Raw genomic sequence first — 132,175 nt, 5'->3', positions numbered from 1 at the left:
AGCAGGAAGGAAACATATATTAGGCAACAGGTGAAGGGCGTCGACACCCATAGCTGCAGAGTGCACAGAGCTGAACACCAGACAGTGGACAACAGATGCCAGCCGACCCACTGCAGTAAAGGTGAGACACAGTTCAGCTCTGCAGCTGATCTGTGACAGTACCCCCCTCTTACGAGGCCTCCCTACACGTCTGGGGGCTGGCTTGGAGGGAAATTTCTGATGGAATCTGGTCACCAGACGTGGGGCAGAGACATCAGTGGCAGGGACCCAAGACCTCTCCTCCGGACCATAGCCCTTCCAATCAATGAGATAGAATAACTTCCCCCGGGAGTACTTGGAGTCCAATATTACTTTAATCTCATACTGATCCGAGGTATCAGCCACAGGAGCGGGGTGAGAAGAAGGGGGAGAGAAGCGATTGAGGACCAGTGGCCTGAGCAGGGAGACATGGAAGGTGTTGGGTATCCTGAGATGAGAGGGTAGACGGAGCTTGAAAGCCACTGGATTGATCTGGCGGAGAATAGGAAATGGACCAATGAAGCAAGGGGCAAATTTCATTGAGGGTACCCGGAGTCGGATGTGCTTGGTAGAGAGCCAAACTCTATCGCCAGGCAGGAACTTAGGAGCCGGACGGCGATGCCGATCTGCTGCCATTTTATGCCTGGAAGCAGCTAGATGAAGATTCCCAGAGACTTCTTTCTAGATTGAGTTGAAAGACCCCTTTGGGTCTCAGCTTAATAATCATTCATATGATTCCAGCACAAAAAAACAATAGAAATATATAAATAAATAAAAAATCTGAATATTTACAAATATTGAAAAAAGTATAAAAAAAAAAAAAAAAAAAATATATATATATATATATATATATATAAACACATACCAACCCTAAACTAAAAAAATAAATATAAATGTGCACAAGCGCCTACCACTGAAAGGGGCGCGTGCATGCCTCATAGAGACAAAAAAAAACCTGGAAAATGACATCCGAGTATAATCAAAAAAAAAATTTGATTAGAACAACTCAAAAAAAATAGATACAGAACTAAAAATAAAATATCATGGGAAATGGAAAGAGGAAGGAGGACTAAAAATTGAAAAGGGTGGGCCTTACTTGATGTACCTCCATAGGCAGGGGGACAGGACAAAAAAATTTCCAAACTGTTTCCAAACTATTAATCGTTAGAATCCTTTGAATTTGCTGCCATGCTAACGCTTGCATGTCGCTGGCGGCACACACTCGCACACACCCGCCGCGAGGTCCGTGAGTAGGATTACGGGTCCTGTGGACTCTATGTCCATGGGGATACCCGTGATTGAAAACTTTTCTAAACGATTTGAAAACAAATAAACAAAACAAATCCCAAAAACAAATGAAACAAATTTAACTGAAAAAAAATGTAAATAACGAATCAAAACAAAACAAAACAATTGTTTTTCATTCTGCACATGTCTACAACTGTAGACATTACATCATTTTTTTTTTATTTGCAATTTTTTTTTCCCCATATAAATAGAATTACCCTTTAAAGGAGTTTTGTATTTTTACAGTTTCACTTTAAGAATTATTAAAACCATTGCTCCCCATTTTTTTTTTATATTTATTTTTTCTTTGATACCTTTGAAGTCCTTCAGGATAGTGCCCAGACCCCATGCTATTTGTTTGGCACTCCCTCGCCTATTAGCTTAGAAATGGCCATTACTGATTTCTAAGGTTCAGCTTCCCCAAACCTACTTTGAACCTGACCCAGGTGTGTTCAGTTCATCTCTAATCCATAACAGCTATGAGTAGTGATGGACTTCCGACGGGACGTTTTGCGAACGCGGACTGCGAACGTGGCCGATAGTTCGCGAACCGTAACGTTCGCGACGGGCCCCATTGACTTCAATGAGAGGCGAACTTTGCAAACCTACAGGTCAAATTTGCAGCCACAAAATAATTACTAGCTGTGCAAACATAGTCCCACCACATGGCCAATGATATAACACATGCATGAGGTGAATCTGGGATCGACAACTACAAGCATTCTTTTTTTATATGTGAAATTCTGACAATTCAGGACTGTGGAGTGCATGAAGGCAATGGAGGAGAGGGAAGGTCAGGGTAGGCAAAGAAGAGGGTGCAGAAGATGATCACCAGCAGCGTGACATACAGCAATGACACCTGCACCGTGATAGAGTGATCTGACACCAGCACCGTGATAGAGAGCACTGACATCAGCAGCGTGACATAAAGCACTGACACCAGCACCGTAATAGAGAGCACTGACATCAGCAGCTTGACATTAAGCACTCACACCAGCACCATGATATACAGCACTGACACCTGCACCGTAAGCAGCCCCAGGAGGAAGTCAGCATAGCACAGGGATGGTGGGAGCCCCTCATAATGAGCATAGCACAGGGATGGTGGGAGCCCCATATAATATGCACAGCAGAGGTACAGCCCCAGGAGGAAGTCAGCACAGCACAGGGATGGTGGGAGCCCCTCATAATAAGCAGCCCCAGGAGGATGTCAGCATAGCACAGGGATGGTGGGAGCCCCTCGTAATAATCAGCCCCAGGAGGAAGTCAGCACAGCACAGGAATGGTGGAAGCCCCTCATAATAAACAGCCCCAGGAGGATGTCAGCATAGCACAGGGATGGTGGGAGCCCCTCATAATAAGCAGCCCCAGGAGGATGTCAGCATAGCACAGGGATGGTGGGAGCCCCTCATAATAAGCAGCCCCAGGAGGAAGTCAGCACAGAACAGGGATGGTGGGAGCCCCTCATAATGAGTATAGCACAGGGATGGTGGGAGACCCTCATAATATGCACAGCAGAGGTACAGCCCCAGGAGGAAGTCAGCAAAGCACAGGGATGGTGGGAGCCCTTCATAATAAGCAGCCCCAGGAGGATGTCAGCATAGCACAGGGATGGTGGGAGCCCCTCATAATAAGCAGCCCCATTAGAAATATGACACCGCTCAACCTCTTCAAACAGGAGGGTACGGGCATATAGTACGGTGTGCTTTTTTTGGACAAGGAAGTGAGCCAAATGAAGAAAGAAGGTCTGTGTGCTCGATTAAAAAAATTGTTTCTAGACATATACATTGTCTACTGGTCACATGTGTTGAATTCCTCCGAGATCCATGCCTCATTCACTTTTAGAAATGTGAGGTAGTTAACACTGTCATGAGCTAGGCGAGTACGCTTATCGGTCATGATCCCCCCTGCTGCGCTGAACGTGGTTTCGGACAGGACACTGGACGAGGGACAAGCCAACAGTTCGATTGCAAATTGGGCAAGCTCTGGCCAGAGGTCAAGCCTGCCCACCCAGTAGTCCAGGGGTTCATCACTCCTCAGAGCGTCCACATCGGCCGTTAACCCGATGTAGTCGGACACCTGACGGTCTAGGCGTTCCCTGATGCTGGATCCGGATGACACCTGTCGATGGGTCGGCTGAAAGAGTGACCTCATATCCGAAGTCACCAACACATCTTCAAACCGGCCTCTTCTTGCAGGCGCTGTTGGATTGGTACCCGCAACTCCTTCTCTGGGAGTGGGAATTGCTCCTCTGCCAGCACACGCAAAAGCAGAATGCAGCATTTCTCGAAGCAAGGCCTGGAAGTGCTCCATTCTGACAGCCCTCTGTGACGGCGGTAACATTTCCGCCATTTTGTGTTTCTACCAGGGGTCTAAGTACGTTGCCACCTAGTACTGGTCCTTGACCCTTATGCTTTTTATACGGGGGTCCCTATTAAAACACTGGAGCATGAAGGCCCCAATTTGCACTAAACTGGAAGCGGTGTGGTGGCCTGGCTCCTGCTCATCATCCAGGATAATGTCGTCCTCTTCATTCTCCTCTCCCCATCCATGCACAACAACAGGGATCCCAGAAAGGTTTAAAGCATGCTCTTCTTGAGGATGCTTAAAGGATGCTCCTCCTCATCCGCCCTGGCACCATCCTCCTCTGACTCCTCTTCAGACTCCTGTTGTTGACTTGTCTCAGATAGAGTAGCCCCCCCGGGAATTCATCCAGCATTGCGACTTCCTCATCTTCCCACTCCTGCTCCTCCACAGCTTGATCAATGACACAACGCAATGCACGCTCCATAAAGAAGGCATAAGGTACCATGTCACTGATGGCGCCATGGCTGCGACTGACCAGTTTGGTGATCTCCTCAAATGGCCGCAGAAGTCTGCATGCGTCACGCATGAGCAGCCACTGGCGCGGTGAAAAAAACCCAGCTCCCCAGAACCTGTTCTGCCGCAGAGTTCATACAGGTAGACATTAACTGCACATTTCTGCTGGAGCAGCCTATCAAGCATATAGAAGGTTGAGTTCCATCGTGACGGGCAATCGCAAATAAGACGTCTGACCGGCAGATTGTGTCGCCGCTGAATGTCAGCAAGGCGAGCCATGGTCGTGTAAGATCTTCTGAAATGGGCCGAGATTTTCCTTGCCTGCCGCAAGATGTCCTGAACCCCAGGGTATTTGACAACGAATCACTGCACGACCAAGTTTAAGACGTGTGCCATGCATGGCACGTGCGTAATTTCGCCCTGTTTCAATGCGCTAAGCAGATTGGCACCGTTGTCACACACCACTTTACCAACTGTCAAATTGAGCGGTGTTAGCCAATAGCCACTGATCTGCCTGTGAACGTAAAGCTGAAAGGAGTGCTGGGCCAGTGTGGCTCTTGGCTTCCAGGCACACCAGACGCAGCACGGCATGGTAACGTCTCACCTGGCATGTCGAATAGGTTCTGGGGAGCTTGGGTGGCGCAGCGGAAGAGACGCTAGCAGCGGAAAAGGAGGAGTCAGCCGAGGAGGAGAGGGAGGAGGATGGAGTAGGAGGAGGAGGAGAAGAAGAGCCAGGTCTGCATGCAATCCGTGGCGGTAAAACCAAATCTACACGGGTGCCACGGGTTAAATGCTTGACGGCCATCAGAAGGTTCACCCAGTGGGCAGTAAAAGTGATATACCTTCCCTGCCCGTGTTTACTAGACCACGTGTCTGTGGTCAGATGTATCTTGGCACTGACACTGTGTGCCAGAGATACATTCACTTGCCGCTGAACATGGCCATATAGCTCTGGGATGCCCTTCTCTGAGAAATACTTCCTTCCTGGGACCTTCCATTGTGGTGTTCCAATGGCCACAAATTTTCGAAAGGCCTCCGAGTCCACCAGTTTATATGGCAGTAGTTGGCGGGCTATCAGTTCTGACAAGCCAGCCGTCAACCGTTGGGCAAGAGGGTTATCCGGCGTCATTTTTTTACGCTCGAACATTAGGCCCACGGAAGCCTGCCTTTTTGCAGAAAAATGTGAGCTTGGCGTGATGGAAGGCGGAGTGGAGGACAATTGTGAGGAGAGAGGAGAAGGAGAAGTAGAAGACGAGGCTGGACGGTGAGAGCCTGGAGTGTGGCTTTGTGTGTTCCGTTGCTCCCACTGGGCTCGGTGATGGCTGCTCATGTGCCTTCTTAAGGCGGTCGTCCCTAGGTGAGTGTTGGGCTTACCGCGACTAATGCGTTGACTGCAAAGATTGTAGATGGCAACACTATTGTCAGCAGTGTACACGTTAAAAAAAGCCCACACTGAGGAGCCATGTGCTGGCATCCTGGGAGCGCCAGATGTGACCGTACATGGTCGATGACTCGCTTCTGATACATTAGCAGTCTGCTTTGTCCCTCCTGTGCAATGTAAGTTATTCCTGTTTCTCCTCCCTATCTGCTGGTCCATATCTCCCTCTGAACTCCCCTCCTCTTCCTCTCTTGTGGGCACCCACGTGACATCACTAGACACGTCATCATCAACGTCACCTTCCCCACCGCTATAAGTAGAGATCTCGGAGTAGGCAGCAACACCGGGGACCAACCTCCTCCTTGGGCTGATCTGGGTACTGTCGTCAGACTGCTGAGTGGCGGTTGTTGCTACCTCCTCTTCCTGATCCAATGCCAAGAGTGGCTGTGCATCAGAAATGTCTTGATATGGATCGGAAAATAATTCCTGTGACTCAAGCGGAAGGTATGTGGTGGTGGTGTTGTTGGTGGTAGTGTCTTTGGGGGTGCACATAGCAGAGAGTGAAGAAGAGGGTGCAGATCGAGAGGATGAGGAGGGTGCAGAAGAGTAAGACTGAGTGAGCCACTCAACCAAGTCTGGTGCGTCCTTTAAAGTAATTGAACGCACCTTCTGCAACTTCCCACTTTGGCTCAAGCCTGTTGCTCCTGCCCTACCCCTACCACCCCTCCGGAAGGGCCTGCCTCTTCCTCTGCCTGTCATTTTTTAAATGACCCTGTGACAAAACTCTCAGTCCCTATACTGATAAAGGACTGCTGCAGAATAGGGCAGCAGTCAGCGGTAGTGCAACTCAACCCTATATATTGTGGACCTATACCAGTCCTTAAGGATTATCAGACTGTACCTCACTCAACCCTATGTACTGTAGTACACTATACCTTACAAGTCCTTATAAGGACCTTTGTGGAACTAGTAGGTTGTGAATGATTAGCAGACTGTACCTCAGTCCCTATACTGATAAAGGACTACTGCAGCAGAAGGGCAGCAGTCAGCAGTAGTGCACCTCAACCCTATATATTGTGGACCTATACCAGTCCTTGAGGAATAGCAGACTGTACCTCACTCAACCCTATGTACTGTAGTACCCTATACCTTACCAGTCCTTATAAGGACCTTTGTGGATCTAGTAGATTGTGAATGATTAGCAGACTGTACCTCAGTCCCTATACTGATAAAGGACTACTGAAGCAGAAGAGCAGCAGTCAAGTATAATATTCTTTCTATATTTGGAAGAAAGAATATTATACATGTACAAGCCTATTACCATACCAGTCCTGAAAAGAACCTTTGTGGACCTAATAGTAACAGCTACTGATTAAACTGACTGTCCCTCACTGCACACACAGCTTCCTGCCTGTCCCTATTTAAACTGACAAAACACAGGCTGCTGGAACAATAACTTGAATAGCACTCAAAGCTATATCCTGTACTACTTTACCATACCAGTCCTGAAAAGGACTTTTGTGGACCTAATAGTAACAGCTAATGATTAAACTGACTGTCCCTGCTGCACACAGCATCCTGTCCCTCTCTCTACACTGACAAAAGACAGGCTGCTGCAACAATCACTAGCATAGCAGTGCCTCAAACCTATATCCTGAACTACACCTAACACCTATACCATACCAGTCCTGAAAAGAACTTTTGTGGACCAAATAGCTAGCGATTTGGGTCACTGCAGTCTCTCCCTGCTCCACATAGCAACCTCTCCCTATAGTGACAGAAGAAAGAATGTAAAATGGCCGCTGGATTGGGTCTATTTATAAGTTAGGGAGAATGTCCAAGTGTCCATGTGCTGTAATGTCTCAATTGGCTGTCCTGTACCCCATGATGGATGTGTCATCATAGGTCAAAGTTCTTTTACACAGTAAACACGGAAGTCCGCCGGGCGAACGGCAGCAATAGTCCGCCGATTGGGCGGACCGCGAACAGCCAAAATTCGCCACGAAACGACCGCCGTGCGAACCATTCGGCCATCCCTAGCTATGAGGCTGTAGGCATGGGAGTACTGAGGCATCCTCAGAGCTGTCTTTAATATTGATTGGACCCTGGGTGAACATTTTCTTGCTCCCCCATTCAGTTTCATTCTCCACCTGCTATGAGACATATACAAAATAGCAGATTACTGAATCAGATCAGGCAGCGATTGTGATTGGTTGTCAGAGGTTACAGTGTATCATTACTGCTCACTGACTGGCTGCTAGAGGTTACAACACATGTCTTCTGCTTGTTGATTGGTTGCTAGAGATTACTGTACATCAATACTGTGCACTAATTTTTTTCTAGAGGTTACTGGACATCCTTACCCCTCACTACCTGGTTGCTAGAGTTTACTGCACATTATTACTGTTCATTGATTGATTGCTAGAGGTTACTACATATCCACACCACTCAATAATTGGTTGCAAGAGGTTAGTGCACATCATCTCCTCACTGCCTGCACACCATGGACGGGAAGTGAGACACATCAATAGACAGAAAACTCCTAGGGATCCTAGGACTCCTGGGATCAGTGGCAATGCTAGGGGAGGTGGATTGTGATCAGTGGCAATTCTGGGGGTCAATGGGATCAGTGGTAGTTGTGGGGGATGGGATTAATTAGGAGACAGTATGATGTGGGAAATTCTGAATCATGTAGAGCAAAGCTGTAAATCTTTGGCAAGTATATATTGGTGGATTCTACACTGACCACCAATGTAATGGGAAATTTACAACTGCCACCAATTTGAGGGGGGTTTACACTGACCACCAATGTAAAAGGTAATTTACAATGACCACCAGTGCTAGGGGGGATTTACACTGATCACCAATGTGAAGGGGGATTTACACTGACCACCATGTAACAGGGAATTTCACACCACCCACCAATATAAAAAGGGATTTCTACACTGACACTAATGCAATAGGAGCATTTACACCAACCACCAGTGTAACAGGGCATATACAATGACCTCCATGTAAGAGGTACTTTATACTGAGAACCATTGTTGAGAAGATTTGCACCAACCATCAATGTAAAGGGGGATTTACACTGGCTACCACTGTGAAGAGGGGTTTACACTGACCCCCAATGTAAGGTCAATTATGCACTTACTAAAAATGTTAAGGAAAATGTATACTGATCACCAATTTAATGAAGAATTTACACTGCCAACCAATGTAATGGGGGATTTTACATCAACAGCCAATAAAGGGGGATTTCTACACTGGACACCAATGTAAGGGGAGATTTATACACACCATCATATTAAAGGGGGCTTCTACATGGACCACCAATGTAAGGAAGGATTTAAAACTGGTCACAATTGCAAGTTTTTTTTTTTTTTTTTACCGATTACCAATATAAAGAAGAGTTTCTACACTGGTCACCAGTGTAATTAGGATTTACACTGGCCATTAATGTAATAGGCGTATTCACAGTAACCACCAATGTAAATAGGGATTTACACTAACCACCAAAGTAAGGGGGACCTTCACACTGGCCACTAGTGTGAATGAAAGGATTGTACACCAAGCTCCAATGTAATGAGAAGATTTAGACTGACCACCAATGTAACTGAAACATTTAGCCTGGGTTCACATTTGTGTGTATCAGGAAAAATCGCTTTCCTGACACCACAGAAACATGCTGCTCTTTATCAGATACACAGCAGTGCCATTATTTGTTAATGACACCCTCACGCATTTGCTGAGATGTGCTTTTTCGCATGCACCAAAATTCAGGGTGCTGTGGCACCATGTTATTTTGAAAAAAGGTTCCACCTCCAATTTTCTTACTTTTGCAGAACAGGCTGATGTTAGGCTTAACCACTTCCCAACCAGCGCACGCCAATGTGCGTTGGCAGAATGGAACGGACAGGCAAATGGGCGTACAGGTACGTCCCTTTAAATTTGCCGCACACGCCAGTCTGGGCCTGCGTGAGTCCGATCGTGGGTCCTGCAGACTTGATCGCCACGGGATACCCGCGATCATCTCACGGGGAGGAAGAACGAGGAGATGCTAAAGTAAACAAGCATTGCCCTGTTCTGCCTAGCAACAATGACACTGATCTCTGCTCCCTGTGATTGGAGCATATATCAGTGATATGTAAAACACAGCCACACTCCCCACAGTTAGCAACACGCCCCTAGGAGATACTTAACCCCTACACTGCCACCTAGTGGTTAACTCCCTCACTGCCAGTGCCATTTACACAGGAATCAGTGCATTTGTATAGCACTGATCACTGTATAAATGACAATGGTCCCAAAAATGTGTCAAAAATGTCTGATGTGTCTGCCATAATGTCACAGTCACAATAAAAATCACTGATCACCACCTTTACTAGTAAAAAAAAATATTAATAAAAATGCCATAAAACGATCCCATATTTTGTAAACGCTATAATTTTTGTGCAAACCAATCAATAATCGCTTATTGGGTTTCTTTACCAAAAATATGTAGAAGAATACATATTGGTGTAAACTGAGGATTTTTTTTTTTCATTTTTGTACATTTTTGGGGGATATTTATTATAGCAAAAAGTAAAAAATAATGTGTTTTTTCAAAATTGTCGCTCTGTTTTTGCTTATATCGCAAAAAATAAAAACTGCAGGGGTGATCAAATACCACCAAAAGAAAGCTCTATTTGTGGGGAAAAAAGGATGTCAATTTTGTTTGAGAGCCACGTCACATGACTGCGCAATTGTCAGTTAAAGTGATGCAGTGCTGAATCGCTAAAGGTGCTCTGGTCCTTGACCAACAAAATGGTCCGGGGCTTAAGTGGTTAATGACCACAGTTGCAGGCAGTACTTTCAAGCATGCCCCTTTACCTCCATATTAGGCAGCATTCAGTAGAAGTGATGGTGGATATGACCTCGGGGGGGCATCATATACTGTACATATGAATGTCTGCGGCTATTTACATAATAATGCTGCCACTATTTACATATCAATGCAGGTTAATTAATGTAAAGCACAGGGTCTGCGGGTGAGTTATCTGTACACAACAATAGGGCAGCATTAGACAGAACTTCACACTGAAATATTGGGATACAGTAACCACTACAGCACCGGAGGATTTGTCTGCCCAATGACCGGCCATTTTTTTGTGATTCGGCACTGCGTCAATTTAACTCACAATTGCGCGGTCGTGCAATGTTGCACCTAAACAAGATTGACGTCCTTTTTTTCCCACATAGAGAGCTTTCTTTTGGTGGTATTTGATCACCTCTACGTTTTTTTTTGCGCTATAAACAAAAAAGATCATATATTTTTTACTTTTTGCTATAATATATATCACCTAAAATATATAAAAAATATTTTTTTTCCTCAGTTTAGGCCGATATGTATTCTTCTACATATTTTTGGTAAAAAAAAAATCGAAATAAGCGTATATTGATTGGTTTGCGGAAAAGTTATAGTGTCTACAAAATAGGGGATCGTTTTATGGCATTTTTATTAATAATTTTGTTTTACTAGTAATGGTGGCGATCTGCGATTTTTATTGTGACTGTGAGATTATGGCGGACAAGTCGAACAATTTTGACACATTTTTGACACATTTTTGGGACCATTGGCATTAATACAGCAATCAGTGCAATTAAAAATGCAATAATTACTGTAAAAATGTCACTGGCAGTGAAGGGGTTAAAACTAGGGGGGCAATGAAGGGGTTAATGTGTGTCCTAGTTTGTGTTCTAACTGAAGGGAGATGGGGACTGTGCAGGGAAACTAACAGATCTATATTCATACTCTGTATAAACAGATGATCTGTCAGTTCTCCCCTCAGAGAACCGGAAACTGAGTGTTTATACAGTTGCGGGTTCTACGTGTGCCCCGAGCGATCGCGGGAGCCCAGTTGTGATCGAGACCGCCAGGCACTCGCATCGGCTCGGGGAGTGAGCAGGCCTAGTGGCTGTCTATGTTACCGACATAACATAACGGTGATTTGCGCAGCCAAGCCATGTTGCCGCAGTACAACTGGGGCCGATGGTTGGTAAGCGGTTAGTAAGATATTTTTTTTTATTTTTTTATTTTTTTTTTTTTTATAAATTTTTATTGAAATTCTTCAATAATACAAATAAGCATAAAGTACATGTAGCCAAATACAAGTCAAGAGTGGCTGAATATCAATTTACCAATGAATAAAGTACAACAACAATGTCAGATAATCGAGATAAAGGAGGAACAAAACAAAGATAGAGGCCAATGGCCTCCGTAGGCAAGTACAAATAGCGTAAATATACTCCCATCTCAATCACATGGAAAGAAATCAACTCTAATGCGCTATTTAGAAACAGAAAAACTAAAACATAGTGGTATTGCATTATATTGTAAAAACTGGACCTTACTGTCAAGCCACCGGACACCCCAAAAGGGATCTTGCTGTGAACGGTGATTGAATGAGGGAGGTAAACAGAAAAGTGTAGGGGTCCATTTATGGCAGAGTCTGCTAGTATGCTAGTTTATCAGACCGCATAATCGGGGTTTAAACTACCTACTAATATAAGTAAGGGGTACATAGGAAGAATCTAGTGAGGAAAAAGGGTGCAAATACATCCTGTACAATAATGAATCAAGCTTTTGGAAAGTGAAAGAACGAGACCTGTGGTGTCTCCAAATGTGGTTAAACAACACAAAAAAAAAAAAAAAGGGGCTTGAGAAATTGCAATTAGAGAGGAAAAGGAACGGATCTCGTGGTAACCACAACCTATGGTCGCTGAAAAGAGCACTGACGATACATTTATGGGTTGTTATTCTGATTTCCCAAATTGAAAGAATCTCTAAAATGTGTCCAACACGCCCAAATTTTACCATATTTAGTGGGTTCATCTCTCGCTTGGTGTATGAGATTTTCCATATCTGCTATCTTATCCACCCGTGTCACCCATTCGGCTAACGTAGGAGGCGATGAGGTCTTCCAATGAACCGGGATACACTGATTAGCCGCATTAATGAGATGCATTGAGAGGGATTTGGAATACGCTTTCTTGGGAGTGGAAGAGTAGTGCAGAAGCAATTGGGCAGGAGTAAAATCAGGGGTGTAAGTTGTTATATTGGTAATGTGCCTGTGGATTTCTTGCCAAAATGGTTGTATAAGTGGACATTCCCACCAAATATGGGTTAGCGTTCCCGTTGCGGTATTGCAGCGCCAACATGTAGAAGGGACACTAGGGAAGAATTTGTGAATTTTGTCAGGGGTTCTATACCATTTAGAGAAGATCTTATATCTGCTCTCTTGAGAAGAAACAACCTTTGTGAATGAGATGATAGATGTTCTTCCAATCCTCAGATGAAAGAGATAACTGTAGATCAGATTCCCATTGTTTAACTAAATTATCGCTCAGAATATCATAAGAGGAAAAGAGCAGTGCGTAAGTCATAGAGATAACATGTCTTTGTGGTTCACGGTTGTTACAGACAGATTCAAATGGTGTAAGGGTTCTAAACCAGTTGGAATAAGTTTTGGAAGTTTGAAAAAAGTGTCTAATTTGTAAGAACTTAAAAAAGGGGACATGAAATTCCGGGAATAAGGACACCATGTTTGGGTGGGATAGGAGAATGCCATTTTGAAAAAGTCAGATGCTCTTGGTAAGGACCCGCCTGGGGACCTCCTCGGCAATTTAGAGAAAAATCCTGGTGGAAAGTCTGGATTGTCAGTTAGGGGCATCATGGGGCCACAAGTAGGGTTCAAGTGTAGAAATTTGCAAGCCTCTCTAAATCTTTTCAAAGTAGAGTGTATGAATGGATTAGTACGTACGTTTTGCGGGATGTGTGACGTGCGCAGCCATGGTAGATGAGCTAACGGTAATTGTGTGAATGCTTGTTCTAGGTTAATCCAGTCCTTATAAGATTCATGAGAGTGCCAGTCTATTATTCTGGTCAGGTGGCACGCCATATGGTACTTCTGAAGGTCTGGCAGACCCATACCGCCTAGCTCTTTAGGAAGTGTCAAACGATCCCAACTTAATCTAGGTGTTTTAGCCAACCAGATAAAGTGTCTGCACATGCGTTTATAAGAGAGGAAGAAAGTAGGAGGTAATTCTATAGGAATCGCTTGCAACAAATACAGGATCCTGGGCAGCACATTCATTTTTAAAATAGCCAATCTGCCAAACCAAGAGAAGGGTCCTTTGAACCAATTGTGTAGGTCTGTTTGGATCACACGGAGGAGGGTCTGAAAATTGATAGAAAATAAATCTGTAAGGTTGGCGGGAATATGGATGCCTAAATATTTGATTGAATTGAGTTCCCAACAGAATGGGAAGTTATGTTTGCATTGTAAAACTAGTGGAGGTGGTAGCGATATGTTTAGAGCTTTAGATTTAGAAAAATGTATTTTCAAATTAGAAAGTAACTGAAATAGCGAAAAATCTTTGAGGAGATTGGGAATAGAGGTAATAGGGTCAGATAAAAAGAGCAGAACGTCATCAGCATAAGCTGCGACCTTATATGTTTTATTGGTGATAGTTATACCTTTAATGTCCGGATTCTCTCGAAGTCTACGAAGAAGGGGTTCCATAGTGAGTAGGAAGATTAGGGGGGAAAGAGGGCAACCCTGACGAGTGCCGTTGGAGATGGAGAAGGCGTTCGACAGGCATCCATTAACTCGGATTTTGGCCACAGGGGAGGAGTATAAAGCCATTATCATCTGTATTAGTTGAGGAGGGAAACCTACTGAATGTAGAACCGCCTCCATGTAGTCCCAAGCCACCCTGTCGAACGCCTTCTCCGCGTCAAGTGATAAGAAGAAACCAGGGGTAGAGTTAGTAGAGAGCCAATGGTGGATGTGAAGCGCTTTGATCGTGTTATCCCTAGCTTCCCTGCCAGGGACGAACCCCACTTGATCTAAATCAATTAAGCTCGGAAGGATGAGAAGTATACGGTTGGCTAGCGCTTTCGCATACAGTTTAATGTCCACATTTAAAAGTGATATTGGGCGATAATTGGTAACTAAGGTGGGATCTTTATCAGGCTTTGGAATAAGGGTTATGTGTGCTTCAAGCAGATCTTTATGGGCTGTGTTAGAGGGCGACATTGTAGTAAAGGCTTTAACCAAATGGGGGATTAGGATGTCAGGAAAGGATTTATAGTAGCTGACAGGAAGGCCGTCAGGGCCTGGGCTTTTGCCGGGTTTCATTTGTTTTAGGGCACTAAGTATTTCTTCCGATGATAATGGGGAATCTAAACCAGGGAATCTTTCCGTATCAATTGGCTCAGGTGAGTATTGTTGTAAAAAATTTTTAATGGCTGTTGAACGTTCAGTCGGATTGGACATCGTGGGTGGAGTGGGGAGGTTATATAAAGAGGAGAAATAGCGAACAAATTGATCAGAAATGTCCTCTGTCGAGGATAGTGTGGTACCTCGTTCATCTACAATCGAGTGTATCGTGTGTTTAGCCTTCTTTGCTTGAAGGGCTCTGGCCAGTAATTTGCCAGATTTGTTTCCAAATTCATAAAAAACTTTTTTAGATAACATAAAATTACGCTTTACTTTTTTATGTAGAACTTCTAAAAGTTCTTCTCTAGTTTGCGTAAGTTCAGTCATAACCTCCGCCGCTCGCGAAGCTTTGTGAGTTTTTTCGAGTATGTGTATGCGTTTTGTTAAAGCGTCTATGTACGTTTTCCTGAGTTTGTTACGTTTGGCTGCTAGAGATATAAATTCACCTCTTATTACACATTTGTGTGCTGCCCATATTGTGTCGGGAGTAGATTCCATGGCCGAGTTTTCAGCAAAATAGTGAGAAAGGCAGTTAGATATGTTCTGTACAATATCCGAATCAGTGAGTAGGGAATTGTCGAGGCGCCAAATGTGTGAACCATTTCGTTTATCCGGAAGGGAGAGAGTTAAGGAGACAGGTTTGTGGTCTGAGAGAACCATAGGTTCAATAGTGGAGTCGGTTAAGAAAGGTAATTCATTTTGGGAGATGAAAATGTAGTCAAGACGAGAGTATTTCTCGTGGGGTGGAGAAAAGAAAGTGAAATCTTTTTCGTTAGGGTGAAGGGTCCTCCAGGAATCGTGTAGGAGTAACTCTTGTAATTGAGATTTGATTGCACGGAGGGCCCTATATTTCAATACCGAAAATCCGTTTGATGTGTCTAAGGAGGGGTTCAGAGCAACATTAAAATCACCACCAACAATTAGAAAACCATTTTGAAATGTGGTCAGTTGTTGAAGGGTATTACGAAAAAATGTGACCTGCTGCGAGTTGGGTGCATAAATATTGGCGATGGTGATGTGTCTGTTATGTAGTGTGCCTTTTAAAAAAAGGAACCTACCTTGTATGTCTCTCTGAATGTCTGTAATTTGGATTGGGCAGTTTCTGGAAATAATTATGGAGACTCCTTTAGATTTGGCGTCAGCATTCGGTGCGTGGTAGACCGTTGGAAAATATTTGTCAGTTAACCTCGGAATCGTGTCAGTTCTGAAGTGAGTCTCTTGAATGAGAGCAATATGAGTTTTAGAGTGTCGTAAAGTAGAAAACAATTGCATTCTTTTTTCGGGCGTATTAAGGCCACGTATGTTGATGGAGCATATCTTAATTTTTTGGATGTCTTGGGTCGCAGTCTGTGAAGGTGTAGACATGTTCATTAGATCCGTTCAGGGGATGAGGGCACTTAAAAAAAAAAAAAAAAATATGGGAAATGAAATGTAAGGTGTGGAACACACCCGTTAACCGATGAGACAGAGAGAGAATTCGTCCCTCTATCTCTAGGATAGGAAAATCGGTGTAAGTACGGTGCGACGAAAGCAAGCTCACCCAATAATAGGTGAACTTACTCCTCGCCACAACCGTGTGGGGGTTGGCTGTGACCAGTCCAAAGAGGGATTTGGAAAGTATTAATGGAGAGCCGGCTCACGACCTTATAGGAAGTACATGTTGGAGGCATATAGCCGCAACTATTTATTTTATTTATTTTTTATATATATATTTATGTTGTATTATTGTCATTTTAGGGGGTAGGCATCAGTGGTATGAGGTATTCTGAAAGGTAAGATTTAGAAATGGATGGAGAGGCAAGAAGATGATTAAAAATTATACCTGTGTGGTCATATATGTTTGAGCAAGAAAGTATAGTAGGAGGACAAGTAAATAGAAATATAATACATTCCATGCATAACTAACACTATAAAGGGTGAAGGGGGGGAGGAGAGAGAGGAGGGAAGGGGGGGGGGAATGGGATATGGAGGGGAGGGGAGGGGAAGGAAGGAGGTGGGGCACAGGGGAAAGGGAAGGGAAGAGGGAAAGGTGGGGAAGGGAGATATCATAAGTACTTGGCATATCATTACATTTCAGTTGTCATATCTAAATATGCTATTCAAAGAGCCTGTGCACCATGTAATTTCCTCATATAAAGGGACTAGTCCTATATGGACAATAGTCAGAACCATACAGTGTTAGATTAGAAGAAATGCGGCAAGTGGTAATGTCTTATAATGTCCAAAGCTAATAGTAAGGGTACATCACTATTGGTAATAATGAGAACGATAGGAACTATGGGGAAGTTAAACGCATCTCTGCTTTACCAGATACAGAAAGCAAGATATAGGACCAGTAGCTAAGAGTTAGTAGAAAGGGAATGATTGGATACCTGCAAGTAAGGAGAGCTTGCAAAAAGAGCGTTTCTCCATAACAACCTGCAGCCGAAGGAAGTAGTGAGTCCGGAAATAATTGTATGGTCAAGGTGACGCAAATAGTACAGCCACATACATCGGGTGCCGGGAAGAAGAAAATGGCCGCAGGGAGTTATGGGAAATGTAGTACGTGTCTCCCAAATTAACACAATAAAAGAACTGTCATATGAGGGATATACAGACTTCCCTTATGCTAGGTATAAGGAGCCTGGAGCGAGGAAGAAAGGTCGCAAAAACATATAGAACAAAAATAACCAGGCCTGTCAACTGAAAAGGCAACTATGATCAGAATGAAAAATCTTCACTGTATGTCGCTACTTACTCATTAATTATAGTCACAAGTCCTGCATTCGGGAGAGAAAGAGAAAAAAAAGAAACCTCCCGTCAGTCCAGATTAATGTGACAAAAAAAAAATATATACTCCGGAGCTGTACGACTTCAGCGTTCTCTTCTGGCTCTCCTGGAGCTTTGCGTGTAGTAAGGACTGCGCGGGCGTCGGGTATCCCTCGGAGCGGTGTGTCCATCGTCTGGTGATGGAGATCTGCGCCGTCGAAGACTCTGTTCTTGTGCGTCCATCGGTTCTGCCGGAGGTAGATCCTTTCTCACAGCAGAGCGGCGAAAATCTGCGAACCAATTTGGCACCTCTACCAATGGAATATTGAGTGAGCGACAGAAATGTGGTAAGTCCTCGGGAACTTTCAGATGCGCTGTGCGGCCTTGAGTTGTTGCAGAGAGACAGAACGGAAATCTCCATTTATAGTTAATCCCGTTGGCGCGGAGGACATCTAGTAGTGGGCGCAAGTCCCTGCGGTGTTTCAGTGTTAGGCTAGAAAGATCCTGATAAATTTGGATGTTTGTTCCGTCATGTATGATTTGTGGTGAGTCCCGGGCTCTCTTAAGGATCTCTTCTTTAATTTTAAAGTCAGTAAGACAGCATATGATGTCGCGGGGGGGGGGGGGGGGTCCGACTCCCTACCCCTAGGCTTCAAAGCTCTGTCAATTCTGGCCATGTCTATATGAGTCATGGGTGACCTATTGAGCAAGTTGTTAAAAATGCTTGTCACGGACTGCAGAACCTGGTCCCCTTCAATGGTTTCCGGAAGGCCTCTGACCCTTAGGTTGTGGCGACGGCCTCTGTTGTCGAGGTCTTCCAGATGAATATGGACAGCCCGTAGTTGGAGAGTATGAGAGTCGACGTGATGAGTAGTTTTCTTGATCTGTGACTCCTGTTTCCTCATGCTATCCTCCATTTCGACCACTCTTTCAGTGAGAGAGCGAATGTCAAGGCGGAGCTCCGAAATGGCCGCCGAGAGTGTTCCTTTAATATCGTCAGCTATAGATCTGAGGTCTTGCATGCTGAGTTGTGGTTGTGGATGAGGTGCGGGATGATCCGAATGATCCGGAGCCTCGGGTAAGGCTATGGAAGGATCTCGTTGTGGTCCGCTCTGAGTCACATTTGGTTGTCTTCGATTAGGGGCAGCCGCCATTGTGCCTCTGTTTGCCCTGAATAAAGCAGGGATTGTGGTAGAAACACCTCCGGAATTCCCTCGAGGCGAGCGTGATCGGGACGCGGAGGAATTCCGCGAAGCAGTCCCCATATAGAAGTAGCTTTAGGCAGGCTAGAACCTCCGCAAATTAGATTATAGGTCGTGAGGCGACGGGAGCTCAAGGACTAGGCATCCATCTTCTAGGCTGGTCAGGCCACGCCCCCCAGATATGAGATATTTCTAACACATATCAAAGGCATAGAAATACACCCCAAAACACAGTCTGCTATTCCTCTTAATTTTGGTGATACCACACACATGAAACTTTTTTATAGCCTATTCCCACAGAGGAGCCCAAAATCTGAGGAGCACCTTCAGGCTCTCTAGGGGCATAAATTACACATCTAATTTCCAGACTACCTATACAATTTGTGGAGGCTCTGGAGCACTAGGACAGTGGAAATACACACAAATTGACCACATTTTGGTGAGTCAACACCCCAATGTGTTTTTTAAGAGACATGGTGAGTCTTTTGAAGTCAATTTATAAGATATTTCTAAAACACAGCATGGATGTAGAAAAGAATTACACCCCAAAATACATTCTGCTACTCCTCCTGAGTAGAGATGAGCCGAACACCCCCCGGTTCTGTTCGCACCAGAACCTGCGAACGGACCGAAAATTTTGGCGAACTTTAGAACCCCATTAAAGTCTATGGGACTCGAAATTTTGAAATCAAAAGTGCTCATTTTAAAGGCTAATATGCAAGTTATTTTCCTAAAAAGGGTTTGGGGGACCTGGATCCTGCCCCAGGGGACATGTATCAATGCAAAAAAAAAGTTTTAAAAACTGCAGTTTTTTCAGGAGCAGTGATTTTAATGACGCTTCAAGTGAAAAAAAAGTGAAATATTCCTTTAAATATCGTGCCTGGGGGGTGTCTATATTATGCCTAAGTGACACATCTTTCCCATGTTAAGAACAGTCCCTGCACAAAATGACATTTATAATGGAAAAAATAGTCATTTAAAACTGCTTGCGGTTTTAATGTAATGCCTGGTCCCGGCAATATGGATGAAAATCATTGAGAAAAATGGCATGGGTAGCCCCCCTGCCCATTACCAGCCCCTTTGGGTCTTGTATGGATATTAAGGGGAACCCCGTATCCATATTAAAAAAAGGAAAGGCGCGGGGCCCCCAGGCCCTATATACTCTGAACAGCAGTATACAGGCAGTGCAAACAAGACAGGGACTGTGTAGGTTTGTTGTGTTAAGTAGAATCTGTTTGTAATTTTGAACTGGTACATTTTTAAAGTGTAGCTCTAGTCAAAAAATCTATTTTTAAGCTTTTTGGAAAACAGGGAAGGGTTATCACCCCTGTAACATTTTTTTTGCTGTCTGTGCACCTCTTCAGAATATTTCACCGGACTTTCTGTCCCAATGACAAATGTTTTTTGAAAATTTGAGGGTTTTAGTAAAACAAGGATTGGGATAAAGCATCAGTGGAGAGGAGACACATTTTTCCCTTATCAATTCTTACAGAGAGAATTTCCCTTCCTAGGGGTAGATTTTTTTTTAATATATATTATACATGATTTATATAGCGCCAATAGTTTATGCAGCACTTTACAATGTATGGGAGGGCAACACAATTACAGTACAATACAAAAGGTACAGGAGGGCCTTGCTCATAGAGCTTACATTCTAAAGGGAGGGGTGGTGGTACTAAAGGTAATAGCTGCAGAGAATTATTTGATGGGAATGGCTCGGGGACAGTTGTTAGGTGGGTGTGGGATAGGCTTCCCAGAATAAATGAGTTTTCAGGGATCTCCTAAAGGTGGACAGGGTAGGGTCTGATCGGACAGACTGGGGCAGGGAGTTCCAGAGGATGGGAGAGGCTCTGGAGAAGTCTTGAGGGCGAGCATGAGAGGAGGTAGGAGACGTTTGGGTGCCCTATATGCTCCGCAGAAATTTGGGCCTAAGGTGTTGCCACAACACTGTAAGCCCTCAAATTGACTCTTGGTGGATGCTGGAATGCCCTGCTGTGAACTATTATATCAAGAATTGTAACTTACATGCCATTGTTGAACAGTAGTTGATAAATTGGGCCTTTGGTGGTGGTGGTGGTGCCACAACACTGTAAGTCCTCACAGTTACTATTGGTGGGCACTGGAACGGGCCCTGCTCTGAAATATTATATCAAGATTTGTAATTACATGAACCTGTTGAACAGGGGCAGAAAAATGTAGGCCTTTGGTGGTGGTAGTGGTGTTGCCACATAACTGTAAGCCCTCACAGTTACTCTTGGTAGGGGCAGGAATGGGCCCTGCTATGAAATATTAGATCAAAAATTGTAATTACATGCCATTGTTGAACAGTGGTAGAAAAATTGGGCCTTTGGTGGTGCTGGTGCCACAACACTGTTAGTCCTCAAAGTTACTCTTGGTGGGCGCAGGAAGGGGCCCTGCTGTGAAATATTATATCAAGAATTGTAATTACATGCACCTGTTGAACAGGGGGCAGAAAAAATTTGACCTTAGTACATTCTCCATGAGGATGCCCAGCGTTTTGAAGGCTCTGATGATGATACCCAGCTAGAGGAAGGCAGTAACATGAGCCCAGAGAGAGGGGGTGCCCAAGACGCACAGCAATCTGGCAGTCATGTTCCCCCAGCTGCAGCATACTGCCAGGTTTGCTCCAGTGATGAGGAGGAAGGGGATGATGAGGTCACTGACTCCACGTGGGTGCCTGATAGGAGAGAGGAGGAGAAGGAGGCACATCTCCAACGAGGAAGGATGCCCTCTAGGGGCCAGCTTAAGGGCAACACACCGACTGCATCACACCGCACAGCTGCACACATGCAGGGCACTGCCTCTGTGTGTTATTCCAAAAGTTCTTTGGTGTCTTTTTGAGACGAGTGCATCAGATCGCACTGCTGCTACGTGCAACATATGTCTCAAGCATATCTTGCATGGCCAAAACATCAGCCACTTAGGCACCACATGCTTGACCAGACATATGTCGACCTTCCATGCAGTTCATTGGCAAGCATACCTAAAAGACCCACACTAAAGAACAAAGTGGACCTCTCCTTGTTCCTTATTAGCTGGGATCTCCAACCCCACTATACCTTCTGTCCTCACTGAAACCTGCACTGAGAGGAATGAAGATGTAGAATTAGGTGTGTCACAGCCAAGTACTGTGCTATCGGTACACCAATGTCCGATTGTATCAGGCAAATTTCCCTGCCCCAGCTGCTGCACCGTTGAAAGAAGTTCACTCCCAGCCATCCACATGCCCGGTAGTTAAATGCTAGCTTGGCTAAATTGCTATCACTTCAACTGCTGTCTTTACAGTTGGTAGACTCTGCCACCTTCTTTGAGTTTGTGGAATGTGCGGTTCCTCAGTAGCAGGTTCCCAAACGCCACTTTTTCTCATGGAAGATGATTCCTGCTCTCTATCGGCATGTGGAAGGCAATGTTTTGGCCTCGCTGGACAGGGCGGTCAGAGGTAAGGTGCATATTACCACTGACTAATGGTCCAGCAGGCATGGACAGGGACGTTACCTATCTTTCACGGCGCATTGGGTGACTCTTCTGGCAGCTGGGAAGGATGCAGGACAAGGTGCAATAGTGTTGGAGGTTGTTCCGCCACCACGCCTCCAAAATGCTACTACTGGTGATTCTGACACACCTTTCTCCTCCACCCCCTCCTCTTCTTCTTCCTCCATGGCCTCTTCCTTTGTCCTCGGAACCTAGAGGCGATTCAGTTCGCATTGTGCGCTATACAAGTATTTCATTCATTCATTTATTCGGAACCAGCGGTGATCCGTAGGAGTTCAAGGGGCTACGGAAGGATGCAGGCAAAAAGATGGCATGCGGTGCTTGCGCTGGTGTGCTTGGGGGACAGGAGCCACACTGGGGCAGAGGTTCTATCAGCTCTGCTGGGGCAGGCTGAGAGGTGGTTTATGCCACACCAGCTTAAGCCAGGAATGGTGGTTTGCGACAATGGCACCAACCTCCTCTCTCCGACAAGGACAAGTGACCCATGTGCCCTGTGTGGCTCACTTCCTTAACTTGGTGGTGCAGCGGTTCTTGGGCAAGTACCCGGTCTTACAGGATGTCCTGAGGCAGGCCAGGAAAGTTTGTGTGCATTTCCGCCGGTCATATAATGCCAATGCTCAGCTGGTTTACCTCCAAAAGGAATTTAATCTGCCCAAGAACCGCCTAATCTGTGACAATCCCGGGTGGAACTCAACGTTGGCCATGCTGCAGTGGCTGCACATGCAGCAGAGGGCCATTCATGAGTACCTGTGCAACTATGGCACCAGGACAGGGTCAGGGGAGCTTGTTTTTTTCCCCACACCAGTGGGCCATGATCAGGGATGCATGCACTGTCCTGTCACCTTTTGAGGAGGCCACAAGGATGGTGAGCAGTGACAGTGCATGCATCAGTGACACTGTCCCTCTTGTCCACTCTGTGTGGAATAATGGACAGGGCACTTGAGGCAGAACAGAGGCAGGAGGAGGACTTCCTGGCCTCTCAATGCCCCCTTTATCCAGACAGTGTTCCTGCTGGCCTGCCGATCACACAGGAAAAGGAGGATTGTGTCAGCATGGAGGTGGAGCCTGGCACTCAGCATCAGCAGCAGTCTTTTAGGGATGATTTACAGTCCCAAGTAACCCGTGGACTTGTACGTGGCTGGGAGGAGGTGGCTGCGAATCATGTCGTCCTTAGTGACCTAGAAGACTCTGGACCTAATGCCTCAGCTAACCTACGCTGCATGGCCTCCCTGATCCTGCAAAGCCTGCGGAAGGATCCTTGTATTCTTCGGATCAAGGAGAGGGACCATTACTGGCTGGCCACTCTCCTTGATTCACGGTACAATGGTAAGGTTGCGGACCTTATCTTGCCATCGCAGAGGAAGCAGAGGATGAGACATCTCCGTTAGGCCTTGCAGAAAGGTCTGTGCAACGCGTTCCCAGAGACTGGGAAGTTACAAACTCCTGGTCCTGGACAACGTGTTTCTGAGGCTTCGGTCAGAAGGAGTGATGGAGAAGGTGGCCGTCTGACCCATGCGTTCAGACAATTTTTTAGGGGGATCTTTACTGGCTGGCAACCCTTCTAGATCCACGTTACAAGGGTAAGGTTGCGGACCTTATCTTGCCATCGCAGAGGATGAAACATCTTCATAAGGCCTTGCAGAAAGGTCTGTGTAATGCGTTCCCAGAGACTGGGAGGTTCCAAATTCCTGGTCTTGGACAACATGTTTCTGAGGCTTAGGTCGTTCACAGAAGGAGCGGTGGAGAAGGTGGCCGTCTGACTGATGCTTTCAGACAATTTTTTAGTCTGCAGCCTCAAAGTATGATCAGTTCCAGCAACCATCGCCAACGTTGGATTTACATGGTCCAGGAATACCTAGAGGCAAGGTCAGACTTGGACACCTTTCCCACCCAAAATCCTCTGGGTTACTGTGTCTTGAGGATGGATCACTGGCCAGAGCTTGCACAGTATGCAATTGAACTACTGACCTGTCCTGCATCCAGCTTTCTTTCAGAATGCACATTTAGCGCTGCTGGAGAATTTGTAACCGATCACAGGGTGCACCTGTCCACTAACTCGGTTGATCATCTGACCTTCATAAAAATGAATAGGCTTGTGCAATTCGTTTCGTAACGAATCGAAATTCGGCCGAATTTTGCATCTTTCGGACATTCGGATGCATCCGAATGTCCGAATAAAAAAATAACAAATTACAACGAATACGAAAGAAATATAACGAATAAATTCGAATGAATTCGACATGATTCGAAATTATTTCAACCGCATGCGAAATTATTTCAACATGATTCGACATTATTTAAACTGCATTCGAAATGATTTCAACATGATTCGACATTATTTCAACCGCATTCGAAAATATTTTGTGACCCGACTTTAGGGCCATGTATCTCGGGGTCACTTGGGGCTAGACACCTCAATGTTGTAGAGCTAGTATTATTGTGTTTGCATACCAAATTTGGGGTTTCTAGCTATAAGTGACCCCGAGATATGTGGCCCCAAAATCGGGTCGCAAAATGTCATTCTCTGCTCTATTAACTAATAACATTTTGCGACCCGATTTTGGGGCCACATATCTCGGGCTCACTTATAGCTAGAAACCCCAAATTTGGTATGAAAACACAATAGTACTAGCACTACAACATATCCAAATTTGGAGTTTCTAGCACCAAGTGAGCCCGAGATACATGGCCCTAAAGTCGGGTCACAAAATATTTTCGAATGTGGTTGAAATAATGTTGAATCATGTTGAAATCATTTCGAATCCGGTAGAAATATTTTCGAATTTCGTTGAAATATTTTCGAATGTGGCCGATTTTTCGAATTCGGTAGAAAACTAAACGAAATCCGAAAACGAATTTAAGGAAGTTAACGAATATAACTAAACGAAATTAATGAATTAACAAATTAAAACGAAACGAAACTAAACAAATTTTTTCCTTTTGCACATGTCTAAAAATGAATCAGTCTTGGATCACCACCAGCTACCAAGCACCTGATGCTGATGTAACCAAATATTTTTTTTTGAACTGTCAGATCCCTTCAAGACTGCCTATGCTGATGCTGAGTGACTATACTGTTGTGCTGAGTGACTATCCTCTTTCTCCTCAATGATCATGCTGATAGTTTGTAAGAACATTTTTGGTTCTGGGCGCCGCCACCAGAGGCTAAGGCCCAATTTTTCAGCCCCTGTTTAATAGGGGCGTGCAATTAAAATTTTTGATGCAATACTTTGCAGCAGGGCTCATTCCTTCGCTCCAACTAGAGTTTCTGTGAGGTGTTGCAGTGTTTGACTGTGCTCAAACAGTTCAGGGGAATCCTCAGGAGGACATGGTGGGGCTAGGGAAGAGGCCGCATTGAGCCTAGGGAAGAGGCCGCATTGGCAGCTGCTTTGCCAGTACCCTGAGCCTGGATGAGAGAGGATGAGGAAGATGAGGAGGGCTTGGTCATCCACTCTACCAAGTCTTCAACATGTTGCGCCTCAACACGTCCAGCTGATGAAAAAAAGGACGAGTGTGTCCCATGACGAGGATGTACTGTGTCCATGACCAGGACTTTTGCCTCTAAACACAGAGCCTGCTTGCTATATTTTATTGCCTCGTGACTGTCTCCTCTCCTTGTTGGCCTTCCAGAGATACTAATGGCCTGCAGGGAGATGTAGCTGCACAAATCTGGGACGTATATACTGATATACTGCAGCTAGCAGAATCAACTGCCTGCCTGTAGTATTATTATTATGAGAACACCAGCAATCGGGGTAGCTTTAGGTGTGAACACTGTGCAGATGGCACAATTCACCCACTGTAATTGCTACAGCTGCCTGCAGATAGGATCAGCAGCACACCAGCAATTGGGGTAGCTTTCGGCGTAAACTCTGCAGATGGCACAATTTGCCCACTGTAATTGCTACAGCTGCCTGCGGATAGGATGAGCAGAACAACAGAAATTGGGGTAGCTTCAGGTGTACTCTGTGCACATGGCACAATACACCCACTGTATTTGCAAAAGCTTCAAAATGAAATGAAAACACACTGTCTCTCTATGTATCTCTCTCCGCCGCCGCAACACACTACACAAGGCCGCCGTGCAGGCGTCCTTATATAGTGTGGGGCGTGTACTAAACCCATAACTGGCCAAAGCCACCCTGGCTTTGTCCAATTACGGCTCTCCGTTTTTTCCGGGCTGTGATTGGCCAAAGCATGCAGGTCATAGTGCATGCTTGGCCAATCATCAGCCAGTAATGCACTGCAATGCCGCAGTGAATTATGGGCCATAACGCGTCACTCAAATTTGGCGCAAACGGGCTATAATGTTCGAGATTCGCCAAACGGACAAACAGACAATGTTCAAGTCAAACCTACTCCTGAGTATGGTGATACTACATGTGTGAGACTTTTCCACAGCCTGGGCACAAGAAATGCCCAATTTGATAAGATATTTCTCACATACAGCATAGACATACTTACGTATGTATATCTAAGTATGATGATACCACATGTGTGAGACTTTTAATGTCTGGACTGGTTATATACTGTACCAGACATTTTATCTTCTGGATAACACAAATCAACCAACTGTGTCAAATCCAATCCTATAGCAGCCCCAGTTCCTATAAGCCAAGCATACCTAACCTATTGGTATGGAGACGATCCCCAACCATCTCCAGAGTCTATGAAACTGGAAGTAACAAGCATTTTGCCACTTCTGATTTTGGTTTGTTGTTTACAAATCATTAAAGGTTGTTAAAGCATCTAATCAAACCAATCTCAGTTTTATCAGATGCTTTTGAGGGAAGAGATAAGACCTGAGTCTAGTAGACCCCAGGTCTCTCCATAACCCCCCACCTCTATAAAGGGATTATGGGATGCCCAACTTGACAGTCACAAAAAGATCCAGGGAAAACTTCCTCCCTATTTACAGCTCCACTTGTTTCTCCTGCACAGCTAGACTTGATCCTCTGTTTCTTGTTAGCTCAGCAAAAGCCCCTTACAGGCTACGAACTCTCAGTCCCTTAGATACATAGCACACGTGGAGTGAAGTGCATGCTGAAACACCTTCATCTCTTATGTAGACCCTGGTCCCAGCTCTACTTCTTGCAGGAAATACTATCCCACCTGGCTGCCTCTTCACCAGCCCACCTAGCTGCTTCTTCTTCCCAGACTACCTAACTGACACTCTGCGCCAGTCCACCCGACTGACACTTGAGATCTCACAGGGCAAGGTTTGATTAAGACTTAGCACACCACCATCTTCAAGAGAGACTTGCTGCAACTAGCAGTCCTTCTCCTTGTCTGCACCATGCTGATCTACTCTGTTTGTCCTTCCTTGCTCGCAGGAAGCCTCCTCTAACTTATTCTGTGGTAGAATCCTTCCAGGGCAGACACCTGAGCCCCGGCCTGAGGTAGAGCCCCTGTACTGCAGAGGTCCATCCCTCAGCAATACATCTCCATCTTCCACCCAACTCCCTGTCAGCATGACTCCTCCAACATTTCAAGGCTCACTTAATCCCCTGCCAAGGCCCAACTCCTGGGGATCGGCTAAGGACCTCTAAATATGCCCCTCCTAGCCTCCGCCCACTAATTTACAGAACATTCTCTAATATTTCAGAACCAGGGGAGGCATCAGAGAGCTGCCTGGATTAGTCATCCAGCCCTGAACTTTAATGAACCCTGGCCCAGATTCTATGGCTGAACCAAACTATAAGTTACCTACACTGCCAATAGTAGCACACTAGAGGGTGCTATGCTACTGTACAGTATATTCACTTTCAGTACTGTGATGTAAAAAATGTAAATTTACCAGAAAAAGGATTTTTTTTAGGAAACTAACTACTGAAAGTGTACTGAATATGAAATAAAAGAATAATCCAACTTCATTAGATCAGCTACAAATGCCTGAAATTAATTTCATATTTTCAGAGTGAAGTTACTATTCTTCGTTTCTTTGTTCTGTAGTGTAAATCGGTGTCAGTCAATGTGTATAAAGCTCCGGTGGTTGTGTCTCCTCCTGAGCAGATCTGCCGGTGACTAAGAGGACCTGCTGTGTGCCATGAATTGTTCTCCTCTCCTCCGTGTCTGTTATCTGCTGATACTCGTCATCCCCATCACATACTATGGAGTCGCATGGACCCGGAGCTCAGCACCTCAGTGTAGACTTAATATACTAAAGCTAGCGTGGAAATATGAATATTACCAGGAGGGAGATGTCATTATCGGAGGATTAGTCTCTGCTCACATTAAGACCGTACGTCAGCGAGCTTTAGAAGCAAGAACTTTTGGATGGGCTGATAAACCTGTAAGCTTTGACTTTTGTGTGCAGTAAGTTTCTTTTTTATCATCTTTGCTCTCTCTATATAACTCAACAAAAAGACAATAGAATTTTCTTATTTTACTGTAATATTTTATGAAAATGTACAAATGTGTATTTTAATGATTTATATCTCCTCATTATTAGATTACAGTCTTTGTTTCATCAATATACATTTATTACATAGGGCTCCCGCCATGTTTTGTCTTCAGGCTGTCATGCTGGGATTTCCAATAAATAGCAATGTCTTGTCCTTATAGACAATATCTGCAGAATGAAAAATCTAGATGTTCAATATCTGCAGGGAAGAGGGAGGGAGGTGTGCTGCCACTCAATAGCTTCTTTCTATCATTTCTTACTATTCAGGTCTATTCACAATAAAGGCTTTGCACAGCATAGCATAAAGCAGTGAATCTTACATAACCTTTTTATTAACAATTTACTGCAGGTGATTCTCACAATTGCATGTTTTTTAACCACTTCAGCCCCAGAAGATTTTACCCCCTTCCTGACCAGAGCATTTTTACAATTTAGCACTGGTCGCTTAAACTGACAATTCCACGGTCATACGACGTTACCCAAACAACGTCCTTATTTCCCCACAAATAGAGCTTTCTTTTGGTGGTATTTGATCACCTCTGCGGTTTTTATTTTTTGCCCTTTTAAAAAAAAAACAGTGACAATTTTGAAAAAAAAAAAAAAACAATATTTTTTTTTACTTTTTGCTATAATAAATATCCCCATTTTTTATTTTATTTTTTTAAACAAATGTCTTCATCAGTTTAGGCCAATATATATTCTTCTACATATTTTTGTTAAAAAAAAATCGCAATAAGCTTATATTGATTGGTTTGCGCAAAAGTTATAGCGTCTACAAACTATGGGAAAGATTTGTGTAATTTTTATTATTATTCTCTTTTTTTACTAGTAATGGCGGTGATCTGTGATTTTTAGCAGTACTGTGACATTGCGACGGACAGATCGGACACTTTTGACACATTTTTGGGCCCATTGACATTCTTTAACCGTTTGCCAACCGCCGCACGACGATGTACACCGACAGAATGGCATGGCTGTGCAAATGGGCGTACCTGTACGTCCCTTTGAATTTGCCGCCGTGCCATCATGTGCGCCCGCCACAAGCTACGTAAGTAGGATCGTGGGTCCTGCGGACTCGATGTCCGCGGGGATACCCGTGATCGTCTCACAGAGAGGAAGAACAGGGAAATGCTGATGTAAACAAGCATTTCCCCATTCTGCCTAGTGACACTGTCACTGATCACAGCTCCCTGTAACCGGGAGCACTGATCAGTGCTGTGTCCCACGTAGCCCCCCCCATAGTTACAATTAATCCCTAGGACACACTTAACCCCTACAGCGCCACCTATATTTTTTGGGGATATTTATTATAGCAAATAGTAAAAAATAATGCGTTTTTTCAAAATTGTCGCTATTCTTTTATTTATAGTGCAAAAAATAAAAAAGCGCAGAGGTGATCAAATACCACCAAAAGAAAGCTCTATTTGTGGGAAAAAAAGGCATCAGTTTTGTTTGGGAGCCATGTCGTATGACCGCACAATTGTCAGTTAAAGTGACGCAGCGCCGAATCGCAAAAAGTCCTCTGGTCTTTGGCCAGCCAAATGATCCAGGTATGAAGTAGATAAATGTGCACTGATTACTGTGAAAATGTCACTGGTAGGGAAGGGGTTACCAATAGGGGGTGATCACGTGGGTTAAATGTGTGTTCCCTGTATGTGTTCTAACTGTTTGGGTATGGGACAGTCTGGGGGAGGAGACATATTGTTGTTCCTACTTAGTAGGAACAAATAATATCTCTTCACTCTCCTGATAGAACAGAGATTTGTGTGTTTACACACACAAATCCCCGTGCTGGCTATCGTGCATACGATCGCACGTGGCCGGCAGTGATTGCGCTCGCTGGCCAAGCACATCGGGTTCATTGCCATGTAGCCCTCTGGCGACTCTTAAAGGGGAAGACGCACCCATATGGAGTTTCCCACAGGAGAGCCATTCTTCAGCAGTATACAAATGTGAACCAGTTGGGAACCAGTTAAATGACAGTAATTGATTCACCACCAGTGAAAGTTTGGCAAAATTCACAACCACTGTTATTTCCTCACACGTATCATCTGCTTGCCACAGGTAAATGTTAAATGGTTATATGCAATTTCATTTCAAATCTTTTTAACCATTTGGCTACCAGTGACATAATGCATACAGCAGCACAGGGCTTATATCAGAGTGCTTCTCCTGATGCCAAAAGAATAAATGGATAGCTGTGATCAGCAGCTGACAAGCCTCTGATCAAAGCAATTCATCCACAAAGTCACCCACATGCAACCGCAGCTTCTTTAATAAAATACTTTAAAAACCTGTGTACTGCGTTTATTTTTGACACTTTTTTCCAGGTGAATGGGTAGGGGTACAATGTACCCCATACTCATTCACATAGAACGGGATGCCAGGATCTGGGTGGCTTCCAGATTCCAATAAGTCCCCTACTGCAGGCCCCGATAACAACCGGCAAGGGTTGTTGGGAAGAGACCCTTGTCCCCATCAACATGGGAACAAGGTGCTTTGGGGTGGGGGGGTGCAGGGCCCCCCCTGCCCCAAGGCACCAACCACCCCATGTTGAGGGCATGCAGCCTGGTATGGTTCGGGGGGGGGCACTCGCTTGTCTCCACCCCATTCCTGGCCTACAGGGCTTTGTGCTCTGATAAGGGTCTGGCATGAATTTTGGGGGAGACCCCACGCCATTTTTTTCCATACCAGGATGAAGGGTCTGGAATGCTCTTGGAGAGGGAACCCAACAAAGTTTTATTTTTTTAAATTTGGCATGGAGTTCCCCCCTAAAGATTCATACCAGATGCAGTGGCTGGTATTGTCGGGGATCAAAGTCGGATGGATGTCGGACTTCAAGTCGCAGGGCAAAGTCGGATCCGCAGTCGTACGACTGTCATGTTGTACCAGTGGGAACCCAGGCTTACACTCACATAGCTGTGTTTGGGAAGATCGGAGCCGATTCCTGGGTGCCGATGGCCAATCACTGGCAGCACCTGGTGATCAGCATGTACTGTGATAAATGACAGCACAGCTGAGCTGGCAGCATGCATGGCCCCTACCCCTATACGTCATTCTGTGCGGCCGGCAAGCACTGTAGAAGTAAAACTACAGTGCACGGTCGGCAAAGGGTTAACAATAGGTGTACAGCCTACTGCATTAGGGTGGGCACCCCAAAGCTCATACACACATGCCTTTCTCTGCAGCCTCAGCTACATGGGACAGTGGACGAATGGGAAGTGCTCAGTACTGAGTGGCTTCCTGTTCATTTACAGTTTACTATGCTTCAGTTACGAATGAACAGAGTGAGTGAGTGTGTTCACTGTGTTCATTTAGAAAATGAAGGCACTGGTAAATTACATATTTACTAGCCCATTGCCTCACTCTGCAACCTGAAGCATCCCCTGCAACAGGATGGGGGGGGCAACATGGTAGAAACCCGGGCAGTATGGGAAATTGGCACTGCACATAGTGATTAGGGTGTGTCCAGGCACACCTGGCTCCAGGGCTGGTGCAAGGACATCAATGTAGCCTCACCAGCGCCCATCAAATGCAGCCTCAACAGCGTCCATCAAATGCAGGCTCACCAGCGCACTTCAATGCAGCCTTACCAGCGCCCATCAAATACAGCCTCACCAGCGCCCATCAGATGCAGCCACACCAGCGCCCATCAAATTCAGCCTCACCAGTGCCCATCAAATTAAGCCTCACCAGTAAGGATGAGCCAAACACCCCCCTGTTCAGTTCGCACCAGAACCTGCGAACAGACCTAAACTTCATGTGAACTTTAGAACCCTATTAACCAGTTGCCGACCGCTGCACGCCGATGTATGTCGGCAGAATGGCACGGGCAGGCATATTGGCGTACAGGTACGTCCATGCCTTCCTGCGGGTGGAGGGCCTGATCGCCCCCCCGGTGGCAGCGGCGGTCGGATTCTGTGCAGGAGCGATCCGGGATGAGGGGGCGGCCATTCATTCATGGCCACCCCCTCGCGATCGCTCCTGACGAATGAAATGCTAGCACTACATCACTTCCTCTCCTGTATTGTAAACACTGGCAGGGGAAGTGATGTAATCTCTCCTTGTGTCAGTCTTTTTCATTCCGGCACCGAGGAGAGATGATCAGTGAGTTGCACCAACACACTACACTAACAGTAGAACACGCCAGGCACACTTTCACCCCCCGATCACCCCCGCCAATCACCCCCTGCACCCCCAGTGACAGTGACACCAATTGCACTTTTTTTTTTTATTATTGCATTGGTGTCATTTGTGACTGCAATAACTGTTAGGGCAGTTAGGGTTAGCCCCCTTTAGGTCTAGGGTACCCCCCTAACCCCCCCAATAAAGGTTTAACTCTGTGATCACCCCCCCGTCGTTAGTGTCACTAATAAGCGATCGTTTTTCTGATCGCTGTATTAGTGTCACATGTGACGCTAGTTAGGCAGGTAGGTATTTAGGTTCGCCGCAGCTTTTTATAGCGTCAGGGACCCCCATATACTACCGCATAAAGCCCCCTGATTGCCCCCTAGTTAACCCTTTCACCAGTGATCACCATATAACTGTTACAGGTAACGCTGGTTGGTTAGTTATTTTTTTATAGTTTCAGGGCACCCGCCATTGATTACCTAATAAAGGTTTAACCTCCTGATCACCCGGTGGGTGATATAAGTTTGAGGGTCAGATAGGGTCTGCGTCGCCCCAGGCAGCGTCAGGTTAGTGCTAGTACCGCTAACACCCACGCACAAAGCATACACCTCCCTTAGTAATATAGTATCTGAACAGATCAATATCTGATCTGATCAGATCTATATTAGCATCGCCAGCAGTTTAGGTTTCCCAAAAATGCATTGTTAGCGGGATCAGCCCAGATACCTGCTAACACCTGCGTTTAGCCCCTCCGCCAAGCCCAGCCCAGCCCACCCAAGTGCAGAATTGATCAATCACTGTCACTTACAAAACACAACACACATAACTGCAGCGTTCACAGAGTCAGGCCTGATCCCTGCGATCGATAGCAGTTTTTTTTGTAGCGGTTTGATACAGTCGCTGACAGCCTAGGTGCTTTTTTACCTATGAGTCTCACTAGTGTACCACAAAATTTAGAGCCCAAAATGGCAAAGCGAAGGTACACTAGTGAAGAGGCCTACATGTTTCTGAGCATGACAGATAGTGAAGAGGAAGTCACTCATCTGTCAGATTCAGGCTCAGAATACGATCCTGTAGAGGACAGCGGCTCCATGACAGATAGCTCTGACGACGGAGATGAGGTCCCTGTTAAGGGCAGGCGTACCCAATCCCGAACTTCTTCTGTTGTTAAGGTGCAAGAATCGCAGGTCCCTCGTATGGAGCAGAGACGTACTAGAGCCGCTCATCCTTCTGGTGAACTGGCAAGCACCAGTGGCCTAGTACACCTTGGACGTACATCCAGCGATGCAGTAGCACGTGGTGACGTGGCGAGTCCCATAAGTGCAGTTCAAGCTGGTGAGGTGGCAAGCACAAGTAGTGTCCCACTGCCACCAAGACGAAGACAAAGACAGGCCCGTCGTACCCATAGTGCCCTTCCTGCAGAATTCGCCAATCCTGATTGGATGCCCACCACTTCTGCAGAACCCGTACTCCCCCCCATTCACTGGCCAACCTGGCATTAACGTGGAAACAGTTAATTTTACGCCACTTGATTTTTACTCACTGTTTTTCACCGAAGATCTCTATAGATCTATTGTGGACCAAAGCAATTTGTACGCTGGTCAACACATCGCCATTATTCCCCGGTCCGCCCTTGGCAGACATTGGAAACCAATTACGGTTTCCGAATTTAAGATCTTTCTGGGTCTCTCCCTCAACATGGGCATAACCAAAAAGAGTGAGTTGCGGTCATATTGGTCCACTGACCCAATTCACCATATGCACGTGTTCTCTGCTTCCATGTCAGGGTCACCATACGAGCAGATTTTGTGGTTCATGCACTTCAGCGACAATGAACTCTGTCATTCTCGTGGAGACCCTGCATACGACCTTAGAAAGCCTGAAGGCGGTGCTTGGCTTTCAGGGCCCCGTACGCAGCTAGGTCTCCAAAAAATCCCACACATGTGGTATCCCCATACTCAGGAGAAACAGCAGAATTTATTTTGGGGTGTCATTTCTAGTGATGGACGAACTTCCGACGGGACGTTTTGCGAACGCGGACCGCGAACGCGGCCGATAGTTTGCAAACCGTAACGTTCACGGCGGGCCCCTTTGAATGGGAGGCGAACTTTGCAAACCTACAGGTCAAATTTGCAGCCACAAAATAATTACTAGCTGTGCACACATAGTTCCACCACATGGCCAATGACATAACACATGTATGAGGTGAATCTGGGATCGACAACTACAAGCATTCTTTTTTTATATGTGAAATTGTTGTGACAATTCAGGACTGTGGAGCGCATGAAGGCAATGGAGGAGAGGGAAGGTTAGGGTAGGCAAAGAAGAGGGTGCAGGAGATGATCACCAGCAGCGTGACATACAGCAATGACACCTGCACCGTGATAGAGTGATCTGACACCAGCACCATGATAGAGAGCACTGACATCAGCAGCGTGACATAAAGCACTGACACCAGCACCGTGATATACAGCACTGACACCAGCACCGTGATAGAGAGCACTGACATCAGCAGCGTGACATAAAGCACTGACACCAGCACCGTAATATACAGCACTGACAGCAGCACCATGATAGAGAGCACTGACATCAGCAGCGTGACATACAGCAATGAAACCTGCACCGTGATAGCGTGATCTGACACCAGCACCGTGATAGAGACCACTGACATCAGCAGCGTGACATAAAGCACTGACACCAACACCGTGATATACAGCAAAGACACCAGCACCGTGATAGAGAGCACTGACATCAGCAGCGTGACATATAGCAATGACACCTGCACCGTGATAGAGTGATCTGACACCAGCACCGTGATAGAGACCACTGACATCAGCAGCGTGACATAAAGCACTGACACCAACACCGTGATATACAGCAAAGACACCAGCACCGTGATAGAGAGCACTGACATCAGCAGCGTGACATATAGCAATGACACCTGCACTGTGATAGAGTGATCTGACACCAGCACCGTGATAGAGAGCACTGACATCAGCAGCGTGACATAAAGCACTCACACCAGCACGGTGATATACAGCACTGACACCAGCACCGGGATATACAGCACTGACACCTGCATCATAAGCAGCCCAAGGAGGAAGTCAGCATAGCACAGGGATGGTGGGAGTCCCTCATAATGAGCATAGCACAGGGATGGAGGGAGCCCCTCATAATATGCACAGCAGAGGTACAGCCCCAGGAGGAAGTCAGCACAGCACAGGGATGGTGGGAGCCGCTCATAATAAGCAGCCCCAGGAGGAAGTCAGCACAGCACAGGGATGGTGGGAGCCCCTCATAATGAGCATAGCACAGGGATGGTGGGAGCCCCTCATAATGAGCATAGTACAGGGATGGTGGGAGCCCATCATCCAGGGGTTCATCACTCCTCAGAGCGTCCACATCGGCCGTTAACCCGATGTAGTCGGACACCTGACGGTCTAGGCGTTCCCTGATGCTGGATCCGGATGACACCTGTCAATGGGTCGGCTGAAAGAATGACCTCATATCCAAAGTTACCAACACATCTTCAAACCGGCCTCTACTTGCAGGCGCTGTTGGATTGGTACCCGCAACTCCTTCTCTGGAAGTGGGAATTGCTCCTTTGCCAGCGCACGCAAAAGCAGAATGCAGCATTTCTCGAAGCAAGGACTGAAAGTGCTCCATTCTGACAGCCCTCTGTGACGGCGGTAACATTTCCGCCATTTTGTGTTTGTACCGGGGGTCTAAGTAAATTGCCACCCAGTACAGGTCCTTGACCCTTATGCTTTTTATACGGGGGTCCCTATTAAAACACTGGAGCATGAAGGCCCCCATTTGCATTAAACTGGAAGCGGTGTGGTGGCCTGGCTCCTGCTCATCATCTAGGATAATGTCGTCCTCTGCATTCTCCTCTCCCCATCCGCGCACAACAACAGGGATCCCAGAAAGGTTTAAAGCATGCTCTTACTTCTTCTCATCTGCCCGGCACCATCCTCCTCTGACTCCTCTTCAGACTTCTGTTGTTGACTTGTCTCAGATAGAGTAGCCCCCCTGGGAATTCATCCAGCATTGTGACTTCCTTATCTTCCCGCTCCTGCTCCTCCACAGCTTGATCAATGACACGACGCAATGCACGTTCCATAAAGAAGGCATAAGGTACCATGTCACTGATGGCGCCATGGCTGCGACTGACTAGTTTTGTGATCTCCTCAAATGGCTGCAGAAGTCTGCATGCGTCGTGCATGAGCAGCCACTGGCGCGGTGAAAAAAACCCCAGCTCCCCAGAACCTGTTCTGCCGCAGAGTTCATACAGGTAGACGTTAACTGCACGTTTCTGCTGGAGCAGCCTATCAAGCATATAGAAGGTTGAGTTCCATCACGTCAGGCAATCGCAAATAAGACGTCTGACCGGGAGATTGTGTCCCTGCTGAATGTCAGCAAGGCGAGCCATGGCCGTGTAAGATCTTCTGAAATGGGCCAAGATTTTCCTTGCCTGCCACAAGATGTTCTGGACCCCAGGGTATTTAACAACGAATCGCTGCACGACCAAGTTTAAGACGTGTGCCATGCATGGCACGTGCGTAATTTTGCCCTGTTTCAATGTGCTAAGCAGATTGGCACCGTTGTCACACTCCACTTTACCAACTGTCAAATTGAGCGGTGTTAGCCACTGATCTGCCTGTGAACGCAAAGCTGAAAGTAGTGCCGGGCCAGTGTGGCTCTTGGCTTCCAGGCACAACAGACGCAGCACGGCATGACAACCTCTCACCTGGCACGTCGAATAGGTTCTGGGGAGCTTGGGCGGCGCAGCGGAAGAGACGCTAGCAGCGGAAAAGGAGGAGTCAGCCGAGGAGGAGAGGGAGGAGGATGGAGTAGGAGGAGGAGGAGAAGAAGAGCCCGGCCTGCATGCAATCCGTGGCGGTAAAACCAAATCTAAATGGGTGCCACGGGTTACATGCTTGACGCCCGTCAGAAGGTTCACCCAGTAGGCAGTAAAAGTGATATACCTTCCCTGCCCATGTTTGCTAGACCACGTGTCTGTGGTCAGATGTATCTTGGCACCGACACTGTGTGCCAGAGATACATTCATTTGCCGCTGAACATGGCCATATAGCTCTGGGATGCCCTTCTCTGAGAAATACTTCCTTCCTGGGACCTTCCATTGTGGTGTTCCAATGGCCACAAATTTCCGAAAGGCCTCCGAGTCCACCAGTTTATATGGCAGTAGTTGGCGGGCTATGAGTTCTGACAAACCACCCGTCAACTGTTGGGCAAGAGGGTTATCCGGCATCATAATTTTTTTTTACGCTCGAACATTAGGCCCACGGAAGCCTGCCTTTTTGCAGAAAAACGTGAGCTTGGCGTGATGGAAGGTGGAGTGGAGGACAATTGTGAGGAGAGAGGAGAAGGAGAAGTAGAAGACGAGGTTGGACGGTGAGAGCCTGGAGTGTGGCTTTGTGTGTTCCGTTGCTCCCACTGGGCTCGGTGATGGCTGCTCATGTGCCTTCTTAAGGCGGTCGTCCCTAGGTGAGTGTTGGGCTTACCGCGACTAATACATTGACTGCAAAGTTTGCAGATGGCAACGCTATTGTCAGCAGCAGACACGTTAAAAAAAGCCCACACTGCGAAGCCATGTGCCGGCATCCTTGGAGCGCCAGATGTGACCGTACAAGGTCGATGACTTGCTCCTGATACATTTGCAGTCTGCTTTGTCCCTCCTGTGCAATGTAAGTTATTCTTGCTTCTCCTCCCTATCTGCTGGTCCATATCTCCCTCTGAACTCCCCTCCTCTTCCTCTCTTGTGGGCACCCACGTGACATCACTAGACACGTCATCATCAACGTCACCTTCCCCACCGCTATAAGTAGAGATCTCGGAGTAGGCAGCAACACCGGGGACCAACCTCCTCCTTGGGCTGATCTGGGTACTGTCGTCAGACTGCTGAGTGGCGGTTGTTGCTACCTCCTCTTCCTGATCCAATACCAAGAGTGGCTGCGCATCAGAAATGTCTTGATATGGATCGGAAAATAATTCCTGTGACTCAAGCGGAAGGTATGTGGTGGTGGTGGTGTTGTTGGTGGTAGTGTCTTTGGGGGTGCACAAGCAGAGAGTGAAGAAGAGGGTGCAGATCGAGAGGATGAGGAGGGTGCAGAAGAGTAAGGCTGAGTGAGCCACTCAACCAAGTCTGGTGCGTCCTTTAAATGAATTGAACGCACCTTCTGCAACTTCCCACTTTGGCTCAAGCCTGTTGCTCCTGCCCTACCCCTACCACCCCTGCGGAAGGGCCTGCCTCTTTCTCTGCCTGTCATTTTTTAAAAGACCCTGTGACAAAACTCTCAATCCCTATACTGATAAAGGACTACTGCAGCAGAAGGGCAGCAGTCAGCAGTAGTGCACCTCAACCCTATGTATTGTGGACCTATACCAGTCCTTACAGAATAGCAGACTGTACCTCACTCAACCCTATGTACTGTAGTACCCAATACCTTACCAGTCCTTATAAGGACCTTTGTGGAACAAGTAGGTTGTGAATGATTAGCAGACTGTACCTCAGTCCCTATACTGATAAAGGACTACTGCAGCAGAAGGGCAGCGGTCAGCAGTAGTGCACCTCAACCCTATGTATTGTGGACCTATACCAGTCCTTAAGGAATAGCAGACTGTACCTCACTCAACCCTATGTACTGTAGTACCCAATACCTTACCAGTCCTTATAAGGACCTTTGTGGAACAAGTAGGTTGTGAATGATTAGCAGACTGTACCTCAGTCCCTATACTGATAAAGGACTACTGCAGCAGAAGGGCAGCGGTCAGCAGTAGTGCACCTCAACCCTATGTATTGTGGACCTATACCAGTCCTTACAGAATAGCAGACTGTATCTCACTCAACCCTATGTACTGTAGTACCCTATACCTTACCAGTCCTTATAAGGACCTTTGTGGAACAAGTAGGTTGTGAATGATTAGCAGACTGTACCTCAGTCCCTATACTGATAAAGGACTATTGCAGCAGAAGGGCAGCAGTCAGCAGTAGTGCACCTCAACCCTATGTATTGTGGACCTATACCAGTCCTTAAGGAATAGCAGACTGTACCTCACTCAACCCTATGTACTGTAGAACCCTATACCTTACCAGTCCTTATAAGGACCGGTGTGGAACAAGTAGGTTGTGAATGATTAGCAGACTGTACCTCAGTCCCTATACTGATAAAGGACTACTGCAGCAGAAGGGCAGCAGTCAGCAGTAGTGCACCTCAACCCTATGTATTGTGGACCTATACCAGTCCTTACGGAATAGCAGACTGTACCTCACTCAACCCTATGTATTGTAGTATCCTATACCTTACCAGTCCTTATAAGGACCTTTGTGGAACAAGTAGGTTGTGAATGATTAGCAGACTGTACCTCAGTCCCTATACTGATAAAGGACTACTGCAGCAGAAGGGCAGCAGTCAAGTATAATATTCTTTCTATATTTGGAAGAAAGCCTATTATACGTGTACAAGCCTATTACCATACCAGTCCTGAAAAGAACCTTTGTGGACCTAATAGTAACAGCTAATGATTAAACTGACTGTCCCTCACTGCCTCACACACAGCTTCCTGCCTGTCCCTATTTAAACTGACAAAACAGAGGCTGCTGGAACAATAACTTGAATAGCACTTTTGTGGACCTAATAGTAACAGCTAATGGTTAAACTGACTGTCCCTGCAGCACACAGCATCCTGTCCCTTTCTCTACACTGACAAAAGACACTCAGGCTGCTGCAACAATCACTAGCACAGCACTGCCTCAAACCTATATCCTGAACTACACCTAACACCTATACCAGTCCTGAAAAGAACTTTTGTGGACCAAATAGCTAGCGATTTGGGTCACTGCAGTCTCTCCCTGCTCCACACAGCAACCTCTCCCTATAGTGACAGAAGAAAGAATGTAAAATGGCCACCGGATCGGGTCTATTTATAAGTTAGGGGGAATGTCCAAGTGTCCATGTGCTGTAATGTCTCAATTGGCTGTCCTGTACCCCATGATGGATGTGTCATCATAGGTCAAAGTTCTTTTGCACAGTAAACACGGAAGTCCGCCAGGCAAACGGCGGCAATAGTCCGCCGATTGGGCGGAGCGGCGAACAGCTGAAATTTGCCGGGAAACGACCGCCGGGTGAACTGTTTGGCCATCCCTATTGAGGAATATTGTTATTCACTACCAGATGGTAGCCAGATCATTAGTAATAGGCTCAGAGTCTCTCAAAGCAGACTATGAGCCTTTAAGTGATATCTGTGTAAATGTAGGACATTTTGTTTAGTATGTTTCGCCATATACCTGCACACTCAAAGCCCATATTGATTGTCAGGAGTATTGGCAGCAAACTATTAGATAACATCACAATCTATCAAGTTGAAAGTAATGAGTTACATCAGTGATGCAGATCTCTTCTCTGTTTTAATCTCAATCGGTAAACCAGATTATATGGTATAAGATCTCTTGCCCAAAGTTCAGTATCTGTGGAAAATCTTACCATGTAGCATAAGTGTTTGTATCATTCCAGAGAGAAAGGAGATTCGGATGGGTATCGCTTATCATTAAGGTAACAGATAACATCCCTAGGGGGATCAGAGTCTCTGCCGGGTGGTCTGAGTGCTCTGTGGATGTGCTCCATTTCAATGAGTTCTGAGCTGTTCTTTTCCAAGAGCTGCTTGAATAAGGCAGACACTGTTGTGGTTAGCTGTGTGTTATCCATGCTTTCAGGGAGTCCTCTCACCCACAAATTTTGTCTCCTTCCGCGTTTATCCAGATCTTCGACATGTCTCTGGATGTCCCTCAGTTGCATTGTGTAAGTCTCCATAGAGTTGTTGATCTTCTTGATCGCTGACTGTTGCTGGGCTGTCTTTTTTTTCACATCCTGTACTCTGCCCGCCATTGCCTGTAATTCATGGCGGAGGTCCGTGATGGCGGCGGTGAAAGTATCTTTTATATCTGTCACCACTGCGCGGAGATCCTGCAAGGTCGGGTGTTGAGGTATTCCTGGGCTCACCATCATGTCAGGATGTTGTGAAGCAGATGGTGTCAGTACTATCTCGTCCTGCACTTGTAAGGTGGCTGAGGTGGAGGTCTCCATGCTAGGTCTGTGTGTTCCGAATATCTCCGGTATATTGTGGGTAGTCTGACCTCTGTTACTCCTCGGAGATCTCGATCCTGAAGCCGAAGTGTTGCGGGAGGCAGTCCCCATACTACATACTGTTGGAGCTAGCGGGTTAAGCAGTCATCCCTCTTCGAAGCAAGCCATGCCTTCCTTAAAAAAAAAATTGCTAATTTACCCATATTAACATGTACACCTGAGGTGTTAGAAGCTAAGACACTGAAGCTAAGGCACTTTCCAAGGTCAAGGTAAGAACAAACGACCCAACACAGTAGCTGCTGCGGTGGTGAGACTACACATAAATTTGTGTTAGTTCTAATTAAACTGTGGGCTGTGCCCAAACTGTAGTCTCAGACGTAATCATTTTGTGTAGTTTGAAAACCTTTCACTATCCTGCAGGGTTGACCTTGAAGAATACAGATGCATCTTAGCCATGATTTTGGCTGTAAATGAGATTAACAAGAACCCAGATCTTCTACCCAACGTTACCCTGGGCTATCATATATTTAGTACTTGTTCTGATCCAATGAAAACAATAGGATATGCCACAAAGATATTGTCTGGAGAAAATGAAGCTCCCAACTATTACTGTAAGGGACATGGAGAAGTGGCTGGTTTTATTGGTGATGGTACTTTCCATACAAATCATGCACTAGCTCAGTTACTCAGTCTACATCGCTATACACAGGTAGGTGATCACTTCAATATAAAATGTATGAAACATGGTGTGTTCGGTGATGGTTCCATACAGTCTAGTTGGAATTTTTGTAGCATTATTAATATGGAAACGGTGCAGATCAAAGGGAGATTGTACAGAAAGTGAGTATCTGACTCCGTCGGAAATGTAGACCGAAAAAGTCTGATGGGGCCTACACACGATCAAGATATCCGATGAAAAGCTTCCGTTGGACTTTTCCTGAAAGAAATTCCGACGCGTTATAAGTGTATAAAACTACCAACATCCAAATTAGACAATATATGTATGATGCACAGAAGTGCAGCAGGATATAACCCCCTTGGACTTTATGGATAGAGATCAAGTAGTAACATACATAGCCAGTTCCCTACCTTGGGCATCTTAGGCTTCATGTACACTGCTTAACCACTTCAGCCCCGGACCATTTTGCTGGCCAAAGACCAGACCACTTTTTGCGATTCGGCACTGCGTTGCCTTAACTGACAATTGCACGGTCATGCGACGTGGCTCCCAAACAAAATTGACGTCCTTTTTTCCCACAAATAGAGCTTTCTTTTGGTGGTATTTGATCACCCCTGCAGTTTTTATTTTTTGCGCTATTAACAAAAATAGAGCGACAATTTTGAAAAAAAACACATTATTTTTTACTTTTTGTTATAATAAATATCCCCCAAAAATATATATATATATAAAAAAAAAATTCCCTCAGTTTAGACCGATACGTATTCTTCTACATATTTTTGGTAAAAAAATCGCAATAAGCGATTATTGATTGGTTTGCGCAAAAGTTATAGCATTTACAAAATAGGGGAGAGTTTAATGGCATTTTTATTAATATTTTTTTATTTACTTGTAATGGCGGCGATCAGCGATTTTTATTGTGACTGCGACACATCGGACATTTTTGACACATTTTTGGGACCATTGTCATTTATACAGCAATCACTGCTATATAAATGCAGTGATTCCTGTGTAAATGACACTGGCAGTGAAGGGGTTAACCAGTGGGTGGCAGTGTAGGGGTTAAGTGTTCCTAGAGGTGTGTTACTAACTGTTGGGGGCTGGGCTTTCATTTAGTGAACACTGATCTCTGCTCCAGTCACATGTTGCTAGGCAGAACGGGGAGATGCTGTTTACAATGGCATCTCTCCGTTCAGCCTCCCCGTGAGACGATCGCGGGTATGCCCGCGGTGATCGAGTCCACAGGACCCGCGTCTGGACTCACTGACCAGCATGCGAGCGTGCTGTCGCCCATTTGCCTGCCCGTGCCATTCTGCCGACGTACATCAGCGTGCGCTGGTCGGGAACTGGCTAATGATGAGCCAAACACCCCCCCCCCCCCCCCCCGGTTCGGGTTGCGGCAAAATATGTGAACTGGCACAGGTTTGTGCGACCACACTAACACAGTTAAAGTCTATGGGACAAGAATGTGAAAAATCGAAAGTGCTCATGTTAACCTCTTAAGGACCGCCTCCTGCACATATATGTCAGCAGAATGGCATGGCTGGGCACAATCACATACCTGTACGTGGCTCTTTAAGTGCCCAGCCGTGGGTCGGGAGTGCCCCGCCGTCGACGCGATCCCGACCCGGTCCTGAGCTCCGTGACCGTGGTGTCCCGCAATTGGGTCACAGAGCTGAAGAACGAGGAGAGGTCTGTGTATACAAACATTTCCCCGTGCTTCCTACTGAGCCTGTCACTGATCATCTGTTCCCTGTTAGGGAAAGACAATCAGTGACGTCAGACACCAAGCCACGCCCCCTACATTTAAAAAACACACACACTTAACCCCTACCCGTCCCCTAGTGGTTAACTCCTTCACTGCCAGTGTCATTTACACAGGAATCCGTGCATTTAAATTGCACTGATTGCTGTATAAATGATAATGGTCCCAAAATGTGTCAAAAATGTCCGATGTGTCCGCCATAATGTCGCAGTCACAATAAAAATTACTGATGGCCGCCTTTACTAGTAAAAAAAAAAAAAATATTAATAAAAATGCTATAAAACTATCCCTTATTTTGTAAACGCTATCGTATCGGCCTAAACTGAGGAAAAAATTGTTTTTTTTATATATTTTTTGGGGGATATACAAAAAGTAAAAAATATAGAATTTTTTTCAAAATTGTCGCTCTATTTTTGTTTATAGCGCAAAAAATAAAAACTGCAGAGGTTATCAAATACCACCAAAAGAAAGCTCTATTTGTGGGAAAAAAAAAAGATGTCAATTTTGTTTAGGAGCCACGTCGCACGACCGCGTAATTGTCAGATAAAGCGACACACTGCTGAATCGCTAATATGCTAGTTATTGTCATAAAAGTGTTTGGGGACCCCGGTCCTGCCCCAGGAGATATGTATCAATGCAAAAAAGTTTTAAAAACTGCAATTTTTTCAGGAGCAGTGATTTTAATAATGCTTAAAGTGAAACAATAAAAGTGAAATATTCCTTTAAATTTACCTGGGGGTGTCTATAGTATGCCTGTAAAGTGGAGCAGTTTTTCAGTGTTTAGAACAGTCCCTGCAGCAAAATGAAATTTCTAAAGGGAAAAAAATCATTTAAAACTGCTTGCGGATGTTATTGTCGAGTCCCAGCAATATATACATGAAAATAATTAAGAAAAATGGCATCCCCCCCCCCCCCTCCCCAGTCCATTACCAGGCCCTCTGGGTCTGAAATGGATATTAGGGGAACCCTGCACCAAAATTTAAAAAAAAAAAGGCGTAAGGCCCCCAGTCCCTATATACTCTGAACAGCAGTATACAAGTGGTCCCTGGGTTATAAACAAGACAGGGACTGTAGGTTTGTTCTTAAATTTAATCTGTTTGTGATTTGGTACGTTTTCTAAATGTAGCTCTAGCCCAAAAATCTATTTTTAAGCTTGTTGGATAGCATAGGGAAGGGTTATCATCACCCCTGTAACATATGTTTTGCTGTCTGTGCCCCTGTTCAGAAGATTTCACCTCACTTTCTGTTCCATCGACAATTTGATTTTGAAAATTTTGGGTTATTAGGGAAACAAGGATTGATGATAAAGCATCAGTGGAGACACCTTTTTCCCATATTAACTCTTAGCCCTTGTACACACGATCGGACATTCCAACAACAAAATCCGTCAGATTTTTTCGGATTTTGTCCGAAACTGGTGTTGCATACATACGGTAGGACAAAGTTGTTGTAAAATCCGATCATTCAGAACGTGATGATGTTTGCTCGTTGCGACGGGACTATGTTGCGGCTAGCAGCCAATAGCTTTGGTCTCGTAATTTGATCTGAGCAAAATCTCTACAAACGATTGGACAAAGTCCAATCGGACCATGTTGTTGGAAAATTTTATATTCAGCTCTCAAACTTTGTTGGTTGGACAAAAAGTCAGATGGAGCCCACACACGGTTGGATTATCCGACAACACGGTCCGATTGGACATTTTCCGCCGGAATTTCCTACCGTGTGTACAAGGGCTTACAGGAGAGAATTTCCCTTCCTATTGGTAAATTTCCTCTCACTTCTTGTTGCTTCCTGTTGTCTCCCTCCGTTTGTAAGTAGGAGTCATTTGTAAGTTAGATGTTTGTAAGTAGGGAACCGCCTGTATATACTATACGGCCTTCCCTATATACTCTGCAGAAAATTGGGCCTTAGGTGTTGGTGGTTAAATAAAGTTGAATATCTGGAGTGTGGCTATCCAGCTCACTGTTACTTTTGGTGGGCACAGGAACGGGCCCTGCTGTGAAATATTAGATCAAAAATTTTAATCACATGCTCCTTGTAAACAGGGGCAGAAAAATTTGGCCTTAGGAAGTGCTGGTGGTGCCCTGAATCAAAAATATTATTAGAAGCCAGCATCATCAAGATCGAGGAGAAATAGGATAGTCACTCAGCATAATATGATAGTCACTCAATATAGGCAGTCTTCAAGGGATCCCACATCCATAGAAAAATCAATCAGTTACATCAGCATCAGGTGCTTGGTAGCTGTTGATCCAAGACTGATTCATTTTTATGAAAGTATCAACAGAGTCTGTGGACAGGCACACTCTGTTATTGGTTACAAACCCTCCACCAGCACTGAATGTGCGTTCAGAAAGAACACTGGATGCAGAACAGGCCAGTAGCTCAATTGCATATTGAGCAAGCTCCGGCCAGTGGCCCATCCTCAAGACCTAGTAACCTAGTGGATACTCTGTTGGAAAGGTCTCCAAGTCTGATATTGCCACTAAATATTCCTGCACCATGTAATGCAGACGCTGGCGATGGTTGCTGAGACCGATCAGACCTGGGCGTTGAGGACTGAAGAATTGTCTGAAGGCATCAGTCAGCTGGCCACCTTCTCCACAGATCTTTCTGGGACTGAATGAAGTCTCAGCAACACATTGTCCAGCACCAAGAAATTGTAACCTCCCAGGCTCTGGAAACACATTGCACAAACCTTTCTTCAAGGCTTCCTGATGTTTCATCCTTTGCTCCCTCCTCGAAGGCTGGATAAGTTCTGCAACTTTACTCTTGTAATGTGGATCAAGAAAGGTTGCCAGCTTGATAATGATCCCTCTCCTTGATACCACGAATCCTAGGGTCCTTTGGCAGGCTTTGCAGGATCAGGGAGGTCTCGCAGCATAAGTTTTCAGAGGCATTCGATCCTGAGTCCTCTGGGTTATGAAGGATCACATAATCTGCAACTACCTCCTCCCAGCCATGTACAACTCCATGGGTTTCTGGGGAATGAAAACAATCCCTTGAAGACTGCTGCTGAGTTCTATCCTCCACCTCCATGCTGACACAATCCTCCTCCTGCTCCTCTTCTTCCTGTATGTTCGGCGGGCCCGCAGGAATACTACCTGGATAAAGGGGCCTTGAAAGGTAAGGAAGTCCTCCCCTTCCTCCCGCTGTTCTGAGTATCACTGATGCATGCACTGTCACTGCTCACCATCCTCATGGCCTCCTCAAATGGTGACAGGACAGTGCATGCATCCCTGAAGCAGCGCCAAGACCTACTACATCATAAATCATTCTAATTGGAATGTGCCTCCTCCTCCTCCTCTCTTCTATCAGGCAACTAAGTAGAGTCAATGACCTCATCATCCCCTCCCTGCTCATCACTGGAGCAAACTTGGCAGTATGCTGCAGCTGGGGGAACATTACTGCCAGTCTATAAAAACCCTGAATTTCAAGAGCATATTAATATGCTCCTAAAGTAAACCTATCTCTCCTTCGTGTTCTTTGTTCCAAAGATTTTATCCCAATTTCTGCCGCAGGGCCCCCCTTCAACTAAGCACCCCCCATGATGAAGGCACCCAGCCTGGTATGGCTCAGGAGGGGGGGGGGGACCGCTCGCTCCTCCCCACCCCTTTCCTGACCGGCAATGGCTGCATGTTCGGATAAGGGTCTGATATGAACTTTGGGGGGGGCCCCCATGCCGTTTTTTCAGCGTAGGGCTTCCCCTTTAAGTCCATACCAGGTGACGGGGCCAGCGAGGTGTCAATCTTGCCACCAAAGGCGGCAACATTGACTTCCTTCTCTAGTCCCATCTACCTGGAGCCGCGTTCAAAATGAAGGAGTTTCCTCTGTGTGTGGGCAAGTCCGTTCATTTCAAAAGTCCAGCGGACTCCCGTCATAGTCCGGCCTAGTCTGCCGGAAAAGTCTGGTCGTGTGTGGGCAGATCTGCATGTTCGGAAAGTCTGGCGGACCTCCGCTTCAAAGTCCGATGGTTTGTCCGCCGGACTAAGTCTGCCGGATAGTCCGATCGTATGTACGTGGCATCAGCCTGAGTCAGATTGCAACAGCCCACTCCTGTTGCCAGAGACCTGCCTCCTCAGTTTCTCCATCACCCACAGCAACCACAGTTATAGCCCAATATACCCTGCTACCAACTAAATATCAGTATCCTGTTTCCACTTGCTGCACCTATCCTGCCTTTAAGCCATCTGCCTTTTCTCTGCTGCCTGCAACAGTTCCACAAAGATCCCCCTTAGTAACTGCTCCCTCTTCTTTATTGTACTCCAGCCCTTCTCTTTAATCACCTTCACCCCCTATTTACCGAACTGTAGTCACTTACAAAACTTCAGTGGTTAAACCAAAGAAGAAACTGAAGAATCTGCTCCAGATTGCTTCCATACCAGTCAATCAGCTCCAGCCTGCTTCCACACCAAACGATCCGCTCCAGCCTGCGTCCACACCAGCCGGTCCGCTCCAGTCTGCTTCCACACCAGCTGATCCGCTTCAGCCTGCTTCCACGCCAGCCGATCCGCTCCAGCTTGCTTCCATGCCAGCCGATCTGCTTCAGCCTGCCTCCACACCAGTTGATCTGTTTCAGCCTGCTTCCACGCCAGCCAATCTGCTCCAGCCTGCCTCCACGCCAGTCGATCTGCTCCAGCCTGCTTCCACGCCAGCCAATCTGCTCCACCCTGCCTCCACACCAGTCCATCTGCTCCAGTCTGCTTCCACACTAGCCAATCTGCTCCAGCTTGCTTCCATACCAGCCAATCAGCTCCAGCCTGCTTCCACACCAGTTGACCCGCTCCAGCCTGCTTCCACACCAGCTGATCCTCTTCAGCCTGCTTCCAAGCCAGCCGATCTGCTCCAGCTTGCTTCCACGCTAGCCAATCTGCTTCTGCCTGCCTCCACACCAGTTGATCTGTTTCAGCATGCTTCCATGCCAGCTGATCTGCTCCAGCTTGCTTCCATACCAGCCAATCAGCTCCAGCTTGCTTCCACACCAATCAATCCGCTCCAGCCTGCTTCCACACCAGCCGATCCGCTTCAGCCTGCTTCCACGCCAGCCGATCTGCTCCAGCTTGCTTCCACGACAGCCGATCTGCTGCAGCTTGCCTCCACACTAGTTGATCTGTTTCAGCCTGCTTTCATGCCAGCCGATCTGCTCCAGCTTGCTTCCACGCTAGCCAATCTGCTTCAGCCTGCCTCCACACCAGTTGATCAATTCCAGCATGCTTCCATGCCTGCCGATCTGCTGCAGTCTGCCTCCACTCCAGTCGATCTGCTCCAGTCTGCTTTCATGCCAGCCGATCTGCTGCAGCCTGCCTCCATGATTGCCAATGGGGTTAGGCTAGCCTCTGATGGTCCTGATCTTGATGACCCAATTAACCCTGCCAACCTTCTGCCTGCTGTCCGGCCTGATGCTCCAGTATTTGCTGTTCAGCCTTATGTTCCAGTGCCCATGATCCAGCCTGATGTTCTGGTGCCCACAGTTCAGCCTGATGTTTCGTGCCCACGGTCCAGCCTGGTGTTCCGGTGACCACGGTCCACCCTGGTGTTCCGGTGCCCACGGTCCAGCCTGGGTGTTTCAGTGCCCACGGTCCAGCCTGGTGTTCCCGTGCCCACAGGACAGTCTGATGTTCCAGTGCCCATGGTCCAGCCTGAAGTTATGGTGCAAACGGTTCAGCCTGCTGAGCTGTTGCTAGTTACCCAGCCTGCTGAGCCAGTGTCAGTTACCCAGCCTGCTAAGCCGGTGTCAGTTACCCAGCCTGCTCAGCCAGTGCTCATTACCCAGACTACTGGGCCAGTGCCCGTTACCCAGCCTGTTCAGCCGGTCCCCATTACCCAGTGTCACGTACCTGAAGGAAGGTTGAAATGACGAGGTCGGCCTCTCTTATATCTCCAGCCCAGGTCCCACTGGGAGTGAAACAGAAGGAGCCAAAGGACAGGAGGCACATGAATGCCTGCAGATGTTCCGGTGCCCACGGGCCAGCCTGGGTGTTTCAGTGCCCACGGTCCAGCCTGGTGTTCCCGTGCCCACAGGACAGTCTGATGTTCCGGTGCCCATGGTCCAGCCTGAAGTTATGGTGCCCAGGTTCAGCCTGCTGAGCCGTTGCTAGTTACCCAGCCTGCTGAGCCGGTGTCAGTTACCCAGCCTGCTAAGCCAGTGTCAGTTACCCAACCTGCTCAGCCAGTGCAGGTTACCCAGACTACTGGGCCAGTGCCTGTTACCCAGCCTGTTCAGCCGATGCCCACTGCCGATCTGCTCCAGCCTGCCTCTATGCCAGCCGATCTGCTCCAGCCTGCCTCCACGCCAGCCGATCTGCTCCAGCCTGCTTCCACACCAGCCGATCCACTCCAGCCTGCTTCCATGCCAGCCAATCTGCTCCAGCCTCCCTCCACTCCAGTCGATCTGCTCCAGCCTGCTTCCACACCAGCCGATCTGCTCCAGCTTGCTTTCATACCAGCCAATCAGCTCCAGCCTGCTTCCACACCAGTCAATCCTCTCAAGCCTGCTTCCACGCCAGCCGATCCGCTCCAGCTTGCTTCCATGCCAGCCGATCTGCTTCAGCCTGCCTCCACACCAGTTGATCTGTTTCAGCCTGCTTCCACGCCAGCCAATCTGCTCCAGCCTGCCTCCACGCCAGTCGATCTGCTCCAGCCTGCTTCCACGCCAGCCAATCTGCTCCACCCTGCCTCCACACCAGTCCATCTGCTCCAGTCTGGTTCCACACTAGCCAATCTGCTCCAGCTTGCTTCCATACCAGCCAATCAGCTCCAGCCTGCTTCCACACCAGTTGACCCGCTCCAGCCTGCTTCCACACCAGCTGATCCTCTTCAGCCTGCTTCCAAGCCAGCCGATCTGCTCCAGCTTGCTTCCACGCTAGCCAATCTGCTTCTGCCTGCCTCCACACCAGTTGATCAATTCCAGCATGCTTCCATGCCTGCCGATCTGCTGCAGTCTGCCTCCACTCCAGTCGATCTGCTCCAGTCTGCTTTCATGCCAGCCGATCTGCTGCAGCCTGCCTCCATGATTGCCAATGGGGTTAGGCTAGCCTCTGATGGTCCTGATCTTGATGACCCAATTAACCCTGCCAACCTTCTGCCTGCTGTCCGGCCTGATGCTCCAGTATTTGCTGTTCAGCCTTATGTTCCAGTGCCCATGATCCAGCCTGATGTTCTGGTGCCCACAGTTCAGCCTGATGTTTCGTGCCCACGGTCCAGCCTGGTGTTCCGGTGACCACGGTCCACCCTGGTGTTCCGGTGCCCACGGTCCAGCCTGGGTGTTTCAGTGCCCACGGTCCAGCCTGGTGTTCCCGTGCCCACAGGACAGTCTGATGTTCCAGTGCCCATGGTCCAGCCTGAAGTTATGGTGCAAACGGTTCAGCCTGCTGAGCTGTTGCTAGTTACCCAGCCTGCTGAGCCAGTGTCAGTTACCCAGCCTGCTAAGCCGGTGTCAGTTACCCAGCCTGCTCAGCCAGTGCTCATTACCCAGACTACTGGGCCAGTGCCCGTTACCCAGCCTGTTCAGCCGGTCCCCATTACCCAGTGTCACGTACCTGAAGGAAGGTTGAAATGACGAGGTCGGCCTCTCTTATATCTCCAGCCCAGGTCCCACTGGGAGTGAAACAGAAGGAGCCAAAGGACAGGAGGCACACGAATGCCTGCAGATGTTCCGGTGCCCACGGGCCAGCCTGGGTGTTTCAGTGCCCACGGTCCAGCCTGGTGTTCCCGTGCCCACAGGACAGTCTGATGTTCCGGTGCCCATGGTCCAGCCTGAAGTTATGGTGCCCAGGTTCAGCCTGCTGAGCCGTTACTAGTTACCCAGCCTGCTGAGCCGGTGTCAGTTACCCAGCCTGCTAAGCCAGTGTCAGTTACCCAACCTGCTCAGCCAGTGCAGGTTACCCAGACTACTGGGCCAGTGCCTGTTACCCAGCCTGTTCAGCCGATGCCCACTGCCGATCTGCTCCAGCCTGCCTCTATGCCAGCCGATCTGCTCCAGCCTGCCTCCACGCCAGCCGATCTGCTCCAGCCTGCTTCCACACCAGCCGATCCACTCCAGCCTGCTTCCATGCCAGCCAATCTGCTCCAGCCTCCCTCCACTCCAGTCGATCTGCTCCAGCCTGCTTCCACACCAGCCGATCTGCTCCAGCTTGCTTTCATACCAGCCAATCAGCTCCAGCCTGCTTCCACACCAGTCAATCCTCTCAAGCCTGCTTCCACGCCAGCCGATCCGCTCCAGCTTGCTTCCATGCCAGCCGATCTGCTTCAGCCTGCCTCCACACCAGTTGATCTGTTTCAGCCTGCTTCCACGCCAGCCAATCTGCTCCAGCCTGCCTCCACGCCAGTCGATCTGCTCCAGCCTGCTTCCACGCCAGCCAATCTGCTCCACCCTGCCTCCACACCAGTCCATCTGCTCCAGTCTGGTTCCACACTAGCCAATCTGCTCCAGCTTGCTTCCATACCAACCAATCAGTTCCAGCCTGCTTCCACACCAGTTGACCCGCTCCAGCCTGCTTCCACACCAGCTGATCCTCTTCAGCCTGCTTCCAAGCCAGCCGATCTGCTCCAGCTTGCTTCCACGCTAGCCAATCTGCTTCTGCCTGCCTCCACACCAGTTGATCTGTTTCAGCATGCTTCCACGCCAGCTGATCTGCTCCAGCTTGCTTCCATACCAGCCAATCAGCTCCAGCTTGCTTCCACACCAATCAATCCGCTCCAGCCTGCTTCCACACCAGCCGATCCGCTTCAGCCTGCTTCCACGCCAGCCGATCTGCTCCAGCTTGCTTCCACGACAGCCGATCTGCTGCAGCTTGCCTCCACAATAGTTGATCTGTTTCAGCCTGCTTTCATGCCAGCCGATCTGCTCCAGCTTGCTTCCACGCTAGCCAATCTGCTTCAGCCTGCCTCCACACCAGTTGATCAATTCCAGCATGCTTCCATGCCTGCCGATCTGCTGCAGTCTGCCTCCACTCCAGTCGATCTGCTCCAGTCTGCTTTCATGCCAGCCGATCTGCTGCAGCCTGCCTCCATGATTGCCAATGGGGTTAGGCTAGCCTCTGATGGTCCTGATCTTGATGACCCAATTAACCCTGCCAACCTTCTGCCTGCTGTCCGGCCTGATGCTCCAGTATTTGCTGTTCAGCCTTATGTTCCAGTGCCCATGATCCAGCCTGATGTTCTGGTGCCCACAGTTCAGCCTGATGTTTCGTGCCCACGGTCCAGCCTGGTGTTCCGGTGACCACGGTCCACCCTGGTGTTCCGGTGCCCACGGTCCAGCCTGGGTGTTTCAGTGCCCACGGTCCAGCCTGGTGTTCCCGTGCCCACAGGACAGTCTGATGTTCCAGTGCCCATGGTCCAGCCTGAAGTTATGGTGCAAACGGTTCAGCCTGCTGAGCTGTTGCTAGTTACCCAGCCTGCTGAGCCAGTGTCAGTTACCCAGCCTGCTAAGCCGGTGTCAGTTACCCAGCCTGCTCAGCCAGTGCTCATTACCCAGACTACTGGGCCAGTGCCCGTTACCCAGCCTGTTCAGCCGGTCCCCATTACCCAGTGTCACGTACCTGAAGGAAGGTTGAAATGACGAGGTCGGCCTCTCTTATATCTCCAGCCCAGGTCCCACTGGGAGTGAAACAGAAGGAGCCAAAGGACAGGAGGCACACGAATGCCTGCAGATGTTCCGGTGCCCACGGGCCAGCCTGGGTGTTTCAGTGCCCATGGTCCAGCCTGGTGTTCCCGTGCCCACAGGACAGTCTGATGTTCCGGTGCCCATGGTCCAGCCTGAAGTTATGGTGCCCAGGTTCAGCCTGCTGAGCCGTTGCTAGTTACCCAGCCTGCTGAGCCGGTGTCAGTTACCCAGCCTGCTAAGCCAGTGTCAGTTACCCAGCCTGCTCAGCCAGTGCAGGTTACCCAGACTACTGTGCCAGTGCCTGTTACCCAGCCTGTTCAGCCGATGCCCACTACCGATCTGCTCCAGCCTGCCTCTATGCCAGCCGATCTGCTCCAGCCTGCCTCCACGCCAGCCGATCTGCTCCAGCCTGCTTCCACACCAGCCGATCCACTCCAGCCTGCTTCCATGCCAGCCAATCTGCTCCAGCCTCCCTCCACTCCAGTCGATCTGCTCCAGCCTGCTTCCACACCAGCCGATCTGCTCCAGCTTGCTTTCATACCAGCCAATCAGCTCCAGCCTGCTTCCACACCAGTCAATCCTCTCAAGCCTGCTTCCACGCCAGCCGATCCGCTCCAGCTTGCTTCCATGCCAGCCGATCTGCTTCAGCCTGCCTCCACACCAGTTAATCTGTTTCAGCCTGCTTCCACGCCAGCCGATCTGCTCCAGGCGGCTTTCACACCAGCCGATCTGCTCCAGCTTGCTTCCATACCAGCCAATCAGCTCCAGCCTGCTTCCACACCAGTTGACCCGCTCCAGCCTGCTTCCACACCAGCTGATCCTCTTCAGCCTGCTTCCACGCCAGCCGATCTGCTCCAGCTTGCTTCCATACCAGCCAATCAGCTCCAGCTTGCTTCCACAACAATCAATCCGCTCCAGCCTGCTTCCACACCAGTCGATCCGCTTCAGCCTGCTTCCACGCCAGCCGATCTGTTTCAGCATGCTTCCACGCCAGCTGACCTGCTCCAGCTTGCTTCCATACCAGCCAATCAGCTCCAGCTTGCTTCCACAACAATCAATCCGCTCCAGCCTGCTTCCACACCAGTCGATCTGCTTCTGCCTGCCTCCACACCAGTTGATTTGTTTCAGCATGCTTCCACGCCAGCTGATCTGCTCCAGCTTGCTTCCATACCAGCCAATCAGCTCCAGCTTGCTTCCATACCAGCCAATCAGCTCCAGCTTGCTTCCACAACAATCAATCCGCTCCAGCCTGCTTCCACACCAGTCGATCCGCTTCAGCCTGCTTCCACGCCAGCCGATCTGCTCCAGCTTGCTTCCATGCCAGCCGATCTGCTGCAGCTTGCCTCCATGATTGCCAATGGGGTTAGGCTAGCCTCTGATGGTCCTGATCTTGATGACCCAATTAACCCTGCCAACCTTCTGCCTGCTGTCCGGCCTGATGCTCCAGTATTTGCTGTTCAGCCTTATGTTCCAGTGCCCATGATCCAGCCTGATGTTCTGGTGCGCACAGTTCAGCCTGATGTTTCCTGCCCACGGTCCAGCCTGGTGTTCCTGTGACCACGGTCCACCCTGGTGTTCCGGAGCCCACGGTCCAGCCTGGGTGTTTCAGTGCCCACGGTCCAGCCTGGTGTTCCCGTGCCCACAGGACAGTCTGATGTTCCAGTGCCCATGGTCCAGCCTGAAGTTATGGTGCAAACGGTTCAGCCTGCTGAGCTGTTGCTAGTTACCCAGCCTGCTGAGCCAGTGTCAGTTACCCAGCCTGCTAAGCCGGTGTCAGTTACCCAGCCTGCTCAGCTAGTGCTCATTACCCAGACTACTGGGCCAGTGCCTGTTACCCAGCCTGTTCAGCCAATGCCCACTGCCGATCTGCTCCAGCCTGCCTCTATGCCAGCCGATCTGCTCCAGCCTGCCTCCACGCCAGCCGATCTGCTCCAGCCTTCTTCCACACCAGCCGATCCACTCCAGCCTGCTTCCATGCCAGCCAATCTGCTCCAGCCTCCCTCCACTCCAGACGATCTGCTCCAGCCTGCTTCCACACCAGCTGATCTGCTGCAGCTTGCCTCCACACTAGTTGATCTGTTTCAGCCTGCTTTCATGCCAGCCGATCTGCTCCAGCTTGCTTCCACGCTAGCCAATCTGCTTCAGCCTGCCTCCACACCAGTTGATCAATTTCAGCATGCTTCCATGCCTGCCGATCTGCTGCAGTCTGCCTCCACACCAGTTGATCAATTCCAGCATGCTTCCATGCCTGCCGATCTGCTGCAGTCTGCCTCCACTCCAGTCGATCTGCTCCAGTCTGCCTCCATGCCAGCCGATCTGCTGCAGCCTGCCTCCATGATTGCCAATGGGGTTAGGCTAGCCTCTGATGGTCCTGATCTTGATGACCCAATTAACCCTGCCAACCTTCTGCCTGCTGTCCGGCCTGATGCTCCAGTATTTGCTGTTCAGCCTTATGTTCCAGTGCCCATGATCCAGCCTGATGTTCTGGTGCCCACAGTTCAGCCTGATGTTTCGTGCCCACGGTCCACCCTGGTGTTCCAGTGCCCACGGTCCAGCCTGGGTGTTTCAGTGCCCACGGTCCAGCCTGGTGTTCCCGTGCCCACAAGACAGTCTGATGTTCCAGTGCCCATGGTCCAGCCTGAAGTTATGGTGCAAACGGTTCAGCCTGCTGAGCTGTTGCTAGTTACCCAGCCTGCTAAGCCGGTGTCAGTTACCCAGCCTGCTCAGCCAGTGCTCATTACCCAGACTACTGGGCCAGTGCCCGTTACCCAGCCTGTTCAGCCGGTCCCCATTACCCCGTGTCACGTACCTGAAGGAAGGTTGAAATGACGAGGTCGGCCTCTCTTATATCTCCAGCCCAGGTCCCACTGGGAGTGAAACAGAAGGAGCCAAAGGACAGGAGGCACACGAATGCCTGCAGATGTTCCGGTGCCCACGGGCCAGCCTGGGTGTTTCAGTGCCCACGGTCCAGCCTGGTGTTCCCGTGCCCACAGGACAGTCTGATGTTCCGGTGCCCATGGTCCAGCCTGAAGTTATGGTGCCCACGGTTCAGCCTGCTGAGCCGTTACTAGTTACCCAGCCTGCTGAGCCGGTGTCAGTTACCCAGCCTGCTAAGCCAGTGTCAGTTACCCAGCCTGCTCAGCCAGTGCAGGTTACCCAGACTACTGGGCCAGTGCCTGTTACCCAGCCTGTTCAGCCGAAGCCCACTGCCGATCTGCTCCAGCCTGCCTCTATGCCAGCCGATCTGCTCCAGCCTGCCTCCACGCCAGCCGATCTGCTCCAGCCTGCTTCCACACCAGCCGATCCACTCCAGCCTGCTTCCATGCCAGCCAATCAGCTCCAGCCTGCCTCCACTCCAGTCGATCTGCTCCAGCCTGCTTCCACACCAGCCGATCTGCTCCAGCTTGCTTTCATACCAGCCAATCAGCTCCAGCCTGCTTCCACACCAGTCAATCCTCTCAAGCCTGCTTCCACACCAGCTGATCCACTTCAGCCTGCTTCCACGCCAGCCGATCTGCTCCAGCTTTCTTCCATGTCAGCCAATCTGCTTCAGCCTGCCTCCACACCAGTCAATCTGCTCCAGCCTGCTTCCACACCAGCTAATCTGCTCCAGCTTTCTTCCATGTCAGCCGATCTGCTTCAGCCTGCTTCCACACCAGTAGATCTGTTTTGGCCTGATTCCACGCAAGCCGATCTGCTTCAGCCTGCCTCCACAACAGTTGATCTGTTTCAGCCTGCCTCCACACCAGTTGATCTGTTTCAGCCTGCTTCCACGCCAGCCGATCTGCTCCAGCTTGCCTCCATGCTAGCTGATCTGCTTCAGCCTGCCTCCACACCAGTTGATCTGTTTCAGCCTGCTTCCACGCCAGCCGATCTACTCCAGCCTGCCTCCACGCCAGCCGATCTGCTCCAGCCTGCTCAGATCTGCTCCAGCCTGCCTGCCACACCAGACAATCCATTCCAGCATGCTTCCATGCCTGCCGATCTGCTCCAGTCTGCTTCCATGCCAGTCGATTTGCTCCAGTCTGCCTCCATGCCAGTCGATCTGCTCCAGTCTGCCTCCAAACCAGGCGATCTGCTCCAGCCTGCCTCCATGATTGCCAGTGGGGTTAGGCTAGCCTCTGATGGTCCTGAACCTAATGACCCAATTAACCCTGCCAACCTTCTGCCTGCTGTCCGGCCTGATGCTCCAGTATTTGCTGTTCAGCCTTATGTTCCAGTGCCCATGATCCAGCCTGATGTTCTGGTGCCCACAGTTCAGCCTGATGTTTCGTGCCCACGGTCCAGCCTGGTGTTCCGGTGACCACGGTCCACCCTGGTGTTCCGGTGCCCACGGTCCAGCCTGGGTGTTTCAGTGCCCACGGTCCAGCCTGGTGTTCCCGTGCCCACAGGACAGTCTGATGTTCCAGTGCCCATGGTCCAGCCTGAAGTTATGGTGCAAACGGTTCAGCCTGCTGAGCTGTTGCTAGTTACCCAGCCTGCTGAGCCAGTGTCAGTTACCCAGCCTGCTAAGCCGGTGTCAGTTACCCAGCCTGCTCAGCCAGTGCTCATTACCCAGACTACTGGGCCAGTGCCTGTTACCCAGCCTGTTCAGCCGGTCCCCATTACCCAGTGTCACGTACCTGAAGGAAGGTTGAAATGACGAGGTCGGCCTCTCTTATATCTCCAGCCCAGGTCCCGCTGGGAGTGAAACAGAAGGAGCCAAAGGACAGGAGGCACACGAATGCCTGCAGATGTTCCGGTGCCCACGGGCCAGCCTGGGTGTTTCAGTGCCCACGGTCCAGCCTGGTGTTCCCGTGCCCACATGACAGTCTGATGTTCCGGTGCCCATGGTCCAGCCTGAAGTTATGGTGCCCACGGTTCAGCCTGCTGAGCCGTTGCTAGTTACCCAGCCTGCTGAGCCGGTGTCAGTTACCCAGCCTGCTAAGCCAGTGTCAGCTACCCAGCCCGCTCAGCCAGTGCAGGTTACCCAGACTACTGTGCCAGTGCCTGTTACCCAGCCTGTTCAGCCGATGCCCACTACCGATCTGCTCCAGCCTGCCTCTATGCCAGCCGATCTGCTCCAGCCTGCCTCCACGCCAGCCGATCTGCTCCAGCCTGCTTCCACACCAGCCGATCCACTCCAGCCTGCTTCCATGCCAGCCAATCTGCTCCAGCCTCCCTCAACTCCCATCGATCTGCTCCAGCCTGCTTCCACACCAGCCGATCTGCTGCAGCTTGCCTCCACACTAGTTGATCTGTTTCAGCCTGCTTTCATGCCAGCCGATCTGCTCCAGCTTGCTTCCACGCTAGCCAATCTGCTTCAGCCTGCCTCCACACCAGTTGATCAATTCCAGCATGCTTCCATGCCTGCCGATCTGCTGCAGTCTGCCTCCACTCCAGTCAATCTGCTCCAGTCTGCCTCCATGCCAGCCAATCTGCTGCAGCCTGCCTCCATGATTGCCAATGGGGTTAGGCTAGCCTCTGATGGTCCTGATCTTGATGACCCAATTAACCCTGCCAACTTTCTTCCTGCTGTCCGGCCTGATGCTCCAGTATTTGCTGTTCAGCCTTATGTTCCAGTGCCCATGATCCAGCCTGATGTTCTGGTGCCCACAGTTCAGCCTGATGTTTCGTGCCCACGGTCCAGCCTGGTGTTCCGGTGACCACGGTCCACCCTGGTGTTCCGGTGCCCACGGTCCAGCCTGGGTGTTTCAGTGCCCACGGTCCAGCCTGGTGTTCCCGTGCCCACAGGACAGTCTGATGTTCCAGTGCCCATGGTCCAGCCTGAAGTTATGGTGCAAACGGTTCAGCCTGCTGAGCTGTTGCTAGTTACCCAGCCTGCTGAGCCAGTGTCAGTTACCCAGCCTGCTAAGCCGGTGTCAGTTACCCAGCCTGCTCAGCCAGTGCTCATTACCCAGACTACTGGGCCAGTGCCCGTTACCCAGCCTGTTCAGCCGGTCCTCATTACCCAGTGTCACGTACCTGAAGGCAGGTTGAAATGACGAGGTCGGCCTCTCTTATATCTCCAGCCCAGGTCCCACTGGGAGTGAAACAGAAGGAGCCAAAGGACAAGAGGCACACAAATGCCTGCAGATGTTCCGGTGCCCACGGGCCAGCCTGGGTGTTTCAGTGCCCACGGTCCAGCCTGGTGTTCCCGTGCCCACAGGACAGTCTGATGTTCCGGTGCCCATGGTCCAGCCTGAAGTTATGGTGCCCACGGTTCAGCCTGCTGAGCCGTTGCTAGTTACCCAGCCTGCTGAGCCGGTGTCAGTTACCCAGCCTGCTAAGCCAGTGTCAGCTACCCAGCCCGCTCAGCCAGTGCAGGTTACCCAGACTACTGGGCCAGTGCCTGTTACCCAGCCTGTTCAGCCGATGCCCACTGCCGATCTGCTCCAGCCTGCCTCTATGCCAGCCGATCTGCTCCAGCCTGCCTCCACGCCAGCCGATCTGCTCCAGCCTGCTTCCACACCAGCCGATCCACTCCAGCCTGCTTCCATGCCAGCCAATCTGCTCCAGCCTCCCTCAACTCCCATCGATCTGCTCCAGCCTGCTTCCACACCAGCCGATCTGCTGCAGCTTGCCTCCACACTAGTTGATCTGTTTCAGCCTGCTTTCATGCCAGCCGATCTGCTCCAGCTTGCTTCCACGCTAGCCAATCTGCTTCAGCCTGCCTCCACACCAGTTGATCAATTCCAGCATGCTTCCATGCCTGCCGATCTGCTGCAGTCTGCCTCCACTCCAGTCAATCTGCTCCAGTCTGCCTCCATGCCAGCCAATCTGCTGCAGCCTGCCTCCATGATTGCCAATGGGGTTAGGCTAGCCTCTGATGGTCCTGATCTTGATGACCCAATTAACCCTGCCAACTTTCTTCCTGCTGTCCGGCCTGATGCTCCAGTATTTGCTGTTCAGCCTTATGTTCCAGTGCCCATGATCCAGCCTGATGTTCTGGTGCCCACAGTTCAGCCTGATGTTTCGTGCCCACGGTCCAGCCTGGTGTTCCGGTGACCACGGTCCACCCTGGTGTTCCGGTGCCCACGGTCCAGCCTGGGTGTTTCAGTGCCCACGGTCCAGCCTGGTGTTCCCGTGCCCACAAGACAGTCTGATGTTCCAGTGCCCATGGTCCAGCCTGAAGTTATGGTGCAAACGGTTCAGCCTGCTGAGCTGTTGCTAGTTACCCAGCCTGCTGAGCCAGTGTCAGTTACCCAGCCTGCTAAGCCAGTGTCAGTTACCCAGCCTGCTCAGCCAGTGCTCATTACCCAGACTACTGGGCCAGTGCCCGTTACCCAGCCTGTTCAGCCGGTCCTCATTACCCAGTGTCACGTACCTGAAGGAAGGTTGAAATGACGAGGTCGGCCTCTCTTATATCTCCAGCCCAGGTCCCACTGGGAGTGAAACAGAAGGAGCCAAAGGACAAGAGGCACACAAATGCCTGCGGATGTTCCGGTGCCCACGGGCCAGCCTGGGTGTTTCAGTGCCCACGGTCCAGCCTGGTGTTCCCGTGCCCACAGGACAGTCTGATGTTCCGGTGCCCATGGTCCAGCCTGAAGTTATGGTGCCCACGGTTCAGCCTGCTGAGCCGTTGCTAGTTACCCAGCCTGCTGAGCCGGTGTCAGTTACCCAGCCTGCTAAGCCAGTGTCAGTTACCCAGCCTGCTCAGCCAGTGCAGGTTACCCAGACTACTGGGCCAGTGCCTGTTACCCAGCCTGTTCAGCCGAAGCCCACTGCCGATCTGCTCCAGCCTGCCTCTATGCCAGCCGATCTGCTCCAGCCTGCCTCCACGCCAGCTGATCTGCTCCAGCCTGCTTCCACACCAGCCGATCCACTCCAGCCTGCTTCCATGCCAGCCAATCTGCTCCAGCCTGCCTCCACTCCAGTCGATCTGCTCCAGCCTGCTTCCACACCAGCCGATCTGCTCCAGCTTGCTTTCATACCAGCCAATCAGCTCCAGCCTGCTTCCACACCAGTCAATCCTCTCAAGCCTTCTTCCACACCAGCTGATCCACTTCAGCCTGCTTCCACGCCAGCCGATCTGCTCCAGCTTTCTTCCATGTCAGCCAATCTGCTTCAGCCTGCCTCCACACCAGTCAATCTGCTCCAGCCTGCTTCCACACCAGCTGATCTGCTCCAGCTTTCTTCCATGTCAGCCGATCTGCTTCAGCCTGCTTCCACACCAGTAGATCTGTTTCAGCCTGCCTCCACACCAGTTGATCTGTTTCAGCCTGCTTCCACGCCAGCCGATCTGCTCCAGCTTGCCTCCACGCTAGCTGATCTGCTTCAGCCTGCCTCCACACCAGTTGATCTGTTTCAGCCTGCTTCCACGCCAGCCGATCTACTCCAGCCTGCCTCCACGCCAGCCGATCTGCTCCAGCCTGCTCAGATCTGCTCCAGCCTGCCTGCCACACCAGACAATCCATTCCAGCATGCTTCCATGCCTGCCGATCTGCTCCAGTCTGCTTCCATGCCAGTCGATTTGCTCCAGTCTGCCTCCATGCCAGTCGATCTGCTCCAGTCTGCCTCCAAACCAGGCGATCTGCTCCAGCCTGCCTCCATGATTGCCAGTGGGGTTAGGCTTGCCTCTGATGGTCCTGAACCTGATGACCCACTTAACCCTGCCAACCTTCTGCCTGCTGTCCAGTCTGATGCTCCAGTATTTGCTGTTCAGCCTTATGGTCTGGTGCCTATGATCCAGCCTGATGTTCCGGTGCCCAGAGTTCAGCCTGGTGTTCCGGTGACCACGGTCCAGCCTGGTTTTCTGGTGACCACGGTCCAGCCTGGTGTTCCGGTGCCCACGGTCCAGCCTGGGTGTTTCAGTGCCCACAGTCCAGCCTGGTGTTCCGGTGCCCACAGGACAGTCGGATGTTCCGGTGCCCATAGTTCAGCCTGAAGTTCTGGTGCCCACGGTCCAGCCTGCTGAGCCGTTGCTAGTTACCCAGCCTGCTGAGCCAGTGTCAGTTACCCAGCCTGCTGAGCCAGTGTCAGTTACCCAGCCTGCTCATCCAGTGCCCGTTACCCAGACTACTGGGCCAGTGCCCGTTACCCAGCCTGTTCAGCCGGTCCCCATTACCCAGTGTCATGTACCTGAAGGGAGATTGAAATGACAAGGTCGGCCTCTCTTATATCTCCAGCCCAGGTCCCACTGGGAGTGAAACAGAAGGAGCCAAAGGACAGGAGGCACATGAGTGCCTGCAGATGGAGACCCAGAAACCTGTAGCAGGAAGTCGCAGCTGGTCGCAGGACTGTAGTTGCTGAGCAGGAAGTCGCAGCTGATTGCAGGATGTAGTTGCAGACCCTCGGGTAGTAGTGCTGGGCCTAGCAGGGCACCAGAGCAAGGTCACTGGGACAGCCGGATTCAAGAACAAGCGGGCAGCAGAGTATCAGAACATCAGGAAGAGACAGACCAGATAGTGAGCCGAGTTCGTCAACAGGTGGGCAGCAGAGTTCTGGAACATCAGGCAGAGACAGGTCAGATGGGAAGCCAGGATCAGGAACCAGAGATCAAGTATAGCAGAGTTCAGAGCAAGGTCCATAACAGCCAAGGTCAGTAACGGGAATCAGGCAGAACAAATGCAGTTTTCAGGATAACAAGAACACAGCTGAACACCAGTCAGCACCGATCAGTTGCTGGGATCCCCTTTAAGTAGCCTGTCTGGTGCCAAATGGTGCTAAGGGTGCGCTCCTGCTGGTGTACACCGGGCGCCACGCACGCGCATGTGCACCAGCACAGGCCAGGCGATTTCCACTTGTTTCCTTACACCCAGCCTGCTAATACTGTGCTTGCTAAATCAGTTCCTAATGCGCAGCTCACTGCTGTCACTGCCCAGCCTGTTGCCCCAGTGCTCGCTGTTCAGCCTGTCGCTCCAGTGCCCACTGCCCAGCCTAATGTTCCAGTGCCTGTGGCCAGTCTGATGATCCAAAGCCGATATCCAGCCTGATGATCCAGTTCCTGATGCCCAGCTTGATGTTCCAGTGCCCTCTGTCCAGTCTGATGTTCCAGTGCCCTCTGTCTGGCTTGATGTTCCAGTGCCCACAGCCCAGCCTGATGTTCCAGTGCCTGCTGTCCAGTCTGATGATCCGATGTCCGGCTTGATGATCCAGTTCATGACGCCCAGCCTGATGTTACAGTGCCCGCTGTCCGGTCTGTTGTTCCAATGTCTGCTTTCCAATCTGATGATCCATTGCCCGCTGCCCAGCTTGATGTGCCTCTGCCCGCTGCCCAGCTTGATGTGCCTCTACCCGCTGCCCAGCTTGATGAGCTGCTTCCCTGCTTTATGTGCCTCTGCCCGCTGCCCAGCTTGATGTGCATCTGCCCGCTGCTCAGCTATATGTTGCCGCTGCCCAGCTTGATGTGTCTCTGCCTGCTACCCAGCTTGATATGCCTCTGCCCGCTGACCAGCTTGATGTGCTTCTGCCTGTGACTTAGCCTGATAATCCAATGCCTGTGTTCCAGCCCGCCTCTGATGATTATTTAACCAAGGATCGGATTGATGTCATGGACTTTTTGCAGCTATGACTAGATACAGCGTCCGGAGGTCGCTCCATTGAGGAGGGGGGTTCTGTCAGGAAAATTTTCACTTGCTGGTGGCACTGTCAGATCTATGGGCCGCAGTACTGGTGTCCGACAGTGGGTGTCTCCCAGCAGTCTGGAGCTGATATCATCTCCTACAATCAGGCGTCGCCTGAGACTGATTGCAGGAGATGTATATCTACCCAGCGGATGCTGCACACATTTGCCTTGGTATTTTTCCTTGAGCCCTGACCTGTGTTCGCTAGCCTGTGATCCTGATCCTGACCCTGTATCCTGTTATCCTGCTATTCTGTGACCCTGTATCCATTCCTGGATCCCTGCCCTGCAGCCTTCCCTCTGTCTCCTGTAACCCTTTCTCTTTCTTGTCTTGTTCCCAGCCCAATCTACTTGATCTCCTGTGTATGACCCTGGCTTGTTTACTATTACCTCTTACTCCTGTATATACTTTTGGTTTAGGCAGTTATTTGTTGTGTGTCACTGGGGTTGGTTGCTGGCTAATCACTGTTTGTCATATTGGAGGTGCGTTTACTTGTGTTTATTTACTTTCCATAAAATAAATGATAATATTTTCACTTTACACGTGTTTAGTTCACTCTGATTCAGCAGTTTACACATTTCTGGTCACACTAGTCCATGACACCCATGTTGTCAGATTTTTTGTAAGGATTGGGCTGCCATGTGCACCTCCTCTCATTGGAGGGCGCTGCAGGTTTTGCTGGTGGCCTTGCCATGCACAACGCAGAGTGCAGGCTCTCGCTGTGTCATGGATTGTTTGGTCTCCCACTAGATGGAGGCTTGCCTTCTTCCTCTGGGTCTTTCTGTGCTTCTTGCGAGACCACACTTCCACCCACACCGCAGCAGCCAGCACGGTTGGGCTTATGACACATGTGGGACGTTGACGCATGATGTCACTCCGCCCCCTTGGGCGGGCTGACGCTGCAGGTCACCGCCTCAGGAGAGCGCCCCTAGTTTGTCCCTCTCCTGAGGTGGCAAGGTGGTTTTAGTGCCAACGATTGCTGCAATATGCAGGACTTATTTGGCCCCTTCACTAGGGTTTTTTTGATATTTAAACCCCTGCACTATACCATCTGCCATCAGCCAGAGTTTTCCCGAGGACCTGGATGTATCTATTGTGCAAGCCATGCTTGGTAAATATCAATTGTTGACTCCCAGGGGCTTTATTTATACCCTTTGACTAATCACCAGCCACTTGCTATGATGCATATCTGCAAATGGCACCTTGCTCTCTAAAAACTCTTCCCAGATATGACTATTTGTGGCTATCCTCTTTGTTGGACTCTCTATGTCCTTTATGCCCCACATTATGACTCTATGTTATTGCATTCATATACTTACTTCCACTACTATATTCCATCCATTTCAGATAACTGCACCTGCATACATTGCACTGGTTGTCTATGATTGGGTGGTCCTTGTGGCTGCACAGCTGCCCACCTTGTTGCCCACTCACCTGTCCTTGGGTGGGTGGTGTACTTGCCAGCTCCATCTATTGATTATCTTTCCAACGATCCAAGTACTATAGCACCATGGCTATTTGTCTGTTCAGCCATATATGTTTGATTTTTGTAAGTATGTACAACAGCTATTATGCTGCTCTATATTTTGATATAATGTTATACAGATGTGGTTGTACAATAATTATATTTTTGCATTCCACTAATTGATGTACAACTATATTAGCATTTTTTGAAAGGATTGAGTACTTGGATCTCCACTGAAGAAGGAATATAATTCCGAAACATGTTGGGATTCATCGCAGCAACTCATGTGGACTGACCACAATTTATCTTTAAAAAGACAAGGAAAAAAGGAGGGAGCACAGACCCTGTGCATTACTAATGGCAAATTTTTATTTAAAGCATAAAAACAATGTTTATACTTACAAACGAGCAAGAAGTTAAGGCTTGTCAAATAGTGTAACAGTGTCCCTGAACACCAGCAAACCAGACCTGATGTTGTGGGGATCAGACCATATCCTAAATGTTGATGCGTTTCAAGGGCATACTCTTTTTCTAAGAGCCTAGGCAGACAGTGACTTGTCTCCTGCAGGTACTTCTATATATATTCATGTGCCCATGCACCAAAGGACACCCTCCCAATTAGGACACACCTATCTGCATGGGCTAACACCACACAGTGGATCGGTAAAAGTACATTCCTATCTTCTGATAAGGTGGGATGGGTTAGGAGTACATAAATCCCCATCAGATATTCCATCATGTACATAAACCCCCATCAAATATTCAAGCATGTGTTACAAACTAGGGTTAGTATGGTTATATCTCCCTCATCCCCCCCCACACAGAAAAGTAACCAACAGTGTCACCGTGTCAACCCTACCTTCACTTCACGATCCCAGTGTATCTTTCTAAGGAGGGGTGTTGGGGGGATCATACCGGGTGGTGGGTGGTAAATAGCCTGTAAAGTGCATGATGAGAAGAACCGGCACCAACAGGGGATGAAGCACACGCCGCCGTCTGCCAGGAAGTGTGGGTGTATTTGCATTCCACCTACAACTTCCAGCAAACCACAGCATTGCTTCTGCTCCTGCGCACATATTCGACCATTGCCATGTATGCAGGAGACATGCCCAGGAAGCGCGTGTGTGTATGCGTTCCACCCGCCACTTCTGGCCATTTGTGATGCAATTTCCGCCCAAGGTTTTGTCTCCACTGTTTTAGGTTCAATAATGATGTGTGTGCGCGCATCCACGCATGCGCACATACCTAAACCCCTGTGAACCTGATATCTCCCCCTCTAGTGGCCTAATCCAAGATTTCGATAGGGCCCTTTGGTGCAGGCATATCAGAAATTAAATGCATAACTATAGCAATATATAATATATAATGGTCTCACAATGAGCATACATGGCACGCAGATATATACAGAAGACCTACTAGCTGCACAGTGGGAAGAACCAATGGCCTGCTCCATAAAAGCCGCTAATTGCAATTAACATCCATTAAAATTTGATTTGAATAATAAAAATCAATTAAAAACTAAATAGTTTTACCTTTACCATAGTGGACATCCCCACTCTTCTGGGGAGGCTCAAGTATATACTCAATTGAAATCAATAAAATCATATAGACATATACATGTATATGTGTGTATGTATGTGTGTGTGTGTGTGTGTGTGTGTGTGTGTGTGTGTGTGTGTATATATATATATATATATATATATATATATATATATATATATATATAACACACATGTAAAAGGAGTACACATTCATGTACACACACACGACAAAATATTTGATTATCACTAAATGCATATATACACACACAACTACAGTAGTATAGACTTCAATGGATGCACCATTGCTGGCCAACTGTGCATTCAATAGGCGGAACTAGACTGATTAATACATAAGAGGTCGCAATACTACAAGGAAGCAATAATGAAGCTTCCATATGTATATTCAGCGTAGTTGTACTAATTATAACTAATTAGCCTTAAATGTATAATCTTTCTGCCCCATTCTACTATGACAGGCCCATTGGTCTGCTTTAATCCAATCAATTTTCTAAAATCAAATCATATTGTTTAAAAATGTTATTACTACAAAAAGATTCATATATTTAAAAGCCTAATAGTAACCTTGCTATCAAACACTTATCTCAACCTACCAACTATATCCATGAATCATATCCATATTACAGTAGAGGGTCTAGTTGTACTTAATATCTAGTCCCAGAAAGCCCCTCTATCACCACGGCAAGAAGACATGATACCATGGGAATATCCAGGCTCGATGTTTGGGCCAAGCCTTAATGAATACAATCCATAGAATAGAAAGGGAAGGTTCTATTCATCTAAGCTAATTTTTCAAAAGAATGTAGGTGAAAAATCACCATAACACATGTAATAGAGGGCTCTACCAGTCCTACAGGAGTCATACCACATTGTGCAATTCTATTTCCTCATTCAAGCCTTATGGGGCTAAAGTCCCCAAAGTAAAAATCCAAAAAGCTTCTCTTGTGCATAAAATCTGATACTTTTTACCGCTATCCAAGTCGTTTGATACGGCCTATATTCCCAACACTTTGAGGCCATCTATTATGAGCCTCCTTATAGTGTCTCTGTACCGAGTACTTATCTTTTTTTTTACTGTTTAAATATTGCTTCTGTGCTCATTCATCCTTGTGTTCATTGGTCGTGAGGTCCGGACAATATATATGTGGTCACAGGGGCACAGGAGGTCATATATGACATAGGGAGTGCCGCAGTTGATAAACTTCTTGATCTTGTGGCTCTTTGCCATCGACTCCAACCACATCTTTCATCCTATGGCATATATGCACACAGTTCTCACAATTGCTACTCCCATACCTATAGCTGCCTTTTTGGTCGAAGATAGTGGTCCAAACATTATTGGGGGCAATGATACTCCTTAGATCCTTTGGTCTTCTAAAGACTAAATTTGGATGTAGCGATATGCCAGTCTTCATTATTGAATCCGACTCAAGAATCTTCCAGTTTTTTCTAAAGATTGGTATTTTTTTGCTCTCTTTTAGTCAGTACCTGATTCGACAATGCCCTGTCCAGAAGCCCTTTGAGTTCCTTATTATAATTCTCAGTAGGATCCCATAACAGTCTCTGATAAGTGCTTTTATCGTCAATCAGTCTAAATGCTTCATCTAAGTAGTGATCTCCAAAACCCCTCCTTAGAAAGATACACTGGGATTGTGAAGTGAAGGTAGTGACACTATTGGTTACCTTTCTGTGTGGGGGGGTAATGGAGAAATAACCTTTCTAACCCTAGTTTGTAACACATGCTTGAATATTTGATGGGGTTTTATGTACATGATGGAATATCTGATGGGGGTTTATGTACTCCTATCCCACCCCACCTTATCAGGAGATAGAAATGTACTTTTACCGATCCACTGGGCGGCGTTAGCCTGTGCAGATAGGTGTGTCCTAATTGGGTGGGTGTCCTTTGGTGCATGGGCACGTGGATATATATAGAAGTACCTGCAAGAGACAAGTCACTGTCCGTTTAGACTCTGAGGAAAAGGGTATGCCCTTGAAAGGCGTCAACCATTTAGGATATCGTCTGATCCCCACATCATCAGGTCCGGTTTTCCGGTGTTCAGAGACACTGTTACCCTATTTAACAAGCCTTAACTTTTTGTTTGTTTGTGAGTATAAAAATAGTTTTTATGCTTTAAATAAAAATTTGCCATTGGTAATTTACAAAGTCGGTGTGCCCTCCTTTTTTTCCTTCTTTTTTTTCCTAGTTATGAGAATAGCCATTATTCTGAGGAGGGCCGCAAAACTGTAGGCATTGCTTGAATGTAAAGAGTTGGTCGCACCACGTATTAAAGACTATACACCAAAGCGCATGCCCAGGGTGCAGTCTAGTATATTTGAGTTCTTGATTTTCACATGAATCAAATTCTTTGTATTTTCAGCTATTTTACTGTATGTATACTATTTATGGGTGTTGTTCAGTGCTTGCTCTTATTCTATTTTAAACTGGTAGCAATAAAGGTGACATTGTTGCCTTTTTAATCTATGTATGTTCCCACTTGATCTCTGTCCATAAAGTCCAAGGGGGTTATATCCTGCTGCACTTGTGCATCATACATATATTGAGGAAGGTGTTATCCAGAGTGGTGAACAAGCCCTATTGTGCCCCTTTTATGTGAAGCAGTAAGGCAATGCTTGTTGGGTTACGATCTACAGGAAGTTATAAAAGCATTCAGTCTGTATGTGTGGATTTTACAGTTGTATCTCTTCCCCTTCTGAGTACAGTGGGAAGTTCAAGGAGATATTGGATCACTGGAATGATTATGACCATGTGGTGTTGTGACATCGGGAAAATATGTGTAGTACCCTGGAGTTTAGGCAGGGATGCTCCTCACAAATTTACTTGCCAGGAGTAGTTATCCTGGTGGATTGTTAAAGGTCTATTGACTCCTCCCTAAGTTTGGCCTGGTTGCACTTGCCTCTACTACAACTAGGTGGCCGAGTACTTGGTGGTGCTAGATAGGAGAAGGGCAATGCGAGGTCAGGTTGTGGGTATATACGTATCTCAGCCAATGGTTAAGGGTTTCTTTGAATCCCATGGCCTGCTGGGAGAGCCTATATATTTGGGTGGAGTCAGGTAATCTATGTTCTGTGCAACCTGGATGGCTGTCATTTTGCCCCGGGCTATTAGGCCAGAGATTGGCCCTATCCCAATGGCATCTGACTGCTAGGCAGTGTGAGGGCCTATCCAGAAGCAAGAGCACAGTGCAGGGTTGGGATTGCAGCTTTCAGTCCAACCAGAAGTGATGGTTCTGTCGGCTGGAAAACCTGTCAGTGGTCAGAGGTAGAGGGGTAGCTGTCACCACTAAGGTACCACCTGCCTTATCAACATGGGGACAAGGTGTTTTGGGGTCCATGTTGAGGGCATGTAACCTGGTATGGTTCAGGATGGGGGGGGCTCTCTTGCCCCACCTTTTCCTGCGGCTTGCCAGGTTGTGTACTCTGATTTTTTGATGCAGGGTTCCCCTTAAAATCGATAGCAGACTTCCGGTTCCGGCGCCACATGAACAGGCTGTGAGTGGACGTAGCTCCCGCCGAACCCCTCTACATCGCTGCCTCCAGTTCTGCTACAACTCCGGGATTGCTCCCCAAAAGTTCGCCTCACCCACGGGAGACTCATGGACCGCTTCGTGGAGCGGTCTTATGCCCGGGCTGTCTCCTCTTCGCCAGCTTCGGCAGAAGACGCGGCCCTCAGCGCGGCCAAGATGGCGACCACGCTTCCAGCGGACCAGGTCGGGCCCTTGCTCCCAGCAGAACTGCAGGGAAATCACCAACCGGTGGGCATAGCCCAAGAAGTTGTGGCCCTTCTAGGCCCTACTTTAACCGCCACAGTGGATGCAGCCGTACACAAAGGGCTGGAGCAACTCCATATAGAACTACAAGTACAAGCGCAGCGCATCACCCAGACGGAAGAGCGGATCTCTTATCTGGAAGATGATACTACGGCGCAATCGGCGACGCTTGCCCGCCTTACAGCGGAGACGAGAGACCTGTGGGAAAAGATCGATGACCTCGAGAATCGCTCCAGAAGGAACAATCTACGAATCATTGGTCTCCCGGAAACGGTCACCGCGAATCACCTCGCTGACATTTGTGCTAAAATCATACTGGAACAATTGGGTCTTCGCATACCCTGTACGATCGAACGTGCTCATCGCATTGGACAATATGAAGATACCCGCACTAAGCCTAGGCATGTCATTGTGAGGTATCTCAATTATGCTGACAAGGCAGCGATTTTGCAAGCATTTCGGCGCAATCATACCTTAACCGTTGATGGAGCTAAACTTCTGCTCTTTGCCGACTATTCAGTTGAGGTCATGAAACGCAGGAAGGCGTTCGCTCCGGTCTGTACTACGCTGCACCAGCAACAAGTAAAGTTCTCCTTAGCCTACCCTGCTATTCTACGAATGGAAGCGCCTTCGGGAGAACGCCTATCTTTCACGTCACCGGACGAAGCAGCGAGATACTTGGCCCAAGCCACCACGGAAATGGACCATACGGATGCTTCGGTCGGCTCTCCGTCCCGACCTGAACCTGGCGATCGCAGACCGCACTCCAGCCCCAGCAAGCCGCCGTATAAGCGCACCCGACTCACTCAGCTTTCGCATCGTGACGGAAATCGCGGCCGCTGAAATCGGACGTTCTGGATAAGAAGACGACCGCGCTACTGTTCATCACACTGACGTTGGAATTGGCCTGCAGAGTACACGTTTGTCTGTTTTTTTCTCTCTCTCATGTGCCCACACTTCTACAATCTACATTATGTTGTCAGTTATTTAATGTCATAGTTCTGGAATCTTGCTGGCATACGGCGGATACGCAGTGGTCGCTCAACCTAAGTTCTGTTTCTAATCCTCTGCTTTCCGTATCACTGCGGGGGTTACTTGCTTTTGTCTACTGACCTACGGTCTATACGAGAAGGTTATGTACTTTTTAACCCTCCACTCTGATCCCTTAGGGCACGGCTATATACTATGTATCTACAACGGTTGTCCGTTCGGAAGCGGGCTCTTTTAGCGCCCTCGGCCTGGGCCATTCCCACTGCAACATCTATGCTGTCCCCCACGTGAGGAGCTATACTCAGCTCTTGATCCCTCCTGGACAACACTTAAGAGTGAGGGGGAGGCGGGAGGGTCGGTATCCACGTACGGTCGGATGTGGAAAAAAGAGAAGTACATGATAGATGGTTTAGATACTTTAAGGCTATTACTTTGTGCTGTTCTCACTACAGGTTATGTTCTACGTTACATGTGGTTTTTCACTTTGTGTTTTTATGAATGTTATATGCCTTTCAGCCTAGCAACGACACGATCTTTGAGTGCTCCCCTATTAGGCGGACCGAGCTTATGGGGGAGATTTCCCCGCTACCTCTTAGAGCTGACATCTGAATTATTACTACTATGGCTTCGTCAGTTGGGGGGAGTCACTTGAAGATCGTGTCGTGGAATGTTAAGGGGCTTCGCTCCCCATGTAAACGCTTGATGATCCTTAGACATTTGAAACGATTACGAACGGATGTGGCTCTATTACAAGAGACGCACCTCTCAAGCGAAGATATGCAACGCCTCCGTAGATTGTGGGTGGGAGAGGTTTTTGGGTCTCCATCTGATGGCCGAAAGGCCGGGGTAGTGATACTGCTACACAAAAAGCTAACCTATACAGTTAAGAACGTACGAGTGGATCAGTTAGGTCGTATGGTCACCATTTCACTTAAATTAGCCCATTCGGATATAGCTATTACTAATGTCTATGCCCCCAACTCACCTGACTCTGCTTTTTTTCGGGATTTGACTACCTGGACGACGTTGGTGCCAGAAGCTTTGCACGTTTTGGGAGGGGATTTTAACGTGGTGATGTCCCCCACCCTTGACCGTTCGAACAGATCCGCCAACATTGGGTCGACTCGGGACAGACCTCTCACTACATCAACGCTCTTAGCCAGAACGGTAGACCAATTACAACTACTAGACCCGTGGAGGATAGCTCATCCGACGGGTAGCGACTTCACGTTTTATTCACCTCCTCACGACTCGTTTTCTCGAATAGATTACTTTTTTGTCACCCAAGCGCTTTTTCCATTGACCCGGGATCCTGAAATCTACGACCTGAGGATTTCGGACCACAGCCCAATAGCCCTTAATTTGCTAGACACTCGCGCGGGAGCCCTGCCGCCTCTGTGGCGATTCCCCTCGTACTTAGTGGACAACGAAGATTTTCGTTCGGTCCTAGAGCTAGCATGGTCGGAATATGTCTCTGATAATAGGGAATACATCTCCAAGCCAAATTTGTTCTGGGAGGCTGGCAAAGCCTTCTTAAGGGGTAAAATAATTTCATATGTCACTCAATTTAAACGTAACGCCAAGCGCCAATATATGGCAGCGAGCGAAAATTTGCGGTGTGCTCACGAACGTCTGGTATCTCATCGCTCCCAGGCTAATATTAAATTATGGTCGAAGGCCAAGGGGGAGTTTGATCTCTGGGCACAGCAGCAGGAATCGGCCAAAACGTCATACTCCACTCTACATTTTCACAAATTTGGTAACAAGGCAGGTAAACTACTTGCCAGGATGTGCGCCGGCACTAGAAAACCTACGCGTATTATGTCTATGAAAGATGATGAGGGGGTGCTACACACGTCCTCAGACGAAATTAACAAAATCCTCACGGACTATTACACTCGATTGTACTCAACGGATTCGGTGGATCCGGAGGGAGCAGCGACCCTCCTACGTCAATTACAATTACCTGAACTAACCACTGAAGCTCTGGATGCTCTCAATGCTCCCGTTACGATTGAGGACATTCAGATCACAATTAAATCTTTGGCATCGTCTAAAGCGCCGGGTCCAGACGGCCTCACTGCCGAATTTTATAAAATGACCAAGGACTTTGTCCCGGCCACGCTGCAAGCCGTCTTTAAATCAATGTGGGAGGGCGGTCCATACCTACCTACGGGAACTCAGGCATATATACGACTTATCGGCAAAAAAGGCAAAGATCCTACTCTACCAGGGTCATACCGACCGATATCGTTGATTAACGTAGACGTGAAAATTTTGTCTAAAATTGTCGCCACTCGTCTAGCGTCTCTACTCCCTTCCCTTCTCCACCCAGCTCAATCGGGGTTCGTTAAAGGGCGCTCGGCAACATTAAACATCCGTAAGGTCCTGACGGTTCTAGAGTATGCCAAATCCCACCCAGACAAAGATGTGGCTATTATGTCGCTAGACGCCGAAAAGGCCTTCGACAACATTAGTCTATCTTGGCTCTTTCAAGTATTGGAAAAGCTGGCGTTCTCCGGTCCGATCCTGCAATTTTTACGTCGTATGTACGAATCCCCGACGGCGCGCTTGGTGACCCCTGACTTTATATCGGCCTCTATCCCCTTGTCGAAGGGGACCAGACAGGGTTGTCCCCTGTCTCCTTTATTGTTCAACTTAGCCGTTGAGCCGTTGTCGAGATTGATTAATTCGCCTAACGGGATTAGTGGAATCAAGTTAGGGGACCATACGCTTCGTTCGGCCTTTTTTGCGGACGATATTTTGTTGTTCTCTACGGATCCGTCGGGAGACTTTAGACGCCTTGCAGACTTATTCCACAAGTTCCGGTCATACTCTGGACTGCGCATTAATTTTGACAAAAGCGAAATCCTATCCCTTCGACCTAACCTGGCCTCTGCCTGGACCTCTAGCTCCCCCTTGGCCGTAGCAAAACACTATATCACTTACCTCGGGATACGCATTGGCAGGACACCCTCAACTGTTTATTCCCTTAATTTCCCCCCGGTGATATCGAAGATTGTGCACGAACTAGAGGCTTGGACGGCTCTTCCTCTCTCACTCTTCGGGAGATGTCATCTTTTTAAAATGTTTTTTATAATTATAATTATAATTTTTACAATCTAGCATGTCTGCTTCGCCAGGGCCTGGATTGGCTTTCGGGAAATTCTAGGTACTCCAATAATTCATTAGAAGCTGCGGTGGTCTCGCCGTTTGCCCTATCGGCTATCCTTCATTCAAACCCAAACAAATTACCCACTCATCTCCGATCTAATCTATTGATTAGAGATACAGTGATAGCGTGGCGGGAGTCGCGCAAATTGATAGGGCTACCGATATTTCCCGATATTTGCCAATCCAGTCGAATCCCATGTTCCCTCCTTCCACAATGCATAGTGTATTTACATACTGGGCAACTAAGGGTCTCACGAAGGTATATGATGTTTATTCGAAAGACTCAAGTAAACCCAAGCCATTCCCGCTGCTAGCGAGAGAATTTTCCCTGCCGTTAACTCATTTCTTCCACTACCGCCAGCTCCTTAGTTATTTGGGTGACAGGCATAGACGTGTAACCAATCAGTTCCAGAAATCCTTCATAGACACGATCATACACAATGGTGACTATTCTATCTCTACTATTTATACCTCCCTTATTGAATACCACTCCGCCAAATACCGCTTACAACCTTTCCGAAAGTGGGCGGACATTTTTGAGGATGTAGATCTTCCGGGGAAACTACTAGAGGGTTATGTTAAAATTAGAAAGGTTACAGTTTCTGAAACATGGAGAGAAACCCAATTCAAGATTCTTCATAGGGCGTATTACCCCTTTCGTATTAACAGAACTGATCCTAGCCAGGAATGTTGTCCGTGGTGCTCAAAACTGCGCCCTACGCTTCTTCATCGATTATGGGAATGCCCACACGTTGAGACCTTCTGGAACTCGGTGCTACGATTTATTCATGCTGTGACAAACCAGGACCTGCCCAGGGACCGACTTCTATGTCTCTTCGGATATACCACATTGGCCGAACCCCACCTCTCAGATAGATATACAGCTGTACCCCAATGGGCGCATTTATGTCTACTGGTCGCACGGAGAACTATCCTGACACAATGGATCAAACCCTCACCACCCTCAATACAGGCTGTGAAAAAAGCCCTGGAAGCTCTGTTCTACCTAGAACGATTAGATACTATTCTGCTAAATTTCAAATCAACCTCACGTTTCTTTTCAAGATGGCGCACATTTATGGAACATGTCTTTGCAAAAGAGGATATACACAGGATTATGCAGCCGTTCAGATACACAGAATGGTATCTAAAGAGGGATATTACTAATTCTCTGGGACCGCTAAAACTACCCAGGGAAACACTTGGGGAGGAGCCCCCCAGTCTGGATCTACAGCGTACTGACTCTTAGCTTAAGTTTTATGCTGACTCTGTATTGCTCTACCATGTATTTTTCTCTTTGCTAGGTTGTGTTATCGATCCCATAGACTCTGAGGTACACATATAGGCTTTATAGGCATATGGCTGTTGAGTACTAACCATGTATCGTTATTCAGTGTTTCGTGTATATTTACTGTTTCTGTTTATTGACTGCTTGTCATTTACAGTAAAATGCAATAAAAATTTTATTTAAAAAAAAAAAATCGATAGCAGACCTGAGCGGCCTGGTATGAATGGTATGAATTTTAGGGAGCGGTGTTCCCCTTAATATTCATACCAGACCAAAAGGGCCTGGTAATGGACTGGGGAAGGGGGCCATGCCATTTTTTTCAATGATTTTTATCTATATTGCCGGGATGCAACAATGCATTACAGCCGCAAACAGTTTTAAATTACATTTTTTCCTTTAGAAATGTAATTTTGCTGTGGTACTGTTCTAAACACAGGAAAGATGTGCTACACTGCAGTGGGGGACACCTTGCGGTGCAATGTTTCAAGAAGCAAAAATAAGGTCAAAGGCAGTGGGGTAATGCCTCTGGAAAAGGGGATGACCCCAGTGAACTTAGAGGCGCTTCCTCCATGGCTAAGTCAGTATCCTAACACGGTTGGTGGCCGCTTTGCTTAGGGATGGATATTTAAATGGCTTTGTGATACCTTGCACTTCCTTTCCTTAAACTACACCTCATAAGATCCTCAAATCTGCCAGGGTTCACCATGATGTTGTACAGGAAAAACTGGATAGGGAGGCAAGTTTGGGTAAGCTGGCGAGACCCTTCTCCATCCTTCCTATCCCTCATTTAGTGCTGTCCCCACTGGGAATTGTGCCAAGAAAGGTTCCTGGTAAATTCTGGCTTATTCATCATTTAGCATTTATGAAAGGGGACTTGGTGAATGATGGGGTCCTGAAGAATCTGTCCTCTGTTACTTATACAACCTTTGATTTTGTACTTAACCTGGTTAGAGAGGCTGGTCCCGGTGCCTTGATTGAAAAATCAGACATAGAGTCAGCTTTCCAGTTGCTTCCAGTGCATCCTGATATCCTTCCTTTCTTGGGTTGTAAGTTTAAAGGGGTTGTAAAGGTAAATGTTTTTTCACCTTAATGCATTCTATGGCTGGAGTTTAAAGGGGTTGTAAAGGTAAATGTTTTTTCACCTTAATGCATTCTATTGGCTGGAGTGGATGGATTGAAGGCAGCGCAGCCATTGGCTCGCGCTGCTGTCAATCACATCCAATGACGCGGCGCACTGGGAGGCGGGGCTGTGTGATACAGCAAGCGGCTATAGCCACCGGCTGTATCACGGGAGCGCGCCCCTGCAGGTGCTTCTCACCATGCGAGGGAGCTCGCATGAACGTGAGAAGCACCTGCGGGAAGAAGCAGGGACAGCCGTCGAGGGACCCCAGAAGAGCAGGTTCGGGGCTACTCTGTGCAAAACGAGCTGCACAGTAGAGGTAAGTATAACATGTTTGTTATTTTAAGACAAAAAAAATTACTTTATAATCCCTTTAAAGGGAATTGTTTTGTGGATCTCTGTCTTCCAATGGGGTGTGCCATCTCTTGTTCATATTTTGAAGCATTTAGTACATTCCTGGAGTAGGTGGTGAAAGAGAGATCGGGTATGTCCTCCATCACGCACTCTTGATTACTTTTTTCTGGTATGCTCTGTAGATTCTGACCTGTGCGGGCTACTGTTGTGCCATCTTCCTTATGTTTTTTTTCAAAGTTTCAGGGTTCTGTTGGCAAGGGACAAAACAGAGGGTCCTTTGGTTCGGAACATTTCTACTTTGCCAAAAAATAAGCTGGCAGGACATTCATTTTGCATTGAGAGCAAAAAAATTTACCCTTCGTTATGTGCAACACTCAACATGCAAAATTAATTTTCCTAAAAGCGATTGCACATAACGAAGCAAAAAGCAAAATGTAGTAGTTTGCAAATGGGATGGATTTTTTTCACATAGACTGTCTCTGGCCATGGCAGTCCCATCATTTTGTTCCCTGTGTTCAAGTCATAAGGCAGATTTATGCATTTGGGCACAATTCCTGGAGTGTTTTGATGGAAAATCTTACTGTTTGGCTCCTATTCAGACCAATTCTGAATTGGAGCTGTACACAGATGCAGCAGGTGGGTTTGACTTTGGAGCCTATTTTTTGGCCAGTGACTCTTTGGGGTGATCTCCTCAGAAATAGAGAAGTGTGCTTTTATTCTCATAATTCTGCGGTCATCTCCACCATTAATCCACTCTCAGCTTCCTCACTCACGGTGGTGATATTACTATGTCAGTTTGTATTATTATGTTTGTGATATAATGTGTTTAGAGCTTGCATATTCCCGGTCAATTCAATGAAATTGCTGATTCTTTGTTCCGCTTTCAGCAGGAGTGATTCTGAGCCTTGGTTCCGGAGGCAAGGGAAGAAAGTGACTCGTGTCCAGCCTGGCTATGGAAAATCATTTCAGAGGTACAGCATGTGGGACCTCATCAGAAGTTCTCTGGCTCCTTGGTACTTGGACGGTATACAGAAGAATATGGCATTGTTGGTTCATGCTCAAATGGCAATTGGGTATTAAACCCACTGTAGGTGAAAGACAGGACCCTTTCCTTCGGTTTGTTGGGGAATTATTTGCTCAGGGTGATTTTCCATTGTTTATTGATAAAAAAAACTTGGCGCCCTAGTTCTTTTTTTTTAATTGCTGGGTTGGCTGGATTTTACAAACTGTTCCTGGTGCGTCAAGCCCTTAATGGTTGGAAAAAGGGAAGGATTTTTGTGGATCGCTGTCCGCTCTCTTGGAACATGCTAAAAGGCTTAGTGTTACAGCTGCTCAAGGTCTGTGGTTCTGATTTTGAAATACATTTATTTACATTGGCTTTTGCCCTTGCTTTTTATGGTGGATTAAGGGTAGGAGAACTAGTGGGTCTTAGCATTTCACACTTTCTTTCTGATGGTTCACTTACGCTGCATATACAATTGTTAAAAACGGATCACTAGAACATGGGGTGGATCACTCCTAGTTAGGGATGAGCCAAACACCCCCCGGTTCGGTTCACACCAGAACCTGCGATTGAACCGAAAAAATTTGTGCAAACTTTAGAACCCCATTAAAGTCTATGGGACTCGAACGTTCGAAATCAAAATTGCTAATTTTAAAGGCTAATATGCAAGTTATTGTCCAATGTATCAATGCAAAAAAAAAGTTTTAAAACGGCCATTTTTTCCGAGGCACTGATTTTAATGATGCTTAAAGTGAAAGAAAGTGAAATATTCATTTAAATATCGTGCCTGGGGGGTGTCTATAGTATGCCTGTGAAGTGGCACATGTTTCCCGTGTTTAGAATAGTCCCTGCACAAAATGACATTTCTAACGAAAAAAACAAGTGATTTAAAACTGCTTGCGGTTTTAATGTAATGTCTGGTCCTGGCAAAATGGATGAAAATCATTGAGAAAAATGGCATGGGTACCCCCCCCCCCCCACCCATTACCAGCCCCTTTGGGTCTTGTATGGATATTAAGGGGAACCCCGTACCCATATTAAAAAAGGAAAGATGTGGGGCCCCCAGGCTCTATATACTCAGAACAGCAGTATACAGGCGGAGCAAACAAGACAGGGACTGTGTAGGTCTGTTGTGTTAAGTAGAATCTGTTTGTAATTTTGAACTGGTACATTTTTTAAGTGTAGCTCCAGTCCAAAAATCTATTTTTAAGCTTTTTGGAAAACATAGGGAAGGGTTATCACCTCTGTATAATTTTTTGGCCATCCGTCTTTTTTCTTTTTTTTTACTTTAAAGAGTTTATTGAGGCCGGTAATAATACAATGTGAACAAGAAACACAATGACATCCATAGCTATACAATCAAATATGCTTAAGTTTATCTATAAAACCAGAATACATCATACTGTGAGCTGGAACCAAAGTAGGACGGAGTGGTTGCTAACACTGTTCGCCAAATGGCTTCGCTGTAGGCGGAAATCCAAAGTCTCACAGCAGTGCCATTAATGAAATCAACATACAAAATTCGCATACCACATGCAAATATAACCAGAGAACATATTTCCATTGTGTTTAACCAAAAGTAGAAATTTCTTAAAGCCTCAGAAGAGTGTTATGTAAAGAGTAGGTAGCAGAAAGTAGCGGGAAAAGGCACGGAAGAGGAGGGGAAAGGGGCCTTGAGAGGAAGAGGAAGTGAGAAAATAAAATAGACAAAAAAGTGAATGAGAAATAAAAAGAATAAAAAAAAAGGTAAAGGGGGGATCGGGAATAAGAAAGAGGGGGTCAACCCCCACAGCCAGCGGAGTCGCCTCCACGTGGCTGTGGGAGATGTGGGTCATTCCTAGAGAGCAGTGTGCTTCCCCTTTTCAACCTGAGACAATCTCTGCGAATGTCGCTGAGTACCTGAAGATAATCCATGGTTGCCAAGTTACCAGGAAACTCTCCACTTTCTCATCTGCCTGAGCCCTTGTGTTTTCCAATTCGTAGATGTCTACAACTCTGTGTAGCCAATCTTTCACAGAAGGGACCAGAGAGGACTTCCAGTGCACTGGGATTAAGGATTTTGCTGCATTCAGTAGATGTACGGTGAAAGAGCGCTTGTATCTCTTCAGAGGTCAGCTGGATATGTGTAACAAGCAGCCAGCAGCATCCAGGGCCAAAGTGGTACCTGTCATCTCCCTGATGTGCTTCCTTACTGTATCCCAAAAAGGGACAACTTGCGGGCAGTGCCACCATATGTGCAGTAAGGAACCCACCTCCCTCTGACACCTCCAACATAGTTCGGAAACCTGTGGGTTCCATCTGTGTAACCTTTGGGGGGTTAGGTACCAATGTGTCAGTAATTTAAAGGCAGTTTCCTGAATTTTAGTGCTAATTGAGCACTTATGAGCTAACAAACAGGCACTCCTCCACTGCTTCCCACTGATTGTTACCTGTAGGTCCTCCGACCACCGTCTCCTGGGTCCGTCCCCCATTGTCTGTTTAGCCTCCTGCAGCCACGCATACGCTATCGAGGTAGCCTTAATAACCTGTGTACCAGAGAGACACACCGACTCAAAGCCTGTCAAGTGCCTATTAAACGTGCCCAACTTCCCGTGCGTCAGTAAATAACTCCTCAGTTGGAGGTAAGTCCAGAAAGTCAACCTGGGACGGCCCAAGTCCCCTTTCATTTCTGGGAGGCCTTTCATCTCATTGTGTGTGTAACAGTCCTTGGCTAGTAAGGGTCTATCTCCATTGATAGTCTGAAGCTGTGGGTTACCTAGCCCTGGAATGAAGTCTGGATTGTCGTGAAGTGGTGTCAAGGGGCCTCTGCCTGAAGTGATTTCGGTCCGTAGGGGGAGATCCTGTATCAGCCTAAGTGTCGTCCCGGTTACCGGGTGACGTTTCAGGTCATCCGGATATGCCTCCCAAGGGATCCAGGGTGAAAAAGTCAGCGGTAATGAAAAGATTGACCTCTCCAACGCAACCCAGTCCTTAGTGTTGCCATGGCAGTGCCAATCTATGATTCTCGCCACATGCGCAGCCACATAGTAATTGTGAAAATCAGGTATTCCCAGTCCTCCGAGCTCCTTTGATCTAATCAAGGATTCGTACTTAATTCTCGGCTTTTTGTGCGCCCAGATAAACTTCATGATCAACGATCGGAGGGCATGAAACCAACGCCTCGGGATCTTGATGGGAAGTGTGCGAAACAAATAAAGAAGCCTCGGGAGAACTGTCATTTTGACGATCGCCGCACGGCCAAACCATGAGAAGTTTCCCGTGTGCCATCTCGTCAGGTCTTGTTCGATAGCCTTAAATACGGGCGTAAAGTTTTGCTCAAAGGCCTGGGAGACCTGCGAAGGCAACCTAACCCCCAAATAATTCAGGGAGCGAGATTCCCATCGAAAGGGTGAGTTGGCTTTCGTCGAGATGAGCGTCTGTGTCGGTAATGTCACGTTCAAGGCTTCAGACTTCGCGTAATTTATTTTTAGGTTGGATATGTATCCGTATTGTTTAAAAGCATTCAGCAAATTAGGGAGGGACGTGTGTGGAGAAGTCAAGTAAAAAAGCAAGTCGTCTGCATAAGCTGCAACCTTGAACTCCCCGCCCGCCATCCGGAAGCCGCTTATGGAGGGCTCTAGATTAATCAACCGAATGAACGGCTCCAGGGTCAAAATGAATAACAGCGGAGACAGTGGACAACCCTGTCTTGTTCCGTTGGCAATACGGACCCTCTCGGATAGTGTGCCATTTATTTTCAGTTGAGCCGTGGGGTCCCGGTATAAAGTCGAGATCCAGGCTAACATGTTTGTGCCCAAACCCACATGCCTACACGTGGCCATCATGTAATCCCATGCTACTCTGTCGAAGGCCTTCTCCGCGTCCGTAGACAGGAGAAGGCCCTCGACCGTACCCTTTTCCGCCGCGTGGATCAGCAGCAAGGACTTAATAACATTGTCCTTGGCCTCCCTCCCCAGCATAAAGCCCACCTGTTCTGGGCCTATCAAATTAGCCAGGAGCGGTTTTAATCTTTCCGCCAAAATTTTAGCAAAAATCTTCAAATCTAGATTTAAAAGTGAGATTGGCCGGTAGCTTGCACACTCCGAGGGGTCCTTTCCTGGTTTCGGTATGACCGTTATAAAGGCTGAGAGCCAGTCCTGTGACGTCCTTGTAGATTGGGGCAAGAAGTTCAAGGCCTTCCCCAATGGTCCATCTAGAAGATCAATAAAAGTCTTATAATAGATCGCTGTGTACCCGTCAGGGCCCGGACTCTTTCCCAGTTTCAGTGATTTGATCGCCTGCTTAATCTCCGTCACTCCTATCGGTTGTTCCAGAGAGTCTGCATCGGAGTTATCAAGGGAAGGAAGACCGCTCTTAGTCAGAAAATCTGCGATAATCTGGGGTCTGTCGCCTGACATGTCTGGTTGTCTATGTTGTCGTGGCAGGTTGTAAAGATTGGAATAATATGCATGAAAATGGCCTGTGATGGCTTCTGTAGTAATATTCAGAGAGCCATTGGACTGCTTAATGCCCAGTATGGCATTACTGTAGTTCTGCTCTTTGAGGGCTCTGGCTAACGTCCTGCCTGTTTTGTTCCCCGATTCATAGTAGACTCTTTTCCTAAAAAACAGGAATCATTTAGATTTTGTTTCAAAAATCCGCTGGAGCGTTTTCCGCAGGTCCAACAGTTCCCTGGCCGAGTCTATCGAGAGCGACTGTTTGTGTAATGTCTCTAGTTTGTTAATACGGTCGGTCAGTGCCAGTACTTCCCGTGCCTCCAGTCTCTTACGTTGTGCCCCTAATTTCATCAGCTCTCCCCTCATCGTACACTTATGAGCTTCCCAGATAGTCAAAGGGTCGATATCTGGTGTGTCATTTCGCGCAAAGAAGTCAGCAATGGACTCAATTTGGGCAACAACGTCTGGTCAGTAAGTAAGGAGGAGTTCAGTCTCCAGGATTGCGCCCGTGGGGATGGTCCCGTCGGGGTCAGAGTGAGAGCGATTGGGGCATGATCCGAGATCGTTTGCAGACCGATACGGGCATCTGTCAATTTGGCTAGATCATTTCGGGAAATAAAAAGATAGTCCAATCTAATGTGTTTTTTGTGCGGGATGGAGTAAAATGTGTAGTCACGTCCGTCTGGGTTCTTAAATCTCCACGCATCAATCAGATGTAAGGATTGCAAGAGCTTTTTAATACACTGGAGAGTCTTATATCGCACACACGTTTTGCCCGTGGACGTGTCCAGTAGTGGGCTCAACGGTATGTTGAAGTCTCCACCCAGAACCAGACAGCCGGTTGCAAAACCCATTAACTGATGGATTAGATGCCTGCAGAACGTCAAATGTCCTTTGTTGGGGAAGTATACATTTGCTATAGTAATGGGCGTACCTCCGTATTTCCCCCTAATGAATACATAGTGTCCTTCCGTGTCAGCTAACTGCTCCGCCAACTCAAAAGGCGCATTTTTGTGAATTAGGGTTGACACCCCTTTGGATTTGGCTAGGTTATTTGTGGAATGAAAAGCCCTGGTATAGGTCGCGTCAGTAATTCTAGGCACGGCATTAGTCTTAAAGTGTGTCTCCTGTAGTAACACAAAGTGCGGCTTACCCTTCTTGGCTTCCCTCAACAGCGTGGTGCGTTTTTCAGGGATATTCAGTCCCCGTACATTATGCGATATCACGGTGGGTGCAGCACCCAGGGATGTATAGGCCATGGTGTGCGGCCAGGAGACCCGTGGTTCGGAGGGGCCTGTGCACTGGAAGAAAAAGCAAAAAGTTAAATAACAGTTTCAATGGGTGGCTATAGAAGCGTGGAAGCAATAGCAAGCAATTTAGTTAGGTTACTCCAGGGGGTTGACCCAAGCCCCAAGAAAAAGAGATCTAAGGCTATAGTAAAAGGAGAACAAGTATTATCACTAGATAGTTCCCTATCCAGCTACGATGTGGTGTCCTTGAAGAGCCAAGGCACCTTGTGGGGGCGAGAGGGAAACGTCAACTCGGAACTTATATGAACCAACATAAATTCCTAAACACTGTAAATGAGTTTGATGTCACGTAAAGCCATCTCCACTCGACGCGCGGCCCTAATATGTAAACTTATTAATTAAGCGCATTAATCAACCCTGAGAGAGTGGGGCCCCACGCCCCACCGAAGTGAGGCGCCCGACCCCAAACTCCCCCTGTGTTAAAAATCATACATCTACACCTACATATAGACATATATATATATATATATATATAGAGCACTGCATACACAGTAAACTGAGCAACATCCCAAACTACGGAAACCCCGCAGCAACCACCGCCTTCCAAGTGTTGTGGTGGCATTCCAACCCCGTCAACAACCTGCAAACCAAAAAATGCCTGTCCAGCCTCCCTCCGAGCAGGCCCTGTAGCTTTGAAAGGCAGAGTAGTAGTCCGGTGCAATATAGCAAACGCGAGCCGAGTCCCCATAGATATGAGCCTCAGCCCCCTGGGGAGCTCCCTTCCCGGTCTTGAGAGGGGCAGTCCAGTGTGCCCGGGCAGGTGCCAGTCAATCTACCTCGTGCAGATGAATCGATGACAGGTCAATCCCCCTAAAGCAATGAAGCCTACTGAGCCGTGTGAAGGAGAGAAGCATTAGGTTTGGTGCCCCCCAAAGGGGGGTCGAGATGCTATACTGTCCGTCGATGGGTGCTGCAGGGCAACCAAACCATCACAAAGGAGGCCATCAAATGGCGACCGACCCTCCTCAGTCACAGGTTGTTGAAAGTAACAGGTGCAAAAGTTGTTGACGATGCTGCGAAGTGAGCCGCGGCCATTATTCTCCAGCCCTGTCCCGCTCCAGGGCACCTCTCAGGTTTGGCGTGCCAACTTTTGAGCTTCCAGCTTTGCCATATTTCAGTTTCTTGTTGCTGTGCTTCTCCGGAGTGGCAAACGGCGAGCGTACTTGGTTTTTGCATTTAGGGGGGAGGGCGAATTCTGCATACCAATCCGGGAGCTCCACAAGCTCCAGGCCTAGATTTGCACAAAAGTCCGGTAGGTCCAGAGGTGATCGCAGCACATGCTGGCGACCATTAGCAGCTACAATAAGTGCAAAAGGAAAGCGCCACGTGTAGTTCAAGCCTTTTTCTCTCAGCTGCTCAAGCAAGGGGCGTAAGGCTCTGCGATTCCTGAGGGTGATCTGTGATAAGTCCTGGAACAGCATGATAGTTTCACCATTAAAAACAATCCTATCATTCCTGCGGGCCTTGCGCATTATGGACTCCTTTAGCTGGAAACTTTGGAGGCAGCAAATCACATCCCTGGGGGGAGCATTATCTAATCCCCTCGGTCTAAGGGCCCTGTGCGCCCGAACAAACTCAATCACAGTGTCCTCTTGTCTTTCCAGGAGACTATTGAACACTCTTTGGAGCGCAGGGACTATTTGGTCAGCATCCACAGATTCGGGTATTCCCCTCACCCTTATGTTGTTCCTTCTCCCCCTATTATCGAGGTCTTCCAAATGCCTGTTCATTTCAATAAAATGCTGTGCATGTGCCGTTGCTACCTCATCCAGTCTATGTAGGGCCTTGTCCCTCTGCTTGCCAGCATGCTCTGTGGCTGCCAGTTTTTCAGTGAGAGCCACTAGGTTCGTTTTCAAGCCTGTGATTGCGGCTGAGAACGTAGATTTAATGTCTGCTGTGAAGCAGGACATGTCCGCATATGTCAGGGGCTGATTAGACTTCGTTTTCCCCCTACCTGGGGCCTCCGTGGGCGAGTCTGAGTCTCCGCTCTGGTCCACCTCATGGCGGGGAGTCGGCGCCATCTTGGATTCGGCCGCGCTGCTCCTGATGGCGGAGCTGTGTTTAAACAGCTCCGAGATGTTTCTTGCTGCCGCGGGTGTCTGGCCACATCTGGGGCGAGAGGGTGCCGTGCTGCAGTGCTTTTTACCCGGCATTGAGGGCTGTGCGGTGGGTTTTCAGGCCGTAGGGCCGCGCGTCCGACGGAGCTCACCTAATGTGCTGCCATCCTCGTTGCGCGCCAAGCCAAGCCCCCATCCGTCTTTTTTCATCTCACTTCCTGTTGTCTCCTTCCGTTTGCAAGTAGGAGACGTTTGTAAGTTGGATGTTTGAAAGTAGGGGCCTTCCCTATATGTTCTGCAGAAATTTGGGCCTAAGGTGTTGATGTTGCCACAACACTGTTAGCTCTCAAAGTGACTCTTGGTGGGTGCTGGAGCGCCCTGCTGTGAACTATTATATCAAGATTTGTAATTACATGCCATTGTTGAACAGTGGTAGAAAAATTGGGCCTGTGGTGGTGGTGGTGGTGCTGGTGCCACAACACTGTAAGTCCTCACAGTTACTCTCAGTGGGTGCTGGAACGGGCCATGCTGTGAAATATTATATCAAGAATTGTAATTACATGCACTTGTTAAACAGGGGCTGAAAAATTGGGCCTTAGCCACTGGTGCTGGTGCCACAACACTGCAACCACTCACAAATATTGTAGTTGAGTGCAGCAATGAACCCTCCTGCAAAATATTGCATCAAAAATTGTAATTACACGCCCCTGTTAAACAGAGGCTGAAAAATTGGGAATTAGGAACTGGTGCTGGTGCCACGACACTGCAACCTCTTACAGATACTCTAGTTTGAGTGCAGGAATGAGTCCTGCTGCAAAGTATTACATCAAAAATTGTAATTACATGCCCCTGTTAAACAGAGGCTGAAAAATTGGGAATTAGGAACTGGTGCCACGACACTGCAACCTCTTACAGATACTCTAGTGTGGGTGCAGGAATGAGCCCTGCTGCAAAGTATTGCATCAAAAATTGTAATTACATGCCCCTGTTAAACAGGGGCTGAAAAATTGGGCCTTAGCCACTGGTGGCTGCACCCAGAACTAAACATGTTCTTCCAAGCTATAAGCAGGATCATTGAGGAGGAAGAGGAGAGTCAGTCAGCATAACAGGATAGTCACTCAGCATCAGCATAGGCAGTCTTGAAGGGATGTGACATTAAAAAAATATATATATTCAGTTACATCAGCTTCAGGTGCTTGGTAGCTGGTGGTGATCCAATACTGATAAATCTTTATGAAGGTCAGTCGATCAACCGAGTTTTTGGACAGGCGCATCCTGTGATTTGTTACAAAACCTCTAGCAGCACTGAATATGCATTCCGAAAGAACACTGAATGCAGGACAGGCCAGTAGCTCAGTTGCATACAGTGCAAGCTCTGGCCAGTGATCCACCCAGAGGATTTTCGGTGGGAAAGGTTTCCAAGTCTGATCTTGCCCCTAGGTATTTCTGCACCATGTAAATAAGACGCTGGCAATGATTGCTGGAATCGATCATACCTTGGGGCTGCGGAGTAAAAAATTGTCTGAACGCATCGCTCAGATGGCCACCTTCTTCACCGCTCCTTCTGTGACTGACCGAAGCCTCAGCAACATCTGTCCAGGACCAGGAATTTGTAACCTCACAGTCTCTGGTAATGCATTGCACAGAGCTTTCTGCAAGGCCTCTCATAGATGTCTCATCCTCTGCTCCCTCTGCAATGGCAAGATAAGGTCCACAACCTTACCCTTGTACCGTGAATCAAGGACAGTTGCCAGCCAGTAATGATCCCTCTCCTTGATTCGCTGAATACGAGGATCCTTCCACCGGCTTTGCAGGATCAGGGAGGCCATGCAGCGTAGGTTAGCTGAGGCATTCAGTCTGGAGTCCTCTGGGTCACTAAGGATGACATGATCCGCAGCCACCTCCTCCCAGCCACATACAAGTCCACGGGTTTCTTGGGACTGTAAATCATCCCTAAAAGACTGCTGCTGATGCTGAGTGCCAGGCTCCACCTCCATGCTGACACAATACTCCTCCTCCTCATCCCCTTCCTGTGTGATAGGCGGGCCAGCAGGAACACTGTCTGGATAAAGGGGGACTTCAGAGGCAACAAAGTCCTCCTCTTCTTGCCTCTGTTCTGCCTCAAGTGCGCTGTTCATTATTCCAAGCAGCGTGTGCTCCAACAGGTGGACAAGAGGTACAGTGTCACTGATGCATGCACTGTCACTGCTCACCATCCTCATGACCTCCTCAAATGGTTACAGGACAGTGCATTAGGCGGTTCTTGGGCAGGTTCAATTCCTTTTGGAGCTCAGCCAGCCGAGCACTGGCATTATATGACTGGTGGAAATGCACACAGACTTTCCTGGCTTTCCTCAGGACATTCTGTAAGCCCAGTTACCAACACAAACCGCTGCACCACCAAGTTAAGGACGTGAGCCACACAGGGCACATGGGTCAGTTGTCCCTGACGGAGGGCGGAGAGGAGGTTGGTGCCATTGTCACAAACCACCATTCCTGGCTTAAGCTGGCATGGCGTCAACCACCTCTCAGCCTGCCCCTGCAGAGCTGACAGAATATCTGCCCCAGTGTGGCTCATGTCCCCCAAGCACACCAGCGTAAGCACGGTATGGCATCTTTTTGCCTGCGTCCTTGCATAGCTCCTTGAATGCCTACGAAGCACCGCTGGTTCCAAAGTCATCACTGGAAAAAACCTGGCAGTATGCTGCAACTGGTGGAACATGACTGCCAGATTGCTGTCCTTCTTGGGCATCCCCTCTCTCTGGGCTCACTCTACTGACTTCCTCTAGCTGGGTATCATAATCAGAGCCTTCAAAACGCTGGGCATCCTCCTGGAGCATTTTCCCAATACTGTGCTCAAACAGTTCGGGGGACTCCTCAGGATGACATGGTGGGTCTAGGGAAGGAGTGACTGATGCCATTGAGATGAGGGAAGAGGCTGCGTTGGCAGCTTCTTTGCCAGTACCCTGAGCCTGGGCCTGGGTGAGAGAGGAGGGCTTGGTCATCCACTCTACCAAGTCTTCGGCATGTTGCGGCTCAACACGTACAACTGCTGAAAATAAGGACAAGCGTGTCCCATGGCCATGTGCTGATGAGGATGCACTGCGTCCACGACCAGAACTGTTGCCTCTAGACACAGAGCCTGCTTGCCTTATTTTATTGGCTCGTGACTGTCTGCCTCTCCTTGTTGGCCTTCCAGAAAAACGAATGGCCTGCAGGGAGATGAGAACACCAACAATTGGGGTAGCTCTAGGTGCAAACTGAGCAGATGACACAGTAAAGCGACTGTAATTACTGCAGCTGCCTCCCTGTGGTATAGGATCTGAAGAACACCAGCAATTGTAGTAGCTTTAGGTGCACACTGTGCAGGTGACACAGTACACTGACTGTAATTACTGGAGCTGCTTGCGGTATAGGATCAGCAGAACACCAACAATTGGGGTAGCTTTAGGTGCACACTGTGCAGATGACACAATACACCAAATGAAATTACTGGAGCTGCCTGCGGTATAAGATCAGCAGAACACCAGCAATTGGGGTAGCTTTAGGTGCACACTGTGCAGATGACACAGTACACTAACTGTAATTATTGGAGCTGCCTGCAGTATATGATCAGCAGGACACCAGCAATTGGGGTAGCTTTAGGTGCACACTGTGCAGATGACACACTACATCAACTGTAATTACTGGAGCCGCCTGCAGTATAGGATCAGCAGAACAACAGAAATTGGGGTAGCTTCAGGTGCACACTGTGCAGATTAAACAGTACACCGACTGTAATTACTGGGGCTGCCTGCGGTATAGGATCAGCAGAACACCAGCAATTAGGTAGCTTTAGGTACACACTGTGCAGATGACACAGTACACCGACTGCAATTACTGGAGCTGCCTGCGGTATAGGATCAGCAGAACACCAGCAATTGGGGTACCTTTAGGTGCACACTGTGCAGATGACACAGTACACAGATGGTAATTACTGGAGCTGCCTGTGGTATCAGATCAGCAAAACACCAGCAATTGGGGTACCTTTAGGTGCACACTGTGCAGATGAAACAGTACACCAACTGTAATTACTGGAGCTGCCTGTGGTATAGGATCAGCAGAACAACAGCAATTGATGTAGCTTTAGATGCACACTGTGCAGATGACACAGTACACCGACTTTAATTGCTGGAGCTGCCTGCGGTATAGGATCAGCAGAACACCAGCAATTGGGGTAGCTTTAGGTGCACACTGTGCAGATGACATAGTACACTGACTGTAATTACTGGAGCTGCCTGTGGTATCAGATCAGCAGAACACCAGCAATTGGGGTACCTTTAGGTGCACATTGTGCAGATGACACAGTACGCCGACTGTAATTACAGGAGCTGCCTGCGGTATAGGATCAGCAGAACACCAGCAATTGGGGTAGCTTTAGGTGCACACTGTGCAGATGACACACTGCACAGACTGTAATTACTGCAGCTGCCTGCCTTTGGTACAAGATCTGAAGAACACCAGCAATTGGGGTAGCTTCAGGTGTACACTGTTCAGGGGGCACAATACACCGACCGTAACTGCTGCAGCTGCCTGTGGTATAGGACCAGAACAACACTAGCAATTGTGGCAGCTTCAGTTGTACACTGTGCAGGGGGCACAATACACCGACTGTAATTGCAATAGCTTCAGAGCAAATAAACACACTATCTCTATGAGCCGTGCGCAACACACTACGTAAGGCCTTATATAGTGTGGGGTGTGTACTTAACCCCCTGAGCCCTAATTGGCCACAGGCATCCTGCCTGTGGCCAATTATGGCTTTCCTTGGTGACGGCGCTGTGATTGGCCAAGCATGCTGGTCATAGTGCATGCTTGGCCAATCATCAGCCAGCAATGCACTGCGATGCCGCAGTGCATTATGAGCCATGAGCGCCACTCGAATTTGGCGCAAACGGCCCATAAAGTTCTGGTTTTGCAGAACGGGCGAACAGCCTGTGTTTGAGTCGTACATGTGTTTGACTCGAACACCCAGCTCATCCCTACTCCCAGTGATCAGGGCTCTTTACTAGAGGGACAGCTAACCAATATGGCATCACAAACACGGTCCTGCTGGTTGGGGGGAGATTTTAGTGTGCTTTGCTGTATCTAAGCACAGGACATTTTGGTGTGCTGGTAAGCACAGCTCTGAAGAAGGGGGTGCTCCCCCAGATTGCGTTAGTGTGCATATGTGAGGCTGCAGTAAAACTTGAATGTTCTAACTCATGTCATCCTTCTGTATACTTGCTGTAAACTTATGAAACTTTGTGAGAGTGCATTTTATTGGTTGTTTTTTATCAATAAATTTTACCCTGATAATGCACTAGGGGTTCGTGCCTTCCTTTTCTTTATTTTTGGGATACTAATCCACTTTGGGTCCTTTCACATGGGAGTTCAGTCTGTCCATTTTCTCATCCATCTGGTGAGGGATGAAAAAAACACAGTAATTCACTCCTATAGGCAAATAGATGTAAACGGATGATCCGTTTACATTGATGTCCTTTCAGGTCTGTTTTTTTTTTTTTTTTTTCAAAATTTTTTTATTAGGAAATAATAATCAGAGACAGAAATACTTAGTGGTAGAGCATATAGAAAGCATACAGAACAAGAGATGCAAGTTACATAGTGAGCATCACATATGATCAAAAATAATTAAACATGGCAATGCAAGTGAACCAATTATGAACTGTGAGATCCGTATAGATAACGTGAGTATTAACATCTGAGATACAAGATACCACATGGTGCAAAAGAAAAAGAAATTAATTTTTCTGTAGAACATAAAGAGGCAAAAAGAGAACTCAAAGATAAAGAAAAGAAAGTAAAAGGATAGTAAAGTAGAGAGAGGGGAGAGACCAGCACATTCAATGTAGGAGCCTGAAAATAGACCACGGTTTCCATTTTGCATCGTACAATGGGATAGAGTCATGCAATGTGTGATGGATTTTTTCAACGTGCATCATGAGGTCTATACGTGAAAGGATCTGAGCGAACGGTAAAGAGGGAGATTTCCAGTTAAGTGCTATGGACCACAACATGGCCAGACAGATCGAATGAATCAGGCATCTTAAATGTTTAGGAGTATCAGGTGGAGCAACAAATAACAAAGCATGAGACATGTTGATGTTAATAGTATAACCAGCCACCTTATGGATTAAGTCAAAGAGTAAACACCAGACCGGCTGAATCCGGGCACATTCCCAAAAAATGTGTTTAAATGAGCCTGGGCAGGGGCATCCCATAAAACAAGTGGGGGAGACCTGGGGAAACATACGATGCAACCGATGGGGCGTATAATACCATCTAGTAAGCAGTTTAACAGCGGTTTCTCTAAGGGAGAGAGATTTAGAGCATTGGCGCATGTTTCTCCAGGCCTTGTCCCAATCTAATGCGTCACAGTCCAGCCCAAGCTCAGTTTCCCATTTACTATGGTATGGCAATTCTACGGTCGCCACCATTGATGACATGGCCCCATAGAGACCGGAAATGAGGCCTCTCTGTCTAGGAGCAGTGAGGCAAATCTCCTCAAAAAACCCTGGGGGCCGGGTGTAAGGGCCAGGGTAATGTCGTGAGAAAAAATGGCGAATCTGCAAGTAGTGAAAAAATTCCGCATTTGGGATTGGATGACTGGACTGCAACTCCTGGAACGTGGCAAAATGGGAGTCAACCAGGAAGTCCTTTAAGGCAACCAGGCCAAGTTCAATCCAAATACGGAATGCGATTCGGGGATTGTGGGCCGATGTGAATCTAGGGTCACCTAAGTATGAGGCCCCCATAGGTGTCTGGGGGACTAAGCCATACTTATTGCCATACATATGCCAGAGACGCAGGCCATCTAAAACACAGAGATTCTCATGGATATGAGGGCAATTCGGTACGTATGGGGACCACATAACGTTTTGTAGGACTAGGGGGCGTATGGATTCCTGTTCAAACTGAACCCACGGCACCCTAGAGTTCCTAATGGACCATTGGGCTTGCTGGGAGAATCTACTTGCCAGGTAGTAAAGCCAAATTTGTGGGACACCCAGACCACCATTTGAGGCAGAACGGTACAAGACATCCCTAGCAAACCTGGGAAGTTTATCCTGCCAAATAAACTTATTGAGATATGCTTGAAGCCGATTTATATATGACTTTGAGATTCTGATTGGGAGGGACCGGAAAGCATATAACAAACGGGGAAGTATGACCATCTTAATAGCCGTTATGCGACCCATAAAGGAAATGTGTAAATTGGACCAGGATTTCAGGGTGGACTTAATATTAGCAAATAACTGAGGATAATTGGTTGAGAAGAGGAGTTTATAGTTGTTGGACAGGGCCATCCCTAAGTAGGAGAGGTGGGAAGAAGGCCAATGAAAGGGAAATGTCTGCTTGAGATGAGAAAGTTCTTGCAGGGGAATACCTATGGGGAGAGCTTCAGATTTGGATAAATTAATGGATAGGCCCGAAACATTAGCAAATTTCGATAAGACATCAAATAAATTGGGAAGGGAAACTAATGGGTTGGTCAAAAACATCAGGACATCGTCCGCATACATACAGAATTTGCTAGTCAAAGTTCCTTTTGTATATCCAGATATGTTGGGATTGTTCAAGATAGCTATGGCCAGGGGCTCGAGAGCCAGGGCGAACAGAAGCGGGGATAAAGGGCAACCCTGCCTGGAGCCCCTACCCACCCCAAAAAAGGCTGAGCAGCAGCCCGGGATCTTTATCCTAGTCTTATGATTCTTGTAAAGGGTGTGGAAAGAGTGCAAAAACTCGCCACAGAATCCCAGCCTCTGTAAAACATTAGTAAGGTAGGCCCAAGAGACACTATCGAAAGCCTTCTGGATGTCAAGACTAAGTAGCAGAAGACTACGAGAGTGTACATTAGCGTCCTGAATAATATTAGTTGCCAATCGAATGTTATCAGTAATTAGTCTATGAAGAATGAAACCAGATTGGAATGGGGAGATAAGGCGGGGAATCTGGAGGGCCAACCTATCTGCAAGGATTCTACTGAAAATTTTGAAATCATTATTCATAACTGAAATTGGTCTTTAATTTTGGGGGAGTATGTGATTTTTGTTCGGTTTGGGGATCATGGACATGTTAGCTAATAACATTTCCTCTGGGAAGCAGCCGCCCTGCATCACCCAGTTAAAGAGGTAGGTGAGTCTGGGGGCTAAGACCGAAGCAAATTTTTTATAATAGATAGCAGCAAAGCCGTCAGGGCCTGGGGCAGAGCCTTTTTTAAGGGATTTAATTACATTTAAGACTTCTGCCGTGGTGATGGAGGAGTTTAGATGTGCTAATTGGGACTCAGACAGGGTTGGCAATGGCACCTCATCCAGCCAAGTGTTAATCTCTGGGGCCGCAATATTCGGGTCATGGACCAACAAGGAAGCATAGAATTTTTCAAAGATCGCTAAAACTTCCTTGGGGTGTGACGTGAGGTGGCCTTCACTAGAGGTCAATTTATAGACATGCGTAGGTCGTTGGGAATGCTGTAACTTGCGTGCGAATCTCGAGGAAGCCGCACCATCCGATAGGATGTGTCTAGCTTTCGCAAATCTAAGGATTTTTTCTGTGTTATTTGTTAAGAGGGAGTCCAATTCTAAGCGTTTACGATCAATCTCCTGTCTGGTAGAGTCCAAGTGTAAGGTGGGCGAGTTCTTGTATAAGTGATCGAGTTCTTTCGTCAATGTTAGAATTCTACCGTTTAATAGTTTATTACGGGCAGCCGATATCGCTATCAATTTACCTCTTAAAACCGCCTTATGTGCCACCCAGACTGTGGAAGGTGACAATTCCGGTAGGGCATTGATTGAAAAATATTCTTCTATCGCCTCTTCCACTTTGGACACTGTGTCAGCATCTGTCAGGAGAGATTCATTAAGTCGCCAAGAATGTGACATGGGGGACAACCTAATGAAAGTCGTAGTGAAGGCTTTGGCATGGTGGTCCGACCAGACGCAGGGGTGAATACAGCTCTGAGTCGAATTGGCTAGGATAATGGGGGAGGCAAAGATGTAATCCAGCCTGGCTGAACTGTTATGGGGGTGGGAGTAGAAAGTGAACTCCCGAACCCCTACATTATGTGCACGCCAGGTATCCAAGAGTTGACACTCTAAGAGACCGTGGGTAAGTGATTTGGGGAAGGCCCTAGTGAGGGGGGTGTGGGAGGAGCGGTCTAAGTTTGGATTAGCAACCAAATTAAAATCCCCCCCAACAATCAGGTGAGGAGAGTGGAAGGAGGCCAATTTCGATTAAAAGGATTTAAAGAAAACAGCAGGGGCATCATTGGGGGCATACACACTTGCAATAGTCAATTCCCTGTTATGTATCGAACCCTTGATAATAACATATCTACTGTCAACATCTTTATAGACACGTTTCACCTCCATAGGAAAGGAGGAATGCAGGAAAATGGCTGCGCCCCTAGATTTAGAGTGGTACTGAGAGAAGAACGCCTGAGGAAAGTTCCTATGAAAAAATTTAGGGTGAGAGTTATGGGAGAAGTGGGTTTCTTGGATGAGGAGTATTTTAGCATTTACTCCCTTGTAAAAGTCAAACGCCTTGCGCCTTTTGGTGGGGGAGTTAAACCCCTTAACATTATGGGACACATATGTAATTGCCATAAGGAGGAACAGAGGGAGCGATCAGATGGGAAGCCCCAATTATCAGACAATAATCGGGGAAAATAGATTGAGGGGGGCCAAAATAAGGGAGAGCAGATAAGGGCGCAGCCATCAACCCGCTAAGAAATACATATATGCATAACACAGTCCACATCAAGCATAATAAAACACAGCAATGTATATAACGTTGCGAAAAAGGAGAATGTATAAGAAGTGCTGGAGCCCCTAAAATAGGGGGGGGGAGAAGAAAAAGAGAAAAGAAAAAATGAAGTTGGGGAGAAACATAGAAAATGTGAGGAAAAAACTGTTCCAGGAAACCAAAACCCCTGAGCTCAGTCATAATCCAGAATACGTAGAGTCCAGGTCAAAAACATATAACAGGGGGGTCAGGTTGACAGGGGAACCGACAACAATAAAAAAGATAACCGTCGGGACCCGAGCCCCTGAGAGAGACCAACAACCTGAGAAAAAAAAACAAAGGTAACTTCGAGACACCAAGGTCTCAGTCCCAGCTTGCTCTAACGAGAAAAGGTAGGTAAAACAAACTTTGTATGTATTCTGCTGGGGGGGGAGAAGCATGTCACAGCACCAAGAGACACCAGCATGGAGCTGCCATAACGGGAGTAGAGGAAAAATGGGGAGCATACCCGCAGCCAACGTCATGGAGGAAGTAATGTCAAGGGGGAGCACATAGGAGTAGAGGTCTTCAGCGAGGACTTCCCCCGTTAAGCTCACCAGTCCCATAACGAATCCGCCTCCTGTCCCTCCGTGATGGTGGTGTTTGCCAGATGGGAGCCGGTCTTGGGGTCAGCGGGGGTCTCCGAGCATCCGCAGCGCCTAGGAGTCCCAGTTTCACCAGCAAATCTTGTCCTTCCTGAAGCGTAGACACCGAGTAAGTGCTGCCATTTTGAGGAACAATCAGTCTAAACGGGAAGCCCCATCTATACCGAATACGTGCCGACTGGAGTGCAGAGGTGATTTCTTTAAGTGACCGACGTCTCTCCAGGGTGGCGGGCGAGACATCTGGGAAGATCTGGATGTGGGTGTCGTCAAGAAAAATACGCTGTTTGTTTCTAGCAGCACGTAGGATCTCCTCCTTTACCAGGAAATCTTTAAGACACAGGAGGCTTCGGTCGGAGGGCTCTGTGAATGCGGTCGCATTTAAATGCCGCGGACTCGTGGTCAGGCAAAAGGGATTTAAACAGGCGGATCACTGTGGGGATAAGGTCCACTTCAGTTTCTGGGATTCCTCTGAGGCGCAAGTTATTACGCCTATTCCTGTTGTCGAGGTCCTCGACTTGCATTTGTATTGTGGTGAAAGCAGAAGCCAGATTTTCATGTTCCCTGCTTAAATCATTGTGAGCTAAAGCTAGCTCATCGTGCTTACTCTCAAGTCTCTCCGTTCTGGAGCCCAAAGCAGCGATTTCCTGCGATAGCGTGTGGGACGTCTTGTGCAACTCAGTCTGGAATTTAGCTGCCATTTTATCATATATGGCTTCAAGGCTAGCATCCAGGTCGGCCTTGGAGAGGGTGTTAGACTCACCAGCCCTTGTCAGCGGAGGGAAGAGATCCGAAGAGACCTGTGGCGCGGAGGCCGGAGAGGCGGCGAAACCGCCCTGATCCGCGCCATCTTGAGACATCATGCCGCTATCCCTCGTCCGGAGGAGATAGTGGGTTAGCGTATGCTGGCTCGATTTGCGGGAGTTCTTCTTTTTGGCAGGCATGCACCGCGATGAGGGGACCTGGGGGGTATCAAAGTTGAAGCGGTAAAGATGTTTTATAGCCCCCCAGGGCGCTGATGAAGTTCCGGTCTGCACGGAGCTCTCACTCTAGGCTGCCATCTCGATCAGCGCCGCGCATGCGCCCCCCAGGTCTGTTTTTTTAAACCCAACAAGTCTAATTTTTTTGTTCAGTTTAAAAAAAATGGAAACAGATGTAAGTGGACAAAGGGTCCATTTTTACATTGATTGTTAGGATCTGGCTCCTGCCAGTGTCCTAACAACCAGGGACTATTCCCTGCTGTCAGCAGCAGGGATATGTTATGCCGTGTACACACGACCGGACTTTCTGGCAGAAAAGGTCAGACGGAATCACTTCATCGGATATTCTGATTCTGATTGTGTGTGGTCTTCATCTGACTTTTTTCTTAAAAAATTCTGATAGACCTAGATATATAACATGTTTTAAATCTTTCAGATGGAATCAATTCCTATCGGGAAAACCATTCGCCTTTATGCTGTTCCGATGAACCAAAAACGACGCAAGGACAGCTATTGGCTACTGGCAAATGAACTTCTTTTTCTAGTCCCGTCGTATGTCATTGCATTTGAAATGAACGGACTTTGGTGTAATGGTGTGAAGGCAAGTACGTTCGGTCAGAACTCTGTGGGAAAGACCGTCAGAGTTTATTCTGAAAATCCAGTCGTGTGTACGCGGCATTATTGGTTGTTAAGGAGCTGGCACCCGCCCACTTCCCTGCTGTTAGCGGGGAATTCCTCTGCTGACAGCAGCATGTAAACAAAAGATCTGAAAAAAAAATGCCATGAGGTCCCCCTCCAATCCATACCAGGCCCTTTGGATTGGTATGGATCTTGGGGTAACTCAAGCCAATATTTTTTTTTAAATGGCGTGGCCCCCAAATTACATACCAGGCTCTTATTGGAGCATGCGGCCTGGCAGGGCTGGAAAAGGGGGAACAAGCATTGGGGGGGAAATATTGTTGATATTATGATCTAATCTTCTATGGGTGACAGATGTTTGGGTAGGGGTGCAATTTTAGTGCTTGCCATAGGTGCTTCTTTCCATGGATTCATCCCTGTTTGTGTGCCATTTATTTATTCCATTCTACACAATTTTAATTATATAATTAATAACATCTCATTTATGCATTTTCCAACATATTACCCAGATCACTTATCGAGCCACTGACCTACACCTGAGTGATGTAAAAATATATCCGACTTTATTCCGTATGACACCAGACGATTGGGTTCGTTTTTCAGCTATTATAAAACTTTTGGAGTATTTGGGATGGAACTGGGTTGGAATATTAACAGCATGGGATGGCAGCGGTGATGAGGAGGCCCAAGAACTGAGGAAGAAGATGAGCCAACATGGGATCTGCACAGATTATATCATTCAATTAACTCATAATAAAGAAGTTGCTTTTCAGAGAATAAGGATTATTAGTAAATCAGCAGCTAAAGTTATCATAGTGTGTGGAACCTTCACAACCGAATTTTATTATTTTATTTATGAAATGTCCTCTGTAATAGAAACAATCACATTTATTTTCCCACCGTCGTGGACTAAACTATCTTTTGTCAATGCTTCGTGGGATGCATTAATCAAATACAGCTTTATTTTTATTTGTTCACCAAATGAAATAGCAAACATTGAGCGTTATGAGAATGGTGTCAACTTCTCCAGCTGCCCAAATGACCCAATTCTGGAAGATATTGGTCTGTATGCATTTCACTGCCTTTCCTCAAACATATTAAAAAATGACCGTTTACAGCTTTACAATAATTTTTCTTCAGAACATTGTACAGATTTAAAAAATGTTTCATCCTTTCTTGCTGTTTTTTCAGCAATGCTCTCCTATGCCTACAAGGCTGTATATGTTATGGGCAGTGCTCTTCATGCAATGTACATGGAGAAACATAAATCTGAACAAAATAGATTACAGCACAGAGTAAGTTGGATAATAAGTGTTTATATTACTATGATCCTATCCTATATTATAGGACAAAAGTGTGTCTTTGGTTGGCTCAATAAAGTTGTAATGGAGAAGTGATGTCATCAGTGTGCCACCATTTGTTTGCTTTGAGCCAGTACAATCTGGTATATGGCAACACAGCTGCCATTGCTACAAAAATCTAGAAATTCATGACACCAGCATTGTTCTGTCCATTATCTTGTGTTCTACAGTGATGACATAGCTGTGATTGCCAACAAAACGCCGGCCACAGGTGACATTTTATGGAAGACCACATCAGTGTTTTCACTTTACCTCCTTTCTGGCATCTCATCAGTAAGGATGAGCCGAACACCCCCCTGTTCGGTTTGCACCAGAACCTGCGAACAGACCTAAACTTCATGTGAACCCTATTAAAGTCTATGGGGCTCGAACGTTCAAAATCTAAAGTGCTAATTTTAAAGGCTAATATGCAAGTTACTGTCCTAAAAAGTGTTTGGGGACCTGGGTCCTGCCCCAGGGGACATGGATCAATGCAAAAAAAGTCTTAAAATGGCTGTTTTTTCGGGAGCAGTGATTTTAATAATGATTAAAGTGAAACAATAAACGTGCAATATTCCTTTAAATTTCGTACCTGGGGGATGTCTATAGTGTGCCTGTGAAGGGGCACATGTTTCCCGTGCTTAGAACTGTCCCTGCACAAAGTGTAAATTCTGCAGAAAAAAAAGTCCTTTAAAATCACTCACGGCTATAATGAATTGTCGGCTTCCGTAATACAGAGAACACTCATTGAAAGTCATTGATAAAAAAAAAAGAAAATTCAATTACCAGGCCCTTCAGGTCTGGTATGGATATTAAGGGGAACCCCGCTTCAAAAAAAAAATTGGCGTGGGGTTCCCCCTAAATATCCATACCAGACTCTTCAGGTCTGATATGGATATTAAGGGGAACCCCACTTCAAATAAAAAAAAAATTGGCGTGGGGTTCCCCCTAAATATCCATACCAGACTATTCAAGTCTGGTAAGGATATTAAGGGGAACCCCGCATCAAATTTTAAAAAAAATTGACGCGGGGGTCCCCCTAAAAATCCATACCAGACCCTTTAGCCAAGCACGCAACCTGGCAGGCCGCAGGAAAAGAGGGGGGGACGAGAGAGCGCCCCCTCTCCTGAACCATACCAGGCCACATGCCCTCAACATTGGGAGGATGCTTTGGGGGTCTGGGACCCCACAAAGCACCATGTCCTCATGTTGATGGGGACAAGGGCCTCATCCCCACAACCCCGGCCGGTGGTTGTGGGGGTCTGCGGGTGGGGGGCTTATGAGAATCTGGAAGCCCCCTTTAACAAGGGGACCCCCAGATCCCGGCCCCCCTCCTGTTTGAAATGGTAAGGGGGTACAAAAGTACCCCTACCATTTCACAAAGAAAGTGTAAAAAATAGTTAATTAAGACAAACACTTTTGAAAAATTCCTTTATTAAAAATAAAAATAAAAGATTCCAGCGGTGGTAATCCACTCTTGCTATCCAGCGACGGATGATCATCAGGTTTGTCTTATTTAACAATTTTTTACACTTTCTTTGTGAAATGGTAGAGGTACTTTTGTACCTCCTTACCATTTCAAACAGGGGGGCCAGGATCTGGGGGTACCCTTGTTAAAGGGGGCTTCCAGATTCTGATAAGCCCCCACGCAGACCCCCACAACCACTGGCCAAGGTTGTGGGGATGAGGCCCTTGTCCCCATTAACATGGGGACATGGTGCTTTGAGGGGTCACAGATCCCCAAAACATCCTCCCAATGTTGAGGGCATGTGGTCTGGTATGGTTCAGGAGGGGAGGTCCTCTCTCGCCCCCCTCTTTTCCTGCAGCCTGCCAGGTTGCGTGCTCGGATAAAGAGTCTGGTGTGGATTTTTAGGGGGACCCCACATCAATTATTTTTTTAATTTTCACGTGGAGTTCCCCTTAATATCCATACTAGACCTGAAGGGTCTGGTATGGATATTTAGGGGATCCCCACGTCAATTTTGTTTTTTAATTTGATGTGGGGTTCCCCTTAATATCCATACCAGACCTGAAGGACTTGGTATGGATATTTAGGGGATCCCCACGTCAATTTTGTTTTTCAATTTGATGCGGGGTTCCCCTTAATATCCATACCAGACCTGAAGGACCTGGTAATTGAATTTGGGGGAATCCCAGGCTTTTTTTTTTTTTTATCAATGACTTTCAATGAGTGTTCTCTGTATTACGGGAGCCAACAATTCATTATAGCTGCGAATGATTTTAAAAGACTTTTTTTTCCTGCAGAAATGACACTTTGTGCAGGGACAGTTCTAAGCACTGGTAACATGCGCCCCTTCACAGGCATACTATAGACACCCTCCAGGTACAAAATTTAAAGACATTTTTCACTTTAATCATTATTAAAATCACTGCTCCCGAAAAAAACAATGTTTTTAAAACTTTTTTTTGCATTGATCCATGTCCCCCGGGGAAGGACCCGGGTCCCCAAACACTTTTTAGGACAATAACTTGCATAGTAGCCTTTAAAATTAGCACTTTAGATTTCTCCCATAGACTTGTACAGGGTGTTCCCGGCTTTTCGAATTTGCCGCGGACACCCCAAATTGTTCACTGTTGTAACTCGAAGCTCATCCCTACTCACCAGCACTCCAGGTCATTCACATTCCCTACAGGCAGTTCAACTTCCCTCCAAGCTCCCTGCTACTTCCTCAGCTCTGATAGAACAATGTACTCTCATCAATTGATTTCCCTCCATTGCTACCTACCTTCCATTAAATTCTACACACTCCGTGCTTGCACATAATGCTTCTCTACTGTACATAATTCTCTCTGTCTTACCTTATGCACTAATTTCCTGTACATACTTCAATCTATCATACTGTTTACCACAACAGTTCTTAATATACTTCCCACCACCATACATTATGCTCTCCTCTTCTGCATATACTGCTTAGCACAACCCCCGCAGGAGCCCCTGAGTATAACGGGTTCTTTCCCAAAGTAGCCAAATGCTGGCATGATTCCCCATGAGCAAAGACAAAATTGTTATTTTTATTAAAAGGTTGAAAAGAGTGAAAACGCTATCAAAAATTGCGGACTTTGTGGGTATAATATGAGGAAGTAAATTATACAATATATATCTTTATTATAAAATAGTTAAAAAAAACATACAAAAAAAATAACACCCTTTAATTGACAAGGTCAACAGATACCCAATAGCGCAAAGTGTGGAGGCATGGATCCTCAATAGCAAATCAAGTCCATAAATCACTCAAAAATACATGATAATGTGTTGTATCAATAGATTGTGTCCATGATCTCCTCCATGCTAGCTTGTCAAATTGTTGCCTGATGAAGGAGCATGCATGTTCCGAACGCGAGCGCTGACACGCCCCCTTGTCCATCACTGCTGACTTGCCGACCTCCTTTAGTCGCAGAGCCTTGGATGCCACCGGAGTGGCCGGGATTGACGACCGCTTCATGTGCCTGTTTTTTATCCTCTCAAATGTGAGTTGAACTAATTTTAATCAAGCTTTCGGCATTTAACCCTATGCTACACTCAGAGTGGTGTCGCTTTTTATCCCTCTTTCACTGCACACAGAGTAAATCTTCTACTCTGACAGCTGGCTGCCTACTGATTTTAATCCAGACTTACAACTAGGTCTGACTACAGCGGCATATGGTTATTGCCTCCCCCCAGGATTATTGGTGAACTTTGTGGACTCACCTTGTCCCCTTAGTCCATTTCCGCTTTTCCAGTCATACTTGCTGAGCTGTGCATCTAGTGATCCATATACACCATTACCACCATGAGGGCCCCAGCTCAGCTAGCAAGAGAAGGACTATCCTTTTGTTAACCACTACAGCCCCGGACCAATAAACACCTTAAGGACCAGAGGTCTTTTTCCAATTTCGCACTGCGCTGCTTTAACTGGTAATTGCGCGGTCATGCAATATTGCACCCAAACGAAATTTGCGTCCTTTTCTTCCCACAAATAGAGCTTTATTTTGATGGTATTTGATTGCCTCTGCGATTTTTATTTTTTGCGATATAAATGGAAAAAGAGCGAAAATTTAGAAAAAAAAAGATATTTTCTTCTTTTTGTTATAAGAAAAATCGAATAAACTAAATTTTAGTCATACATTGAGGGCAAAATTTATTTAGCCACATGTCTTTAGTAAAAAAAATGTCAATAAGCGTATATTTTTTGGTTTGCACAAAAGTTATAGCGTCTACAAACTAGAGTACATTTTCTGGAATTTACACAGCTTTTAATTTATGACTGCCTATCTCATATCTTGAGGTGCTAAAATGGCAGGGCAGTACAACCCCCCCCCCAAATGACTCCATTTTGGAAAGTAGACACCCCAAGGAAATTGCTGATGGGTATGTTGAGCCCATTGAATATTTATTTTTTTTGTCCTAAGGGATTGAATAATGACAAAAAAAAATAAAAATTTACAAAAAGTTGTCACTAAATGATATATTGCTCACACATGCCATGGTTATATGTGGAATTGCAACCCAAAATATATTACACTACTTCTCCTGAGTATGGGGATACCACATGTGTGGGACTTTTTGGGAGTCTAGTCACGCACGGCACCCCGAAAACCAATCACCACCTTCAGGATTTCTAAGGGTGCAAATTTTTGATTTCACTCCTCACTACCTATCACAGTTTCGAAGGCCATAAAATGCCAAAATAGCACAAAACCCCCCAAAATGACCCCATTTTGGAAAGTAGACACCCCAAGCTATTTACTGAGAGGCATGTTGAGTCCATGGAATATTTTATATTTTGCCACAAGTTGCGGGAATATTACAAACTTTTTTTTTTTTGCACAAAGTTGTCACTAAATGATATATTGCTCACACATGCTATGGGCATAAGTCAAATTATACCCCAAAATAAATTCTGCTGCTTCTCCCGAGTACGGGGATACCACATGTGGGGGACTTTTTGGGAGCCTAGCCACGTACGGGACCCCAAAAACCAAGCACTGCCTTCCGGATTTAAATATAAAATGCTACCAAAAAAACTGTTAGCGATCACAGGGATCAGGCCTGACTCTGCGATCGCTGCAGTTATGTGTTTAGTGTTTTGTAAGTGACAGTGATCGATCGATACTGCACTTGGGTGGGCTGGGCAGAGGGGCAAAACGCAGGTGCTAGCAGGTATCTGGGCTGATCCCGCTAACAATGCATTTTTTTGGAACCCTGAACTGCTGGGGACGCTAGTATAGATCTGATCAGATCAGATATTGATCTGTTCAGATTCTATACCACTACAGGAGGTTTATGCTTTGCGTGTGGGTGTTAGCGGTACTGGCACTAACCTAGCGCTGCCTGGGGCGACGCAGACCCTGACCCTAAAACCTAATTGATATCACCCGCCGGGTGATCAGGGGGTTAAACCTTTATTGGGTAATAAATGGTGGGTGCCCTGATGCTATAAAAAGCAAACTAACCAGAGTCACCCGTAACACTTATACGGTGATCAGTGGTGAAAGGGTTAACTAGGGGCAATCAGGGGGTTCAAATTTTTATTAGGTAGTATATGGGGGTCCCTGGCGCTATATAAAAACCTGATGGGGAACCTAAATAACTAACTGGCTAACCAGCGTCACCAGTGACACTTATACTGTGATCGCTGGTGAAAGGGTTAACTAGGAGCAATCAGGGGGTTAAAACCATTATTGGGTAGTATATGGGGGTACCTAACGCTATAAAAACCTGGCGGTGAACCTAAAAAAATAACTAGCTACCTAACGACACTAGTGACACTAATGCAGCGATCAGAAAAACGATCGCTTAGTGACACTGGCAAAAGGGGGTGAAAGGGTTAACTAGGGGCAATCAGGGGGTTAAAACCATTATTGGGTAGTATATTGGGGTACCTAGCGCTATAAAAACCTGGCAGTGAACCTAAAAAAATAACTAGCTACCTAGCGGCACTAGTGACACTAATGCAGCGATCAGAAAAACGATCGCTTAGTGACACTGGCAAAAGGGGGTGAAAGGGTTAACTAGGGGCAATCAGGGGGTTAAAACCATTATTGGGTAGTATATCGGGGTACCTAGCGCTATAAAAACCTGGCGGTGAACCTAAAAAAAAAACTAGCTACCTAGCGACACTAGCGACACTAATGCAGCGATCAGAAAAATGATCGCTTAGTGACACTGGCAAAAGGGGGTGAAAGGGTTAACTAGGGGCAATCAGGGGGTTAAAACCATTATTGGGTAGTATATTGGGGTACCTAGCGCTATAAAAACCTGGCAGTGAACCTAAAAAAATAACTAGCTACCTAGCGGCACTAGTGACACTAATGCAGCGATCAGAAAAACGATCGCTTAGTGACACTGGCAAAAGGGGGTGAAAGGGTTAACTAGGGGCAATCAGGGGGTTAAAACCATTATTGGGTAGTATATTGGGGTACCTAGCGCTATAAAAACCTGGCGGTGAACCTAAAAAAATAACTAGCTACCTAGCGACACTAGCGACACTAATGCAGCGATAAGAAAAATGATCGCTTAGTGACACTGGCAAAAGGGGGTGAAAGGGTTAACTAGGGGCAATCGGGGGTTAAAACCATTATTGGGTAGTATATCGGGGTACCTAGCGATATAAAAACCTGGCGGTGAACCTAAAAAAATAACTAGCTACCTAGCGACAGTAGCGACACTGATGCAGCGATCAGAAAAATGATTGCTTAGTGACACTGGCAAAAGGGAGTGAAAGGGTTAACTCTAGGGGCAATCAGGGGGTTAAATCTTTATTGGGGGGTGATAAGGGGCTACCCTGGACTTAACACTAACTGCCCTGACAGTTTTAACTGTTACAACTGACACTGAATGCAGTGATCAGTAAAGAAATGATCAATGCAATCAGTGACACTGTGACATGTACGTGCTTGTGCCTGCCTGTGCCATTGTGATGACGTACAATGGCAATACGGCGGTCCTTAAGTGGTTAAAGCAACCCTTATTTTCTATCTTCATGTTTACTTATCTTATGGGAACATAATTCTTCTGATACCGATATATTTATTTGCCTGAACCCACAGGCTCACTGCACAAAAATCCTAATCTTTCCCTAAAACTCTGTTTATAATGGTACTGCCAAGACCTGCAAGTAGACTTGAACTTCTAAACTGATCTGGCTCCCTCATTTTAAGGTCAGTCTAGCACTTTCTTAATTGGTCTGTAGCCCGTCATACCCCAAATTGCTGCTCCAGAGTGGTCACAACTGAGGACATTATTTGGTCCTTCCACAAATTGGGTTGGGTGTACGGACCATTTTTGCTATCATAGTCCTCCCTCCTTAAGATGTCCACCATCTCCACCATTTCTTCAAAGGCCATGTTGGTGGCCTTAAATCTCCTCCTGGATCTGGATGTTTGGGGTCCCGGGCTTTCCTCCATGCTAGTTCCTGAAAATGTCTTCGCCATCTTTATGTATATACTTCCACTGCGCAACAAAGAGAGAAGGGGCGGGGAAAATTTGTCACAAAGAACATCAGGGGTGGGCGAAGCGGGCTACGCAGGAGGAGCTTGACACATGCGCAGTGTATATAAAGCTAGTACACTGACGTACATATGCCCAAACAGAAGTAGCGAGTGTCCTAAGCGAAGGTAAGATTTAAACTTGGCCCATCACAAGTGGTCTATACTGCTTCAAAATATAGGCCTGTATTGAGATAAGATACTGAGAGTTTGGACTGGCATTGGTGATTTTGTATGTTTTGTGTGTGTGTGTAGTGTTGGTTTGTGTGTGTGCCCTATATTGGGATAAAGATAATACTGTGAGTTTAGACTGATATTAGTGTTTTTAAGTCATTTTATTTACCTATATTGACCTATATCAAGCTATATCAAAACAGAAGCCTGTGGGAGGTCAAGCCCCCCTTGTATTTCAATAAGCAAGCAAGGAATGCAATACTGGGTACACTTCTGGAGTTTGTGAAGACTCGAGTCCCCCAGGCAGACATTAAGTTGGTGGACAATAAAATTGGGATCTTGCGGAATATGCATAGGCGGGGGCACAATAAGATACAGAAGTCCCTCAAATCAGGAGCAGATAAGGTTTATGTCCCCAAGCTGTGGTACTTCAACAAACTCTGTTTTCTCAATGACCAGACTGAAGCGAGGCAATCACTTAAGACCCTTCCCTCCACCCTTCCCTCCACCCCAGCTGAGGCTTCCCAGGAAGAACCGGGCCCTTCCATCCTTGAAGAAGTGGATGCGCCCAGCTGGAGCCAGATATTTTTTTGGGGGAAAACATTGATTGTCCTAATATTAATGATGTAAACTAAAATGTTTGAATTGCTTACAAATCAATTATTTAATCACAAAAATAGTACTGGCCAAAAATGTCGGTGAACAGCTCAAAAAATGCTGGGTTCAAAATGATAGCCTTTTCTATTTGTTTAAGTCAATTTGCAAGTCATAAGCTGAAAATTGTGTGTGATTGATAAAAAATAAAACTATGTCTCTTTTTTTATACACAGGATGAGCTCAGCCAGGAGGAGGCTGTGCCCAGTGGTAGAGAGGACGAGGCCATGCCCAGTGGTAGAGAGGAGGAGGCTGTGATCAGTGGCAGGCAGGAGGTGGCTGGGCCCAGTAGGAGCCTCACAGATTGCCAGGTGCCTCCCCTCTGCCTTCCCACCAGAAGGCCCAGGAAGATGACCAGGACAGAGGAGGAATCACTTGCCCTCATTCGGGAAGCCAGCCAGTTCCTCAGTACCCCCCCTCTCCGCAATGCTGAAGAGGCCTATGGTACATATTTGGCCACCAGGTTGATGGAATTGGAGAAGGGCCAATGCCTCCTCTTTGAGGGGCTTTTTTCTGAGGCCATCAGAAGGATTTGAGGGGCCAGCTTACGGAAACCAGTCATATTTTTAATGAAGCCCCTACTCCTCCTCCTCCTGCCACAAGTACACCACCAGAGGCACAGCCTCCAAGGAAGGCTGCAGAGAAGCGTGGATTGAAGGCTGCACGGAAGAGTCGGAAGTAATTGCCTGGCTTCAGTCTGGTCTGAAAGAAGATACAGGCTGTTGAAGTACCACAACCTGGGGACATAGATGTTATCTGCTGCTGTTCCTGATCTCTGGGAGTCCTGGACCAGATTGTGCTCCCTATTACATTGACTCCGCAAGATCCCAATTTTGTTGGTCAGTGACTTGATGTGTTCCCTGGGAGACAAAAGGATTCACAAATTCCAAAAGTGTCTCCAGTGTTGCCGTCCTCTTTGTTTTGTTAACCATAATGAATGGAAATTTTATTAAAAAAACTTTCCTATGTGTTTTTATTCAAAAAGGACAATTTGTTTGTGAGTAGGCATGTCAAAAAGACTATGGGGGTTATTTACAAAAGGCAAATTCATTTAGCACTACAAGTGCAAAGTGCACTTGAAATTGCACTGCAAGTGCAGTCACTGTAAATCTGAGAGGAAGATTTGAAATGAGGGCAAGCTCTGTTGATTTTATCATCCAATCATGTGCAAGCTAAAATGTTGTTGTTTTTTTTTTAAATGTCCTTGCATGTGCCCCTCAGATCTACAGTGAACGTACTTCCAAGTGCCCTTTCAGTGCAATTTCAAGTGCACTTTGCACTTGTAGTGCTAAATGAATTTGCCTTTTGTAAATAACCCCCCTATGTCAAATTAACAGGCACTAACCTCATTAAGGTTCATAAAAAATACAAGATAATAATATTATTGTGGTAACTTGAAACTCCAAAAAAAAATAGAAATCACTATAATTTTTTATATTTAAAAAAAATATATATATGTAATGTTGAAATCTAAAATTATAAAAGATGAGTCTAAAAAAGAATTGTAAACATTATTTATGGAGGCTTTTAAAAACTCGAATATTAGTCATGAGATGAGGATAAATAATGAAGAAAGAAGTTTGTGAGAACTCTGTGTGAATATGAGCAGCAAAACAACTTCATTCTTCTAGCATTTTAAAGAAGAAAGGAATGCACTATATTAAAAGATCACAGAATTAGCAGCATGAGGAATGTGCTAGCTTCAATACAAACGCCAGTTTTACCTGACCGATCGCTTCCGTCTTGTACATGCTTCAGAGCATTTTTGGTCCGTCGGACTACCACACAGATGAACGGTTTGCATGCTAGAAAGCCGAGTCCGTCGGACAGATTTGAAACATGTTTGAATTCTAGGTCCGTCTGACTTTTGGGAAGAAAAAGTCAGCTGGAGCCCACACACGATCGAATTGTCCGACGGATTCTGATCCACCAGACCAAGTCTGCCGGAAAGTCCGGTCGTGTGTACTTGGCATAAGTGATTCTCCTGATTCATTCATTCCAATTCACATTGATAGGAAGACCGCCTAGTAACTGGAACCTAACCACTTTGTATTTTTTAAGCAGACTTTCATTTTATAACTCCTATAACTGTATAAAGTAATGTGTGTATCTCTCTCTTCCATTAAAAGCTGCACAAATATGTGAGAAATGTTCATTACACCGACCCAAACGCAGGTGAGGTCTACTTTAATGAGAGAAGTGAACTTCCAACCAACCTTTTTTTACAAGTCTGGATTCGTGGTCCTGACATGTTGAAATTTAGAACAATTTATATTATTCAAGGCCCAGACTCTGTGCGTGAAACGAGGATCAATATTAGTCATCCGGAACTCTGGAGAAGAGGCAAAGTAAGAAATGACTTGATTGTTTTCTGTTTATAAAGTTTGCTGAGGAGGTCCATAATTAGGATGATTTATATGGATTTTTAACCTTATTCTAAGATATACTAGCCACTGTGCCTGTTCATAAATGGGGTCATTCCTGAGTTGATGAAGGTTGTTGGTCATTTTTTTTAATGTGGAAAGTTTCTTATATTTAATTTCTATTTTGTGTATGTATGTAGGGCTGCAACCAACGTTTATTTTCATAATTGATTACTTGGCCAATTATTGTTTTGATTAATTAGATAATAGTATAAAAACCTCAACACAGTATGGTGTATAATTTAGTTAATATGTCAAGTTTAACCGCTTCTGGACAAACTGCCACAGTTTTATTGCTGCAGGTTGGCTCCCCTGGGCAAAGCGATGTCACCTTACGTTGCTTCGCCTTTTGGACACTAGGGGGCACGCCCGCACAGCCGGGGGCATGCGCGCGGCATGCCGCCATAGCCAATGCGTGTGCCCGGCGGGCACGATGGTCGCGGGCACCCACGATCGCTCCTGACAGAGCGAGAACCGGGAACTGTGAGTGTAAATATACAGATCCTGGTTCTCTCTGGGGATAGGAAACTGGTTGTATGTTCATATGAAGTATGAACACCAATCTGTCATCTCTCCTAGTCAGTCCCATCCCCCCCACAGTTTTAACATACCTAGGGAACACATTTAACCCCTTGATCGCCCCCTAGTGTTAACCCCTTCACTGACAGTGACATTTATACAGTAATCAATGTATTTTTATAGCAATGTATAACTGTCACTGGTCCCAAAAATGTGTCAAAAGTGTCGCCGCAATTTTGCAGTCCCGATAAAAATTGCTGATCACCTCCATTACTAGTAAAAAACAAAAATTATAATAATAAAAATGCCATAAAACTATCCCCTATTTTGTAGACGCTATAACTTTTGCGCAATCGATATACGCTTATTAATAAAAATGGGAGTAATACCTGTGCTTAGGAAAGCAACAGCATACAGCAGCTAAGCACTATAACCCTGATAGTAGGTACAACAACAGATATATAACAAAAAGTGCAGCACTTATAGAAAATTGATACAGATATGCAGATACCAAAAATGTAGGTAGTAAAGTGCAAATGTGCTAATATTCACTGTGGCTATTAAACATTAGTCATATAGTATAATCATATAACCATAAAATGTGCAAAGAATTTATGAAATGAGAGTCCAATGCATCATAAGGTGCTCAGAAATTAGCAATTATACACATATGCATATAATTCATAAGTGACTTGAGTTCATAAATCAAAATCCTGGTGCAATGTGAATTTGGTGAAGTGGATCATTCATAACAAGCGAAGCTTAATATATGAGCTTGACCATGTGAGACCCGTCACCACGAAGAGACAAGAGGCTTACCAGAAAGCCAGCAACCGCCCTTACTCAGGGGGGTCATAAAAGGCTTATTGGATCTGAAAATCGTTGGAAAGATATCCTGATAATTCCCCACCGGACGATTTCCACAAGTGTCAGGCAGTAGATGTCCACAGGTGTCAGGTAGTAATCAGATCCAATCCCACAGCATCAATGCCAAAGTGCAAGTAAACGAATATGTAAAAGGAAGAAAAAACTCCAATAGTGCAAAACTCTTAACATAGGCTTTATTGGAGGGCAATGCAATGCTGCATGTAACGAGATGACCCACAGCCTTGTCACTCGATCACTTAAGTAAAAATTTTTTATTGCAAACAAAATAATCACATCAACATGTGAGGGCGATCACGCATGCGCAAAGCATGTGTGCATAGTGTTCCGACGATCGTTTTGTCACGTCATCAGGGGTACCTATTTTAGCTATTTTAGCAGTTTTGCACTATTGGAGTTTTTCCTTCCTTTTACATATTTTTTTTTTCTTGCTTGCACTTTGGCAACAGTTTAACCTAAAATAAAAATCAACAAACACCCCAAATTAAAGAAAACCCCATAATACGTCCCCCTGAATGAATCTCAAACCCACAAAAATTGCCTTAAATCCATTGCAGGGACAAACCCAAACCTCATTCCTATGTGTAATGTCCCGTTCACACAAGTGGATTTTCCGTCGGAAAAAAACAACGGAATTCCACTCAAGCTTGGCTTGCATAAACACGGTCACAGAAAAGTTCTCTGAACTTTCGACTGTCAAGAATGCGGTGACATACAACACTACGGCGAGACGGGAAAATGAAGTTCAATGCTTCAGAGCATGCATCGAATTATTTCCGAGCATGCGTAGGAATTTTGCGCATTGGAATTTGTACAGACAATCGGATTTTCCAATCAGAATTTTTTCCAACCAAAAAATTGAGAACCTGCTCTCAATCTTTTGCTGGCAGGAATTCAGCCAGCAAAAGTCTGATGGAGCATACACATAGTCGCATTTTCCGACCAAAGGCTCTCATCAGTCTTTTGCTGGCCGAATTTCCGATCGTGTGTACAGGGCATGACTCTTATGCCCCGTACACACGGTCGGACTTTCCGGGGGGGAAAATGTGAGATTGGAGCTTGTTGTTGGAAATTTTGACTGTGTGTAGGCTCCATCAGACAGTTTCCATCTGAATTGCCGTTGCACAAAATCTGAGATCTGGTTCCCAAATTTTCCGACAACAAAATCCGTTAGTTTATTTGCATAAATTCTGAAAGTGTGTAGACAATTCCGACGCACAAAGTGCCAGGCATGCTGGGAATCAAGCAGAAGAGCAGCACTGGCTATTCTACGTGACCACGTTCTTGACGTTTGGAATTTCCGAACAACTTTGTGTGACCATGTGTATACAAGACAATTTTGAGCCAACATCCGTCAGGAAAAAAACATGGATTTTGTTGTCGGAATGTCCGATCATGTGTACGGGGCATCAGTGTGTATAACCTCATGAGATATGATGGACATTTACAAAATAATAATAATAATATCTGATTTCAGGTTCCAATATCTCGATGTTCAGATCAATGTTTACCTGGCAGCAGAAAAAAGTTTGGATCTTCAATTCATAAATGTTGTTATGAGTGCATCCCATGCCCAGATGGAGAGCTCTCCAACATTTCCGGTAGAGTTTGTATTTGTTAGCAAGTTATTGTTGGAATAGATAGAAGGTCACGCTGTAGATAAAGTGTGTGTCAGTGAAAATACATATGACGTGCATCTCTGCAATGTGTGCACATCTCCCTGCGCTTTATCCTTGCAAAGACTCTGCAAATACAAAAAGATGCCTTTTGATCCTGCTAGAAATGCACTCAGCTCCTAATTCCTGCTGTGGGATGGCAAAACACCAGAGTTTGTGGACTGAAATCACAAGAAATGGTATCAGCCCTGCCCAGTTGTATTTTGCTACTTCTATTACTGCTACTTCTACTACTCATACTACTACTACTAATACTACTGCTACCACTATTACCACTACTACAAAATTACAGAATCCCTCTTCTCTCCTATTTCTTTATGACAGCATCAAGAGGCATTTTTGCATGGTACAGTAAAGTGGAATTGTCATAGCCTTACAAGTTTGCATGAATTAATGCCTGATATGTCACAATGCACAGCAACTGTATAGTTTATTTTCTAAAATTCCACATTTATGATTTAAAAAGTTGTCCTTGAGCTCCAGTCAGTGCCTTTTATTAGGCGAAGATGATGTCATCAGTCTGCTATAGGTTGGAGGAAGGTTTTATTCTCCTTAATTTTCACCTGTTGACCTGGCCAGTAACACATTTCCTGTCTTAGGGATTTAGATGGACTCCAGTTAACACTTTATTTTATTTTATCATTTCTATATTCCAGACACAACAAATGAACAGTCACACTGTAAAAAAAAAAAATATTGTGCTGGGTCTACTCAAAAAAACTGAGGCAACTATATGCATCAGCTTTTTAAGTATTGTCACCTAAACTTATTTTTGTCTGACTCATTTGACTTTTCATATTTTCAACTTTGTTGTTTTAAGTAAAGCCAACTAAATATTTTTTTTCAGTTTATCGATCATACTGTTTTAAGTTAGGAATACATACCTTAAAGTGGAGTTCCAGGCTTTTTATGTTTATTAAAATTCAGCTCAGCAGCTACAAAAAGTGTAGTTGCTGACTTTTAATAAACAGACACTTACCTGTTCCATGGTCCATCAATGTGGTCGAACGGAGCGTGGCTCCTCTCCCCCTCCTCTCCGTCGGTGCCTACAATGCCACTCTGGGCACCCGGCTGTGACAGCTTTCGGCTTCATGGCTGGACATGCATGGCGCATGCCTGGGTCACGCTGCACACCCAGAGTGGACAGGCGATCTCCTGGGACTTGTCACGTGTCCCAGGAGATCGCCTAGAGGCAGGGGCCATCTAAGGCGAAAGGAGGAGTTGCCTTGATGGTCCCTGGGCAGAAGGAGGAAGTGGGACAGGAAGTCCCCCCCTAACAAAACCCCCACCCCCCCAAAAAACAATGACATGCCAAATGTGGCATGTAAGGGGGCAAGGAGTGCTTAAAGCGGAAGTTCCATTTTTGGGTGGAACTTCGCTTTAACTTGTGTGGAACTATAGGTTTAAGTAAAGCCAACTAAAGTTTTCCAGTTTATAGACCATTGGTTCAAGTAAAGTCAACTAAATTTTCCCAGTTTATAGACCATAGGTTCAAGTAAAGCCAACTCAATTTATCCAGTTTATAGACCATAGGTTCAAGTAAAGCCAACTCAATTTTTACAGTTTATAGACCATAGGTTCAAGTAAAGCCAACTCAATTTATCCAGTTTATAGACCATAGGTTCAAGTAAAGCCAACTCAATTTTTACAGTTTATAGAAAAGTTCAAGTTAGGAACACATACATTAACTTATTTATTTCAAGTACCGTCAATTTATAGAGTTCTTTACATATACATTGTACATTCACATCAGTCCCTGCCTTCAAGGAGCTTTCAACCTAAGATCCCTAACTCATATTAATACATACAGTACGTATACTGGGGCCAATTTATGCAGGAGCCAATTACACTACAAGCATGTCTTTGGTGTGTAGGAGGAAACCTATGCAAGCACAAGGTAGAACATGAAAACAGCAGGCAGATAGTGCTGTGGTCTTCGTTACTTAGTTTTAAGTGATATTAACTTGTAACTCTTACTAAATTATTTTAAGTTGGTAAAACTTATTTTCCAAATGTATTTGATATATGTTTGAAGGTTTTTATATAAAAATAATACTATAATATGGTTTATAAAAAAAAGGAATAGTCTCATGAAACAGGAAAATAACGTTTATTATTTATAAAGTGCTACAAATTGTCAGAAACTATGAATCAGACAGAGACAGAAGTACAATTAAATCACACTTGTTTATTAAATAAAAATAAAAATGTAAATAGAGAAAGCGTAGTCAAAGCATAGCCAAAGTCCAGTAACCGGATCGAGTAGTCAGCCGGTCCAGAGTTCAATAACCAGATTAGGTAATCAGCCAGGCCAAAAGTCAGGGATCCAAGTAGAGCAATAGCAAGCAGGATAAGGAGCCAGAAAGGATGTCAGCAAGCCAGTCTTTGAACAGAACCACAGGAGATGGCTTCTTGTGATATGACCAAGGTGAAGGTGAAGTGAGCTGGACAGCTTTAAGTAGACAGGTCAGACGAGAAGGATCAGGAACAGCTGGTAACTGTGGAGAGAGATGAGAGCTGGAAATTAGCTGACAGCTGAGCAGCCAGCCCAGAGAAGGAAGGGCTAAGCCAGCCCTGACACAAATGTAATATTATAAAAGCAGCCTCTTTCTCAACTAATAAATCTGAGACACACACATGTATATACAGTATATCTGTAAAGAACATAGAATAAAGAATGTATTATCTTTTTTTTAAATCATTTTAGGAAAGTAATTTGCACTTCGCCCACTTCAGCCCCGGAAGGATTTGCCCCCCCTAATGACCAGGCCATTTTTTGCGATATGGCACTGCGTCATTTTAACTGACAATTGCACGGTCGTGCGACGATGTACCCAAACAAATTTGACGTCCTTTTTTTCCCCAAAAATAGAGCTTTCCTTTGGTGGTATTTGATCACCTCTGCGGTTTTTATTTTTTGTGCTATAAACAAAACAAACACTGTCAATTTTGAATTTTGATTTTTTTTTTTACTTTCTGCTATAATACATATCCAAAAAATATATAAAAAATAAATTCATCAGTTTAGGCAGATATATAATCTTCTATATAGGCATATATTGATTGGTTTGCTCAAAAGTTATCCCGTCTACAAACTATGGGATAGATTTAGGGTCTTTTATTTATTTTTATTGTTTTTACTGATAATGGTGGCAATATGCGATTTTTAGCGGGACTGCAACGTTGTGGGGGACAAATCTAACCCCAAATGACACTTTTTGGGGAGCAGTGAAATGACTACATTGATCAGTGCTATAAAAATGCACTGATGGATGTATAAATGACACTGGCGGGTAAAGGGTTAACACAAGGGTTCCTTGGGGGTGTTCTAATTGTAGGGGGGATAGGCTACCAGGTACATGACAGAGATAGCTGTTCCCGATCACTGGGAACAGAAGACCTCTGACATGTCATCTGGCAGAACAGGGAATCGTCTTGTTTACGCTGGCAGATCCCCGTTCTGCCTCTGTGCACCGCAATCATGGTTCGCTGGTGGATATTGAGTCTGCCAGACTCGCGGGCATGCTTCAGTGGCACGCGATGGGTGTGCGCGCACGCCCGCTATCTCCTGTGTAAAGACGGTGTAGTATAATGGCGGTGGCTGGTCAGCAATCGGTTAAAGTGTGAACTTTTGAAGATAGATTCCCCAGCTCTAAAAAGATATTGTGAAAAATGTCAAAGGTATATTTTATGTTTTTAGGGTAGCTCAGGCTAAAAGCATAAATGAGTCCCATAATCATTCTTTCTGATACAAAATGTAAAAAAAAACACACTATACCAATATGCTTGTTTTTTTCCTGCCAATGCAGCATAAATATGGAATATTTGTTTTTGAAATGTAACAACATAGTGCAAAGGGGGAGGGGCTTTAGGTTACATAATCTAACGTTGAATGTCCAATTAGTCAAAAAAACTGAAAGTTTGTTTTTGTGGTACACATTAGCATAGACAAATTGTATATTGTTTTTAACCACTTTCTTACTGGGCACTTAAACCCCCCTCCTACCCAGACCAATTTTCAGCTTTCAGAGCTGACGGACTTTGAATGACAATTGCGAGGTCATACAACACTGTACCCAAATTACATTTTTAGAATTTTTTTCCCACAAATTGAGATTTCTTTTGATGGTATTTAGTACGTAGTATGTAGCTGGGGTTTTTTTTTATTAAACAAATAAAGGCGGCACAGATAAGGTGGCACTGATGGCCACTGATAAGATGGCACTGATGGGTTGGCACTGATGGGCACTGATAGATACCACAGATAGATGGCACTGATGGGAACTGATAGGTGGCACTGATGGGCACTGGTAGGTGACACTAATGGTCACTGATAGGTGGCACTGATGTGCAACACTGTTGTTGAGGCATTGGTTGTGGGCACTGATGGGTGGTGTTGGTGGGCACTGGTAGGTGGCACTGTTGCTTACTGCTAGCTGGCACTGGCAGGGAGCACAGGTGGGCACTGAGGATCTGGCAGCAGCTCCCATGATCGGGACTGATGTCCCTCTCACAACCGCTGGGGATCACCTTTTTTTTTTCTCCTCACACTGTCAGAAAAAATAGCCGATTACCGGCTCTGTTAACATCACATGATCAACTGTCATTGGATGACAGCTGATCGCATGGTAAGAGGTTGGGATCGATCCGATACTCCGATCTGTGAACCAGCGAGTCTCATAGACTCTCTGATCACAGAGCGTGCCGCACTAACCCTGCAGGGGGCATGCAGGCTGCTCAGGCACAGGAGGACGTCGATAGAAAAATTCTTACCACTAGTGGCGCTCTTTTGTCCTGATGGGCCTCAAAAGGTATGGGAACTGCCTTGTGGCTTTCAAAGTTCCAAAAGACGTCAAACTGTTTAAAAATATACAGCATTAAAACTCATGCGGTTGCACGCTTGGCAAACATGCATCCCGCAATTTCAGTCAAATGAAAAGTAAATGTAACTCAATTAGAATATGGAAATGCACATACCTTAAAAGTTTTGTCTAGATTACTCAATAGTATACATTATTTTTGTAAATGTAAAAGGTATGGTTTAAGAACTAATGAAAATTAAGTAAGGTACTTAAAATATCAAAGTAAATTAATTAACATTTATGTTTATGTTGAAAATTTTTAACATTTTATGTTAGAATTACAAGCCAGCAGAATCATTTTACTTTTTCCCCTTTTCACTAGAAAGATTTTACTGATTTGCTGTGAATGGACCATGCTGGTAATATACCTCTTCCCCTTCATACATACAGACCTCAAAATGTTTTGTAATGCAAGGGCCTGTCTAAATGCATACAAATTGAAAGTGTTAAGTTTAACCACTTAAGTCTCGGACCATTTTGCCGGCCAAAGACCAGAGCACTTTAGCGATTCGGCACTGCATTGCTTTAACTGACAATTGCACGGCCATGCAACGTGACTCCAAAACAAAATTGATGTCTTTTTTTCCCCGGAAATAGAGCTTTCATTTGGTGGTATTTGATCAACTCAGCGTTTTTGTTGGGTTTTTTTTGCGCTATAAACAAAAAAAGAGCAACAAATTCGATTTTTTTTTTACATTTTTACATTTTTTTACAATTTTTTTACATTTTTAAATATCCCCCAAAAAATATGAAAAAAATATTTTTTTTCCCTCAGTTTAAGCCAATTTGTATACTTCTACATATTATTGGTAAAAAAAAAAATATATATATATATTTTTTTGCTGTTCTCTAATAGAGCCATCTGCAGGAGTTAGTGGGTGTTGTGTGCTTCCAGCACAATATACACCTGTATCTACCTTTATTGCTGTTCTCCGATTGAGCCATCTGCAGGAGTTAGTTGGTTTTGTGTGCCTCCAGCGCAATATACATCTGTATCTACCCTTTATTGCTGTTCTCTAATTGAGCCATCTGCAGGAGTTAGTGGGTGTTGTGTGCTTCCAGTGCATTATACACCTTTATCTACCCTTTATTGCTGGTGTTCTCTAATACAGCCATCTGCAGGAGTTAGTTGGTGTTGTGTGCCTCCAGCACAGTATACACCTGTATCTACCCTTTATTGCTGTTCTCTAATAGAGCCATCTGCAGGAGTCAGTGGGTGTTGTGTGCCTCCAGCACAGCACAATATACACCTGTATCTACCCTTTATTGCTTGTGTTCTATAATAAAGGCATCTGCAGGAGTTAGTGGGTGTTTTGTGCCTCCAGCACAGCACAGTATACACCTAGATCTACCCTTTATTGCTGGTGATCTCTAATACAGCCATCTGCAGGAGTTAGTGGGTGCTGTGTGCTTCCAGCGCAGTATACACCTGGGTCTACCCTTTATTGCTGTTCTCAAATATAGCCATCTGCAGGAGTTAGTGGGTGTTGTGTGCCTCCAGCACAGCACAGTATACACTGGTATCTACCCTTTATTGCTGGTGTTCTCTAATGCAGCCATCTGCAGGAGTTAGTGGGTGTTGTGTGCCTCCAGCACAGCAGAATATACACCTGTATTTACCTTTTATTGCTGGTGTTCTCTCATACAGGCATCTACAGTAGTTAGTGGGTTTTGTGTGCCTCTAGCCCAGTATACACCGGTATCTACCCTTTATTGCCAGTGTTCTATCATATAGGCATCTGCAGAAGTTAGTGGGTGTTGTGTGCCTCCAGCACAATATACACTACCCAATTGCTGGTTTTCACATCTCCCTTCAGGACATTACCATGTCTGGAAGGCCAACAAGGAGAGGCAGACAGGCATGAGCCAACAAAAGAGGGCAAGCAGGCTCTGTGTCTAGAGACAACAGTGCTGGTCGTGGACGCGGTGCATCATCACCAGCACGTGGCCATGGGACACGCTTGTCCTTATTTTCGGCAGCTGGACGTGTTGAGCCGCATCATGCCAAAGACTTGGTAGAGTGGATGACCAAGCCCACTTCATCCTCCTCATCCTCTCCCACCGAGGCTCAGGGTACTAGCAAAGCAGCTGCCAATGCATCCTCTTCCCTCTTCTCAATGTCATCATCAGTCACTCCTTCCCTAGACCCACCATGTCCTCCTGAGGAGTCCCTCAAACTGTTTGAACACAGTGTTGGGTACATGCTCCAGGAGGATGCCCAGTGTTTTGTAGGCTCTCCGCTCTCATACTCAGCTAGAGGATGGCAGTAGCATGAACGCAGACAGAGGGGATGCTCAAGAAGGACCGCAATCTGGCAGTCATGTTCCACAAGCTGCAGCATACTGCCAGGTTTGCTCCAGTGATGAAGAGGGAGGGGATAATGAGGTCAATGACTCCACGTGGGTGCCTGGTAGGAGAGAGGAGGAGGAGGAGGCACATCTTCAATGAGGCAGGATGCCCTCCAGGGGCCAGCTTAAGGGCAGCACACTGACTGAATCTCACTGCAGAGCTCCACCTGTGCAGGGCGCTGCCTCTACGCGTTATTCTAAAAGTTCTTTGGCGTGGGCCATTTTTGAGATGAGTGCATCAGATCGCACCACTGCTATTTGCAACATATGTCTCAAGCGTATGTCGCGTGGCCAAAACATCAGCCACCTGGGCACCACATGCTTGACCAGACATATGTTGACCTGCCCTGCAGCTCGTTGGCAAGCATACCTCAAAGACCCACACCAAAGAACAAAGCGGACCTCTCCTTGCTCCTCATCAGCTGGGATCTCCAACCCCACTAGACCTTCAGTCCTCTCTGAAACCTGCACTGAGAGTAATGAAGGTGTAGAATTAGGTGTGTCACAGCCAAGTGCTTGTGGGCACTCTGCTAGCAGTACACCCACGTCCGATTGTTGCAGGCAAATTTCCCTGCCCCAGCTGCTGGACCGTAGAAAGAAGTTGACTCCCAGCCATCCACATGCCCAGTGGATGAATGCTAGCTCGGCTAAATTGCTAGCACTTCAACTGCTGCCTTTTCAGTTGGTAGACTCAGCCCCCTTCCATGAGTTTGTGCAATGTGTGGTTCCTCAGTGGAAGTTTCCCAAACGCCACTTTTTCTCACAGAAGGCGATTCCGACTCTTTACCGGCATGTGGAAGGCAATGTCCTTGCCTCGCTGGACAGGGCAGTCAGTGGTAAGGTGCATATTACCACTGACTCATGGTCCAGCAGACATGGACAGGGAGGTTACCTGTCTTTTACGGCCCATTGGGTCACTCTTCTGGCAGCTGGGAAGGATGCAGGACAAGGTGCAGTAGTGTTGGAGGTCGTTCCAACACCACACCTCCAAAATGCTACTACTGGTTGTGACACACCTCTCATCTCCACCCCCTCCTCTTCTTCTTCCTCCGTGGCCTCTTCCAGTGCTTTGTCCTCAGAACCAGTGGTGCTCTGTAGGCGTTCAAGGGGCTACGCAAGTACGCAGGCAAAAAGATGCCATGCCCTTCTTGTGCTGGTTTGTTTGGGGGACAGGAGCCACACTGGAGCAGATATTTTGTCAGCTCTGCAGGGGCAGGCCGAGAGGTGGTTGACGCCACGCCAGCTTAAGGTAGGAATGGTGGTTTGCGACACTGGCACCGACCTCCTCTCTGCCCTCCGACAGGGACAACTGACCCATGTGCCCTGTGTGGCTCACATCCTTAACCTGGTGGTGCAGCGGTTCTTGGGCAGGTACCCGGGTTTACAGGATATCCTGAAGCAGGCCAGGAAAGTCTGTGTGCATTTCCACTGATCAATTAATGGCAGTGCTCAGCTGGCTGAGCTCCAAAAAGAGTTGAACCTGCCCGAGAACCGCCTTATATGTGCCATGCCCACCAGGTGGAACTCAACGTTGGCCATGCTGCAGCAGATGCACATGCAGCAGAGGGCCATCAATGAGTACCTGTGGGACTACGTCACTAGGACAGGGTCAGGGGAGCTCGTTTTTTCTTACCACGTCAGTGGAGCATGATCAGGGATGCCTGTCACCGTATGAGGAGGCCACGAGGATGGTGAGCAGTGACAGTGCATGCATCAGTGATACTGTACCTCTGCGTGGAATAATGGACAGGACACTTGAGGCAGAACAGAGGCAGGAAGAGGAGGACTTACTTGCCTCTCAAGGCCCGCTTTATCCAGACAGTGTTCCTGCTGTCCCACCCATCACACAGGAAGAGGAGGAGGAGGATGATTGTGTCAGCATGGACGTGGAGCCCGGCACTCAGCATCAGCAGCAGCAGTCTTGTAGGGATGATTTACAGTCCCAAGAAACCCGTGGACTTCTACGTGGCTGGGAGGAGGTGGCTGCGGACAATGTTTTCCTTAGTGACCCAGAGGACTCCGGACCGAATGCCTCAGCTAACCTACGCTGCATGGCCTCCCTGATCCTGCAAAGCCTGCGGAAGGATCCTTTTATTCTTTGGATCAAGGAGAGGAAACATTACTAGCTGGCCACTCTCCTTGATTCACGGTACAAGGGTAAGGTTGCCGACCTTATCTTGCCATTGCAGAGAGAGAAGAGGATGAGACATCTCTGGGAGGCCTTGCAGAAAGGTCTGTGCAACGCGTTCTCAGAGACTGGGAGATTACAAACTCCTGGTCCTGGACAACGTGTTGCTGAGGCTTCAGTCAAGAGCGGCCCCAAGGTATGATTGGTTTCAGCAACCATTGCCAGCGTCTGATTTACATGGTGCAAGAATACCTAGGGGCAAGGTCAGACTTGGACACCTTTCCCACCGAAAATCCTCTGGCTTACTGGGTCTTGAGGATGGATCACTGGCCAGAGCTTGTACAGTATGCAATTGAGCTACTGGCCTGTCCTGCATCCAGCGTTCTTTCGGAACACACCTTCAGTGCTGCTGGTGGCTTTGTAAACGATCACATTGTGCGCCTGTCCACCAACTCGTTTGATCGACTGACCTTCATAAAGATGAATCAGTCTTGGATCACCACCAGCTACCAAGCACCTGAAGCTGATGTAACTGAATCATTTTTTTTTGAAATATCACATCCCTTCAAGACTGCCTATGCTGATGCGGAGTGACTGTCCTGTTATGTTGACTGTCTATGCTCTTCCTCCTCCACTATCTTGGAAGAACATTTTTGCTTCTGGGTGATGCCACCAGCCAGGGTGTGTAATTACAATTTTTGATGCAATGCTTTGCAGCAGGGCTCATTCCTGCACTCCAACTAGAGTATCTGGGAGAGGTTGCAGTGTTGTGGCACCAGCAAGCAGTGCCTAAGGCCCAATTTTTCAGCCCCTGTTTAACAGGGGCATGTAATTACAATTCTTGATATAATATTTCACAGCAGGGCCCGTTCCTGTGCCCACCCAGAGTAACTGTGAGGACTTATAGTGTTGTGGCACCAGTACCACCACCACAACCACCAAAGGCCCAATTTTTCTACCACTGTTCAACAATGGCATGTAATTGCAATTCCAGATATAATCGTTCAGAGCAGGGCGCTCCTGCGTCCACCAAGAGTCACTTTGAGTGCTTACAGTGTTGTGGCAACACCAACACCTTGTTCCGCCATTTCTGCAGAGCATATAGGGCAGGCCCCTACTTTCAAACATCCAACTTACAAATGTCTCCTACTTGCAAACGCAAGGAGACAACAGGAAGTGAGATGAAAAAAGACGGACAGCAAAACAAATTATAGAGGGGTGATAACCCTTCCCTATATTTTCCAAAAAGCTTAAAAATAGATTTTTTGACTGGAGCTACACTTTAAAAATGTACCAGTTCAAAATTACAAACAGATTCTACTTAACACAACAAACCTACACAGTCCCTGTCTTGTTTCCACTGCCTGTATACTCCTGTTCTGAGTATATAGGGCCTGGGGCCCCCATGCCTTTCCTTTTTTTAATATGGGTACAAGGTTCCCCTTAATATCCGTACAAGACCCAAAGGGGCTGGTAATGGGCAGAAGGGGCTACCTATGCCATTTTTCTCAATGATTTTCATCCATATTGCAGGAACCAGAACCAGATATTACATTTTAACTGCAAGCAGTTTTAAATTACTTTTTTCCGTTAAATGTCATTTTGTGCAGGGACTGTTCTAAACACAGTAAACACATGGCACTTCACAGGAATGCTATAGACACCCCCCAGGCAAGATATTTAAAGGAATATTTCACTTTTTTTTCACTTTAATCATCATTAAAATCAGTGCTCCCGAAAAAAAGGGCTGTTTTTAAAAACATTTTAGGCATTGGCCCATGTCCCCTGGGGCAGGAGCCAGGTCCCCAGACCCTTTTTAGGACAATATCATGCATAATAGCCATTAAAATTAGCACTTTTTATTTTGAACGTTCGAATCCCATAGACTTCAATTGGGTTCTAAAGTTTGCACCAATTTTCGGTCCGTTTGAAAGATCTAGTGTGAACCGAACCGGGGGGGGGGGGGGGGTGTTTGGCTCATCCCTAGTGGAGAATTTTTTTTTTTATTGGGACTGTGACATTGCAGTGGAGAGATCAGACACTTTTGATACTTTTTTGACATTTATACAGTGATCAGAGCTAAAAATAGCCACTGAGTACTATGTAAATGCCACTCGCAGGGAAGGGGTTAACACTAGGGGGCGATCAAGGGGTTAAATGTGTCCCCTCAGTGTGTGTTCTAACTGTGGGGGAATGGGAGTGACTAGAGGAGGAGAAATATTGCTGTTCCTAACTAATGGGAACACATGATCTGTCTCTCCTCTCTTGACAGAACCAGGATTTGTGTTTTTACACACACAGTTCCTCGTTCTGTCTCTCGTGCCCACAATTGCGGTTAGCTGGTGGTCAACGCAACTGATAGCCACAGGCATCAGGTCATTTATTAAATTATACATGTTTATGTTATATTCATATTGGTATTATATGTACAGTATATTACATTTATTATTTAAGGTATTCCCTTTTACTCACCAACAATGTTCTGATGGAATTCCCATTGATAGCTGTGAGACAACACAAGGCAATTGATTTTCTCGAAGCTCTGACCCCGATGCTCATTGTGTTTGTATTGTTCTTCCTACAGACAGTGAAAACTGCATGAAATGTCCTGATGATGAATGGCCAAATCAGAAGAAGGATCGGTGTGTTCCAAGAGTGGTGGAATTTTTCTCCTACACTGATGATGCCATTGTTGCCGTGTTTTCAGCTGTCTCCATCCTCTGTTGTCTTCTGACTGGTTTCATATTGGGAATATTTATACATTACCGGGACACCCCCATTGTTAAAGCTAATAACCGGAACCTGAGCTATCTTCTCCTGGTCTCCATCATGCTGAGCTTCCTCTGTGTCTTCTTGTTCCTCGGCCATCCAGTAGATGTGACCTGCATGCTGCGTGTGACCTCTTTTGGTGTCATCTTCTCAGTTTCCGTCTCTTCTCTACTTGCCAAAAGTATCATGGTGTGTATTGCTTTTAAAGCCACCAAACCTGGGAGTCCCTGGAGGAAATGGATGGGAGCCAAACTGCCCAATTTTATCATTTGCATCTTCTCACTGGTTCAAGTCATAATCTGTGTCACTTGGTTGTCTATTTCTCCTCCCTTCCAGGATCGGGACACTCACTCTTATCAGGGGAAGATCATCATTCAGTGTAATGAGGGTTCAGTTATCGGCTTCTACTCTGTCCTGGGATATATGGGGCTTCTGGCCGCTGTGAGTTTCATTATTGCTTTTATAGCCAGGACATTACCGGACAGTTTTAATGAGGCCAAGTACATCACCTTCAGCATGCTGGTGTTCTGCAGTGTCTGGATTGCCATGATCCCGGCCTATCTGAGCACCAGAGGGAAATACATGGTGGCTGTGGAGGTTTTTGCTATAATGTCATCAAGTGCTGGACTTCTTGGCTGTATATTTTTCCCAAAATGTTACATAATTCTGTTCAGACCCGACCTGAATACAAAAACAGTTATCCGCTAATATGTATGGAGCAACACTGGATTACCAGTAGTTATAGCATTATCTCTATTATTGTTAATTTTAGTATTTTGCTGGTGTATTGAGAATGAACACTGTTAAATTTTAACATTTAATACTTACCTCTCTGGTGGACAGTAAGTTGAACTTTTGCTCTGGACATCACTGGTATCAAACAATTCGGGTTTGTCGGACACCTTTTCCCCTGTTGGGTGTAGTGGTTCCTCCCACCAGACATTACATTATTACAGAACAATGTAGTAACTTAGTGAAGAGGAACCACAGTGACCAGAGAGGGACAAAGTATCCAAATCATCCTAAAGTGTCAGATACCAGAGACACCCATCACTCTTCATGAGAGGGAAGATCTCACTCAACACCTTCCTGGAAAATAAATATGAAACATGTTGTTTTATAAGCTGATAAAAATGTATGGACATTTTTTAGTGTCTGGGTCATTTTATTATATTATATGTAGATTTATCCAGCTATATTAATAAATACATTTTGTTTGGTGTATTCTAAAATCATTTTAATATCAGTTAAAGTTGACTTAATTTAAAAATATTTTTTTTCCTTTTTAGGACCTAATAAAAAAATTGTTATCTTTGTATAAATATATTTGTAAACTGCTGCCACAGTGGAGTGTTCGGCTTCCCCATACAATGCTGCAGAGGCAACACTCCTACCCCACACCTCGCCATATCCTAATATGAAAACTTCTAAACATAAAAACCGGTTCCAGGTACCTCATTGATCAAGCATAGGTTTTATTCTCAAGAAGACTTGAAACATTAGAATTACAGCAACCAAGGAAATTAACACAATTTTAGCTAGATGTTCTTACTAATAAGGACCACACAATGGGTGTACAAGCCGTAAGATCTCCTGGTTAGGCATGTCAAAAAAGCTAATAACAATCACCCGATCCCTTCATATAAGTATTCACTATAAAAAAGTGCTGCATAAAAATAAAAATGTATAGCCCCCCCCCCCCCCCCAAGAATACGATATAATATTAATCAATATGCACCAAATAAATCTTATAACACTTATATAAAAAAAAAAAAATGTGCAAACACTAAAGTGCCAGTGCAAAATGTATACCTAGATCTCCAATGATTTAACATACAAAAGCTCATACCACAACTAAAGCGAACAAAATAATATCCTTTAAATCATGTGCAACATGTGAAACTCAAATCCCCCACAATACTAAGTACAATAAATCCCCACCTCAGTGACATGGAAGAAGCCCCTTTGGGTTCTTCAAATGATCTCTTCATGAACCCCCCAATCCATCATCCACTCACCTTATAAGTAGGGATGAGCTGAACACCCCTGGGTTCAGTTCGCACCAGAACATGCGAACAGGCAAAACATTTCTTTGAATACGCAAACACCATTAAAGTCTATGGGACACGAACATGAATAATCAAAAGTGCTAATTTTTTTTTTTTTTTTTTTTTTTCAAAAATTTTTATTGTAGAATAATACAATAACAAATATTGATAACAATCCATACAAATGCGATACAAAAAGTTGACAGGTCAAAGAAAAATAAGATAAACAGAGAGTGCCTAGATAAGTTGAGAAACATGTGTTACCAACATGGGCAAGATACAGAAAAAGAAGGGCTACGAGTCTGGGGTCCAGTTGCTGTATACTATACATTCCTTATCGCTAGGTCCGGGGGCATCTCGTCCCCTCTCAACACCCCAATGGGCTGTGTCGAGTGGGGGCGCCACGCCAGATAAAACAGGGTAAGGTAAGGTTAAGTGGGAGTGCGATTTAGTCCCAATACGGTAGTAAAAAGGATCAGGAGGAAGGGAAGGGAAGAGAAACAGGTAAGATATAGAAAGAGATTGATGAAGATGCTTGAATCGAAAAACCTGAGCTGCAGGATCATCAGAGCTAACTTACAAATACTGTATATAAAAAAATAGTACACTGAACCAGTGACTTTCGCTGCCGGCTCTGCTTGGTCTGGGGATGATGTATTACTAGTTAGACAAGCTTAATACATTTTGGGTGTGATAACCAGGAAGACCATTGTTTGTAGAATCTAGATTCTGTCATGTGAACTCTGGAGAAAAGAAATTCCATGTGACAATGAACATTAAGTGTGTTAATAAGCTCAGTTAGGGTTGGAGGGAGGGGGTTTTTCCACGCACGAGCTATAAGCAGGCGTGCTGAGATTAGGACGTGGTGTACCACTGGTAGACAGGAGGAAGGCCAATATTGGGAGTCCAGACCAAAGAGAGCCATTCGCGAAGTCAGCTGTTGGGGGGAGCTGGTTAAGGTCTGAACCAGAGCGGAAACTTGTAGCCAAAAGGGTCCAATAACCGGGCAGCTCCACCAGATATGAAATAAGTCCCCGGTGGAGTTGCAATTTCTCCAGCACTGTGGAGAATGAGTGGGGAAGATGGTCGCTAACTTTTGCGGAGTGTAGTACCACCTATGAAACAGTTTCATGACCGCTTCCCAATGTGTGATGTTTTTGGAGATGACTAGAGGGGTGCGAAGAACTCTATGCCAATCTTCTATGGTGAAAGAGCAATGTAGTAAGGATTCCCAGTAGAGGATGCTCGAAGATTTTGAGGAAGAGGAGGGTTTGGAGAGGAGTTTGTAGATAAAGGATATGCCCTTTAACACAGTAAGAGGGCGGTTATAGAAATGGAGGAGCTCCTTGGAGGTTGTGTCAGGAGTTGTTGAGCCTTGAGAGATGATGTGTCGAAGCCTTAAGTAGATGTAAAAGTCCCGATGTGAGAGATTAAAGTCCGAAATCAGTTGTTGGAAGCTTTTTAAATCCGGACCAAGAAACAAAGCTCCGATGGTGGTGATTCCGGCTTCATGCCAGTGCTTAATTGCTAGGTCCGGAGAGAGAAGTTGTAGAGCTAGTAGGGGGAGATTGTTCAATGCAGATCTGTGTATACCCAGATGATCTTTGCGTATTGCACTCCATTGAGATAGGCAGGCCCTTACCGTGGGAAGAATGGATCGTGTGGTCGGGAGAGACAACCAGATCGCTGCTAGGGTCAGTTGTGGATCCGCTGGGAGAGTAGCTGCCTCGATTTGATGCCATCTCGTGTTGGGGTCTTGCGACCATAGTTGTCTCCCTTGGTCAAGGATGATGGATTTGTAGTACTTTTTTACGTCCGGTGATCCCATCCCTCCTGAGGTAGAGGGAGTGCTAAGGACAGAAGATTTTAAGCGGGGTTTACGTCCTGCCCAGATGAACGAATCTAAGGTACGCTGCAGTTTAGCTAGGTCAGCTGAGAGAATCGGAAGCGGGAGGGTTCGAAAGAAATAGAGCACATGTGGAAGGAGAAACATTTTGGTTAGGGCTATCCTTCCAGCCCATGAAGCTTTCAAGGAGGTCAGATTAGAGGATAAATTGTTCAGTTTCGTGAATAACGAGACAAGATTACTTCGTAACAAACCAGAGGAAGGAGAGACTAGTTGAATGCCTAGATATTGCAGAGATGAGCTGGGGGCCCAGGAGAAGGGTGCTAATTTAGTAATTTCTGCTTTGAGCGCTGGAGAGATCTCTATGCCAAGCATGGCTGATTTTGAGTGGTTTAGTTTGTAAAGGGAAGCTTCACCAAATTTATGGAGGACGTCAGTCAGGGTAGGAAGGGATTTCACTGGATCAGAGACAGCAATGATGACATCATCTGCATAGAGGCCTATCTTATGACAGGTGTCTTTTACATTAATACCATGTATATGGGGGTGCGCACGGATGGACTGCGCCAGAGGCTCCAAAACTAACGCGAAAATCAAAGGTGAGAGTGGGCAACCCTGGCGTGTACCATTAGTGATTCTAAAGGGATTTGAGAGAATACCAGAAGTGCGGACCCTCGCAGTAGGTGAGGTATATAGACCTAGAATAGCTTGTAAGAACTCGCCTTCTATGCCAAATTTCCGGAGAACTGCCTCAAGATAACCCCAATGGACTCTGTCGAACGCCTTCTCTGCATCTAGTGATATCAGCAGAGAAGGCGTTCGACTGTGCTCTGCCCAGTGGATAAGGTCTACAAACCTGCGGGTGCCATCTGAGGCTTGGCGGCGGGGAATAAAGCCCACCTGGTCCGGGTGTATGAGGGAAGTCATGTGTTGTGAAAGTCTGGTAGCAAGAAGCTTGGCATACATTTTTAGATCGGTGTTAAGTAATGAGATAGGGCGATAGTTAGCCGGGTCGTACGAGGCCTTCCCCGGTTTATGTATGGTGGTGATGGTTGCTTCTAGGGATTCCGAGGGGATCTCTCCCGTGGCCAGCATGTGATTAAAGGAGTTACATAAATGCGGGGTCAGTTCATCTACAAACGTCTTATAATATTCGTTTCCAAAGCCGTCTGGACCCGGGGCTTTATGTAGGGGGAGACTTTTAATTGCGTTTTTAATTTCCAGCTGTGAAAAAGGTAAGGCTAGGTCAGCAGTTTGAGAAGGGGAGAGGGAGGGTAGGGTAACGTTGGAGAGAAATGTCTGGATATTCTCTGTCGTGGGCTGTGAATCCGTCGTGGAGTCTTTTAAGTTATATAATTGTTGATAAAATGCGCGAAAGCAGTTGGCTATGTCTCTAGGGTTAGTCAGTCTGTTACCTTTAGAATCTATTAGGTGGGAGATTGTGGATTGGGCAGTCCTGTGTTTGTATTGTTGGGCTAGGGCTTTCCCCGATTTGTTACCCTGAGAGTACCAAGTTAGTTTGAGTTTTCGCAGATAGAATTCATGTTTATTCTGGAGGTAAGTACTCAATTCAGATCTTAGTTTGCTGAGCTCTGCGTGCGTTGAGGCAGAGGGGGATTTCATATTGACCTTCTCTAGTGATTTTATCTTATCTAGATAAATGTTAAGGGTCGCTGTGCGCTTTTTCTTCTCCTGAGCCCCCAGTCGTAACAAAATTCCCCGTAGGACTGCTTTGTGTGCATTCCAGCACGTGGTGGGCTTGGGGACAGAATGCTGGTTTACATCAAAATAATCTTTTATGGCAGTCTTGACCTGTTCCCTAATGTCCTTGGTGCTGATCAGGCTGGGATTTAGTCGCCAGATTGTGAATGGGGAGGTAGGAGGGGAGAGATTGAGAACCATAGAGATGGGGGCATGATCAGACCACGATATTACACCAATTTTAGTGGAAGCAACTGCTTGCAATAGC

The 132,175-nt window shown here is 46.7% G+C and overlaps 2 protein-coding genes across 2 annotated transcripts; both read left to right on the top strand.

Annotated features, from left to right (window-relative positions):
* The first annotated feature begins 42,292 nt into the window (after window positions 1-42,292).
* Window positions 42,293-100,443, top strand: LOC143986468 (vomeronasal type-2 receptor 1-like). Its single transcript, XM_077484812.1, has 2 exons — window positions 42,293-42,573; window positions 99,556-100,443. The coding sequence occupies exons 1-2, from the start codon at window positions 42,319-42,321 to the stop codon at window positions 100,441-100,443; spliced, it is 1,143 nt and encodes a 380-aa protein (XP_077340938.1). The 5' UTR covers window positions 42,293-42,318.
* Window positions 100,444-126,133: 25,690 nt separating this feature from the next.
* Window positions 126,134-127,500, top strand: LOC143986457 (vomeronasal type-2 receptor 26-like). The gene has a single exon (XM_077484802.1). The coding sequence runs from the start codon at window positions 126,142-126,144 to the stop codon at window positions 127,018-127,020; it is 879 nt and encodes a 292-aa protein (XP_077340928.1). The 5' UTR covers window positions 126,134-126,141; the 3' UTR covers window positions 127,021-127,500.
* The last annotated feature ends 4,675 nt before the right edge of the window (window positions 127,501-132,175 follow it).

This window comes from Lithobates pipiens, unplaced genomic scaffold, assembly GCF_037356315.1.
Source record: "Lithobates pipiens isolate NorthernLeopardFrog02 unplaced genomic scaffold, aLitPip1_a1.2 Scaffold_160, whole genome shotgun sequence".
Classification (NCBI taxonomy): Eukaryota; Metazoa; Chordata; class Amphibia; order Anura; family Ranidae; genus Lithobates; species Lithobates pipiens.
This window is presented reverse-complemented; position numbering and strand designations above follow the sequence as displayed.

Bases quoted from the DNA above. Each gene is read 5' to 3' on its own strand.
- LOC143986468 (XM_077484812.1), top strand. From the start codon at position 42,319: ATGATTTTGGCTGTAAATGAGATTAACAAGAACCCAGATCTTCTACCC. The intron at 42,574-99,555 runs GTAGGTGATCAC...CATATTACCCAG, and splicing joins GTCTACATCGCTATACACAG to ATCACTTATCGAGCCACTGA.
- LOC143986457 (XM_077484802.1), top strand. From the start codon at position 126,142: ATGAAATGTCCTGATGATGAATGGCCAAATCAGAAGAAGGATCGGTGT.